We start from the raw sequence: 139768 nt of genomic DNA, 5'->3' as shown, positions 1-139768 counted from the left end.
TGTAATGTGGCAGTTCATGGCTGAGGTCTGCTCTGTTAAAGTCGCCAAGACCAAGAAGCGGTTGTCATAGTCACTGTTCCCTTATGCTGGAGCACCTTCTCTGTCCAAACTCCTTTCTGACTGCACTATACGCCGTTTTAGCTACAAGCTAGTCACCCATTCAAGAGGCACCTGAGTTACGTTCAGAGTTACCAGTGTTCAAACCTGGCAACCCCACTATGAGGACAGAACTTCTAGCTGCTGTGCGGAGGGCTGGGTATCAAACACCAATTCTTTTTTTATTGTATTATCAATATGTGTTTTGTTAAAGTAAGCTATTGAGTAAAGTGTTGTGTTGGTATGAGTAACTGTATGGAGGCTAGCAGCTTCCACCAGCTGAGCTCAGCTAACACCCAGCCCAGCTGATCTGGACTCTGTTTAGTGCAGAGATGAAGGTGACATTGATCTCATCGTCTGACTCTGGGGAACACCTCAAAGGTGTGTGATGCACATGTTTTGTTTTGGGTTGTTTTTTTAACCGACTTTTATTTAGCATGGATGATATTCTGTATGACATTGTACACCACAAAAAATCTAATTATATATGTATATGTGATATTAATGATAAAGATATTAAAGGTAAAGGGAGAGCTACACAGGTATACATGGGATGGCAAAGTCTCAGACAGTTGACATATATATGAGATTTATGTATTATTGTATCAACCTTTACTTTATTATGCGGTTATTACCTCATTACCTATAGAGCGGACTAGGGGGCAGGTCATCCCTGGTCAATGCCAGAATATCTTCTTGAGAACTTCTGATTTTGCACGAGGCCAAACTAACCTGTTGACCCTCAACAGCACACAGAGTATGAACATCACGGCAGACAAAGATGACAAGTGCTATTCATTTCTCTTCCAAGCCATTGTTGTGGTTCAGTGTGCTGCTGACCTGACTTCATATGGTGTCTGACATACCTGCTTAAGGAATACTTCATCAGCCAATGATCACTCTGTTTTCCTCTCACGCCTCCACGGGGAAACGAAGAATCGAAAGAAGTGAGAAAAGTCTTGATGAATTGGAGTAGATGGGGTCTGCATTTAATAACAGCATTTACAAACTCTCACACAACTAGTGCAACATAATCCAAGTGTGGTTGATCCAGCTCACTGCTCCCCGAACACAAGCATCTGAAGCGGGTATGCAAATGATCATTGTGTGCGGTGAAGTATTCCACGTTGCTTGTTTACGTGTGTTTGGTAATGCAGGATATCTGTGGAATTCATCACGCACACACATGTTAAATGAACAGAAAGTATATGGAGACATTCTCTAAATGTCAAAGTGTTCCTCTGAAGAACTGCAACACTCTGCCTTTTATTAACTTGGATTGTTATGAATTGGACTTGATGCCGAGTAGTTTCTGTGCCGCAACGGTTTTCATTAGATTACCTCCAGACAGGAAGTTCTTTTAGTAAATGATGTCTTTAGAGCTAATGCTGATGGATCTTTCAGTGCTAAAGTTTAGTGTGCCTGTTAATCAAGTGAACTGTAGCTATGACATCAACCTTTATTAACATGTCAGCATGGGCCAGTGAGTTTTCAAAAAATGCAGCCGTTAGTTTGGACGCAGCAACATGCAGCTCTTCAAATGTGGACTCGAGAACCAAACAATCGGAACACAGTCGCTCCTCAGTAGCATTTCTACAAGTGATTATCCAGATATAATGTATGCAAGCATCACTTTGTACATGATTCCATCTTTGTTTTCACAAAGTATTTCAACAAGTATCACATTTCAATTGTTTTGGTACTTGTACGTGTGTCAGATGTGATCCTGTTCCACTGAGGATTGGGTTCTACGGGACAATGCATGCGTTTCTCGTGTACAACATTTCTAGTATTGTAACTGTGAAAAAAGATAACCACTGGGTTCTAATTATCAGTTATTTCTTACCATGCCATGTGTGTTGCTGTATTTCAGCTTCAGACATTAAATTGGGAATAAAAATAAAAAGTGTGTACAGAGTGTTGTTGACTTCATGTTGCCTCTGTAATGTACTTTTACTTCTGACCTTGTACTATCCCACTGTAGCGTCTGATATATATCTATATCTATATAGATATATATATGGGTGAACCAAACCAGCTGATGCACTGCAGGCCTGGAGCTTCTGTGGCTTCAGGTCAGTTGTCTGGTGGTAATCCAACCGGACTGTAGAGACAACAGTCTGTGAACCAAGTCCAAGATGAATTTCATGTTTTCATTTATTAACCGAACAAGAGATGGATTGGACAGTAAAACGTGTTTTTGCAAAGATAACTGGTCTTTCATTTATAAAGCGCCTCTCTAGTCGTCGTCATTATGAAACCCACTGCTCTTCATGGCAAGACCCGCCCCTTTTCTGTTTGAGGTACAGACCATTGGTTAAGGTCCAACAAGAACCTGGAGAGTTCGGGTCAGCACAGCCCCATTGATCACAGCACAGGCCCCGAACACGTCATCTTACCAGCACCTCAGCGGGCACGGATGTCTGGCCAATCATGGCGCTCAAATGCTCCACAGGGCGGGTCTTGCCAAGAAGAGCAGTGGGATCCATAACGCCTCATTGAGGCTGCCAGACCAGGTGCTGCCTGCTCATCTGCTCTCCTTGAATCATTCATTCATTCTCTCACTCACTCACTCTCTCTCTCTCGAGCAATTTGGGGTTCAGTGTGTTGGCCATGGACACTTCATCATGAGCGCCCTAACTCCGCCGAGCTTTTACTCGGGTTTTGTTTGTGAAAGAATTGGATTATATTTCAAATTGTGAGTGAATTTATTCGTGTCATATTGCCAGTATCGCTCCATAACAGACTGGAGGTCAAATCTTTTGTACTGAATTTCTTTTTTCTCATCATGTCAGAATTATTTTGGAGCTCAGTGTAAATTGTCTTCATTAGTTGCTTTGTGTTTTGACCCACATCGCCATCCCTACGGCTGCTGCTGACGTGACTAAAAACACCGTTCACCTGTAACATGATGCTGACTCACATTTAAAAATGGTGGCATGACCAAATACAGACACAGCTCTGTGCTTTTGCTGCTTTTATTGATTTGAGTGAGTGCAGCATTGAAGCGGACTGTAGGTTGATGCAGGAGGCCGAGGAGCCGTGACAGTGCAATAGAAGGTTTGATGAGATAGAGTGGGGTTTGAAACTATTAATTATTAGAGACGACAAAAAACTAGTTTGGCCCGTTTCACCTCATCACTTTATGTACAAATGGTACTACTGTGTTTTCAGTGCTGATGGGAGGATATCATGTGGTGCATTGGCCAGACAACAGTACAAAATACAATATATTGGTGGTGTTTTAATTAGATTTGAAAAAAACCTAAACCCACGAACAGTCTGTACATCTGCTGTGTACAATACTCTGAGTGAGAAACATCGTTACAGTCTGTGTACATGAAGGAGGTTTAGTGCTCTGAATACATTTCAATCTGTGGCCTGCCTGGAGAAAAAAAGCACTTACTGATGTTTAAAGTGGAAAACCAAACTGAGACGTGATGTTGAACAGAACGAGTTTCTAAAGTCACGAGAAACATCCGGTCTCAGTCTGAAATCTTAAAATCTGAATTTTTTTGCACAAAAACCAACTGCTAGCCAAGTTCAACTTCCTCTGCTGTGCAATGCATTAGAAAAATAAACCTGATGTTTTACAGTCAATGATTGGTAAAAGCAAGTCGTGTCAAGTAGAGGACTATAAAATGACATCTGAGACCGTTAAATAAGAAGAAAAGAACTCAAGGTAAAAGTAAGATCAACAATGCGGCCGTTCTGGAGGACTTCTAGTCTGCAACATGGAATGAACTGAAAAGGCACATCACATTTCTCCAGCCGACACGTGCACCCTCAGAAAAGCGTCTTCAGTGAGTCACATGACCCCTCGCGCTGCTGGACGTTCTGACGTCAGAGGAAATGTTCTCCGTTACTGACAGCGAAACAACGCCCCCGGTGAACCGGCTGCGGAACGTCGGACTTGGTCTTTACTGATGAGAACACGGTCACAGTCCAAAGTTGGAGGCCGATCACTAGACTGGATTAAAGGTCAGCTACGAGTACCCTCACCGCACCAACCGGATCACGGTAAGATCAGGAGAATTTCTATTGGGTGTATTTTGGAACCTTTTTTGGACATTTTCATCGTAGTTGGCGCTGATGTTTCTTGGCTTTCATAAAAACAGCTTCTTGGTCAGAGATCAGAAGACCAGCGAGAGGTTTACAGGTTTCTCCAGAGAGTGTCGAGTGTCGTCTTAGTTCTGCCTCCGTGTGTGAATGTTCATGTTTGTGAGCTGAGGAAGAAAACGGATAAAAACTAAAAGCTTTGGTCCATGCGTGACCCACGTTGAGCTGTTCAGGTTCATATTCCAGAGCCACGTGATGGCGGCTCGCGTCCTAGCAGTCTGGGGAAACCCCGTTTGTCGTCTATCTGTTCTCTTTCCACAGTACTAAGTGAATGCTATGGTCTGGCATGCTGGTGGCAAACACCAGTCCAGAGTCATTGTCACCGTCCAGCCCGTTGAGCCAGGACGTCACGCCGGCCAGGAAGCTGGACCCCCGCTTGGATTTCCTGTAGGCCGGTAGAGGCCAGCGGCCCGAGATAGCCTCCGTCCTCAGGTCCATCACGTACAGGAAGTGGTTGTCGAAAAGCAGCGCGAACACCTCGCCGAAGCTGAGCAGGGACAGGTTAGCCGGGTCCTGTGTCTTTATCACCCTGAGGGACGGGAACAGGCTGGATTAGAGTTCTACACACACCAGTCCATGACACCGAGCACACCGGGCTGGTCCTGATGTAAAACACCACAGTGGAGACTGTTGATTGATTTATTGTTTTTAAATGAATAACCCTTTTGATTTCAGCCTCATCACCACCTCATTACTCAACCTGTATAATGAATACATGACATAAAGTGATATATTTTGCGGCCTCACCGTTTCTATGACTCCTTAATTATTAATTAGCAATGATAATAAACAATTGTGGTTTTCAATTCTTTTTGAAGAAATAAGGTGTCGACAAAAAGGAGGAAAATCCCTTTGAGAGGGAACTAACGAGTGAACATGCAGCTCCAGAATAAAAAGATAGAACTGTTATTACTCTGTACTTCACCTGTTATTAACTCCTTAATAAATGATTCTTCTTGCACTGAAAAGGCAAATACCACTGAATTTATTAATTAAAATGTGTTACACTAGAGTTGAAACTGTTAAATTAATGTTTCTACATAGTTACTTTTAATACTAATACATTCCTATAATACTGATCGAGGATCATAAATAAGATGACAATAGTAATAATAGTATTTTTGGCTGCTGCAGTTTTCATGTATTAGTTACATCAGCTCTCACAACGTGATGATCGCTGAGAGCCACTGTTGTTACCTGAGAATCTCAAAACTGGCAAAGTCCCACTGGTAGACGCCGAGGTCTGAGCTGCAGACGATGTGGCGCCCGTCGAACTGCAGGCGAGGCTGGAGGCCGATGCTGCGGTCCTCCGACACGCACAGCGTCTTCAAACATTTGCAGTTGACTTCTCTGCCCAGAGGCCACACCTGCAGAAGGGACACAGTGTTTGAGCGGCTCGCTCACCAAACCAATGAGAAAGCTTTCTTTCCTCTTACAGGGCCGGGGCACACGTTACCTTGATTTCATACTTATCAGCACTGAGGAGGATGTGATCACCAGGACTGTGCACCATGGACTCCACCTCGCTCTTCTGCAGGAGCACCTGATGGAGAGAAGGAGTATAGATACAGCTTAGAATAGAGTGGAAACAGTTCAGGACGTAGAACCTGTGGAGCCTCTCAAACAGCAGTGACACTTATGGACATTTGGAAAAAATGTTGGATAAATAGATTCTATTGTTTTCCATTTTTGTAAAAGAAATTATCAAAGAAATTCAACTTGTAGTTTTTTATGATTTATAGCATTACAATTGTGTTATACTGCACTAAATACATGTTTGAGTTCTCTCTGCTTCTAGCCATGATTGTGGGGTTTCCATAGAGGTGCAGGACCTAAATCTAGTCTATGATTTATCATATATATATATATATATATATATATATATTACAGTGTGAATCAAAGCCACAGAGAGTAATGTGACGGGAGCAGAAACTGCTCGGGGTTCTTCAAACGTTCGTTCCTCTGTACTGAGGAACCAACACGTTCCTTAGACAGTAAACACCTCGAGAACACGACGGGCATTTGATTATTGAACACAATGTGTTATTTAATGAATGCATGAACAACATCACATGAAAGCTGGAGCAGGTGCGCTGACCTTAGTGACCCACTCCGTGTGTCCGGTCAGAGTGTTGAGACAGGCGCCGGCCGACAGAGCCCACACCTTCACCTGGAAGTCTGCAGAGCCGCTGACCAGCACGTCCAGCTCGTCGTTGTAGTCCACACTGAAGACTGAGCACACACACACAAGTGGCTTTATCAAAAGTCTTCATGTCAAATTAATTCATGTTTAAAATATTGGGAAATGGCTTCTTGCACAGGATTCCTACAGATTAAACATTTATTCTGTTTTAATGGCCAATTTTACAATAACTACAATTTCTAAAATGATTAAAAATAAAGACACAAAAAGAAGACTTGCTTAGGGTTTCATGGTGCTGCATTTTCCGAGCGTCCCCCCAGAACTAAATTCAAGTGTTGTTGGTTTTGTTATCCTTAACTGCATGACGTTAATGCGAGAGGCATTCAGTAAATACATGTTTACAAAATAGAAGCTTGAGATCTGACAATGCAACAATCCATGTCTTAGCATTTTTAAGACTTCTGAAAGATTGGTACAATTCAGTCCAATCTGAGGCTTTATCTTAAGATGAATGAATTGAATGCCTTTAAAGACTTTGTAACCCTCAATCACACATATGGATATGATTTATGCCCCTAAGAAAAGAGCTTGTAGTTTTGGTCCAAGCTGCTGGATACTTTCATTAAATTGGGTTGATTTCATTTCTGTTGGTACACCTGTGTATTTTCTATACATACATGAACACTGTAAACTACAATGAAATGTGCTATAGAACTGAAGTTTAGCTTTTCACTCCAAGTAGCCCAGAACAGATGTTTGCTGAACGCTTAAACCAACCTGCTCCTGTGTGGCCACGGAACTGCTGGATTTTAGCTCCCGTGCTCCACTCCCAGCATGCAATAGTGTTGTCAAAGGACCCGGTCACCAGCTTCTGTTCATCAAATTTCACCGCGGCGCAGGTATGTGTCTGAATTCCATAAATGCACTGCCCAGTGCGCACGTCCCACAACTTGGCGGAGAGGTCGTCGGATCCTGAAAGACAAGAGGAAGTCTGTTTTTACTCTTTGAGCTCTGACACGCCTCTTAAAGCTCTGACACGCCTCTTTCATACTTCATCCAGACCGACACTGGGACATGGGTCCCACTTGATGATAAATTGGAGGCGTGTGACCGATGGGTTATTATTAGCATTATTATCACGAACACAAGCCCAAGAATTGGAGAGATAGCAAAGTAAAATGCTGAGACTGCGCTACTGTAAAATAAAGCAGAGCCTCAGTACTGGTGCTACAGGACAATCAAAAAGCAGCAGCAGTGTGTAAACCATTCAGAAGCTGAACGCACCACTATCAACGGTTTACATAGTCTTGATTTGGATCAATGGACCAATATTATTTCTTTAATAATCCAACCATTATAATTACATAATAATCTTAATTGAAATAATTTAATTAAACCACTGTGCCTCCAGTGTGTGAATGGTGACATGTAGTACAAGTCCATTTAGCATTTATGTTCCCTTCAATAAATACGTTCTGTTTCCTTGTATCACTTCCTGCATGAGGCCCATTGCGTATTAGCTGACCCTTCTTCACTTGGTTTTGTGGTGAGGGAAGTATACCCATGTTTCTGGGTGGTGTAGTTCCACAGATGTCTTTTGAAAGGTAAAGTCCAATAACTCCATTCTGTAAGTGTGACGTCACACTGATTCTCTGCATGTCACTGGAACCAGTGACACAATGAAGTCGACTCTAAACCGTCCTGATGTGCTGCTGATGGAGAGCCTTGTCTCTAAAAGGGAATGAAGGAGCTGCTCACAGCTGCAACATATGAATTAAAACAACAAGCCTATCTATTTTAGTATATAGATATGGATTGTGTATGCTAGTATGGAGTATAGAATGGAGAAACAGTCCAACTTCAGACAGCGCTGTGCCTGACAGCACCAGAGTGATAACCAATGACTAAGTGGGAAGGTTCCAGCGATTAAGAAAGTTAAGTAGCACTTTAAACCACCCACACCGGTGCTGCTAGCTGATTAGGTCTCTGTTCACGTTGAGGCTTCGTGGAGCAACCATGGCTCTGCTCCTCTGTGTGGTATTTTGGGGTCCAGTGCAGAGTGCACGGTGCACAAGAGAGAGGTCCATTCAAATGAGGCGAATGTTGGAAATGTGTCTTAGACTGGGAGCTGAGAACGGACTTCTCATGACATCCGTTTCTGGTGCAGCATCCCTTCACTGCCACGGCAAACCAAACGCACAACAAGCACAGAAGAATGCTTCAGATGTAAGTCAACTATTTGAATTCAACATTCCCCAACCAGTAGATGCACTTACATCAGGGTCAAAACAATAATAAATAGGAACCGCTTCTAATATAGTAAAACACTGATCGTGTCCGGAGTTAGCGGCTCTGCTATCGCTACTTTAGTCCTGGAGTGAGACATCCTCTCTCTGTCTCTGTGTGTCTCTGTGTGTCTCTCTGTCTCTGTGTGTCTCTGTGTGTCTCTCTGTGTCTGTGTGTCTGTGTGTCTCTGTGTGTCTCTCTGTGTCTGTGTGTCTGTGTGTCTCTGTGTGTCTCTCTGTGTCTCTGTGTCTCTGTGTCTCTGTGTCTGTGTGTCTCTGTGTCTCTGTGTCTGTGTGTCTGTGTGTCTGTGTGTCTCTGTGTCTCTGTGTCTCTGTGTCTGTGTGTCTCTGTGTCTCTGTGTCTGTGTGTCTCTGTGTCTCTGTGTCTGTGTGTCTGTGTGTCTCTGTGTCTGTGTGTCTCTGTGTCTGTGTGTCTCTGTGTCTGTGTGTCTCTGTGTCTCTGTGTCTCTGTGTCTCTGTGTCTCTGTGTCTCTGTGTCTCTGTGTCTGTGTGTCTCTGTGTCTCTGTGTCTCTGTGTCTCTGTGTCTCTGTGTCTCTGTGTCTCTGTGTCTCTGTGTCTGTGTGTCTCTGTGTCTCTGTGTCTCGGGCTTAGTGCAGCATGAGACTCACATCATGGCAGAGAGAAGGAAACATTGTAGAACTCTGGTCGTCTCAAACAATAAAACCCTCACAAGTAACTTTATCACAACATGTGACCAACAAGCAGAACATCAGTCTGTTTATGGAGCAGCCGTCAGGTAACGATAGTGATGTCATAGAGTTTGATCCTACCCATCCCTTTTTGGGATACAGTTCTTTTGATGTTCACGGTATTTGATGGGATCATTGCATAACATACTTCTATTTTGACCGACATGTTGGATTTCGTGCACGTAATTTGGACTGGACTATCTGCATGTATATTAGAGCAAGTGAAGTGATGTGTCACAGTCATAACATCATAAGCGATCATGGGTGGGAGTGATGGAAACGATATGCTTGATTTATCGGAGCAAATGGTCGTGATCTGTAGATATGGACTTCTTCATGATACAGCATGTAGGAAATCATTACGCGGACCACTTTGACAATCCCTGGTGTACAGTACCTGTGCAGAGGAGGCCGTCCTTGTAGTAGAGGGCGTATACTCGAGCGCTGTGGCCAATGAGGGACGACGTCTCGAAGGCCTCCTGATCCTGCAGCTGCACCCTACGCAGTTTGGCCTTCAGGTAGACCGCCTTCCAGTGTGGCGCGTCCTGAATGTTCTCATCGATCCTCCAGCCCAGCTCCCGACACACACCCTGCCACACCTCGGTGCACGAGTTGATCACCTACAAGGAGACGAGCGCTTGTTGGAACACTTTAGACACTGGTATGGATGAACTAGAATGAGCTGATATACACTACTTGTTAGTTTCTTTACATTGCTTATAACATTATACCAGCTCTTAATTATCAGAATCAGAATCAGCTTTAATGGCAGAGTAAGTGTCAACAGGTGAAAGATGCTCAATAAGATTACCATGAACATGTATATCAGAGGAAATGATACGATGTAACAGCCCCGAAACAGCAAACATCACACTATTAGGTTGGGACATGAATCTGGCTCTGACATCGGCCGATATCTTCAACAGCAGCGCAGAGCGCGGCGGAAAACGCTTCAAGATGCTCAAGCACAAACTTATGACAAGTGGACGGCCCCAAACAACACGTCCCGACTACAGACATTACTGAGCGGCTCAAAGGAGCCAGCAGTCATAGACAGACGGTGCACCACAGACGTATGTCCTGCTACAGCATGGCCCACCACCTAACAGCTACCACGAGTCACCGCTGCCTTTCAGAGACCTGCTTCATGATGCACACTTCACTGCACAAAACCTTGCAAAGCATCACAGTTGTTAAACTTTAACGTCTTCACAATTGAAAGACCGCTCAGGAAAAACCCCAAACGTCTGGGTAAAGACCTGGTGATAAATCAGAAGCTTACTCTAAATTCTGGCATTAAAAAACATCCTGTAACTCAGTTTCTCAACAAATACCCAACTATTTAGCCATACTTTGAGATATAAGCATATTTAATAATATTCAATAAAACAGCGTCACATCGGCAAGACTTCCATGTAAATCAAGACCAATGATGGAACAATAATACAAGTCTGACCAGACTCTGTGTACGCACACATTTCCATCAAAGTAATACAAGAAATTCAAGTTACCACGATACCTAGCCTTTACAAGAATAGACACCACCTGTACTTGCACCAATGGTCACTGAAATAACTTGAAACTGAAAAAAGTCATAATAAATAAAAATGTACTAAAAATGAACTAATGAAAATCAGACATTGCTTTTGAATTGTGGTTCAACAGAATCATTTAAAAAGACAAACTAATGAAAATAGCCTGGAGAAAAATGCTGGTACCCTTAACTTAATATTTAGTTGCACAACCTTTTGAAGCATCACTGCAATCAAGTGATTTCTGTAACTCTCAATGAGACTTCTGCACCTGTCAACAGGTATTGTGGCCCACTGCTCGTGAGCAAACTGCTCCAGCGGTCTCAGGTTTGAAGGGGGCTTTCTCCAGACTGCATGTTTCAGCTCCTTCCACAGATGTTCAATAGGATGGAGATCAGGGCTCATAGAAGGCCACTTCACAATAGACCAATGTTTTGCTCTTAGCCATTCTTGGGTGTTTTTAGCTGTGTTTTGGGTCAGTCGCCGGTCATGGAGGACCCATGACCGTCGACTGAGCCCAAGCGTTCTGACACTGGGCAGCACATTTCCCTCCACAATGCCTTGGTAGTCTTGAGATTTCATTGTACCCTGCACAGATTCAAGACACCCTGTGCCAGATGCAGCAAAGCAGCCCCAGAACATAACGAGCCTCCTACATGTTTCACAGTAGGTACAGTGTTCTTTTCTTTGTATGCTTCATGTCTGTGAACATAGAGCTGATGAGCCAAAAATCTCCAGTTTTGTCTCATCTGCCCAAAGGACATTGTCCCAGAAGCTTTGTGGCTTGTCAATATGCATTTTGGCAAATTCCAGTCTCAAAACTGGAGCTTTTTGGCAAGTCACATCAGCTATACAGAACATCTGATTGAATATTGAAGAACCCCCCCATGACCCATGCACCACATTCACCTTGTTCCACTGTTTGCAGACCAGGCAGCAGGTGAGCAGGGTCTCAGGATCCAGCCATTGCATCAGGTAGAAGGCCAGCTCCAGGGGGAGGAGGCGCAGGAAGTCGCGCTTGAGCAGCGTCTCCAGCCCATTAGACAGATGACGGAGCTGGACGGCACCACTTATAGAAATGAGGTGGTCCAGAGACTGGTTGCGCTGCTGGTCGTTCAGAGTAAGGAAAGTGGCAGAGACTGACTCCAGCCACCCCTCGAAGGCTGCCTTCTCCATGGGACCATGAGAGCGACCTGCAACACCTGCAGAGAGGGGGGGGGGGGGGGGGGGGGGGGTCTGCCGTCAGCACATCATTCATGCACAAGACGACAAGTATCTGGAGCAGGATGCTAAATGATGTGTTTTGGAATAACTTGAGGTATTCCAATATGATGTTTTTTCAAGTCAGAAACCCGACGTGAAAGAATGTCTCGTCTTTGAGGCTATTACAAATGTAGGACAGTTTTACTTCAATAAAATCTTTAATTGATTGGTTTATAATCAATTCAAACCTGTAAGTTTGTAAATATGTTGTTTAACTGATAATTTTATTCCATAAAAATGTACAACAGATGCAATATGGTCAGTGAATAAATATCTTGCAGCTGTAGATGATCATGTAGCTATTCCATCGGCACTATCAGCATGGTTTACATCTGCAGACCAACTGCGGCTTTTTTGTTATTTTCCATATAACATAACACAATACAATATAACTTGAGCATATTTCTAAAATTGTACTGTACAGTGCTTCCCCTGATGGCACAGAAACAAATATTTGACCATTTCCTCCTGTTCTGTTCTGTGTAATAATTTGAAGATGTGTCCATCATGAACATTTTTAACAAATGACCATTTTAAAATGCATTATCATTTAAATCATCGATCAAGTCAAACTGCCAAACATTTGCTGGTGACAGATTTATGCTGTCCTCTTTTCCTCCGTTCCCTGGGTTACACATCACTGCAGTGTAACACGCTGGGCTTCTTTCACAGCTGCTCACACAGAACCAGCATTCACAACATGTTACATTGTTTCAGTGTTGAGGCTTTAGGACCAGGAATTCATCACACTGACCAATTTGTAATAGTTACATGAGCCAGAAATGTAGCCAGAGAGGATACTTTGGAGACGTGCTGGATAGTAGATACATTGACTCGTGGTTTAGTAACATTACTTAAATAGCTGTACTAAAGTGCTGTCAATCATGTCAGGTAATTAGCATCTGGTTGTACACTCAATCTAAGTTAGCCACCTGGCTAGTTAGCAACTTTTGTAGCAAACGTTAGCTGAGTAACGTCACTACTACAATTTAATAAATAGCAAATTAGCTACGACTAGTAACATCCAAAACAATCAATGAACAGTACATGCTACCGCTAGTAAATAAAGTTACAATTAAACATGTAAACTCGAAGTGTCCACTAACCAGAGAGTTGCAGGGAGTTTCTTTATCGCCACTTTCCTGGCTTAGTTAGTTCACATAGCGAAGTTAGCTGTCGTAAGCTAACCTGTCAGCAGGCAAGTTGAAAGGATTGTCCAAGTAACCTAGCTTCGTAGCTATCGCTAGCTAACCACCATGATGTGAGTACTTGATTCTGTTAATAGTGAATTACATAGTATCCCTAATAGAGTAACGTTAGTCTTCATTTATTCAGTATTCATTTCCCAAGCAGGGAGTGTTTGCGTAGTAGTGTAGAAGGATAGCAGTTCTGTTCTGACAGCATGAAAACCAAAAGATAATGGAATCGCTATTCAACGGGAGTTCACTTTACCATCAGCGTTGTCTTACAGGAAACGCTGTAGGAGTATTTAATTCTTCTTCGAAAACAAATAGGCATATTCAGAAAATTACTACTACATTCCTTCCGTCTATATCTGCTAAAATGACAAATTAATTAAATGTTTGCGTTTTAGACGGTAGTTGCCTTGGAAATGTTTCTAGTCATAGGTCTTAACTCGTCTGTGAGACAAAGCTGCGGGCTTTTAATTCACACTAGACAGGTAAACTAGCTTCCGGTGTCACGTACAATGTGGAACGGTGAGAAATATGTGACCGGGGCTAGTTTGTTCACTCCTGCTGGTTCCTCAGCGGCGACAACAGATAGGTGGTCTATTGTCATTGTGGTTTATCTCGAAGTGTAGTGGAACCAAATGATCATACGCTGCCAGCAATGCATATTAAATCACGCGAGATAAGAGCATGTCACGAGTACAGTAGATTACTGAAACGTGATGGGGAACTATTACCACCAGAGGGCAAACAAATAACGAACAATAATTCTCACATGTAACGTATATTTGTTATGAACTAACTTTAAATATTGAATTATAATCAAGTTAAAAAAGATAACTTAGAAATGAAAATGTCACATTTACCTGTTAATAATTTCATCCAGCGTTAAAATTATGAATTGATCATTGAAATTGAAGTGGAATGGCTAAATTAGTTATTTAAAAAAAATACTATAATACTATAACATTTAACTTTTTGTTATTCCATTCCTGTTTCCTGTAGAGACTTGACTTAGAACAACATTAACATGGATAATAACCAGTAATCATCATTGCATATCTTTATGTGACAGAAATACCAAAGAAAATAAGATACCATTCATTTAATTAAATTATTTTTATACTTTATTTGTACTTTTGTATAGTTTATGTACAATTACCACATTTTTACTATAGATTGTACCTACACTGTCTATATTTAGGACCCTGGAACTATGTGTAGATGTAAAGCTAAATAGTTTGTTATAAATTACATAATTTCACTAAAAATGTCCGGGTATGAGGGCGAGGCTTAGGTCAGAGTATGTATTCCTTTGTTTCCCCGAACAATTCACATTTCTGGGCTTGTGTCCAAATCTTCTAGCTAATGCTGGAGTTCTGGTGATGGGGGACTGCTCTGGCTCCCTTCTTACACCTCTTTGTGTCTGCCAAGTCATGGAAGGACAACCTGGCGAATCAACCTCAACTTTCACTTTCTCCCTGGGCCTCAGTTGGCATTTTTTAGGGACAATAGTCACTCAGATAAGCTGTACTTTATAATAGATGATCGACAGTTCCCTCCTTCACTCAGACGTCAGCGTGAATCCTTTCTGTACCAGTAGACACATTAAGCTGCTGGGGGCCCCAGGCAGAAATACACTGCACGGCCCCTACAGTATATTTACCCCCTACACCTGAGGGAATGAATACAGCTTTGCTTCTGGTTTTAAAACTGGAAAAACTTCTGGAAATAAAACATTTCTGAGAAACTATAGCCACCAATAATAGCTTCTGAGTACATTTGAAGAGACTAACAGTTCAGCTCATTCTATGAATAACTAACAGTTTAAACGTGGTGTTCAGATGCTTCAGAAGCTTAAAAGGTGGCAGTCAGCATCCAAACCCTCTGGGTCATTCATGAATGAACTATGATTAGATTCAAGGTGCGGCTGACAGTGTATCCACTGAAGTAGGAAAAAACACAAGCGTCTGCTGAGCACCAACATATCCCTGATTACACAGTCATAAGTCTGTGTTGTTCTGGATATATGGCACAGAGTCATGTCCTGGTGAGCTCATCATGGTAAACAGCAAACCTTTTCAAAACACTGACCCCAAAAAGTATGTCAGGAGCGTTGTCTTTCAGTCAACATAATGGGTGACTAATAGATGATGGTAACTTGCCAATAATGTTGCTCACTCCAAGTGCGGTTCACCACTCCATCCGTATCTGTCGCTGATTAGGGAGGAACCTCCCAAGGACAGAACAGCAGATCTGCTACAGCGGTCTATTCCCTCTGCTGTGTTTAACGTGTCTCATGCTGTGTTTTTGCACAGCTTGTATTCGTGTTACTTCACGTACTGAAAGAACATCCAAGGACTCAGTCTGAGTGTTACGGTACGTTTTACCACTTGACTAGAAGTTGTTCAGTGATAAAGCAGTTGCAGGGACGAACGTGTTGGTCTGTGTGCTGTCTGTCATGTACTAGTGAGCAGCTTCAGATACCAGCTTGTCTTCATGGGCAACATGTTCTCACGCCCAACTCTTCAGTACCCAGCCTTGATCAGTTGCCCTGCGCTTCAAAACTTTGACGCTCTACGTTCCCCTCTAAAGTCAGTTATGGACAAGTGGCACAGTCACAGGAAACATACAGTTTCTGCTCGTTACATGCATACATGCTGATTGGGGAGTCACAGCTAAACCCAGGTCGCTGTGCAGCAGACAAGTTATACAGCAGATAACCGGCTCAAGTTCAAAGCATGACTCCAAACCTTTGATCATAGAACTTCATCTTCTTCCTTCTGGACCGGCGTTTATTATCCCATGGTGTAAACAAAGTGGAATGAAAACAGCTTTGTTCCAGCAGCCATCACTCAGATGAACAAGTCGTAGCAACATTGTGCAGATTTACTTGAGTGCCTTTTGTGATTTAGTGGGGCCATGAGTATTTTTGTCATGTTAGTCTATTGTCTGTGTTGTTTGTAAAATGTGTGTCACGATGGATACCTTGTCTTTCTTTCTACTGCAAACCAAATCTACCTATGGGTACAAATAAATTCACCTGAACCTGAACAGTATCTTTTCAAAATAAACTTCCAATGTAGATTTTCTTAGTTTTTAGGTTTTCGTATGCGACAAAATTACTTGGTTCAGGAAAAAATTGTGGTTTGGGTTGTTACATAAAAGTGCTTGTTATGTAAAGTTTTGTTTTGTTATGTACACTAATAATGCCAGTTACCATACAAGTGTATATTTTTACTATTGGTAGTAATGTACATAAGTTATGTAACAAAACTAAGATAAAATAAATCAGCCGTGACTTGGTTTTACATGGGACACAAACAGCTGTCTCCTAGGTGAAAGTCCCTAGTTTGTTTCACTGGCCTGCAGTGCTATAGAAATTCATGGTCCATGGAGGATCCAGGTACACAACCCCATTCATTGGTCAGTGCAGGATAGTAGATTTGGCAAAGGCAAATGTACAGTATCAATGAACCACTCACCTCTCCTCCAACCCGGCCATCAGACCAATATTTCCACTTTTTCACATTTAAGTCAACGACAGTCAAGGCTTCAAAATCATAGACCACAATTTGGCCAACCAAATCAAAATCACACATTCCTGGCAGATTACTTTAACGTGAACACTGTTTACTTCTTGATCGTTGAAACAGAGGTTACAATGATTGTTGATACAAAGTCACAGATCTACAGTATTACACAAGCTTCACTTTTTTGATTGTATTTCATCTTCTCACTGGTACGTGAAGCATCACACCAACAAAGACCCTTGTGGTTTTTAACCCTGTGCTATTTTCTGGTTGAATGCCTGTCTAGAGTTTAATATCATTCATACGTTTACCCAAATGCACAATGCACAATATCCTGATCATGTGCCAGTTATTAGACACAAAGTTCATGGGTGCAAATCTGTCCGTTGGGCCATCGGGTGTCAGGCACAGCTGTTGTTTCGGCAGTGGTGGGGGGGTCGAGGGAGTAAAGGGGGGTAACAAGTCTCTAACAAGCTAAGTGATGGATGTCTGACTGCTAAGCTCCATGCTACAAAGGAGCCATTAAAGCTGCTGAAGACACTAAAACCCGTCCTGGATTCACTGGACTGCACAGGTTAGCACAGCGCTGGAGGCTGATTGGTTCACACAAGGACGCCCGGTGGATTTAGGCCGACATGCCTTCAGTGAATAGAATATGTGTGAATGTAATGACAGTTTGTCATTGGACTGTAGAGAACAGTAAAGTCGAGGAATTATGACAGTTGAGATATTTTGTATCATAGGTATCATAAGATACTTCAACAATAATATTTCAGTAAGGGAACAGTCTGGTCGGCCATGCACTCAGCTGTGTTATCACTAGCGGCCCTACCGACCTGAGTAGTGAGTGAGGAGTCAGAAGGCAGTCAGTGGCAGTATAAAATAAAACAAGAAATAAAAGATGTTTTGAGAAAGTGAGTCACAGGAACCATGAAAGGTCCTGCATGAAGCATGCAGAAATAACTGGACACCCACAATGCAGTTTGCTGCAGCAGCAGCAGTAGAGATGATAACCAATATACACACCACTCATTTTATTCTGAATTACATGTTGTTGATCTGGGGAAACTAAATATAAATAATAGAGTAGTGAATAAATGGATGTCTGCATCACTTAACTTGACTGTATTCCAGACTTGCATTCAATAAACAGATTCAATTTGAAATACATCATCCAGAACACAATACACATGGGTATTGTTGTTTCAAGCGGTCCTTAAAAGGTTTCAGTTGTCTCCATTGTCTTTTCTTGTTGACTGAAACTAGAGGTAAACTCAACCTAGCTCTGGTTGTGTTGAGCCCAGAAATAAATCTGATGTTTAGGTGGCCCGTGTCCAGTAAATAATAGAGTTTTCAAATGTAATCATGTTTGTTTCAGACAGTTGACTGAACAGAATGATTAAATGATTACCCACCAAAGTTCTGGTGGTGTTGTAACACGTTCTAAAAGCATTATGTTTACTAATTGCAGTATTTATTTCTATAAATGCTGAATATTGCCATATGTTAGTATTATGACAGGATGATTTTTGAACATTTTTAGATGTTTACTGTCAACATGCAGCGACTCATCAGTTAAATACAGGATGTGTGTTTACAAGTCGGCAATGGTTTGTAGAAAACCACAAGAAGAAGAAACATTGCCAAAGGAACTGACAATCTGCTCCAAAACAGATTGTCAGGATTCTTTTTGAGCACAAGTTCATTTTGTTTGTTTTATCAGTTCTTATCAAACTGTTTTATTTGGGGTTTTAAACATGGCTCCTGTCCACTCCATTGTTTTGTTTTTATAAATGAGACTAAAGGGTTAATTAACAGTGTCAGTTAAAAATGAAGATGCAATTAGTGTCATTTGATAATTCTAATCAAAGTATGTTTGATCAACAAAAATGACTCTTTAAAGAAGATATACTGGTAAAGTAGAATTGTCTCAGAAATGATCTAGAATTGGACTCAACTGAATATTTCGAGTGAGGTTTTTTTAGTGAAATGTTAATAATTTCATCATTGAGTTTCAAAACATTGTGTGAAATTGGAGTATGACGCGTTAAACAAACACATTGATTCATTTTACAACGTTTTCTGTGTTCTTGCATCGATTTTGGTGATTTATTTTAGCTTCACTTTGAGCAAACAATGAACACTTTGAGTGACATACAATCACATTATGATGCATTATGACAGTGATTATAATGCATTTTAAAAAGATTATAATGAATTGCAACTATGGAAACTATGATAGACTAAAATACACCATCAATTAGGAAGTATTATACTTGACCATATACATCATAAAATGCTTTATAATATGTTCTGATTATTGTTATGAATAATTATGAACATTCATAAGTGCTTATAACTATACTTATATAGTGTTGTAAGAAAGTGCTACCTCCCGTTTCCACAGGAGCTCAGAGGATGAGCCTCCGTATCAGCAGGTGTTAATCCAGCTCATGTTTTCCCGTCGTCTCTCTGCTCTCACGGCTGATTACACTCAGCACAGGGAGGAGGGCTCGTCTGTTGGAGCCCGCTGCTGCACACTCACTAGTAGCCAAGCATGGGCAGTGTGTAGCATGCCAGCCTCTGAGCAACACAGTGAGGAGCAGCAGAATGTAACTACTGTAGGACTCCCAGCACTTTCTTGTTCCTACATATTACCTTGTGGTCTTGTGCAGATCCAGGTTTGACCATGGAGTTGGGGAAAGTTCACCTGAATCTAAAGACATTGCTGCTGACGATGATGATGTTCAAATGGGGTGAGTAGAGACAACAGTATGTGTGTTTTTTCCTAAGTTCAAGGGCAGTTTGAAGTGGTCCTTCTGGATGAACAATTTCTGTAATTGAATGCTGAAGGATTGAAGGAAATCACGCTGTAAATCCTAACAGAGTCTCTGTGTGAAGTTGGTTTTTAATCCTCTTTCCTGCCAAAGCAACAGGTTGCACGGAAAGAGTTATAACAGGGACGTAAATATCCACCAGAACTATTGCGGCTTGCTACATGCTTGTTGACTTGTTGACACAATACATATTACACTTCATCATTATTTGGTTCGGGGAAGTCCAGAGGATTCTCACTCTCTCAGGCCTCAGGAATGTCACTCTGAGAGGTGCTGCTCTATGGACGGTGCACAAGTGGGTTGTTTTGAGCTCCCACTATATTAGCAGACTCAAATAGATGTTGGGGGGGGGGGGGGGTAGTCCTTTGTCACTTACAACAATGATGAGAGGTTTGGCTAGTTCCCAGTGCATTTTCGCAATACTGACAAACCTGGAGCATTTGGAGGATAACTGTTGTAGTGATGTTTCGCCGACAGACATCTTCATCAGGTGCTTGAACAGTAGCAGCTGGTGTATAATTTGATTGTAAAAGATGTGGTTTCAATGTTTTAACTAGCTCTTTCTATCAGATTTGACACATGAATGGTTCAGAATCGGAGGCTCCTCGGTCATGCAGTCGAGAGAGAATCTCATTCATATTTGTCTGCGCATGAATGGAGGTGCACAATGAGGTCACATAGTGTGCAGAAAGTTTTTTTTTCATTTTAAAGCGATGTTCCATCAAGTTTGATTTTTGAATTCCAAAAGGCAGCAAAAGGTCGACTCACATATGAGCCAGGACTTTCTGTTCAGAAATAGAGATTTTATTTCAAAGTGGTAAAGAAGTTGTCTGTGACGTGATGATGACGGGAACTCTTGGCACCGTGTCAAAGTTTGGACTCTCTCCATTGAACGCAATGTAGAGAACATAACTCACTAATTGACCCCAAGAATAGACTACCGAAAGAAACCACCATCATAGCAAAATGCTATTGTTGTTATCATTTTTAGGAAAGTTGCAGTTCATTTGCATATGGTGTAAAATGAAAATACATACTTTTCTTTTCAAATTGCAGCATTTATCTTAAGTACAATCAGCATTAGAAATGAAAAGCTTATTTACCATCCTCTTATTTAGTTCTATGTAATTTCATTGAGCATTATATGTGTTATATTTATATGGTGAAACTAACTAGAGTCATTTTTTACCCCAATATCAAACAAGTGAAATGAACCCTTGTTCAAACTTAAACACTTTTTTAACATGACTTGGGATGCAGATTAATTCCATACCCGATATGTTCTGATCCACTAAAGTTAAACATGATACGAAATGAATATATGCCTGATTTTGTTATTTCGCCGCCAACTCTTCTTTGTTTCTGGAGAGGGAGACACACTAGGTGGACATCTGCACTCTAGTGCAGTATTCGAGTTAGTACAGCAAAGTGCGAGCTCTCCTTCCTGTCCCTTCATGCTTTCATTTACAGAAAAGAAAACTAGATTAACTGCTAATCTGTCTCAAAGGTAAAACAGATTATCACAATTTAAGGGAAGACACCATTGAGCGTGACAGACAGAATGCTCTGATTGTGCTACGTGGTAGCTGAGCTGTGGACCTCAAAAGAACACGACTGCTTTTTAAAAACTGTTTTGGAGCATTCTCACCCTAAATGGACAGTTAATGGCAGAGAGGCAGACAGGAAACAAGAGGGAGAGGATATGGCATGAGTCCTAAACACTAAAGAACGGGCGCTCCGGGTGCTCCGGGCATTACCTGGAGCTGTATCAGGTGAATGAAACATCACGTCTGATACTGTAGGTACAGGTGTCTGAACGGTCAGGGTCAACCTTGTGTGTGTGTGTTTGTGTTCTGTGGATTACCATGGATGATGTACAGGTGGTAACCTTGTATGTGACTCCACTGTTTTTGTGTGTCTGGGTTCGTGCTCCAGTTTCATTCGAGGTTTAAGGCGAGACACTACAGGCATTAACATGTCATTTTTCATGCACTGGCACTGGAGATTTTGGGCTAGTTTGCTTGCATTACATGTCTTTTTTCAGACTAGTGGAAAGAAAACATGTTTATTTTACTACTTTGTCTATTTGCTTTTGTAGATTTCTCCCAAATTCACTAAAGTTTACCATTAGATAATGCATCTTTTACATATTCACACATAACATATCAGAAAACTTGCAAAGCAAAAAGTATGGTCTTAATGTAAGTAATCAATTTGAACAATTAGCACATATTTAATACAATAGTGCCTCATTTGCACACTTAACATTTCAGAAAACTTGTACTGTAAAATAACTATTGTTTTAATGTGTAATCAACTGGAGAAGTTTCAATGGCGATGAGAAGTAAAGAAAAAAAAAGAAAAAGAAAAAAATACAACCAATTATGGGGGCTGAGCAAGCATGTAGGGATGTGATGAGCTGCATGATACATGCAGTATAATTGTTTTAAAAAAGAATCTTGATTCTATTAATAGTTCCAGTTTCCTATAGAGTAACAACTGATCACACAGTTATTGGGACTGGCCCATCGCATTAGTTCAAAGAAAGTATAATATAAAAATATAAAAATATAATTGATGTCTATTGCAAGGTGTAATATTAAAGCAATAGTTCAACACTATGTGAGTGAGATATGAAGATCGATCTTATGCCTTGTGTTGAGTACGGAGTTGGAGTCAGGAAGTGATTAGCCTAACTTAGCATAAACACTTGAAGTAGGGGTAAACTCTGTTCCAAAGAGAATAGAATAGAACACTGAATGAATCCTCAGTGTGACGATTATAGGAAGACTTGAGTATTAGAGCAATCATTTAACAAATTGGAGATTAAATCTTGCTGGCCATGCTCACGATGCTCCTTAAATATTTGTACATCAGTTGCATTATATGAACTTTGTTCTGAGCAAAAGCAATTTTGCATAAATATTATTGTGTTATTCCACTGCTGCAAATTCCTGGGAATCCCAACAATTGTTCATGAGGGTTCGAGTATGTGACGCTGCTGAGACGTACGGTCAGAGTGACAGAAGAAGAAGAGCACGTGACAGACAATATGGTTACAGAGAGGCTGGAGCTTGAGGGTGTAATCTGTGCAGGTATCCTGCCACCCGGAGATTAGAGGAGCAAGGGGATTGACCCAAAGAGACCAGAGGGATTACAACATGGAAAGGCTCTGGAGGTCAGGGAGGCCATCAAACCTGCTATGGTGAACGAGGACGACAAAAGGTAGGATGAAGATTAGAAGTGGGGGGTGGGGCTGGATGAGGAGAAGGTGGAGACGAGAATCAGAAAAGAGCGAAAAGGTGTGCACAATGAAAACCAAAGCAATGAGACAAAAATTTTAATTTGACAAACAAGATCACACATCTCTTTTATTTGCAATGAAACATGAACTCTATGAGAGTCAGGGTAAGGGGTATTTTACCGTCTGATTGTGGCGATTCTGTTGAAATTAACTGGTTTTGATCTGCTGTAATGCTGGTGTGACTGTATTCTAATTTAGGCAGTTGAATTTAATCTAGTTGTATTGCATCATCAGGCTTAAATGAGCAACACAGTATCATGGCAATTTGGTTGCACACATCACAATTGCCGGAGGTAGTGTGTGCAAGGGGCCATATTTCTGAGGGTTCTGTGGTATCCAGCAGATGACCGGACCAAGACCTTCTTTTCTGTGAGCTGCTCCTTGTCTACAGTCCGATTTGCAATTTAAAATGAGAGACTGGAGTTGGAGTTGAGAAGTAACGTTTACGACTGGATTGTTTCACAAGTAGCCCGTTAACAAGCACATTTTACAAACCAATCAAAAAAAGCTAAATCAACGTCAGACCAAAGTCGGTGTGTTTCCAGATTGCATTTCGGTCAATGTGTCCCCCCCAATGTAATTGGTCAATACTACTCAGACTACACAAATGGAAACCAGAATGCTTCAGATACCAGAATTTTGCCTGGGGAGCAAAAAGGTAGCAGGGGATGGGCCCAGATGCAGATAGACACGGGGGAACCGAGGGATGATGCACGATGAATTTTAATAAACAAGAGATGTCCAAAACTAACAGGGCAGGGGACTCCAATAATGTGTAAAAAATCCAAGGTAAACCAGAACAGATATTAGCAGGAACATACCATGGAACACATCAGAGAACACATAAGGGAACCCATCAGAGAACACATCAGAAAACGCACCAGGGAACACATCAGAGAACACACCAGGGAACACAACAGGGAACACAGCAGGAAACCCATCAGAGAACACGCCAGGGAACAAACCAGGGAACACATCAGAGAACACACCAGTGAACATACCAGAGAACACACCAGGAAACACACCAGGGAACATACCAGGGAACACACCAGGGAACACAACAGGGAACACATCAGAGAACACAGTAGGGAACACAGCAGGGAACCCATCAGACAACATATCAGAAAACGCACCAGGGAACACATCAGAGAACACACCAGGGAACACAACAGGGAACACAGCAGGAAACCCATCAGAGAACACGCCAGCGAACAAACCAGGCAACACATCAGAGAACACATCAGAGAACACACCAGTGAACATACCAGAGAACACACCAGGAAACACACCAGGGAACATACCAGGGAACATACCAGGGAACATACCAGGGAACACACCAGTGAACACACCAGTGAACATACCAGGGAACGTACCAGGGAACAAACCAGGGAACAAACCAGGGAACACAGCAGGGAACACATCAGAGAACAAACCAGGGAACGTACCAGAGAACGTACCAGGGAACACACCAGTGAACATACCAGAGAACACACCAGGAAACACACCAGGGAACATACCAGGGAACATACCAGGGAACATACCAGGGAACACACCAGTGAACACACCAGTGAACGTACCAGGGAACGTACCAGGGAACAAACCAGGGAACAAACCAGGGAACACAGCAGGGAACACATCAGAGAACAAACCAGGGAACGTACCAGAGAACGTACCAGGGAACACACCAGTGAACACACCAGTGAACACACCAGGGAACACAACAGGGAACACATCAGAGAACACAGCAGGGAACCCATCAGAGAACAAAACAGGGAACACAGCAGGGAACACATCAGAGAACAAACCAGGGAACATACCAGAGAACATACCAGGGAACATACCAGGGAACACACCAGGAAACACACCAGGGAACACACCAGGGAACACACCAGGGAACACAGCAGGGAACCCATCAGAGAACAAACCAGGGAACGTACCAGGGAACACAACAGGGAACACATCAGAGAACACAGCAGGGAACCCATCAGAGAACAAAACAGGGAACACAGCAGGGAACACACCAGAGAACATACCAGGAAACACACCAGAGAACACACCAGGGAACATACCAGGGAACACACCAAAGAACACACCAGGGAACACAGCAGGGAACCCATCAGAGAACAAACCAGGGAACGTACCAGGGAACGTACCAGAGAACGTACCAGGGAACATACCAGGGAACATACCAGAGAACATACCAGGGAACATACCAGGGAACATACCAGAGAACATACCAGGGAACATACCAGGGAACACAGCAGGGAACATACCAGGGAACATACCAGGGAACATACCAGAGAACATACCAGGGAACATACCAGGGAACATACCAGAGAACATACCAGAGAACATATTAGGGAACACAGCAGGGAACAAAGCAGGGAACACTGCAGGAAGCATAGCAGAGCTGAGGAACCAACACAGAGACAGGGGAGCACAGAGTTTAAATACACTGGGGAGGTGTGGTGATTAGACACAGCAGGATTCAATTGTGGACGGGGCAGACAATTGCAAAGGTGGGAAAACATACAAATGCAGGAAGTGAAGTTAACATGGGACACAAGTGGCAGGACAATTCTAAATAAAACAGGAAACAAACTAAACCAAACCAAGACCGTGACAATCTTGTCCAGTTGCCTGCAGATCTGGTTAGAGACCCAACCCTGACCATACCCTTGCCTTTAGTGGCCTAAACTAATTTTGACCATAGTTTATATCTATATCTAGAACCATAATCTTTCCCTAACCTTAACCGTTAAGGTTTGTTACATACTTCCCCCCCACAGGTATTGTTGAAAGTGAGAATTTAAAAAATATAATCTGGGGTTACAACATATCGTTTAAACAGTGAATTGTATGATCAGGGGTAAGCATCTTCGCAGGGAAAAAAATGGAGTGGATCAGGAATTGATCCTCGAGGCGCACCATCACGTAAGAAAACATGAGCTGACAGTGAAACACAATGATCAGGGTCTACTTATGGACATCAATGAAATCAAGCATTAGAACCTCTAGATTTGCACATTCATATTGTGAACCTATCCAGATGTAAACTGGGGAGTAAAGTGTTTGATTATTATTTGTGTTTTCCTAAAAGTCAACCTTGACTTCTGGTTCCATACGGGACATGAGCACTGAAAACCCATCCACCCTCCTTACGTTGATTTTTTTTCATCTCTTTATACAACATCACCTGTCCTTGGCTCACGATTTTATTGATTACATACAAATTGATCGCGTGGGTGATATACGAATGATAGAGCTTTTTGTAGATGTTGCTACCAACAGTGCATGAGAACAGCCTGGTGTTGAATGTAGCATTTAAACCAAGCAGAGGCCTCACAGAGGCAGGAGTACTTGAGATTAGTTGCATATGAATGCATTTAATTAAAGAAAGGGACAAAACGATTAAATCAATTGATTAATTAGTTTGTGGTTGAAATAAAGGGCTGAAAACATTCATCCCTTCACAACACATGAATGGACAGTGTTTCCTCGACCAGTGTTTGACCCAACAGCACTTATGTTAAGTTTCTTATCAAGCAAGCATAGGATCACCTCCTCAATCAATTAACATGTTTATCCTGGTCTCCTTCTCACATCAGGGAGACTTGAGCCTAATCTCAAAACGCTCCACAGCCACCTGGGACTCCTCTAGTCCGCCGCCGGCTAACACTCTCCTGCGGCCCCCTGTAATCTGTAACATTCAAACACAATTAGCGTCCACAGTTCAGACTGAGGGGAAGATGCACCTCCATAGCAATTGGAAATGACACCAACCTGCTGCTTCGGAAGGGCGATGCTGGGGCACGTTGTAAACCCTGAGACCTGCTGCCAAAGAGCATTCTAAATATATTGAGCATGATCCATCATAGGGTTATGGACAAATGAGGTGTCAGTATGACTGCTGATGCTCACTGCCTGTGGTGCTTTTTTGTTGGTTATTTACTTATATGTGACACACTTACATCTGTATGTTATATTTCAAACTGTAATCCTTTTTATATTTGCTGCTTGTAGTAACAGTTGAGTAGTCACTATTTGAGCTCTTTTAACAGGTGCTTTCGTGCCATAGTCTGTCCAATCTGCTTTTGTCATAATCCGTACAGTATGGAGCTGTGGATTATGGATACTACAAACTAAACCGATGGCTGAGCTGCATGCATCCATCAGTGGAGCAGACACTGCTTTCAACTTTTATTTATTTATTGTTTTTTTCTTGTTCTCGTCAGAACGAGAAATCTCTCATCAGGTTCCTCAATATAACGAGGTCATCAGCCAGGGCTGCATCAGACATGTACTCATTTGACTCTCACAAATGAATAATAATGTGAATGGAATTGACTATTCTTGGTCTTAATTACCAAGTAATAGTCATGACCACACTCTTTTAATGAGGGGAGTTTAAAAATAATCCTGTTGGTGCTGCACTGGATCCCAGTTACATTATTGGGAACACTTTCTATGACGGCCATGTCTATATTGCATTATAAACATACTCACAATGTGATGTAATCTGTTTACAGTACTGTATTATTATAGTAATAAGCCCTATTCATAATGCGTTATAACAATAACCATAACACATCATAGAGAATTTTATAAAGACTGATTATAAAGTTGAAATAAATTTCACGTTCAATGTGTTGTTCTTGCATAAATGTATTGATCATTTTTCAATTAACTTAAAGCAAACAATGACCTCTTATAGTAACTTGTAATAGCATCATAATGCATTTTAACATTGATTAAAAAAAGATTAGATTATAATAATTATAATGCAATATGATTTATGCAAAAGAAATGGCCAGCAATTATGAAATATATTACTAATTATACCTTATAAGTCCTTAAAAAATGTGTTAGGATTATTGTTGTAAAGCATTATGAATATTCATGAGTGCCTATAACTACGATAATACAGTGCTATAAGTAGAACATAAAGCATTATAATTATGTTTGAAATGCACTTTAGACATGTGCATTACAGAAAGTGTTACCAAACGATTATACTTATAAAAAGCACGATGAGACTTTGGTTGATGTCGGCTCAGTCACATGAAGACAATGTGCTGCTGGGGCACTTGTAGGATGGTGGGCAGGAACCCGCTCATTAAATACGTGTCTCCATTTAGCAGCAACAAACAAGTGGACGACCTGAAACGACCAAGTGTGACCGAAACAGATTACCTTTTAAATCTGTTACACTTATTCATTGGGACGTTCCCACTAATCTGCTCTCACTTCTTTTCCTGGCACCAGTGTTCAGACGTGTTAAATCCTGAACATATACTGTACAGACAAGCCACCCCACACGTGTCCCAGTGTCTGCTTTGCTGTTACCTCCTCACTGTGGAGGGTGTTTGGTTTGTTTCTCAGCAGGATTACGGAAAAACTACTGCCCCTTACCACACACATACACATGCATACGTGCATTTGCTCGCCTATGTGCAAAAATATAGTAATAATCATAATTATCACTAATAGATATTTTAATTGAGACATTAAAATATTTATTTTCATAAATGTGGACATTTTGGGCAGATTATGTGTTCTCTATTTTGTAAAAATGAGCTTTGGGCAAAGGTTAATTATAACGTTATGATGTGTTCTAATGTAATCTTTTAAAATGGAACAAACTTAAATAAACACATTTTTGAAGGTTTTCACAGCAATTGAAAATAGATAGTGAGTCTTAGTTTCACAAAGACGCATGCAGGAACAAGTTTGATTAAAAGTTCCTTTAGTCAGCTAGAATTGTGCATTATACTCTATGAATAGCCACTCATACACTCGTCAGCTCACAAAGTGGATGTGAACAGCAGCTAAAGTGAGCAGTTACAATACATACGCTGTCTCCCTTCAGTGGCAACGCCACGAGGTCTCTGGGGAATTAGTCCACATTCCTTTTATTAGGACAATCTCAACCCCCCGTCCAATACACCCCCATCCACGACTCCCACCCTCGCAGCCCCCAACACTTTGATCAGTGTCCTGTTTCTAAAATCTCACTGAAGTGGAAGATATTAACAGTGAAGGGAGTTATGGTGGTGAGGAAGGGGGGCAGAGAGAGAGAGAGAGAGAGGGGGAATATTTAACGAGATAAACCAGTGGTGAGAAAGTTTTATTATTTGTTGCAAATTTTACAGGAACAACATAGAGATAAAATCTGATTATTAACATTTTAATGTTTTTTTTCTCTTACTGTGTAGTTCAGAACGTGAGGGAAGCGATTATAAACACATAATTACAGAGTCATGCCTTTAACCCTTTGATCTTCATGGTTTCATTCCTGGTTGATGTGCTCGTTATTTTTTCTAACTCATTTTGTAACTCTTTAGCTTCATGTGTTCACCTTTCTCTCTTGTATTATATGTGTTTAAATATGTCTGTTTTGTATGTTTTAAGTTGTTTTAGTTTGTTTTTTAATGCTACAGCAGAACAATTGCCCCTCTGGGTCAAATAAAGGTCTTTGACTTTTGACTTTAAAGCTACTCATCTCAATCCCATATTTAATTGCAAACGTCAGTGCCTCGATGAACTATGAGATGCACCAGGCTTTTTTTCAATGTACTTGTAACCAAGTATTTCAGCATCAATTCCTAAACCTGGTAAAACTCACGAAACATGAGGAGGAACTTCTTGTAGGACATCATACTCACCATTGTATGAGGACACTTTGAATAGTTTGAAGCGTAGGCCGTCGTTGGGAGTGAGAACATGTTGGAAGCAGCAGCTGTGGGAAATGTTGGCAGTGACTTCACACATTCAGCTCTGGTGCAGCTGTAGAAGACTGATCAGTATATGAGAGTGGACTATGAACAGTAATGATGGAGTACATGCATGCATTGTTTCCTGTGACACTCTTGCACATGTGAGGGCAAATGGAGTCCTGAGTCTGCCAGTAACAATGACAACTTCTGATTTATCTCGGGACTCCTTTAGGAAACACTACTCTGTAATACACACATATTGTTCTTAAAATGCATTAAGTAGTCCACAGCATAACATTCCGTTTGTTTTTATTAGGAATCTTCTGCACAGCCACTTCGGACAAATGTCTGTCTGCACCCTGCCAGAATGGAGCTACCTGCGTGGACAACATGGACGATTACGCCTGCATCTGTACCCGAGAGGGGGTCCTACACATGGGCAAAAGCTGCGAAGAGCTCTATGACGCCTGCTCCTTTGCACCGTGTGAGGACTGCACCAGCACCCCTGGCACCGCAGAGTACCACTGCATCTGCCCGGACGGTCTCACGGGGGACAACTGCACGGAGGAGGTGGACGAGTGTCAGAGCAACCCGTGCTCCGAACCCCGCTCCCTGTGCGTGGACCAGCCGAACGGATACTTCTGCAGGTGTCCCGCTGGGTACGGGGGATTGGGCTGCAGGACTCACGTGACCGACTGCATTGACGAACCCTGCAGTAACAACGGGACCTGCGTGTTACGACCGGAGGGCTTCGAATGCCACTGTGTGCCGGGGTTCGAAGGGAAGGCCTGTGAGGAGGACGTGAACGAGTGCTCGTCAGAGCCCTGTCAGAACGGGGCCATCTGCATGGACGGAGTGGCAGAGTTCCACTGCTTCTGCGTGCCCGGTTTTCAGGGTTACACCTGCGAGATCGACATCAACGAGTGTGCCTCACGGCCCTGTGAGAACAACGCCACCTGCATCAATGAGAAGGACCACTATGAGTGCGAGTGCCTGGAGGGTTTTGCAGGTACATCCAAATGTACACACACACACACACACACGCACACACACACACACACACACAAACATTTGGCAGATATCCTTTCACATTTCAAACATACAGTTATCAGTCAACTGTTGCTGTTTGCATTTTGTAATTTACATTGCCACAATTTGGGGGCTTTGGGGTATGTAGACAGGAAGTACAGTGTTGCAGTGAAGGCAGTCCCCTTTCGGTAGGTATCCTCTGTACAACACATCAGTATAGGGGAACGTGTCCTCACAAGATCACCCTGAAGAACACCTGTCAGGGACGCTGTCAACAGCCTCTTCTCTTCAGTCTCTTGTTTGCCGTTCACCTCGCTTAAGCTGACGACAGCAAAACCCTCGATTTAACTGTCCAACAGGAGGGGAGCTGCTTGTTTAGTTAGTTAAAGGGGACCATCTGTTTTCCCAAGCCGCTCCACAAAAGTATATTCGATCACCATCTGATCAGGTGCAGCTGAGTTCTGATCTGGCACATCCAATCACAAAAGTTGCATTGAGAGGACAAGTGTAACTGCGGCCAGAAGGCCTCTACACAATGGGGGCGTGATGAATAAACAACACAAAATGACTTGTCAATAGTACATGTCTAGGGCTTTTATTGTGAAAGGTAAGAACAGAAGGAGTGGATCTGGTCTGAAAGGAGTAAAAAAGTTGACTGTCTTGGTTCGGACCGTTGAGCATCCATGTTGTTGTACAATATAATGTACATTTTGAATATGCACATTCTGCACAGCGTGATTGGTTGATGCCTTCATTTTGAATGCGAAAGCGATGCTTTTTACGACGCTGTGTGAAAGTATTCATAACAGAAACAACAGTTCTAAATAAATATATTGAGTGCAAATCAATCACTCGTAAAAAAGAAAAACAACGCCCCCGGAGTGTAAAGGCCTTAAGAGTGGGAGGGATGTGGTGTCAGTAGGGGCCCACAGCTCAGTTTTTGCCCTTTGGCCCCCTAACAGATTATTCCAGCCCATGCTCCATAGTCAGAGTCTAATGCTTTCTTCCTGTCATACATGTTTGAAGGTTCGGTATGTAATTGTCCCGTTCAATCATCATCTAAATCAGAAAAAATGTCAGACTGATCAATAATACTGCTCCTAGTCATCAACAAACATTTTCAACTGAAACTTACAAACATGTACCAGTTCTAAACAGTATAGTTCTAAACCAATCTAAACAGTGTTGCAGGTATAGGACTTGGTGAAAGTAATATAACTCCATATTGCCTCAGCCTCCTGTGTGTGTATGAAGCTGTGAGTGTAGATGTTTAATATTATGTCATCATTAATCATCTCCTCAAGGGACACGTCTTTGAGCCGAGACAGGGACTTTTTATTTGTTTTTCTACTCCGTGTTCCTGGCCACCATTTGTTGTTTCCAAAGTGTTTCGTTTGTTCCCGATAAACTGGGCATGGGGAGTATTTTAAGTGTGCCGTGAGATGCTGTTAGTCAGACGTCTTATCTGCGGCTCAGATAACCTCTCCGTGCAGAGTGAGAAGAAACACTCCCGTCTTGCTTTTTCTTGCACTCCCCTCTTTTCTCCACGAGCCTGCTCTGTGTCAGAGGAACTCCGTGTTATCTGCGAGCAGTCGGCTTGGATCGGCACCGCTGCATTCCGCCGTCACGCTATCACTTTGTTTGGAGAATGTAAAGACGGGCTTTTTATCACCGCTGGTATCTGGAGACCATAATAGACAGACTGATACAGACATTGATGATATGGACAAAATGTGATCATTTGACTCTAAACCACAGCTTCATTCCATCATCACTATCATCATCATCACTTTTCACATGTCTCTTTCTCATTACCCCCCCCCCACACACACACACACACACACAAACACACACAAGGAATCAACTGTGAAACTGAGATCGATGAGTGCCAGTCCGGCCCCTGCCACAACGGTGCAACCTGCCGCGACCTGATCGCCACGTACTCCTGTGAGTGTCCGCCTGGGTTCGACGGCGTCAACTGCGAGGTCGACGTGGACGAGTGCGCCAGTGAGCCCTGCCGGAACGGAGCCGTCTGTCACGACATGGTGAACAGGTGGGAGCTGAATGCGCTGTGTAGGAGTTACAACAGTAACTTGTGCAGGGTTGGGGGGGTGGGGGGTTGGTTGGCAATGTGCTGCTTCATCAGTGTTAGTGTTGTTGTACCAAACCTCAGTTTGTGCCTCTTATTTCTTATCATCATCACAGAGCTAAACATTCGTTTTTCTGACAAATAAATACCCAAATCTTTGAAAATACAATATATAACAGCACTTACCAATGAAAGTTCTTTAGGTTTCCTGCTAACATTGTCTTAAAGGAACAGTGTATAAGGGGATTTATTTGCATAAAGGGAATATTATTAGTGTATTATGACCTGAAACTTAAGAATTGTTGTGTTTTTGTTATCTTGCTCACCATATTTCTACTGTTGCCCCGAACAGACAAACCAAACACCCTCTGCTTTTTTAGTTCTCCGACACTCTTGGAGAGGGAGGTGTGAGTGTAGGGATATTCAGTTGGATGCAATCTGCAACCTCACCACTAGATGTCACTAAATCCTATTCACATGCTCCTTTAAGTCCTTTACACATGCTGTATATGAATATACTGTTTATATCAAAATAGTCAAGGACACTAGGGCGGGTTAGGTTAGCAGATGAGAAAACTTACATTACTTTGAATCATGTGGAATTTGGGCGTCAGTAGCTATTTTTACTCTCACTACCAGGCGGCAACATCCAGGTCTGAAATATGAAGCCAATGCTCCATGTCTTAAAAACGGTATTCTATCTACTGGCCAGTAGGGGCGACTCCTCTGGTTGTATAGAAGTCTATGAGAAAATGACTCTACTTCTCTCTTGATTTATTACCTCAGTAAACATTGTAAACATGAGTTTATGGTCTCAATCTCTAGTTTCAAGTCTTCTTCAATACAGCATGATGTTCATTTAGTAGATGATGGTCCATTTAGAGTCAAACAGACCATAAAGCAGGGTATGCTCCCTTTTGATTTACACCATGCCGTTGTCTGGTCGGGGAGTTGTCCGTGTTTTCATCTTTGAACTTTAACCCTTTCACAATGTCTTTTCAGCTCATGAAAATGTAACTGTAACATTTTTATCGCCTAAAGTTGTACTTAGCTCCGCCCCCTTGTGTTACTTCTGATTACAAATAAACAGGATAGCGATGGCCAAAATGCCAGACTAGAGGCTTTAAAGCAATAGTCTACAAACCACCTTTTATATACACTTTATGCTCACTACAAACTATGTTTTTAAAGGTCTGGGCCACCAGGTATGAATGAGTTAATGAATGGACCTATACAGGTCAGAGCCTCCGTGTGACATGACTATTAACATTTCTTTTTGGGGCTGCTGGATGGGAGGTGGGGCCTTTGAAGTGACTCTGCCAAAAGGCCCTTGATCTCATAATCCACCTATCCCACCAAAACATACCGGAAATGTCTCTGTTGTGGTGTGAATGTCCACACCACAACAGAGACCACAAGTCCTTAATGACGTTGTGAACCTTCAGGCTGCTCATATCTGATTGCTTTGAAAGGCTCATTTTTTAACACCTGCCATTTAAGGTCACAACTCAATAATGCTGTAATCTCAAGACAAATTTGATCGTGAATGAGTTATCTCAAAGTGCCTCTTTTATGGTTTTTCATTTCTCACTTAAATGTATGTCACATGTGCTTTTAGTTCCCAGTTGGAAAAATCTGTGAAGCTTTTTGTTGTTTATATCGCAGACTGTTGGAAGATGTGGCTCAATAGATATCTATTTAAAAGACTGGAGTTTGGGTTTATCATTTGTTGTCATTTCTGGTAGTGGAACCATAAAAGCCTGCATATCAATTGGAACAGCAGAAACAGCAGTTCCTCTACAGCTATGATAAATCCCCATGTGGGTTTCCTGTTCAGGTGTTGCTCATTGTCTGAATTGTATTTCCTGCTGTTTAAAAACTAATTTGTGTTTCTTGCAGCTATGAATGTAACTGCAGCGATACAGGATTCCAGGGTGACTACTGCGAAGTGGACATCCCAGAGTGTGCCTCTGATCCCTGTCAGCATGGTGCCTCATGTTTAGAGGGAGTCAACGAATACACTTGCCTCTGCTGGCCAGGTACCGAACTACATGCTGCACATCAAACATTCCTGTACCAACACAAGGACACACAACGATTGCGAACTGAGCCCACTGTCCATGTGAATCTGAGCCCGGAGCACTATAGCTGGTGATTTTTACTGAACCACGATACACTGGCTTCCCACTAAGACAAAAACTGCACGGCCCATTATATTTAGACAGAAATGTATTTTCTTCAGGATTACATTTGTTTTTGATGAATCACAAACACGTTTTCAATCAGTCTACGGTTGGGGTGGATGGGTCGAACAAACACAGGACTTTCACACAGGATTGCGCTGTCATTGTCCTGTTCATAATTTATTTCAGTGATTTAAATGCCACTCAATCCTACACACTGGACTGGATTATCATTTTATATTTTAATTTAGTTTTATTTCAATTTACAACCTTAACCATGTGTTAACAACTGCAAAGTCTTGAGGTGCTTGCGCAAAGTCGACAAACTGATCCACCATCTGTATTACTTAAAGACATGAGTATCTCCTAATGTTTCAAAACCAATTCAATTTAATTCAATTACATTTATTTTTGTATAGCCCAAAATCACAAAATTTGCTTCAGAGGGCTGTACACATGCAACATGCAACCCAGGATCCTCACATCGAAACAGGAAGAACTCCCCCAAAAAAACTTTAACGGGGAGAAAAGAGGAAAACCAAACCCAAATAAAACTGGATTAAACTCAGCAAGTGTTTGCTTTCATGAACTCGAGCTCTCAAGAGCCTCTCCATGGACCCTCTCTTTGGACAAAGTCAGAGGAACCATGAATGTTGGAGAAAATTCCATGACAATAGTAGTAAATAATATTATAATATTTTAGACCATATGACCTTGCCAATATGCTAGCATGTCTAAAAACAAAAACAGCATAATGTTAGCTATATATAATAAGAGTTATTAATTCAGTCATAATTGAATTAAGATTTTAAAAATGTCAGAAATCAATAAACGGAGATGAAAGAACGCTACTTTTGTGATATCGTTAATATGCTTCTCCAATGTAAGTGAGGTTTGAAGGTTCATTTGGGTTCTAGGTCATGCGTCCAAACTCGGTGTGTTCAGTGTGAATAAAACATTGCCTGCTTTGTTTTCTCTAGGTTACGAAGGCCCAAACTGCGAGATGGATATAGACGAGTGTGCCGAGCAGCCCTGTGAGAACGGCGGGGAATGTTTTGAGCGTTCGGATCCATCTCACTGGGAGCTCGACTGGGAGCTCAGCTTTGCGGATGCAGCGGGATATATCTGCCAGTGTCAGCCGGGGTTTGCAGGTCTGTAAAACTAAAGAAACCAATCAGCCATATCAACAATTTTATTGTTTGATTCGTCATCATTTCTTTCATATTGCAGGAGAGAACTGCTCTGTCAACATTGACGAGTGTGAGTCTGAACCCTGCCAGAATGGAGGCACTTGTGAGGATAAGGTCAACGGCTACACCTGTACATGCTCTGTAGGATTTCTAGGTGAGTCTCGGACCTTGTAATAAATAGACACAATCTCCTGTTGAATTATGGAATGCTGAATATAGGCTTTATATCCGTTTGTTTGTTGTCTCAACATAAAAGAACATTTAACATTTTCTGCTATTTTTAAATGAACTAAACTGGACGTTACACTAGAACAGGCCTAGAAAATAGAAATGAAGTGATCGAAATAGTATGTATATAGTTACTATAGTTATACAATTACTGGATGGCCTGATCTAACACCTGAGCTACAAACCATTTTATTATGCCTCCTCACCAGTGATAGCCTTGGCCATGTTGTACGGACGTACATACATCCGGTTCATTCTCGTGAACGAGATATCTCCGAAATGCCTTGAGCTAATTTCTTCAATTTGCTGCTAATTCCAGTTTGTCCTTTATCTAACCAGAAAGGTCTACTCTAGATACAATATGTCTTTTGCCAGGGAGTCCTGGTAAAAAAGTTTAAAGTACAGATGGGGACAGATAACACCACAACAAAAAACATATCAATAAAACAGACACCAAACATACAGGATTTAGAGGCTCAAAGGATCAAGGCAAATAATGGCACTTGTTGAAAGCAACAACATTGTTGTGTTCACAGATTAAAATATTTTAAACATGTAACGAGAGGGTGAAAATTCTAAGTCAAGTATGCCTTGAAGCTCGTTCCAAGCTTTCGATGTGTGAAAGAACAAGGCAATCAGTATTCACCCGCAGGGGTTTCAAAGATGCTTACCATGTAATCGCAATGTCCTCAGTTCAAGTCCAGTCAGGTACCTTTTGTTGCAACTAATCCCCATTCCCTCCCCTCATTTTCTGTCACATAACTTTTGACCCCTATACGGTCACAGAAAAGGAATGAAATGTATACTCACTAGAGCAAAACATGTGTTTCATCCGCTGCTGAAAATAGTCCCCAACAAATGCAATACTGTCTCCAGTTTGAGTGACATTTGATACAAATTATTGAGCCTTTTTTAAAATAAATTAAACGTTCCATCAGAAGTTTTACATCTTTGGAGTCGATGGGCTTGTAGGTGAGAGCCACAAACAGGGATAATCGACATGATCCTTCCCCTTTCTTTTGCGGTGCAGCTCTGGTAGTAGCCTGCCACCTCCGTGTCTAACCCTCAGTGTTGTCTCCCTCTAGGTGAGCTGTGTGAGGTGAACATTGACGAGTGTGAGAGCCAGCCCTGCCAGAACGGCGGCTGGTGTGAGGACGGCAGGGCCTCCTACACTTGCCACTGTCCCGAGGCGGAGCCCGGTGAACTCCCCTGGGGAGGCGATCACTGCAACGTGAAACTCTACGGCTGTGTCGACCACGAATGCCAGAACGGAGCCACCTGCCACCCGTGGCTGGAGGGTGGAGAACAGGGTCACACGTGCCTGTGCCCTCACGGCTTCTACGATGAGCAGTGCTCTACGAGGACGACATTCTCCTTCTCCACTCCTGGATTCATTCACATCCAGGTTGTGCTAGAAGAAAGGACCCGGAGGGAGGTCGAGCACAGCGTTCACCGTGGTTTTGGGGTGCAGCTGCGCTTCCGGACAACTCTGCCTGACATGTTGCTCTTCTACAGAGGGGATGCGGACAATCACCTCATCTTGGAGATTGTGAATGGCGGTCTTCGCGCAAAAGCCTTTTCTGAGGAGTCTGAACTGGATGTAACATTTCCTGGTTTGGTCAGCGATGGAGAGTGGCGGGAGGCTCACGTGTTTGTAGATAAGGAAGGCCTGGTTCTGATTCTGAAAGGCCAGGGCTGCGACAGGGACGGATGCAGAGTTACAGATGGCGGTGCTGATGAACCACCCTTCCAGCCCTCTGAAGCCTTCACTCACATGTATGTCGGCGGAGCACCAGAGGAGCTTTTAGAGTTCTCTGCAAGTGGTGCAAGCTTCATTGGATGTATGGAAGACCTGATGATCGACTCTAAGCCTATCCTACCGCAAACCCTTCCAAAGGACCAAGGCCATGAGCTGGGATGCAGTAAGACGGATTGGTGTAAGCCTGACCCCTGCCATGGGCATGGACGCTGTGTGGACCTGTGGACCAGCTATCAGTGTGACTGCTACCGTCCCTTCCATAGCGAGAACTGCTCTGAAGGTGAGCACCTTTACCACTAGCAAGTTTTTTTCAAAAGCTTTTGACAAATCTTGTAAAACAAGTCCCTATAGGTGTAATTTACTTAACTAAAAGAAGCAAAACCACAGTGTTAAAAGTAAAAGTCCTGCATTCAAAATATTACTTAAATAAAAGTATTATGAGAAAAACATACTTAAAGTATCAAAAGTAATAGTGCGTACTAAAGAGAGTGGACCTGGTCACTGTTATATTCTTATATACAGTATTATTTTTTTGTTACTATTGCATTGAAGCAGGAGCATTGTAATCTTGTAGTTAGTCAAGGTAGAGCAAAGTCTATTTAGTTACACTGCTTGGTAGTTTAATTTGCATCATATTTTATAAAGGGATCATATATACCAGTGGTCACCAAACTACGGCCCGCGGGCCGGATGCGGCCCGCCTCCACATTTGGTCCGGCCCCCTGAACAATACCAGAGACGCATTATGATTTTTTTTCAGTCTGCACAATTAATCGAATTTTAATCGCGATCACGATTTTGGCTACCACGATTAAATGAGCATGATCGTCTGCGATATTGACGTTTAAAATACGTGCTCTGCTACATATCAAATCAAACGCTTCCTGAATCAGCCAACCACCAGGGGGCGAACGAGATGAGAGCTGTCATGCGCGCACCCTGTAGAAGTAGAAGAGTAGAAGAAGTAGAAGAGCAGAGAGACGGGAGCTTGAAGGACGAGTACTTGTGCTTAATTTATTTACACGCCGGCATGTCATGTCTGTCACTACATGGTCGCGCGTTTTCAATTCCCCTGCTCTCTGTATCGCGCACGGCGGTGTTCCGGTTCTGGTTGCAGGTTGTTTGTTTTAACTCAAAGTAGAATGAAAGGCCCAGATACTGATGAGATGATGAGGTCAAAGAGCTTCAGGAAGAGGAGGCTGTTTGTGTCGCGCAGCTTGATGCAGGGCTGAGATGTGAAGGAGCTGGGTCTAGATAAAGGTGGAGCTGGGCCTGGATAAAGGTGGAGCTGGGGCTGGATAAAGGTGGAGCTGGGTCTAGATAAAGGTGGAGGTGGGTCTGGATAAAGGTGGAGCTGGGTCTGGATAAAGGTGGAGGTGGGCCTGGATAAAGGTGGAGCTGGGCCTGGATAAAGGTGGAGATGGGTCTGGATAAAGGTGGAGGTGGGTCTGGATAGAGGTGGAGGTGGGCCTGGATAAAGGTGGAGGTGGGCCTGGATAAAGGTGGAGCTGGGCCTGGATAAAGGTGGAGCTGGGTCTGGATAAAGGTGGAGCTGGGTCTGGATAAAGGTGGAGGTGGGCCTGGATAAAGGTGGAGGTGGGCCTGGATAAAGGTGGAGGTGGGCCTGGATAAAGGTGGAGGTGGGTCTGGATAAAGGTGGAGCTGGGTCTGGATAAAGGTGGAGGTGGGGCTGGATAAAGGTGGAGGTGGGCCTGGATAAAGGTGGAGCTGGGGCTGGATAAAGGTGGAGCTGGGTCTAGATAAAGGTGGAGGTGGGCCTGGATAAAGGTGGAGCTGGGGCTGTTTAAGGTGGAGCTGGGTCAAGATAAAGGTGGAGGTGGGCTTGGATAAAGGTGGAGCTGGGTCTGGATAAAGGTGGAGGTGGGTCTGGATAAAGGTGGAGCTGGGTCTGGATAAAGGTGGAGGTGGGTCTGGATAAAGGTGGAGCTGGGTCTAGATAAAGGTGGAGGTGGGCCTGGATAAAGGTGGAGCTGGGGCTGGATAAAGGTGGAGCTGGGTCTAGATAAAGGTGGAGGTGGGCTTGGATAAAGGTGGAGCTGGGTCTAGATAAAGGTGGAGGTGGGCTTGGATAAAGGTGGAGCTGGGTCTGGATAAAGGTGGAGGTGGGTCTGGATAAAGGTGGAGCTGGGTCTGGATAAAGGTGGAGGTGGGCCTGGATAAAGGTGGAGCTGGGGCTGGATAAAGGTGGAGCTGGGTCTAGATAAAGGTGGAGGTGGGCCTGGATAAAGGTGGAGCTGGGGCTGTTTAAGGTGGAGCTGGGTCTAGATAAAGGTGGAGGTGGGCTTGGATAAAGGTGGAGCTGGGTCTGGATAAAGGTGGAGGTGGGTCTGGATAAAGGTGGAGCTGGGTCTGGATAAAGGTGGAGGTGGGTCTGGATAAAGGTGGAGCTGGGTCTAGATAAAGGTGGAGGTGGGTCTGGATAAAGGTGGAGCTGGGTCTGGATAAAGGTGGAGCTGGGTCTGGATAAAGGTGGAGCTGGGTCTGGATAAAGGTGGAGGTGGGCCTGGATAAAGGTGGAGCTGGGTCTGGATAAAGGTGGAGGTGGGTCTGGATAAAGGTGGAGATGGGTCTGGATAAAGGTGGAGGTGGGTCTGGATAAATGTGGAGCTGGGTCTGGATAAAGGTGGAGCTGGGTCTGGATAAAGGTGGAGCTGGGTCTGGATAAAGGTGGAGGTGGGTCTGGATAAAGGTGGAGGTGGGCCTGGATAAAGGTGGAGCTGGGGCTGGATAAAGGTGGAGCTGGGTCTAGATAAAGGTGGAGGTGGGCTTGGATAAAGGTGGAGCTGGGTCTAGATAAAGGTGGAGGTGGGCTTGGATAAAGGTGGAGCTGGGTCTGGATAAAGGTGGAGGTGGGTCTGGATAAAGGTGGAGCTGGGTCTGGATAAAGGTGGAGGTGGGCCTGGATAAAGGTGGAGCTGGGGCTGGATAAAGGTGGAGCTGGGTCTAGATAAAGGTGGAGGTGGGCCTGGATAAAGGTGGAGCTGGGGCTGTTTAAGGTGGAGCTGGGTCTAGATAAAGGTGGAGGTGGGCTTGGATAAAGGTGGAGCTGGGTCTAGATAAAGGTGGAGCTGGGTCTAGATAAAGGTGGAGCTGGGTCTGGATAAAGGTGGAGGTGGGTCTGGATAAAGGTGGAGCTGGGTCTGGATAAAGGTGGAGGTGGGTCTGGATAAAGGTGGAGCTGGGTCTAGATAAAGGTGGAGGTGGGTCTGGATAAAGGTGGAGCTGGGTCTGGATAAAGGTGGAGCTGGGTCTGGATAAAGGTGGAGGTGGGCCTGGATAAAGGTGGAGCTGGGTCTGGATAAAGGTGGAGGTGGGTCTGGATAAAGGTGGAGATGGGTCTGGATAAAGGTGGAGGTGGGTCTGGATAAATGTGGAGCTGGGTCTGGATAAAGGTGGAGCTGGGTCTGGATAAAGGTGGAGGTGGGTCTGGATAAAGGTGGAGGTGGGTCTGGATAAAGGTGGAGGTGGGCCTGGATAAAGGTGGAGATGGGCCTGGATAAAGGTGGAGGTGGGTCTGGATAAAGGTGGAGGTGGGTCTGGATAAAGGTGGAGGTGGGCCTGGATAAAGGTGGAGATGGGCCTGGATAAAGGTGGAGGTGGGTCTGGATAAAGGTGGAGCTGGGCCTGGATAAAGGTGGAGCTGGGTCTGGATAAAGGTGGAGGTGGGTCTGGATAAAGGTGGAGGTGGGGCTGGATAAAGGTGGAGCTGGGCCTGGATAAAGGTGGAGGTGGGTCTGGATAAAGGTGGAGCTGGGCCTGGATAAAGGTGGAGCTGGGCCTGGATAAAGGTGGAGGTGGGTCTGGATAAAGGTGGAGGTGGGCCTGGATAAAGGTGGAGGTGGGCCTGGATAAAGGTGGAGCTGGGCCTGGATAAAGGTGGAGGTCTAAACAGACGTGAGTACAGCTTCCTGCTGTCACAGTGTTTTAAACACATTGATAAAGCAGGGTATGCTAAATGCTGCCTCTGCTCCAGGAGATGAAGAACAGCAACAAGGGCTCACGTGTCCTCTCATCACACTGCAGACACTGTTCACTGTGATGACCACAGACAGAGGACTAACAGTCCCACGTGCAGTTAAATCACAGCTGTTATTTTACTCTTGATAAGCTACTTTAGCCAGAGTAGATTATCATTTTCATTTAAATAATATAACTGGATTGAATACATATTAATTGCAAATAGAAGATTGGCCACAATCCTAACAGCTGTACAGTAACAGTGGAAGTTAATATGAAGCCATACAGTAATGAAAATGAATCACTTTATTTGTACAGGCGATGGTTCTCGCTACTCTTGATATCTTTGTTTTTATATGACAAACTTTTAAAGGTTAATAATAATAGAGCTGAAATACTGATTAATAACTGAATAATAAATTAGTTTTTTGCTTAAAGTAAATGTTTTATCACTTAATTTTCTTCTCAGAATACACCAGAATGCTACATTTTAACGCTCATATTTAAAATAAAATGCTCCTGGTATGTGTGAGCATATGGCTCACACACATCTGCACTCATGTTGTTTTGTTTTGCACAGGTTGCACGTTATTGTTGTTTTGAAAAGATATGCAGAGTAAAACTCAGTAAAACTCTTTATTGCCAAATATTTGAACTTGTTTTGTTTAGTTTTTCACAGGTTGCACTTTATTGTTATTATCTTGAAAAGATATTCAGTGCAAAACAGGTTAATTGCAGCCACAATAAGCAATTTTTTGCCAAATATTTGTTATTTTTTGCACAGATAGAACTTTATTTGCATTGTTCTAACAAAGGGATTGCACATTGTATTTGTTTTTGTCTGATGGAGCAATCTGGTTTACTTGAAAGTGATTGCAATTTTCTTTATTCTATTATTTGAAAAAGCACAGATGGAGGAGTCACAAAATGTTGTTATTTCAATAATAGTTCAACATGGATCATTTTGTTACCATGTTGTTGGGGCGGTGGGCGGTGTTTTCCTACAAATGTCCAACTGGAGCGATCAGGTAACAAAAGTACTTGGTTTAGGGAGAGGCCGTGGTTTGGGGTGAAAGAACTTCGGAAGTGGTACAAGTACATACATTCTGACTCCTGGTTTCATACGGGAGGAAAGTATTGTGTTTATAGACCCATCCATCCTAAGCAGCCTTCGTCACTCTTTATACTCCGTCACATTCACATGGTTTATATTAATTACAGTGCATGACTTTTCGTAGGTATAGCTGCGAAAAGTGCATGAGAACAGCCTGTCCACCCACACAGGTAGTTGCCTAATTTGATGTCTTCTCAGAATTAACATTAACATTAATCTAATGACATTGTTAAGATGGGAAAACTTGCCCCGTTGTCAGTCTCTTAAGTTATTGATTGTCTTATTACATTACAGTCATTTAGCAGACACTTTTATCCAAAACAACTTACAATTCAGATTCTATCTCACCGCACAGCTACGGGAGCAATTTTTGGGGTTAAGTGTCTTGCAAGGACATATCGACATGTGACTAGCGGAGCCGGGGATCGAACCACTGATCCTCTGATTGAAGGATGGCCCTGCTCTCCACTTAGCCACGGTCGCCCGTTATTAGAACATAGAGTTTAGTGACATCACATAAAACCCAACATAGCCCCACCTCGCATACACCTGACCGTAGGTCTAACCAGGCAGAGAAATCGGAAACCAGTTTGGGTGTATTTAATTTACAAAGTGACCAGTGACTATAGCTGTCAAATAAAAAGTACAGTGTTTCCCCTTGAAATATTGTGAAGTAGAAGTATAAAGTAGCATATCTTGGAAAAGACAAGTACCTAAAAATGTGACTTATATACAGCGCTTGACTAAATGTAGTTAGAGACATTCCACCATTTCACAAATGTAATTATCTAAAGTATTTGTTCGGGTTACAGTAGACCTCATCTTTGACAATTGAAGCCAAGATACAGACTAAAGTCATGTGAAGAAAAATAACAACTTTAACTGACTTTCAAAGATGATTCCGGGTGAGAAGGTAAAAAACTGTCACCACAGTGATTACGGTGCAATCCCAAGCAATGGAGCTTCAGATTTGGTTTGGTTCTCCATCAAACACAAATGGCTGTTATTTGTAGATGGGAAGCCAGTGAGGGAAAATGCATGTTTTACTTATCATTCTGTTATTTTACAGAAAACCCTTGTGGCTTCAACTTGCAGAGAATCCCTACTTTGATGATCGGTTACTTTGGTGTTTAGTTATTTTTATGACTTGACAATGGCACTGAGCAATGATAGCTCCTGTTTGCACATCACCTGACCCAAAAATGAGAGCAAGATGCAGTTAGCTGCACCACGGTTTACTACAGTGAAAAATGATTGGAGCCACATTATTGGCCACCTGGAGAAAAAGTGTTGAGTTCCATTGGTTTGAGGGAACAGCTTGCGCTGCTATGTGAACTTATACATTCCAGGGGTATCAGGGGCTGATACGGAAGTTATATTACTAAATGTTGTAGTCCTATTTTTTGTAATGAATCCAAACTTTCAATTTTCTCCTGTCAGAGTTCCCGTCATGGACATATAGCCATGAGGACACAGTGAGCTTCAGTGTCTACGATGTAGGCAGGAGCCACGAGAGCAACTTCAGTGTGTCCTTCTTCCTGAGGTCCTTGAAGCCAGACGGGCTGCTGTTCCAGCTGAGGAGACCCACAGAGGAAGAGGGTGGAGATGTCTACTTTTCTGTCTACCTGGGGATGGGGAGGCTTTTTGTCAGCTCGCTGCCTAATAGCGCCCCACTAACAGCTCCCATATTTGTGACCACCGGTGAGAAGCAACTTCTGCAGGTGGAGGTCCACAACAGACAGGTGATCTTTGAGCATGCAGGCTTTCGCTACGGGATAGGAGAAATCCCTGAGGTGAATGTCAATAGTGGGGATCAGGCTTATGTAGGGGGACTCCCAGGAGACTGGGACTCCGACATGTGGGGGGGGCATTACAAAGGCTGCCTGCAGGACCTTCGCTTAGACTCAGTGCATCTAGATGTGGATGCCTGGAACAGCTCGGACGAGGAGGGAGTGTATCTACCAAGTGATGCTGAAAATGTGAAGAAGGCCTGCGTCAGCGACAATACTTGCAAGGTAGGAAATAATCCCTTAAAGTGTTCTGTTCCTTACAGTAGTACAGTAACAATAACTACTTGGGGCCAGCTTTGCTGGTAGTTATTAGGACCAACATATCAGTTTGGAGACCAGGATAGTTATTGCAACATGCTTTACTTTACTTCAGTTCTGCTTCCTCTTGTGACGCAGAACTGAATTACATTCCCATATGTTTCTAGGGAAGGATGCTTTCTTACAGAAGTAGGGAGTATGGATGGGTCAAACTAACACAGGACTTTCACCCAGGAGACCGCTGTTTGTGTGAAGCCAAAAGTCAACGTTGACTTACCTTAATTTATGCATGTATCTTAAATATCGTAACAAAAGTACTTACTGTAAGCCAAACAATGTTGTTTACCTAAAGCTAAGAAATGAGTTGTGTTGCCTGTACAACCAAATCATTTTGATTTTCAAGTTACAACGTTAACCTTGTTTTGAAAACTGCTACCGTAATACGGGAGAAAATACGTTTCGCTCAAAAGGTAAATGAGAATGTTGTTTTGTTGTATGGGAACATACGTTTTTAGGAGACAGGGTTAGATTATGAGACCTGCTGTAGGCTTCTTAAAAAGACGCAGTCTCTCCCACTAATAACTTCGCTCTGCACTTTTTTCTAATTCAAAGGGAGGACTCCAAAGATAATATTAATAATTTCTGGAGAGGGTTTAGCTTTGTTTTCGTAGAAGATACAGAACTGAGCACCCTGCTTCTGTCCTCACCCTAAAAAGTGTCCTACAGTACACTATTATTGGGCTGAAATTAGAAGCAGCCTAAAATCTGATATGGACTCAATTGATTCAAATCAGAAATGCTGGATATACATAATGGCTGTGCTCTACACTTGTTTGAATATAAGTGCATGATGCTACTGTAGTCAACTGGTAGCCACACTGGCTGATGTGAAAGTGAAGCAGCAGATGTTAATCAACTAATGCTAACGTGCTAACAGGCTAAGTGCTGGAATTGACTTAACACTAAGCTCCATGTCAAACCTGCACCTCCTCCCAAATATGACGTCTTACACCATAGTATCAAAGCATAGGTTTTTAGGGACACAGAAATGCCCCTTGACAGTTTTGGATACCTGTCATAACATCCAATCAGTTTCAACCTTGCTCTGAAGATTATTTGCTGTCTGATATCCTTGTGTCTGCATTGTATTAAACCTCAATGTCTCCCTCTTCAGGTGAAGCCTTGTCTAAATGGAGGAGAATGCACCGTCACGTTCAACGATTTCTCGTGTTTGTGTCCGGCGGAATACACCGGAAAGACCTGCGAAACACGCGTGTGGTGTGTGAGCGATCTTTGTGTCAATGGCGGCCACTGTGTGGACCTTCCTGATGGATATGAATGTAAGAACATCCCAATCATTTTATAACTGTGGCTCTAGTCAGATACTGATCATATTCTTTGGGCAACACTAGTGCACTTATGTATACAGTACATTCCATCCAATTAGCTGTCTTGACTCTGACTTTGAAGTACTTTGCCTGATCTAATTATAACAGATTTTTCTTATTTTTAATATACAAGCAGCATGCAAATAATAATAATTAGCAGTAATAATGTATACGGAGTGCATTGGACATACTGGATGCTTTAGGGTTGAATGTTTTTAAATGATTACTTCCAAGGAATATACAGTATATTAATAAAACTGGGATTTCTCATTATACATTTAGTTATATTTTAAACACGTATCTTAAAATAATGAATAGTGAAGTTGTTTATGTTTTTCCATTTTTACTTACCCTTTCATATGTTGATATATGACATATGATTAAGTGGTGGTGTCTCTTAGTAGACCATCAATTCTTCAGTCAGTCAGAAAAACAACTTTTATTTGTTGAGCTAAATGTCATCGAGGGTTCCCAAAACATCTTTCCTCTTGTGGAAGATCTGCTCCTTAAAAAAGGCATCTCCTAACAGGTTAGGACTTCTCTTAAGTTCTCTAGAATATCAGCAGAGGTAGGAGGAATTTCTTAGTAGAAGTCCTTAAAGTCAGAGCAAAAATGTGTCCATTTTTCTTAGTTAGGCATGATTTCCTTCTCTGAGATTCCCTGAAACGATTGCTTGGTAGCAATATTAAACTTTGGAGAAAGCGTCTTTGTTGGGTAAAACCAAACCCCTCAGGTTCAGATACACAAACACCTTGATGGAAATCACAACTCCTTGAAGGTATATTTCGCATGGAAAGGGAGTCCATTTTGGCGAACATTCTTGGTAAATGTGGGAATGTTTCTGTTGTTGACCAGTTCATTTGGTACCAGATCGGTGCTCTGAGTTGGCAGATGCCCTGAGTTGAGGTACTGTGTTGCCACTGAGAGAGAAAAAGTTGTTGAATGGCTATTTGCTCTTCACTGAACAAATGCAAATCCTAATTGTCAGACTGATGCTTACAATAACTGAAATCATAATAATACAATAAACACGTTCTCTACATTGACCTTTAGGTGTGAACAACGCCACGTTTGAGAACAACCCTGTGCACTACAGCGCTGGAGGCTCCCTGGCTGAACCCGTCTCTAGCATATACGTGGAGCTGCGGACCCGTTCAGAGAACGCTGTGATCCTGAGGGCCTCCCGGGGCTCTGACCTGCTGATGGTGGGTCTGCTGGACTCGTCGGTCCGGGTGGAGATCCACATTGGCAACAGCGTTGAGGCGCTGGCCTTCACGGGAGTTCGCCGGGTGGCCGACGGGGGCTGGCACCGCGTGAACATCTCGATGGCCGACAAGGAGCGCAAAGCCTCTCCCTGGGTCATCACCGTGGACGGAATCACAGACGCCAGCAGCGTGCCGGAGCGTGCAGGAAGCGTTCGCTTTCTCAACGACAAGGGGGCCACGTTGGCCATCGCAGAGAGCTTCACCGGCTGCTTGGGGGCGGTGAGGGTCGGCGGAGTCTACCTTCCTTTTGTGGGTGACTATAAAGCCCCGCAGCCGTCTCAGTTCCACCTATCTGGAAAACCAAAGATCCATTTGGGTTGCACCAGTGCCCCTGTATGTGACTCAGATCCTTGTGTGAATGGAGCCACTTGTGAAGACCTCTTTAACAAACTCGGCTGTGTCTGTGACTCGGGTTGGGAGGGAGAGCTGTGCGAGACGGACACCGATGACTGTGCGTCTCAGCCCTGCGTCCATGGCCGCTGTAAGGACTACTTGGCTGGTTTCGAGTGCCGTTGCCACTCCGGATATGCCGGTGCGCTCTGTGATGAGGACCTTGACGAGTGTGAGCGTCACGCCTGTGAACATGGAGGCACCTGTCACGATGGACCCAACATGTACACCTGTACGTGCCCCAAGGGCTACAGTGGCCCTCGCTGCCAGTGAGTACACCCAACGGTTTATTGGTTCGACCAGGAAGTGGTATAATAATAATAGTAATAATAACTTTATTCATATAGCACTTTTAAAAATAGAGTTTACAAAGTGCTTTGACAGACAAAGCAGCAAAAGCAATTAAACAACAGAAAGCTCAGCATTGAGGCCCATCAAAGCCATACAAACTAAGATACAACAATACAACCAATCAATACCATCAAAATAAACTAAGAAGTCAAATAAACAAATTAAACAAAATGAATAATTACCCACAATTCATAGCAATGTGAAGTTAAACACAGGGTTAGTGGAAGCATGGAGACTTAAAAAAAGATCAACAAAGAGGACGGCACATGTGTCCAGCCTGGAATATTACATTTACACAAAAACTTACAGATGGAACATAACAACACATGAGGAATGAAGCAGAGATTATACTACACACATTTATTCATCAAACATTTCATTTAGTCATTGAAGCTGTTTGGACAAAATCGAGTAAATAGATTATTTGAAATGACCTTTCATCTTGTGAGGAAAGAGTCTGGAATCAAATCAGGGAGTAAAGAGTATAAAATGAATACCCACAATTGTACATCATATTTTTTGAGGTTGTCATAGTAACGTGATATGTTGCAGCAAAGTGCTGTCCCATTTACATTTACACCATCTCAAGCCCTCACAGTCTCTCACTCTCAACCATTTACCAGGTGATGTCAGTAAGTCCTGAGGGTTCAGGGTTTAAGGCCTTAGGGGGCACATTGAGCCTATATATTTTGGGGCCAAAATGTGCTTTAAAAGTGATCAGTAAAATCTTAAAATCAATTCCAAAACAAACAGGGAGCCAACGGAGAGAAGCCTGGATTGCAGTGACGTGATGTCGTCAGTTAGAACCAGTGAGATCTGTATCTGCAGCTTTAGCAGGCCGTGCCCTCACAAAGCAACAATTCCTTTCCTACAGGTGGAGCTATCCTCCAATACAGTGTGGTGAAGATGTCCGGTGTGAAAATGATGGAGTCTGCAATGATGGGCTGTGGGGAGCTAACTGTACATGTATACCTGGTTTTGCAGGCAGCAGGTGAGCTCACTTTTCATAGAATAGAAAATTCAAAGCTGTGTTTTAGACTTCAGTGCCAAAATCCTAGATACACAAACTAGTGTGTTAACTGGCTAAAATATTTATAAATCACATTCTCTGGTTCAGAAACATCGACATTCAGAAACATACAGTGCCAAATTTATTATGGTGACGTCGGCGCAATACAATGAAGTTACTGTAATTCTGTTAGTGTGATTTGAATGTAAAAGAGCTGTGGGCTAAAGACCTTTTCACAGAAGACATTTTGGCTTTGTGTTATTTGTAACCAGGTCAACAGCTTCTACCATTCATGTGTGCCAGCATCAGCGCACAAGTATAGGCTCACTCTGGTCATTAATTCAGTCTATAATGGTATAAGAGTAATATTTTAAGATACTGTATATCATTGAAAACAGTCTTCCTTTGTACTTTTCAACTAAATTCTGTGACTGTCAGCAGTCCTGCTGAATGAAGCTGTAAGGAACATAATGTCACTTATGTCTAGTGGAAAGAAAACATCCATAATACACATTTCACATTTTTATTTTAGTACTTTGTCTATTTGCTTCTGTAGATTTCTCCTAAATTCACCAAAAGTTGCCATAAGAAAATGCCTCATTTGCATATTTAAACATTTCAGAAAACAGAAAATACAGTAATAAGCTGAAATTTCATGATGTCTATTCGTTACATTTTTACCCTATTCACCTGTGGTGTCTTCAAAATGTATGGAATATCATAATCCTTTTCTCAGACTCTCCCCTTCAGTAGCTCTTACACCAACATTTACACTTTCATTCCTCTCTTTATTCTCAAGTTTTTTAATGAGGGGGTTGTTCATAAATAATTCTTAGCCACAACATTTTATTCCTAAAAACATGGCGGAAATTGATCGTTTTATGATTGTTGGCAGTATTTTCAGATTTATTGGGTGATTTAAAGATACATCCAGTAAAAACCTTTGACTACAATATGTCAACAAAATGAAGCAAGAATTATTAATCTGGCTTTATCCAATATAAAGATGTCTTTAAATCAGCACATCATTAACAAGATAATGGCTCACTTAAGCATTTAAGCATACAATTTACAAAAACTTGGAATACAGAAAATAATGAATGAACGTAATCAACTGGGGAAGTCTCATGGTGACATATATTAGTGATTTTTTCCGCCTATTCCCCCATTTATTTACCCAAATGATATAATTAAAGCAAGAACACGTTGCTGTTGAACATTTCTTTGAGTGGCACAAACTAAATTCCATTCACCTCCATTGTAAAATGTGTTTTTCTTACTGATAAAGTACTAAAGACTTGAGTAGCAAACTCTTGACTTCTCCCATAAATATATTTAGAGATGTCCAGAGTGGTCTAAAATGTTCATGTGCTCTTCCAGATGTGCCTTCATGTGTTCTCTGTCCCGCAGGTGTGAATTGGAGATTGATGAGTGTGAGTCGAACCCCTGTCGAAACGGCGGCTCCTGTTTGGATCGATTCAACATGTTTGTGTGTGAATGCCCGCCTGGCTATAGCGGCCCGACCTGTGACACTAACGTATGTTTGTTACATTCTTCTTCTTTGGTTTTAAACAACCCGTTCGCACACACAGCCGGTCAAATACCGCCACTTGGTCAGCGACCCTCGGCGTCTGATACCAATGCTCCCTTTAGCGTCTGTATGAGCCGGACCGGGCTTTCAGCTAACTCCAATGTAAACACATTCACGTCATTATTAGACACTCAGAGCATCTGTATAAAGTGCAAGAAGTTCACTTGGCGTGAAGGTAGGAGGGGTCCAACAAACAGGAGGATGGTGTTTTCTTTTAGTTTACTAGTGCTTATTTTAAATCAAACCGGGATCTTTTCCTAAACCGAATCAAGTAGTTTTGTTGCGTAGTTAGTAGTTTATTTTGAAAAGACACTGTGTGCATGTACATTTATTTTGAAAAGACACCACTCTGACACGTCCAAAGCTAGAGTGTTGAACGTACAGGTCAAGAGATGTCAATTTTTCACTTGTTGCTTAGCAACAACAAAAATCCAAACGGAACATCCAATTAACTTATTTCTTTCCCCCCTGATTACAACATTATAAACACTTAGTTTATTTGCATCTATGAATGTTGTGAAGTAGCTGTGCATCTTTCCACATCCATGTGGTTTCCGTTCTCAAAGATCTGAAGACGTGATATTTACACAACCTCTGCCCCTCTGTGCCTTTCGTAGAAACAAGCCCACAAACAAGTTATCCCCTGGCTGGTGGTGGCCATCCCGCTGCTCTGCCTCTGCGTGTTGACCCTGATCATCGGCTTGACCTTCGTGGCGCTCACGGCGAGGAAGAAGCGCCAGTCGGAGGGCGCGTACAGCCCCAGCACCCAGGAGGTGGCCGGGGCTCGGCTGGAGATGGACAGCATGCTCAAAGTCCCACCGGAGGAAAGACTCATCTGATGCAAAAGGCCGAGAAATGAAGGGTGTGAGAAGGGGGGTCTGAGCACCGCGGGCAGGTTGCTCAGGACTCCCTGTGAAACACACTCTGGGCTGAACTCTGTGTTGTGGGACACAGCCCCCTCCTGGTGGTGACCAGGTACTGAACCATGAGCTGCCGCTCTGTGTGCCCCAACAGTCCCAAGTCCTTGTATTGTATACCACCATAGAAATAGAACATTTTTTATTTCTACGCTCTACACACTGTAGTTTGTCCACGGCAGGGCCTTAGCAGTCCTAACTAGTGCATAGAGGACAGTTTAAGGGCTCTCTTTCACAGTGAAGCGCTACAAGCACACACACTGTCAGAAATGTCTCAGAGTCAAAGGCTCACCTGTGGTGCTGCCGGAGACCAGGATGCATTCTCACAAACGCAATGTGATTAGACGTTTGGGGCCCCGCTGTTAGCAGCATCCAGTCCAGTCAAGCCAATACGCAGGGCTGTGAGGCTGCAGTTCCTCTATTGGCCACTAGATGCTGGCTGGAAGAAAAAGACCGTTCTAATAGCACAAAGAAAGAAAACTTGTTTGTTCAATTTTACTTGTAATGTGGGTCTTAGTGGTGACCACTGCGTGGTTCTTGTCTGAGCTTCGACCCAGAGCTCTTTTGATTCATCATTATTTTGTAGCGTCGTCTTCTTCTGCAATGGATCGATGCCACCAACTGTTCTCCTCGAAGCCCTGATATTCATGTAACCCACGTCCGCTAAACTTACGGTTTTCACGTCCAACAAACAAGCTTGCATAGTTTTTTCACACGGTATGAAGGTAGGATTGATTACATCAAGCTTTACTCCAGACTGCACCAGAATGGAGGACTGGGCGAGTTTCATTTGCCTCGAAACTCAAGACACGCAAAATGGCATTCACAGGTTTTCTCAGCGGTGAAATCAGCGCCGTCAAACTGTGACGCACACCTGCTGTCAATGCCGGAATGCCAGTGGACGCACATCTTTTGCTCAAAGTTTGTTTCTGCAAAAAGCTGCTGCACTCTCCGTTTGACGCCGGTGGCCTGGCTCTGCACAATTTTGCACTTGTGCATTTGGTGTGAAAAGCAAGACGAGGCTCCGCGCTCTTTCTAGTCCCACTTACTGACAAAAAATGACAGCCGGTGGTGAATCCAAAACAAGATTGGCATCAATTAATGAATCAAATCCTCGCTATAAGGTGCTGTGTTACGGCACTGTGACAATCTAGTGAGTTCTGTCGCAAAAACTCACCCAAGAGCACCAGAAAGATGTACGGCACCTTAAGTGGAATGAGCTCATGAGAAGATACCACGTCTGCTTATCTTAGCTAAAACCTTCCAATTCAAAAACACTTTTCTAACATAAACAGTCTCAAGCTTTAAATTGTAACGTTTTAGCAGAGTCGTGTTTGGGAAGCAGCGTACCACTGGATAAATGAGACTTGGATTATACTGCACGAGTCGTGAGAGTTTGTAAATGGATCTTTTGATATTGTTTTGCTGTTGTAAACGCTGCTCCCCTTTACTTTTCTATGTTTTCTGATTCTGCGTTGACCTTGGGAGATGTGAGGAAAAAAACAATGTTTTGTTTTTACAAGAATTCAACACAGGGTGAGTTATTGATGTGCAAAATGTTATTTTAGGGGTAAAGTATTCCTTTAACTGGAAAACTGAGGAGCAGAATGGGAAAAATCCATACGAAAACAAATGTTATTTGACATTTTAAGAGCTTTTGTTTGTTCTGTGAATGATCTCGTGGTTCCAGTTTACTCCACAGTGAGGGGACTGTTTTTCAGAGCTCTTCCTCTTTGTGTCAAGCTTGTACAGTTTGTATAATTATATGTTTATTCTCCGTGTTAACTTCTGTTGGATTTTGGGTTTTTGGGTTTTTGGGGATTTTGGGCCTCACATGCACAAAGGAGTGTCTGCTCGTGTTGGTCTTGACCTCTTCAGAGGCAGCGGTGGTCCAGAATCAATGCAGAATCTATTAAACCCAGGTTTGATGAAGTAAGGATCCCAGAACCTAAACCGAGTTTTTAGGATACAAGGTTGAAATATTGCACCAAAATAAGTGATGAAAGGAATAAAGAAGTACTAAAACATGAAACGTTCTGCAGCACATGTGATGTAAAGTATTAGTTTTTTTAAACAAACATGTCATTGTTTAGTAAAGATTTAGATTTTGGTTGCACTTTGTGACACTGTTTTCTTAATATTCTTTTTTTGATGTACAAAATCCAGGATGTTCACAATGTATTATAAACATGCAATAAATGGGTTCCATAAGTGTCTGTTCGGAGTCTTTCCCAGCATGCATTAGGCACGAGAACAGGTCGCCAGTCAATCACACGAAGACAAACACATTCAAAGATTTGAGAAAGTTACCCTGTAACCACGTGCTTCTAGAGAAGGGGATAAAAACAAACTAGAAGAACGTGTTACACTCAGCCAGGTGGTCTCAACCTGGTCCAGTCCTGGTCTGACCTGTGAGCAGACGCTCCGGTTCATAGTGAGACCTGACTTTTCTATGGATGTCAATTTGGTTTGAGGCTTTGTTTTTAGCCCGATGTGTCTTTTTGCTGCTGCAGCAGTTGTTGACTTGAAGCCCTACCAGCAGATTGCTAGCACTAGTGCTAACGCTAGCTGGCCCTGCTCCTACCCAGCTCCACCCTCTCGTCCAAATAGTCACTTTGGGTTAAAAAAAGCCAAATTCAAGACAACAAAATGGTAGCCGAGTGACTTCGTGACGACTACGTCCACTTTTATAAACAGTCTATGCTCCCAACTGACAGGGGGGTTAGAACAAATGACATTAAGAAACCCAGACAAAACAAGAGCAGTGTTGTGGATTGTAATATTTCATATTGATTTTAATATTTCTTTTGTACATTCTGGTGATTGGAGTTGGTAAAGAAAAGGGTCCAAGTCACCAAAAAATTCATCCTCTGAGAACCACAAATTCAGTCCCTAGAGGACCATATGTATCATGTATTGTGTTAAGGACTAAGGATATTAAGTGTTTCCAAGTTCAAATAATGGGGAATCATTGGGCAGGGACCTACATTTCCATATTAAATGTCCTGGGAATATGAAGAGGTGGACAAGATATCTGCATCAACAGACACATGGACTTAGTCATCATTGGCAAAAAGTAGCAACGTGTACATGAGAACAATAGAGTCAGATTGTCAAATTTCATTTAAGTGAAGCGGACACGTAACACAAAATATTTACTTATTTTTAAGTAAGAGGTCCCTATTTTTACAATAGGGACCTGTTTTTTGGCATTCACCACACATGAACGCCCCGAGATCGCCTAGAAAGCAGTAAAAGGCTGACGAGGCGCAACACTCGCACACTTTCTGTAGTCGGACCAGCTGAGACAGAAACCGGTCACAACACTGTGAGAGCCAGTATCTCTGGTCTCTGTTCCAGACATCACAATGTGTGAGCAGCCCGTCACTCAGTAGCTCCATCACGGTCATCAAACACAAAGTAAACTGTGACTAAAGCAGAAAGCAACAGAAGGAAATCATTCCAGTGCAAATATCAGCAGCAGAATTGGCGAAAGAACCCTTTAAAACAACAGAATATACAATAAGGGGTTTAAAAGTCCACATTCATATTTAATAAGACATACATGTTGAAAATGTTAGGGACTGTAACAACACATTATGTAATAACTAAACAAACTAAACAAAATGCAATATATTTTCATTATTTATTATACAATTACATATATTATGTAATAACACCCGCATCACAGCCTGAATGAAATGTAATAATACATGCATTATGGATAATAAGCATAATAATGCTTTTAAGCATAAATCACTCAAAATGCAATTTAAAAGATACAATTAATTCAGTAGATTATCTTTCATTGGCCATCTTTTTTCATTGGTTATTAAATAATGCATGTGTTATTACATTTCATCATAAAATTGCAAAACACGCATTTTGAAAAAAACATTGCAATATGTAATCATTTCTTGCAAAAAGCAATATTGCATTCAAGCTGTTTATTCCAAATGTAACAGATTACAAAATGCGGGTATTACATAGTGAAGGGAAAATGTATTACATTATGTTTAGTTATTACATAATGCAGTGCTATTACACACGGATATAACAGCTAGGCAGGTTCTCTTAAAAGGTTTCTTAAAATAAAAACAGTAGGAGGCAACATGTTCACAGGGATTCATCATGAAGGCCAAAACAAATCCAAAAAACTGCATGAAGCTACAAAAACATCAACAGGTGAACTGACTGCATGATGGAGAGGCACCACACTCTGTAGATACGGTACCATTAGGATGTTCTTCATCTATAGCTACTAGCTTATTGTAGAAGTGGACATCATTAAAACACACATCCTCTATCAGGAAACAACTGCGCGCTATTTTTAGAGTCACAAATCCACAGTGATCTATGCTGAGCAGCACTACGATAACGTGGCAGCATCAAAAACAGGTGACGCGAGAGGCTGCGGTGCAAAGAATCTTGTGAGCAATTTGTGAATGAGTGGCGATTGGCTGTTGGCATCTGAACATCTCAAAGCAAGGCCAACGTTCGAGTGCGACTTCCAGTGTAGAATGGCGGGGAAAACAAAAAAAATCAAACAAAAAAAATTCAGGCGATCCTTAGACAAGTACAGGTGAGTTCAAGTGTTACAGTGGGCTGACAAGACAGTCCATCTGTTCAAGAAACACACGCTCCTGTTTGTCATTGGTCAGCATCACAGATCATAGTGGGGAGGGCAGGTGTGTGCGTGTGTGTGTAGGGTGTTACATTAACATTCCTACATACTGGATCAGGACCTTCTGTCGCAGTGAATGATACATCGTCTCTGAAGCATTTGCTCAGCTGTACTCCACATACGCGACACACTAAAGTAGAAAACATGAATGGAGGTTTTGTCCTGGTTGATTTGTGGTCACTGGTGGTAATGGCAAGTGAAAATGACAACTGCATCAACCACTGGGGTCAGCAAATACCTTGAGCAACTAACAGCGCAGCCATACAAACTGTGGGCTGAGAGGATTCATTATTGTTTCAATAAAGAAGTCAGTCAAAGCACCTTTAATGTTACTACAAGGAACTTTCATTTTGTGTTGATGTTGGCGCCCCCTGTGGACAATAGCGGGAGTGTTTCCATGAGCGCTACCAGAATCCCTTTAGAAAACTTCTAATTTTATCGCAGCAGGGTCTGCTACGCTCAGTCCTGTATCTGGTTCCCCCGTGCCTCCCTTCACTCCAGCGGGTCCAACCTGGGCCTCCAGCAGCGTGGTGTCGGTGTTGGCTCCCAGCAATCGGGCGGGGAGGTCCAGGTCCTGCAGCCGCAGACGGACGCAGTAGAACTTCCAGCTGGAGTTGATGTACAGGTCGTCCTACCACGCAATATATCCTCCCAACCACCACCTCATCTTCATTGGCCGCATCCATCTGGATCAGCGAAGGGTGGCAGAGCAGCGAGGAGAAGCTCAGCTGGAGGCTGAGCTGAAGGAGTTACTAGTGAACCTGCACGCTGCACAACGTTTCGACTGATGTCGCGGGGAATCAGACCCGATGACATTAAGGCATCAAGACTAACTATACAGAAATCGCTTATCTTCATGCTGATGGCCTTGTTTACCTAAGAAGGTCATATAAAAGGCATCAGTATTACATTGAGACCGTTTCATAACCACTTAAAAGTTCCTTGTATTAACTTTAATGTGTAGGAGGAACACTGGAAGCCTAATAAGCTAATGTTTACTCACACATTTTAAGGTTAAGCTTTTATTCTTCTACGATTATGAGTTGCATAAGCAGAGTAGCATGAATTAGAGCTAATGTGCCATTAAATGCAAGAGAAGGTCCTGACACAGTCGTGAGGGGAGTTTGGGTAGTGACAGAAAGGGGCACCGCAGAACATAGTCACAGGTTTTAGTCAAATGTTTCCCACCTTCTCCGAAGGTCCTCCACCTTCTTTTTTGGGGGTGTAGCTGGCTTGGCCATAGTCAGCAGATCCCCAAAAAGATCCTGAGTCTTCTGGCAGTCTACCTCAGCACGGAGCGGCTTTGCCAGTGCGTTCTCGGCTGTGCTGGGGACAGACGTGGAGTCCGCGTGACTGGAAAGGGCGTGATTGCTGGCGGAGAAGTGAGACAGGGAGGTGACGGAGGAAGGGAAGGCTGACGGAAGCAGTCCATAGCTGGGTGGCAGAGTCGAGCTGCTGGGCGAATGTTGTCTGTAGAGCCCCGGTAGTGTACAAAAGGGCTGTTGCTGGGCTGGAGCGTGTGAGTAAGAGCCGGCTGGAGGCCCGTAGACCACACCGAAGGGATTCCCACTTACAGTCGGTGAGTAACGCATGTGAGAGGAGGTGTGCTGCAGAGACTGGGCAAAAGGGTTGAGTGATATGTGAGGATGCAGTGGGAAAGGAGGCAAGCCCTGTGGGTAGGACCTAGGTGGTAGAGTTGGTTTGCAGGAAGATGACGACGCACCAATGTCTACCCTGTCGCTTAACGAACTGGAGGGTGCTGAGCTGTTAAGGGGGTCGAGAAGGCTTATCAGATCTATACTGTCCTCAGCGGCCTTGGTGGGCTTTAGCAGGTCTCCATCTGTGGTCATGTTCAGGGCTTGTCTAAACTCTTGTCCCCCTGATGTAGTGCCTCCTTCGCCAGCTCCTGCCAGTTTAGAACGCAGCTGGGCGGCGGGGGGTGCTAGCACAGTACCGAGCTCGGGCGTCTTCCTTCCGTGGGGGCGTGGAATTGTGATGTAACCGTGGGCGGAAGGGTCCAAAATGTCGCCACCAGGGATGGAGCTCCCGCGGCTTGGAGAGTGGGCTTCTATCGGCACGGGAGGTTGAACGGGCAGAGGTCTGTCGCAGGCGGGAGGCACACAAACGGGTAAGGCCGCGTCGTCCTGCCCTACACTCCACAGCTTGTTGTACGGGTTGGGGAGCTTGAGGCCTGGAAGTGTTCGCGAGTGTTCGCCGATACTCAGGTCCATCCGCTGCAAACACAAGAAGTAATTCAGACTTTTAAAGGATCACGCCAGTGGTTTTCAAAATCAGCCCAGTAAATATCATGTTCCTAAAACTTATATTACTGACAACCAGTTCCTAATTCATGTGTCTTTTCCTACAAGTCTTACGTACCAAATTTCACATGACAGTGGTGCTAGATGAAGGTTTAAGTAGTCAACAACAATCCCTAGGAATCAGCCTCAACATATTGCATGGCCATCTGGGCACTTGTTGACAAGCTTTTTTTTGCTCTGGACCCAAACAAAGTGGTTTTAGTCGATGTGGACATCTGGACCAAAATCGGTATCTGGACCTAATGTTGTCTTTTCGGAAACACTATTAAGACAGTATTAAAGAACTTTTGGCGGCAGAGCATTTGGACCTCTGACCTGGTAGGTGAACTTGGCTTGTAGACCCTCAGTGTCTTTGGGAGTCCTCAGGTCCTCGAGACTTTTAGCCAAGGTGATTGGTTGGCTGTCAGGCTCGTCCTGGCAGCCGAAGATATCGCCCAGCAGGTTGACATTGGAGAACTTCTCGTTTACCGGGCTGGGAGGGGCAGTGTGACTCTCTGCCCCAAAACCAGGATCAGTCCCGTCTATCAACTCGGCCTCCTTCAGGGAGCGGTACGGCTGTGGCCTGCAGGGACAGCGTTTGACTTATGGTTATTCATCACTCTTCTTTCCATGGCTAAACTTTACCCAACCCTTAAAAGGACCATTGAACTTTTCCCCAAAATAAAGATGCACCCACAATTTCACTCTTCAGAGTCTATGATGAATGCTGTGCTTATCCCTGCACCCCCTCCTACTTATTGTCTCTCTTACCGTCAACAAATTCCATGAAATCCATAATTTCATCATTATGGTGAGCCTGGGCACTGTGGTTTATTTGGAGCCGAATAACTACCACACTAAATATGTATTAATCCAATTGAATCGTAAATCCAATTGAGTCGGAAAGTATTGCATTGTTGGTTTTGGTCTCATGGGATTAGTTGACAGCAAGAGAAGTGTAGAAAAAAAGTTTTTTTAATACCCGTGGAGACAGTTCTATTCTTTCTAAATTAGAAAAGGTGTGTAAAAAGGACATTACTATCTAGCTCAGAATGAAAAACCAATGAAGCCAGATGGCGTCAGAGGATGATAGCAATGATAGCAAACTTCCTAGACTTTAATTCGGCCCGCTCATCGTTTTCACAGCAGTCAACTTTAAGAATGGCCACTATTAAAATGTATCTATTTAGGGTATTGTTTTGATTGGTATCTATAGTAAAAAATTGCCATTCAATGTCTAAGTAAACGGTGAACCATGGAGATGTACTGAAAGTCTATGGTTTGAACAGGTTATGGGAGAAACCTGATCCATCTGTGCTAATTCATACTGATGGTTGATGTCGTGTTTCCAGACATGTGCATGTAGATTAACTACGATACAGTAGGCTTTGTTATTGGGTAGGGCTGGGCGATATGGATACAATCTTCTGTCAAACATGATAAAGCAAATTGTTCAGGAAAATCTATTGAGAAACCATTCGCACTTATGATGGGAATGTTTTTTTGTCAAATCCAGTGAAGTGAGTATCTGACAGATTAGGAAACGTCATCCTATAAGTTTGCCATAAAGCAGTTCTGCTCATTGATTTACAACTTTGCTCACAAAGGCTGAATACAACCAGAGACTTTAAAGGTATAGCTACCTGGGTGAAATAGTATTGAATAATCCGTACCGCTTGACAAATCTACTGTCGTTTTATAAAATGTAGAGATTGGAGTCAGGTTTGGATTTTGCCTAATGACTACCTCTATCACAAACACCTGATCAACTCGAGCCATAGCTAATTCACCAGTGTCTTATGTAAATCATAATTCTACTCCCAGCCCTCTGATCAAAAGCTATTTTGCCTTTCCTTTACGATGGCCGTAATGTCCTGCAAGTGAAGCTTTAAAAACACATGTACACACATTGCATTAGAAAGCAAAGAGATGAGTTGAGAAAAGCTTATTAATTAGTTAACAGTGCAAAGTCAATCAGAGAGATGCGTACAGAGGTGACCACTCGAAAGGGACGGAGAAGAGAAAGCTGTCAGGAAACCCAGAGATGGAATCATCGTCGTACTGGAGCTCATCTCCGGACGAATCCTCAGAGAGAAAGACGGTGTAGTGACGAGTAGGACGTATAGAGCTACGGTGAGGAGAAGGAAGACAACAGGAAGTTCACAGCTCGTTACATATATGTTAGTGAGGAGCATTAAAATCAGGATCAGGAAAGAGGAGGGAAATCAGGAAAAAGGACAGTGCATAGGATGTTAATTCATTCCACTTCAATTGAATGAGCCTAAAGGAAGCTGAGCAGCTAGTTGGAAAGGAAATTAGACCACCACGGACTAAATCAGTGTACTTGCTGAAAGAAATCCACAAACTTTGAATGTCTGTGTGACTTTATTTGGGAACTGAAGAGAGTCGGATTCTGTCTGTTCCCCTGTAACAGTACACAGTTAACACTGCTTATTAACCGATATCTTTCAACAGTGATGAAGATTGTCACTCTAATGTCGGCTACTTCTCATACAAGCTGCATTTCAGTTTAATCATTTGCATGAAGCAACTAGCATATAGAATGTTTGGAACCAAAACATCACAGGTAATCTAATATAGTGAACACTTCTTCAGAGCCAAATATCACAATGTCTGTGTCACGGCCTCGAGTAATTATGCACTTAGAATGAGAGAAAATAACATTCTCATTAAGATGACATGGAGGTAAAGTTTATAAAATATCTTTATATGTTGTCATAAAAGACTTCAATCACCATTACTGCTGTTTATTGACCTCTCTCAGCCCTTGAGACAGACGGTTCGCTGGCCCTCTACAGCTAAACCAGATATCACAGGTTATTGACATACATTCTTTTTTTCTCATTAAACTGAAGACATTCGATTGGTATGGGTTCAAAACGTTTCCATGTTGTGTATAATAGTATGATCTCATACATATTGTCTATCATATTTACTATTGCCTCACTTTAATAGAGCTGTATTTACTGTGTTCTTCTTTGTAATGTGATAAAACACATTACAAAGAGTGCTCATAATATCACAGAGAGTAGTAAAGTGAAGCTGATAAGCAACACAGAGGCTTCTACTGGGAAGCAGCTGAATGAAGTGTTAAACATCAACAGTAATTAGGTCACTAATTAAGCAAGAACAGGAACTCTGGAGTGAAGCATAACTGCAAATTATACTCAGATCTCGTTAACTGGTGACGTATTTAGGACCATTACGTTCAGAAGGTCAATATGGGCTTGTATCGTTGCTGACCTCTACTAACTCAAGGAATCCTATCTTCAGTTTTTTAGCCCTCTATCTCAAATTCCATGCATTGGCTATCTAAATATTCAAATGTAATTGCTTAATTGCATGATGGACAGTGCAATATACTGTATATAATGGAGGTAGGCTTACTGGTCAATGCTGCTTTCCAGACTCACGTTGCTGCTCGGTCTCTTCAACAGTACTGGTGGCCGAGCCTGTGGAAGTGAAAAAACGACATGATGAAAGGGAACACAGCTGGTTTAGCATACCTACCTCCTCATCACAGAGACCCACAGGGATATATTTACTGCAACAACGTTTGGAGACATTTTATGGCAACAGAAAAATAACATTGGGGTAAAACTTTCAATTAACAAAGTGAAGCTGTTCAATTGGTGCAGTGCAAAAAACTTGACAAATCAAAGTAGTTCAAAAATATATTATATTATATATTAAACATACAAGCCTTCCAGATAAAGGCCGACCCGCTCTACCCACTGAGCTACAGAAGCCCTAAAAAGCTTGCTTATTGATTCCCATGCACACACACACCAGTTGATGGAAACCTTTTCTCCCTTTCTGCGACATTAATTCAATTCAATTTATTTTGTACTACCCAAAATCACAAATTTGAGGGCTTTACAATCTGTACACATGCGACACCCTCTGTCCATCCGTTTAAAATCCGCTGGAACCCTTGAATAGAAACACGGCCAATATTTTATTGCAAATAAATGTCCATACATCCGCTTAGAAATCATATAAAAAGACACTCTTTATACATTTTTTATTATCCAGAATTTGTGACTGTCTTCTTGTTTTAAAGCTAAATCATCTTAGTTTTAATGCTGCCAGTTTGTTAGAATGTAAACAAATACAGGCTAAAAAACCAGGCTCAAGTTGTAGACCACAGCTAACTCACTGACTCCAAATTAGCATTATACTACCTTTTTACACACCCAAAGCAATATGGGAATGGATCGGCATAAATAGTATAGAATAATCAGAAGAATTTATATTATTTTCTCATCCAACCGTTGTTCCACCAGTGCGTTCATACAATCCAGCTCTGTGAAACTCTCTCTGTACACCAAGTAACCAGCCCGCCACATTTCTGCCCACCTGTCCAAAATGCACAGTGATTGGCCTGTCGTCCAAGGTTCGCAGTGGCCCCTCCCTCCTGACTGCACTGGTGGAGGAGGTGAACCCTGCTGGGTTGTCATCATCGATGACCGCTGACCCTGCTGTTGAGAAGCCATTTTCTGCCTGCTCCTGCAGAGGGGGGGGGACACAGGGAGGTGGAGGTTGACACGTGAGAAAGGAGTGATGGTACTGCAGAGGGAGGGGCATGTGGAGGGAGGTTGCACGCTGCGGCGGTGGGGTTCAGTTAAGGTTGTGGGGGAAAGACTAATAGCTGTCAGCACCTTTGTTACTTGAGCTCAAGACTCAAACTCTCAAATTTACACACCAGTGTAACAATGTTTACAAGAACAGCAAAGAATAATCCAGAATGCTTTGTCAGCAGTATAGAGCTACATACCTTCTGCTTAAGCCGGCTCTTGACTTCCTTGATGCGCATTTTTGCATGGTCCTTTGCCTGTCAAACAAACAAAGCCTGATCATTTTCATTCTCGTTTCTAACCAACAGTATATTTTCTAATCTATAACAGAAACCGGAGACGTGCTTACAAACTTGTAGACGGTCTTCATGGCTGGGTTTGCCTTGGTCTTCACTGTGTTGAAGATAGCCCCTCCTCCTTTCTGTCAGAAAACATTGACACAGCATCTGTTAGTTAGGGCACATTACTGTACCACCCTCAGAACATCTGTTAGTGACGGACACATTACTGTACCACCCTCAGAACATCTGTTAGTGACGGACACATTACTGTACCACCCTCAGAACATCTGTTAGTGACGGACACATTACTGTACCACCCTCAGAACATCTGTTAGTGACGGACACATTACTGTACCACCCTCAGAACATCTGTTAGTGACGGACACATTACTGTACCACCCTCAGAACATCTGTTAGTGACGGACACATTACTGTACCACCCTCAGAACATCTGTTAGTGACGGACACATTACTGTACCACCCTCAGAACATCTGTTAGTGACGGACACATTACTGTACCACCCTCAGAACATCTGTTAGTGACGGACACATTACTGTACCACCCTCAGAACATCTGTTAGTGACGGACACATTACTGTACCACCCTCAGAACATCTGTTAGTGACGGACACATTACTGTACCACCCTCAGAACATCTGTTAGTGACGGACACATTACTGTACCACCCTCAGAACATCTGTTAGTGATGGACACATTACTGTACCACCCTCAGAACATCTGTTAGTGATGGACACATTACTGTACCACCCTCAGAACATCTGTTAGTGACAGACACATTACTGTACCACCCTCAGAACATCTGTTAGTGATGGACACATTACTGTACCACCCTCAGAACATCTGTTAGTGACTGACACATTACTGTACCACCCTCAGAACATCTGTTAGTGATGGACACATTACTGTACCACCCTCAGAACATCTGTTAGTGACAGACACATTACTGTACCACCCTCAGAACATCTGTTAGTGATGGACACATTACTGTACCACCCTCAGAACATCTGTTAGTGATGGACACATTACTGTACCACCCTCAGAACATCTGTTAGTTAGGGCACATTACAAGCAAAGAATAATAAAAGGCAGTGGACTAAGTGGGCAAGGTTTCTGTGCATAACGATTTTTAGCGGATGACACATACGAAAACTAAGGCCTTAAGACTCTAATCTGGCCAGTAGCTGTTGAGTGGTTGGATGGATAGATGGACAGACATACAGTGTGCATCGACACCACTCTGTTAGCAAGGCAAACACAAATGACGATGAGAAATACAAAAATAAACATGCAATGTATTCTTTAGAGCAATGTTTTGTCGGTGTGGGTAGAAGCATTTAGACCAGCTCACCTTCACAGTGAACAGCCACTGATGGTAGGTCTTGTCACTGCCTGTGTTGGGATCACAACAATAAAAGGTCAACAACAAGTAGTAGGCATGCTGGGTAATTGCTGAGAAGGTCTTGGAAATCCACACTCTCAGAAATAAGTAAGGCTGACCCGAATGCTTTGACCGTTGCCATGGTAATAAACATCCCAAAAAGTACTTGATTCTTTTTTTATATGCTTTATCCCAAAATCCTAAACAGCCCATGAAATACGTAATAGTAATCCCACGTTATTCATTATCAAGATGAATTGTCATGCGTTATTTTCAGACGGATATTTATTTATAGACAAATATTATAGGATACCGCTATAATTTATTTGAGGAAAATCCTTGTCGTCCTCTCACATTAGACAATAAATGCAAAGTAAAGTATGCACTTGTAATTATCTGAGGACTGAGCCAGGTGTAGTTGTATGTTTGGCTACTGATTTCACTCACTGAGTTTGATCCTGTCTAGAAACTCTTGGAGCAGGGGTGCTCAAATAGTGACATTTAGTTGTATATTAGTTTACTTTTGATAAATTATTATAGCTCTTATATTAGCTCTCTCTTGGTTATATTGATTTGTTTTTAGCAGCACCCACCGGCCCTTTCTTTAACTTTTGCCTTTGAGTTTGTGTTTTGTTACAAAATAAGTTCCCTTTTTAATAAAGTAACTTTATTTTAGAAATTCCAATTGGTTTTATGTGAAAAAAGTGGATTTCCTTTTGATGGTTTGTTTTTCCTCATGTCTCCTCACTGATCCTCCTTTAAATGGATAAGTATAGGTGCGCTCTGCTCCCATGTCAATAGACCTGGGTGAAAAGTGACACACAAACATATCTCGTCTGATTCACCTGCATATTCGCCCATGTTGATCTCCTCCTCAAAGATGTCACTGAAACCCTCTCCTGAGTTCAACAGGTCCAACCTGCCATCAATGAACTGCAAGTAGAACCCCAACATGTATTAAGAGTATAAGATGAGGGGGGTGAATTAGAGAGGCGTGTGTGTGTATGTGTATGCGTACCTGTTTGAAGAGCTGCAGCTGGATGGCGTTCTGGAGGAACTGCCTCATGGCACTGGAACGATGAGTCACGAAGGTTTCCTCATTAAATGTTATTGGCTCTCCCTAAAAAGGCAGAGGAAGAGACCAGCTGTCACAGTACCGTACAACTCTATCACAGTAAACATTTTATTTTATTTTATTTTAGGTCAACAGGATTTAGAAAGAATGGCGATGCCATTTCCAAAAGACGTGATTGGTGAAAAACGTTTTTTAGCCAATTTCAATCGGAAGCTCAGCATAAGTTACCATGGCGAGCTAGCCAGGGTAACATCAGTGACATCGAAACTCACATCCTTTGCTGACCCACCAATGACGCTTCGTAGCACACCCCTTTAGTTTGAGAGAATGTTGTTGTCGTTAACAAGGGGCTACCCATGTGATCAACTTCCCCGCTCATCCCTCATGTCTGTGGTCTGCAGTATGCACTCACCAACTCAATCTGCAGAGCGTTTCTGTAGCTGCCGAACAGAGCCGCCTGACTCCTGAGGAAGGCTCGGGCCACACCGTCCCCGGTCGTTGTTGAAACCTTCCTCAAACGACTCTTTAGAGATGAGACCTGCGGGACGTGAAGCCATGGTCGTAACAACACAATTTTAACCGTAAACACTGACATCCACATTTAAAGACGCTTGGTGTTGTGTACAGTAGTTCCTCACCACATCGTTGGGCAGGCTTTGGAGGTCATCGAAGGGTGTTTCCAGGGTGTTCGTGTCCACGTTCAGGACCACCACATCATCCAGAGCCATCCCTCGAACTTTCTACAAGCAACAGAAACAAGAGTCAACTGAAAGCACAAAGGCTGGTCAGACAGGTGGATACTCTACAATTTAAAGTTATAAAGTTATAAACACGTACCTCCATCAGACTGGAATGAACTCCGATGAGGTAGGGCATTGGGGCACTGAAAGAATGAGCCAGTTTTATTCAACGTTTTCTGAGATAATAACTGGGTTATGGAACCCAAACACAGCAGTCACTGACAAGTCTACTGAGCAGATATTAAATCCTGGTCGACGGATCTCCTGGAAGGCCATCACTTTCTGCAAGTAGGCCTTTCATAATAACTAGTATTGCTGATCGATAGATTATATATACCAGTGGTCCCCAAACTGCGGCCCGCCTCCACATTTGGTCCGGCCCCCTGAACAATACCAGAGACGCATTATGATTTTTTTTCAGTCTGCACAATTAATCGAATTTTAATCGCGATCACGATTTTGGCTGCCACGATTAAATGAGCATGATCGTCTGCGATATTGACGTTTAAAATACGTGCTCTGCTACATATCAAATCAAACGCTTCCTGAATCAGCCAACCACCAGGGGGCGAACGAGATGAGAGCTGTCATGCGCGCACCCTGTAGAAGTAGAAGAGTAGAAGAAGTAGAAGAGCAGAGAGACGGGAGCTTGAAGGACGAGTACTTGTGCTTAATTTATTTACACGCCGGCATGTCATGTCTGTCACTACATGGTCGCGCGTTTTCAATTCCCCTGCTCTCTGTATCGCGCACGGCGGTGTTTGGAATTGGAATGTGAAAGAAATATTGATATATTCTAAATCAATAAAACATTAGAAAAATAAAACCACACAGCAAAAGCAATAAATGAAATGGAATCTCGGGCTCCGTTAACAAACATGTGGAGTGTCTTTGCAAAGTCTTACACAACCGTTCAAAAGTTTGGGGTCACCCAGACACTTTCGTGTCAATTTTCAGTTTCTTCGCAATTTCTCACATGGAATAGCTTCATTTCTAAGAACAAGAATAGACTGGCGAGTTTCACATGAAAGTTCTCTTTTTCTGGCCATGTTGAGAGTATAATCCAACCCACAAATGTGATGCTCCAGATACTCCTATGTAGATATTTCATTAAAAACCAGACGTTTCCACCTAGAATAGTCATTAACCACATTAACAATGTATAGAGTGTATTTCTGATTCATTTAATGTTATCTTCATTGAAAGAAACAGTGCTTTTCTTTGAGAAATAAGGACATTTCTAAGTGACCCCAAATATTTGAACGGTAGTGTATATTGTATATACAGTATATATTCTTATACACTCTGCTGTTGTTCTGGCATCATGTTGGCTAAAATGTTGGTGACAACCTCATGCTAACAAACTCACTCCAGAGGACTGTCTGGATTATGACCTTTATCTATATATTAATGTCATTATCTAATGTCATTATCTAAACATAACCTGCTCCAGAGGAGGTTATGTTTAGATAATGACATAACCATGGTGATTTAACCCGGTAAGAAGGGAAATTCTGTCGTAGGACTGAAAACCCTGAAGTTACCTCACTATCCCCAAATACTCCTTCGTAGCACAGGTAACATTCGGAGGATGTGTTGAGTTTGCATTAACAGCCAATTAAATTACTGAAATATGATGAAGTCAACTTATAACACAGACAAATAGAAATAGTCTGGGTTCTCTCTGCAGTCGAGGTAAATAAAGGGCATCTTTTGAGAGTTACTGTTGTTTATGTTTCCCTCCAGCACTTAACCTACATTTGAATATAAAGCCACCATCACCACAACATGCAGACAGAACATGGACTGGAAGGGTTTGCAGTGTGACTGACGGCCTGCAGACTCACCAGCAGTATTCCAATAGATGTTGAGGCAGGACAGGAATGTAAACGTGTTGCCAGTGCATTGGATACAACATGGCCGTAGACCCATGGACACAAGCTGTTAACTGGGGACAAAGACAAATGTCAAACACATGATATGATGTCACATCACTGCTCTCTATGTGCAGCTATTTAAAGATTCTAATTAATTCAGGACTAAAACAAAACATATTAAATGTGCTCATAAAATACATAGGGTTGTAAGTTATTGGTTAAGATTGCATACAATCTTAAGGATAAGAATTCATTGCAGTGATATCAAACATAACGATGGCAAACTATGGAGACCAGCATGTGTCATGAAGATTTTTCTTAGTTAGTGCTCAACTAGCAAAACACAACATACAACTATTTTAAAGAACACTTCACCCCAACAATGATCATTTGTATATCAATTACTAGTCTAGTGTTACCTTGAATTCTTAAAGAAAACAATATCAAAACATCCGTTTACACAACAGATGTTTTGATATAGCTTTGCCGTTAAACACGGGCTTATTTACTTTAATTCATGAAAAATGAACTTTTCTCCATTTTTGGATTCTTCGTTCACCGTGGAGGCACGAGAGAAAAAATAAGTTCTGTGAAGGATCTGGGAAGTAGAGCACTTCCTTGTGTGCGCTTGTCTACACCGGCACATGCAAAAACAAAAAAATAGGGCTGCCCCATGACCACTGTGTAGGGTTTCTCTAAAAAAGCTGCTTTAAAGGTGAACACCACTTAAATAAAAAATTCCAATTTAGGAACGTTTCATCTACTCTCTCTCAAAGCCAGAAAGTAAGTCTAAAACGTGTGATATCATCAAGTACAAATAAATGAGACGTCAGTTGTGAAACAGCTGGTGCTTTCAGTGTCATTTAACATCTTCCAAACCCAATTCATTCTCTATGGAGCAGATGATACTTCACGTCACAAATTTGAGTTTTTGGATTTGGGAGAGTTGTTTGTGTTTACCAATATTTTCAGACCATGGGAATAACTTGAGTGAATTTTAAAAAATGGGCGTAGTTCCCCTTTAAAGCAAGATTTGTGGATGTACTTTGGATCACGTTGTGTTATCTTGACCTTGAACATACAGCAAATTGCATATTCTAATACGAGAGCATGAAAAACATAATTTGTGTGAATGCGTTAATATTTCCTGTTTACAAGTTCTTTTTTTCTCTCTCCATCACAGTAAACAACAGAGATGATTGTCATGAACTAATATGCAGGAGGAGACCTAATTGTATTTGACTATGACCAAGTGGACAACATAAAGTCAAATAACAACTATTTTCACATTTTTAATGAAAACCTCATTCTCTTTGGATATTTTGTCCTGAATATCAATGGATGTACTGTCTGGTATTAGCTTATTAAAACCCACAATCATTACTTTGTTTTGCATGAATATAATTTCCAATTGAGTGTTTGACTTGCAGTGATTCATATTGTACATTCAATGTGACACCAATAAACAGCTCACACACTGTGAAACCTCCAATAGCAACCATTCATTTGAATGTATACAAATTACATTATAGAGAACAGATTTTCTAGAACAGATGTGCTGATGTGAGATGTGAGATATTTAACAGAGCTGTAGAAGAGAGAAGGAACAGAGAGTGGACTCTACTTACAGTGCTTAGCTTGCTACAGCAGATGAGGACTCGGCGTTCATAAAGCATACTAGCATACAGGTGAAGCATGTTATTGACATCTACTGCTACAAAGTACTCTGTTAGGTTTCTCTGCAAGGGTCAAACACAACAAGAGAAAAACACAAATGGGAGAGTTAGTTGTGAGGGTAAAGACCAGTGGTGCTATCAACTTATGTTCACATCATTAAAGTTTAGCATTCAGGAGCTATTTCAACGGACAACCTAAACAGCAATACATGAAATCTGGGCGAGTACAGGCTGCAAGTTAGAAGAAGAATAGAATGACAGTTCTCATCCCTCATAACTACATAGAGTTTCTAGATCAAACACATGACTTATTTTTACAAACTCATTATTGTCTATCTATTCTAATTCTGTTTGTATTCATTTTCTGTATTTGCAGGCTGCAACACGCAAGGCGACCCACACTCACCAAATCACCTGGCCTTAGCCTCTGCATCCCTGGTCTGATAACACAGGGTAAGGAGGATGTTAGCTAACGGCAAGGCAGTCGCTCAGCGCTGAACCTTAACGTTAGAAAGTATCGAGGCTCCAATCAGCAGCTGTGGGCTAACGTTAGCTTAACACCAACTACGTGTTGTCTTCGGCACCACAGACGGCCCTTTTAAAAAGAGAGCACTGGTCGCTTGTTTATTCAAAGTTTATCAATATTGATGTCACGAGTCCATATAGCACAAACTTCGATTCTGGATATTATATTGGCAACAGAAGCAAGTATGATAGGTTTGCTGTTTCAGCAAAATGAACCAGACAAACGATATTTGCCAGATGTGTTTGGCTGCACTACAGTGTATACAGGCAAAGCTTCACTCGAAATAATGTGTCACGGCAGTATTGATCTCAGAGCCATTTCATTTAACAGCCATGAACACGCAGTCATTATAAACTGTCTGACTATTAAATGAGTGTTTAACAGATAATTGAGCTGAGCTAACCGGGACGTGCAACTGCTCACAGATACAAATAGTATTAACAGTGAGTTTCTCCTTGGCCAAATGTAACAGACGGTTTGCCTGGGACGGGGGAAAGGACAGCACTCACATTCTCAGGTATGCTGGGGAGTTCCCTTGTGTCAGGCACAGTGAAGAAGGAATGCTGGAGAAAACAGAAGACATGAGTCAGTGCTAGTTTGAATCCATCAGTGTGGAACAGAGAAATGAAAACAATGCACAAGACTGAGAAAAAGAAAACGCAGTCAACTCATTCTTTCCCCCATCTTCCTATGAAATAATCATGTATGGTGATCCGTGCATTTAGCGTTGTAATGCTGTATGGTAGTTGACACTGACGTTTCATATGTCAACAGAGCGATTCAACCATCAGTGAGATTACTGTTCTTTGGGAGGAACACAGATAGATGTTTCCAGCGTGAACTGAGCTCGGTTGGTGTGGTGTGGTGAAGTGGGACTCACCACACCGAGATGAACGGGGACCCCGGGCTCAGGGATGGGGAGCGTGTGTAGAGACACCAGGAACTCTTGCCATTGGCTTTCCTGAAACATTCAGAAGATTCTAAATCCGCGCAAAGGCCATTGAGGAAACACATGATCTCATGCAAGCAACACATACACAGCGCTAAAGTCAAATGAGTTAGTGGGAGGCAAACTGACTCAGGAGAACTACTGCATGTGAGGAATCTGGATCTGGATTTGTTTGGGGTGTCACGATATACCAGTGTTGGCGATACCCGTGCCATTTAAAAATGTAATATTGATATAATTGTAATAATAATAATACACATATTTTTTTAAATCATCTTATAAAACAGGTAGCTGAATCAAGCAATCTGATTGGTTCATAGCCGTGATATATCACCCACATCCCACTGCTATCAACTGTGTCACTCTTTCACGTTGCCATACTTTACACAGCTCACTTCAGACTGTGGTATGTAGTCATTATATCACAGCTCAGAGGGTTGTCGTGCCTCCAGTTCGCGTTGGGCCAAACAACGCCCCTGTGATATGATGACAACATGGCCTGTCGTGAGCTATTGTTTAATTATACATACAGTTATGGTTACAGACTCTCTCTCCACATCCTTACCTTACACTTGTGTTTTGACTTTACTTCATTTTAAAAGAGACAAAACGCACACTAAATGGAGTTAAAGGTGAATACCGACCGATAGTCTTCTTTTTAACGTTTTTCTATACATCGAAGTGTATATTTCAGTTGACATTTTTCCAGGTGAAAACTGGAGCTAAAAATACTTTCTTTTTTTTTAAAATGTGCTCAAAAGCTAAATACTGATGAAAGCTGACACTTTCAGTGCAGGAAGTCCAGAAGATATAACACAACGTCCCCTTAACAAGATGAGTTGGCCATCAGGACTCACCTGGCCTTTGATGGTGTAATCAGCGAGGATATTAAGCAGCTTGTAGAAGACTTCGAACCAGGGCAGGTAGCTGAGAGGACGAGAACAGGGTCAGTCTCACCGTTTGTGTGAAGGAATGATGGTGCAGTACACACACACACACACACACACACACACACACACACACACACACACACACACACACACACACACACACACACACACACACACACACACACACACACACACACACACACACACACACACACACACACACACACACACACACACACACACACCTGAGAATGCAGTAGCAGGTGTGGGCACCTGAGGAGAGGCGACAGAAGCCAAATCTCTGTTTGCTCTCGATGTCGGTCAACACAAATGTGAAGTTCTGGCCGACTTGGTTGACTGTCAGACTGCAGGGTGAAAGAGAGACACAGAGAATTAGAACTCAAAACAACAAAAATGTGTTACTAAACAACAACAACAAAAGAACACAGAGTACATCTGCTAAATAAATCCTCACCTATAGATTAAAAGTCAAATCAAATACACTAGCATTACTGCCTCAACCAGCCAGTCATGGAGCAGTTTACATCCATGTCTGTCCAATATGTTGTCACCTCTTCACTTTATCCTATCAGACATTTATGTGACATTGTTTAACAGCGTTTTAACTGTATATAAGAAGTGCACGTAGCCATTTTGACATTTTGAAGCCTCAGGTTCGGCAATTTGGACATCGCCATCTTGGCTGTCTGCTAAATTGGACCATCATTTACTAAATGAACATCATGCTGTATTGAAGACTTGAAACTAGAGATTGAGACCATAAACTCATGTTTACAATGTTTACTGAGGTAATAAATCAAGAGAGAAGTAGAGTCATTTTCTCATAGACTTCTATACAACCAGAGGAGTCGCCCCCTGATGGTCAGTATGCAGGTTCTAAGACACTTCCGCATTGGCTTCACTCGTCAGAACCTGAGGTTGCCGCCTGGTTATGGCCAAAAAAAAGAGTTTTGTGAGGTCACAGTGACCTTTTACCCCAGAATTCTATACAAGTCATCCTTGAGTCCAACTGGACGTTTGTGCCAGATGCAATGAAATTCCCTCCTGTTCCTGAGAATGGAATTTATTTATTTTTACTCCAGAATATCGATATCGGAACCTGCTTCAGAAATCCAGTATTGGTCGAGCTATGCTGCGCATGAACGTACGAGTCCCAGTTGTCTTCTGCTAACATTGCAAAACAAACCAATGATCATACACTAGTATGGTGAAAGATGAGTGTTAAAACCTCCACAATCAAACCTAACTGCGGTGCTGTCATTATCATTTCCTCATAATTCACTGCGGGTTGCATCATCAATGTAAAAACTGATGGCGTGCTTTGGAAGTCAGTCCATTGTCCTTAAAGGGATATTAAAACTGAAGGTAGAGCGTCTTGGTCTTCAGTAATGTGACACATTTCTGCATGATACAGAATACGTCGATGGATTAAATAAAAGCCTTTAGATGTGATTGGATCGCTCAAAAGGGGCGTGGCTTAGTGAATAGCGCAACATAAGAGGAGTTCAGGAGCTGCAGAGGACTACTGGTTGGTAGACCGGGAGCAGGATACAAGTCGATGAATTCATTAGACCTAATAACATATTGCTCTGCTAGTTCATACCCACTGTGGGGGTTATGGGCGGGGTTAGCTAGCAGCCCCAAATCACATTTGATTGGATACATTTAGGTCACCGCCCCTGAGTTCTGGATGAGTCATCGAAAATACTTTTTCTGTTCTGTTTGACACATATTTATGTCAGGGATAAATGAACATAGACACAGGATTATAACTGCAACGCGTCTTTAAAAGTACTGTATGTTAAAAGGTGTGTATGTGTGTGTGTGTGTGTGTGTGTGTGTGTACCTGTCCATGTTGAAGGGGAAGCAGAACTTGGGCACAGTCTGAAGAGTCTCCTGTAAGACCGAGATGACAGATAATAGAGTCGAGTTACATGGATCATCATCATCAATAGGTAATAATCATTTTCTACTGTGTTAAAGTGAGAGATGATGATGAGGTGAGAGGGCTGATGGGAAGGATGCAGTGTGGAGGAACTGATCTGGGATTGAGTAGGGAAAGAGCAAAGCACACATGGACAAAGACACCAATGAAAAATGTCATCGCTTGTGTTTCCAGGTCACCCAAGATTCCCATCTGACATGAATAAAAACTGGTACACAACAGTGGTACATGCATTGATTAAAGTTCAGCCTGTGCACAACATGAGAACAAGAAAAAGAAGTACGGGTGAAAAAGAAACCAATGAACAATTGTGAGGAGGGTGAGACAGAAAGCAAAAGGAAGCACAGTATATGATGTCTGTCAAACCTGGTCCGTGTAGTCTTCAGGGAACTGTCTCCGCACCTCCGGCCCTGTTAGAAATGGACAGACATGAAAGGACCGTGGACCACCTCACGTCTGAGTTTGTCCCGTTTCAACATGAATTCATGAATAAACATCAGTGTTGGACCTCACTAATGCTCTTGTGGCTGAACGGGAGCAAACGGTTTCCAACATCTGGTTAAAAAGTCTTCTTGCTGCATCTATTAGCTGCCTAAAGCACAGTCACTATTGTCTAATCTCTCATTTTGGATGATGACGTTTGCCTTTACGGTGGCTCTGAGTGGTCAAATGACTGACGGATGCAGAAACAAAAGCAGAAAATTGAACCTGTTCCGAAAACAATAATGATGGAGAAAAGTTTGGGAGTCGGTGTGTAAATCGACACAACAGGAACGGAAAACACGTAGCACATATTCTGGGTGTAATGTCCTCATATTTTGGACCCTGTAGTTCCTCAGTATGCATTCTGGGTATGTCCTGCTTCTAATTATAGAAGGCTGAATACACATAGAATATCATGGATGCAATTCATCTCTATGGAGATTTCAGCAAATTCTGTAGTCAATTCCGATTGACTACATCATCGTCTATTTTCCATTGAGTTTATCCACTAAAATGAAACGAAAACGCTGTTGCATGTTCTCTCCAGCAGGTGGACTCAAACATGAGAAGGGCTGCAGAAAGTTTTTAGAAATGAACGATTCTGCATGACAAAACTTGATTGTAATCCTCGTGTTTTTGAGAGAATATATAAAACTGTAACCGGTTAGTTTAAAGAGCTGAGTGAAAGTGTGAAGCTGTTCTGTGAAGCCAAACTAAAACAAATTGCAATCAAGACTGAAAAGGTTCTGCATTTAAAAACAGCAGAGGAAGTCAGACAGAAGCTTCGTTTGTCACAGACATGGATATGGCTTCTTAAATACTGAACAGGAAATGATGAGAAGCACAAGACTCCAACAGGAAGAGATTCTTAGAAATACAGCCAACGTCTTTCCTCAGTATCCAGGAAATCGGTCACATACTGTATTGCAGATTAACAAAAAAAAAAGACGAGATCCATCAACATTTTATAAAAGCCATTATTTATCATTTAGCTCTAAACCAGCTGTTCCCAACCTTTTTGACTTATGACCCCATAACAATCAGTGAACAGTTTGAATGTGTCTTGGAATTATAAGCAAATCCACCAAAGAGTGGTTTTGTCCCTTTTAACTGTTTCGATTGAATACTTGTCTGAGGTCAACTTGTACTCACATAAAAAAGCAAAAATGTTTACGTTAAAACAGTTAATCTTAAGTTAATCTATTCAAATTTGAGTAGCAGGACAATGGGCCTCATGCAGGAATATTTTGCTCAATAATGTCTCGGAGGAAACACGTGTGAAACCTGTTGGGCCTGGCCAGCTTTGCATTTCTGCATTACAGATAACACAGAGAGCATTTTTTTGAGCGAGAGAGGTTTTGAAAAGTGTAACCACACTTGCGACCGCTTTTGGCTCGCTGCCCAACCCCGATGTCTCTCCTCGTTACTTAACGTCAGCGGCAGAGAAATGTGTGGTCCAGTTTCAGCTCTACCTCCAGCCTTCAGGTACTTACCAGAGCTGTGTGAGCCTGGATGGGCTACCTCCAGATACACCTCAAAAGTGGACTCGGGGCTCTCCCTGGAACAGAGAAGGAACACTTAACATTGTGCTCTTTGCATGTTATGGACAAAGTAAGCATATTTACAGTAAAAACTAGGAATAAAATAAGCCGTTAGTGTCATCTTCAAAACAAACAATGCTAATATCTTGAGATATTTACTTTGACAGAAAAGTTTTTTTTGTCATTCATTTGATGAAATTTGTTTCAAGTTTAACATTAAGTTGTCTTTGTTAAGAACGGTAGTTAACTGATGACTGCTTGTGATGCAGGTGTCATAATACATGCCAGCTAGAATCCATATGATGGAGCTCCCTTTGGGCCAATCAGTGACCAGTTAACTAAAGTTATATTGTGGCTCCCTGTTTGTCCACATCACAAGTTAATAGAGCCCTTCATCTACAAAACAGCTCGGTTTTGAATGGAGTTTCAATACTAAGTATATATATAACTATTGTATGAACGTTGATGATATCATAACCAAATCCAAATGTGCTTGAATGGCCTCATCCCTCATGAGAGAACATCCACTCCATCAACACAAAGTCAGAGAAGTTAAAGATACCAGTCGTACGATTTACTACCTCGTAGAATATTTTAAAGTATTAGGGGTTTAATAAGAAAATATCTGAACAGTTACTTGTGTTTTTCTATGTATGTATGTATGTATGTATGTATGTATGTATGTATGTATGTATGTATATATATATATATATATATATCTCAGACCGGCACACACGGGTACTTCTCAAAACATCAGGGCCGCGCCCCTTTTAGGGGGATGGAAAACCGAAGATCCAATAGATTCAATCGATTCAATTTGACTTGTGTTTGGATTGTAACTCTGACAAGTTTGTATGCATTTATCTCTTGTTAAACAACCGTTTGTTATATACACATGTCTCATAATTGTTTTATATATCCATGCCTGAACCTGAAGGTTGATCGAAGTCATGCCCCTTCAGTCTACCTCCATCCAACACAGTGGTCAGAGCATTGCTTTTGCAGACGTCAATACATGCTTTGATTGCACTCAGCCTAAAGTCTTGAAAGGACCAGGAGTAAGGAGAGCAATACGTCCTAATGGTAACTTGGAGAGGTGTATGAAGTGAAATAAAGACATTTCAGTCAATCAATATCACCAGTGATGTTACTTTACACAGTCGATAAATAAAATTCATAACCAAGATGGACAGGATTGATCTCTATGCCAGCGACCATCCATCCAATCTGCACCGTCTCAAACATCAGCTACACATCCACTGACACGATGCCTTTTTCAGCCATATTTAGATGCAAGAAATAAAAAGGTCCTGGGAGATGGAAACAACTACATTTCATCCAGATGTTGTCACCCTTGTGTTTTTGTAGTTCAAGTGTATCAGTCATCTTTTCCATAAAGTGTCAACGTTTTTTTTTTTTCTGAAGTCAGCAAGCCGCATTCATTTTGAATTTATTTTACGAACACTTAGTTCCAGTACTTTATGGGACTAGCCTGCCGCTGTCCTTTCAGCACCACAGCTCTGCTCAGCCGTCTACACCAGACTGACTGCTAGCCGACGTACGGTGAAGTGAAACAGGCCAAGCTGTGTTAATAAGACACTAGTGGCTTCATCTAACAGTGACCATCAGTAAGGGGCGGAGGTTGAATTTAGGAAACACGTCCCATTAGATTTAATAACTTATCTCATGAATGTACAACAAAAGTTGCTGTAGCCAGGATTTTAGAAATATATATTTTATATTAACAATACTGTAAGAATAATCATTTCACACTAACACACTCCAGAAAATATTGAATTAAATAAATAATTGAATATCTTTTGTCTAAACAATTAGCTTTCATCCCCCACTATGCGTCATTATTAAACAGAAACTGCTCCCTGTGTCGTTGTAAACAACACAGAAGACATGACCTCTGGGTCCTCAATGGTAGCGCTTACTCAACAAAAGCCAACTGCATACTGCGCTTGATCCGAGGACGTCTCAGATGCATCCAATAATCTATATGCTGATGTTTAAGAATAAGACGTTGGCTTGTTGCTTGACCATCAATAAAACAGATGTGATGAGACACATCTGCTCCCACACAGGGTTGGGACATCAGCTGCTCCTGATCACCCTGCTGACAAGCCCATTCTGAGAACGTGTCATTGTCTGCAGTGTGTCAGATGGCTTGAACTGTCCTCTTTGCTGCTGAATGAGGAAGCCATGTCGACGGACGGCCTCATAAAAATCAAAAGGTCTTTACTGGATTGTATTCAGGGATATTGTGACGGTAAAGACGTGACACTCATTTACCCACAGTCATAATAACTCATAAGCTCATTTCCCATTAAATACTAGGGTGACCAGACGCTCCCGTGTTCCGGGGCACAGTCCCACATTTTGGTGGCTTGTTAAAAAAATGAAACCAGGCAGCAGAGTCCTGGTTGATGTCTGATAGTGTTGTCTCTCTGTTGGTGTGGTAGGGTTGCCTGTCTGGCTGTCGTTCTTGTATACAAATGTAAATACACTGTTTGAACAATAGTAGTTTGACCATTTGACCACTACCGTGTGTCCTGTAGTGGGTCATGGTACTGTAAACTGAAGATTAGTGTAATACAGTACAAACAGTTACCATATTGAAGATTCACGATTACAGATTACATAGATAATAACACTGGCTATAACTGGAATCGTCTCAGAGTTGTCACTTCAGAATCCTGGTCACCCTGATAAACACACCCTCACAAAGGAGGGACTCAAAGCTAACGGTAGATTGTTCGTAGCCCTACGATATTTACATTATGTCGGAGAAGTGACATTAAGATAGAGGACAGCACAAACCACAGCATTTCTGTTCTTCACTTTAGTCCTGACAACTAGCATCCAGTTTAGGGGACAGTCTGACACAGGCACCGTGTTTCCACTGTAAACATTGTAGCCTACTCACAGAAACACGTTCCTCTCTCGCTGCTACATCTTTGACCAGAAAGCTTCGTATTAGCATTTAGCTAACATCTTGTGAATGACTAGCAGCCTTGAAACCCTTCAGAGACTTGGCATGCTTTGTTTGTCCGCTCCGTTAAGTGGAGTAGCACCAGTGTTTTTAGCCCGTGTCGCAACAAGTCAGGGCCTCGTACTGTACTGTATCTTCCCCAATGACTCGCTGTAACAAAGCTAACACAGCAGCGGAGCGCTAACACTCGCCTCTCCGTTAGACCGGCGGATAAACATGCTTACTTGATTCGGGACCCCATCCTCGTTTCTCGCACCGCCGTCGTTGTCGGCAGCGGCTCCCGGTGCACAGACGCGTCTGGTCCGGAGGTGTTTTTCAGAAGCTAACCTGTCACACAGAGCTGTACAACGCCATGGTCTGTCTACGACACACGCGTAGATCACGCTCTGACTCGCGCTGAACTGTGGGGCTTGTAGTTGTATTGTAGAAGATCGGTAGGTCTGTCATGCGGAGCAATCTCGTGCTAGAAGCTTCCACAATACGCGTCGTAGACGACGGTATCATGTGATAAGATATATCGGCCGATTTGGTATATAACTAGTTCTATATATATATATATTATATAGTTATAGTTGCCTTATTTACTTGACTTGAAGCCTACAATAGTTGGCACAATACTAAAGGATATATGAAGCGTTCTTTCTTTAAAAAAAATATGTTTTTATTGATAGGGTTAAACAAATAATAATAACTTGGGATGAATATTGATCAATTACAATTATTGCATGAAATGCAGGCATAACAACAATTGGACTAATAAGATACTACTCAACGTTGAAATGTTATATTGTAGTATATAGAGTCTGAACATGGAGGTCCTGGATGTGACTAAAGGAAGTGTTTTTTGCTGTTGTCTGATTTGTTTAGAATAATGACTAATAAATGGGCTAATGCTAGCCAATGTGGAATATTTCATATTTCTGTAAATGTTCCAGATGATATGCATGGGCGCAAAAAAGCAGTTATACTTACTGGTACTGTACATGCATAGGAGATTCCTTTGGTGTTCAAAGTGGGGTCCGGGGTATGTTGTCTCAATGCTTTTCGGGGCATATCGTCACATGACAATATGGGTGAAATGGGTGAAGTGTATCCGATGCAGCAAATCAGTCACATTGGGGCTTGTAGGCCTACTGCAGGGTTCACTGTTTAATTGTGTCAGAACTGTGAGTCTGCCGAAAACTCAGATTAGGCTATGTAGCCTATCAGCGACAGCATTTAAACTATGTTGAGGTAGTCAGTTAGCAACTCTTGTTGCATTTGGTTTTTAATTGGATCTGAAAACGTCATAGCTCAGGATGAATTATTTGTTTTTTTGATAATGTATTATTCATTATTATTCATAAATCATACTTTCAACTGTATGAATAAGTTTGGAAAGCCTCTGTATGCATGTTCTCATTTGTTGAAAAATATAATGTGACAATTTACCCCGCATAGTGTGGTGATGGGACAGCTTGTCACAAATGCACATTCTGTACCTTACCAATTGCAAATCTATATTAAGAGTGAGAAGTAAACATCTAAAGATTATGCTTTTATGCAATAGAATTTATAATTTAGTCTAATGTCGAAAATGAGTGACTGTGATGTACTGATACCAGGCGGCAACCTCCGGTTCTGCTGAGTGAAGCCAATGCGGAAGTGTCTTAAAACCTGCATTCTCTCTACTGACCAGCAGGGGGCGACTCCTCCAGATGCAAAATGAAGTCTGGTTGTATAGAAGTCTATGAGAAAATGACTCTACTTCTCACTTGATTTATTACCTCAGTAAACATTGTAAACATGAGTTTATGGTCTCAATCTCTAGTTTCAAGTCTTCTTCAATACAGCATGATGTTCATTTAGTAAATGATGTTCCATTTAGAGTCAAACAGACCATAAAGCAGGGTATGCTTTAGGGCGGGGCTACTGTGATTGACAGGTCGCTGCTGCTACCAGAGACGTGTACGACGTCTATATACAACACTGCTCCGTATTCCAAATATGGTAACTTCCGTTCACTGGTTGCAAAAAAAGCAACTAGAGGCTTCATAGCGGCAGTACACAAACCAATGGGTGACATCACGATGACTAGGTCCACTTCTTATAGTCTATAACTGAGATAGACAAATTGAAGTGAAAGCAAAAAGTGTGACAAGATGCCCCGCTCTCCCCTATATTAGGAAAGGGAGGGCTGGCTACTTGAGTAAATACTTTCCACATAAATAGGCTAAACTATCAATCTATCTAATCTGGGCTGGCAGTCTGAACAAGGCCAAAAATAGAAAGAATCGAAGAATTAGATAATACTTTAATACTCATATGACTACCTATTGCGTTTGTTATACTTGTCATGTGCGTAAATACACTCATATCATATATCGTCAATGGCCCTATGTGGGATAGGGCCATGCACGTGGGGTGCAAGGGGCCGAGTGACGAGAGAGGGAGCTGTGACTTTTGACCTACTTTTCAACAAACACTTGCAACAGCAACCTCACCACCACTTTGGGTTCTCTTTGCACATCCATGGGTTATCTTATTCGGTAAACTTGTTAAGCAGTCTCCGTTGAGCAGCCTGTGTGGCAGCAGCGGCACTAACCACAGAGAAACAGCGCGCGCGTGAAAGAGAGAGAGGGAGAGACAGAGGGAGGGAGACTCGAGGGAGGGAGTCTGTCTGTCGGTGAGGAGTTGCGCAACAACGCGGACAAATGTAACTAGTAGAAACTGTTTCAAGTGAGTAGGACATTACTAACTCCTCTTCAGGTAAGAATCATTTCCATCCGGGACACTTCTGTAAACCGCTAGCTGGCTTGAGTCATGCACGAGCGAACTGTTGACATTAACTCGTGTGGTATTGTCGTATGAGACGTCTTCACAAACTAGGGGGCAACGTTACAGTCTGTTTACTCTATTTGGAAAGTGGCAAAAAGGCTCGTGGGCGCACATCTAGCTAGCAACCAAGTTAGCCCGCGGCTCTTTACGACCATATGGAAATGATATTTACCCGTTACCCTGGACGGAAACGATGCTGCATCGATTCCTGCTATCTGCTTTAAAGTAATAACTGAATTCTATGCAGCACCAGTGCAATGTCAGGCCAGGACAGATAACCAATAGCTCGGACTATTGAGAATGAATTTCATATTCAATTTCACTGGTCACATTTTGCCTTGGCACTTGGTCACTGAATTAAGTCAGTTTAAAGCATGACTCCCTGTCAGTCTATAACTTACTTAAATTAAGTTATGCAATTCATTCCTAACTTTTGCAGGTTATTTTTCAGAAAACGGCATTTAGAAAAATTATAGCCTAGTCTTCAATACAACTCATTTGAAACCTCATACATATAATTACATTACAATGGAACATTGTCACCTTTTCCTTTCCGTTCAAGTTTAGTTAAAGAGCTATTGAGTATGGCCTATGGCATAAAATGTGATACTATACAGTTTAAGACTACGTTTAGGGACCAAGTGTGCTGGCTTATTGCAACACAGACTCTTATTTCTCCAAGCGAGGAGAACAGCCTGTTAACATTATACATTTTACATGCAGTGTGAAAGCAAAGCCTCATATCTGTGTTTATGGTGTGTGTGGTTTGTGGATGTCTGTGGGTATAAAGGAACATTACGTGGAATACTGTAGTAACAGCAGGGGTGAACACTGGCTGCAGGCTGGAAAGGGGGCCGGGTGTGGGGTGGGTGGCGGTGAAGTTATGAGGATGCCTGTAATGGGCTAAAATGACTCACGTGTCAGCTGTGACAGTGGAGCCGGTGTCCCGGGTGACTGAGCTGGTTTGTATCAATCAAGCGGAAAGCCATGTCTTCACATGTCCTCGCTGACATGCAGCTCGACCGTTATTCTCCGTCCTTATGGCTATTTGAGGTTTGGAAGAAGTGTCTCTAAAGTTTGAAAAAAGACAAATGCAGTTAGATTTGGTAGTATGGTTAAGAATATTGGATTACGGATTTTATTAATTGCAATATTTCTGATCGAGGTATTTGGTCAAAAAAATTGTGATGTAGGATTTTCTCTACCTTGCCCAGCCCTTGACGCCAAATGATCATTTGTAAGGTTATTACTTGTCCCGTGTTACCTCGTGTTCGTACGCTTCCATGGTGAACAAATAAACCAAAAATTGAGAAAGGTCTTGATGAATTAAAGTAAATGGGGGCCACGTTTAACAACCTCGAAAATAAATCAAAATATCAGTTGACTCAGTGTGACTTAACTCTCACACAACTTATGCAGTATATTTCAAGTCTCTTTTATCCGGTCGTATTCTCACTTCTTACCAAACACATGCATCTTAAGCTAAAATAGTCTGTTCGTGCGAGAATACTGTTTATGCGTAGTCTGCAAGGTTATGTGTTTTGTGCCAAAAACAAGGCAAAACTCTCTAGATACAGCAATGGTTTAATAAATAACATAAAAAATACTTGAAGTCAATATATTGTGTCAGATGATCAAAAGTTCTGAGAATTTCCTGAGCAGGAAGGAGGATAATGTACTATAAATTAATCAACATTCCACAATAAATAGAAGAATAAATCAAATTGATAGGGTTACCAATGGTGCTAAATTTCATTCATGAAGTAAAGCAAAGGTGCTGTTGAAAAATAAAACTGATCTGAAAGCATCAGAAAGGAAGTGGAAAGACCGAGAGATGACTAACATTAGAGTATTTTGGTGCTGAGAACAAGGAACTTAGTTGTGTTTAAATATACTGAACTTGAAGAGGTGGCTCTTCAGTTGAATCCAAAAAGACAACTTTGTAAAGCAAAGAAACTGTTGCTCGGATGTTGTACAAGGGACTGTTGATCAGTGATTTATGTTCAACACATTTATTTTTATTTTATTAACTTTTTGCATGCAGCTTGTGCCATTTATTTGACCTCTGCCTCTAAGAAGATTCTTATTCCTATTTTGATGCAAAGATTCTATTAATTACCACTGACTCAAGTGATGTCACTTAAGTCAGGATACTGGGCCGATACTGATCGTGTATCAATAACAACAGGGCTGTTGAAATCAATTCAATGTCCTTGCACAACTCTACTCTGTAAATACACACTTGTCACTTTTAATACCATACATGTCTTAACGTACTCTTTGTTTGTTTGTTTATGTATTTTACTATTGCACTGTGTTTATTGTCACGCACCAATCACCAAGCCCAAATCCTTGTATGCGTAACATTCTTGGCCATAAACCTTTCTGGTTCTCATTTTGATTCTGATCTTATTTGACATACTACATACAGTAGTAGTGAGTAGTGAGTTTTACTTCCTATTTAAGTTTTGACCAATTACTCCCCTGGTTTCCTACCAGAGCACGAAAGCAGAAAGGAAAACGGTGAGATGTGAGCAAAGTGTAGTAGAGCAATCCTGACAATTAACATTTGAAGTGTCCCTTTTCTATTGTGATTTAAGTGTGAAATTGAATTTTTATTTAAATTGATGTTTAATTTATTCTCTTCAGAGAGAGGGCGCCCAGGCTCACATAAATTGGGCTGACATTTCAGCTAATAAGTGATGCCTCTCTCAGTTTTGCTCTGCTTTTAAAAAAAAAATGTGATATCTTTTTTTAACTGTTTAACTGACGGTTAAATATTAACCAGGGAAACGAGAACCTTTTGAAGAACTAAGGAACTAAACGTAAACCTATGCTTCGACCGGTGAAACCAGCGACTGAATTTAGTTCCTGTACAAAAGGTCCAGGTGTAAAAGAAGTACCTGTTATGGGGTTAGTGCTCTCTGATGGTTCAGGAACTTTTGAGGCAGAGGTTGCAGCCCCCGCCATCATTGACTGGTCAAACACAGACACTGGCACTTTAACAACTCGGGTATCGCTTCATTCACAAAACAAAGAATTACTCCAGGATCAATATGAGCTTGACCCCCCCCACGTGTTGGCAACTGCTCAAGATTGCTCATCAAGTTGATTGATTTGAGACTTTGGAGGCGGAGATGGAATAGACAGTGGCTGATTGCACTAGCCATGCCAGGTGCCCTAAGATAGTGTGTGAGCGTTCAGGTTCATTAGTTCATCTCATCTTCCACCAAAGACATGGCTATATTAAATGAACATGCTCTTTCACTGTGAATAACCATCATACACTCAGCAGATCATCTACTGTGGAGACAGGCGCTCTGGAGTTTAAAGTCTCCTTTTCCACCTCTACATGTCTGCTTTTCCTTCATTAATTTAATCAAACTCAAAACAGTAAACACAAAGAACAGGATGACTCTGTTCTAATGTGTAAAAACAATCTCAAACGCTGTCTTGGTAACCTCAACCATCGGAGGTCAATGCCTAACATTAAACCTCTTGCGAGATTGTCGGAAATTGTGAGGAATGAGTCCTGTGAAAAAAGTACCTCAAAAGATGCCTTTGTTTTTCAAATCCTATATCTATCTAATTGCCTAATCTACAGTTCTTAAGATGTGGTGAAAACGCAAATCGGAATGTATAAAAGGGCCTTTTAGTCCCTCGTTTCATTCCGCTAGTTCGAAAAGTTCATCAGCCTTTTATTACCTTTTTTAAACAGAAGTCACACCTGAGTGTTTGTGTGGAGTGTGAGTAAAGTAGCTGAAGGAAGGTTTTGCGCCAATTTTTCTGGTGGGTGGGTAATGTGTGTGTAATAAACTGGGTGACATAACCCCAAACGTTTAATTTGGCATGTTTTCTTGTTATTTTGATTTTAATAGAATTATTTTAAGTCCAGTTCATTTGTCTTACAGTTGACCTTATTGTCGTGTCACCTGGCAGTCCTGTCTGTGATGCATGTTGCACCCACAGAAACACCTGAGAACGCTTTGCATTGGCTGATAGCTTCCCGGTGAAATGTCTGCTTAAAGTTCCTTTGAAGTACTGGAATGGTGTTTGCGGGTGTTATCTCTCTAACTGCGGTGGACTCGTGACTAACTCCACTGCAGGGGGCTAGAGTCTATCCCAGCATGCTTTGGGCAGGAGGCAGGGTGCACCCTGCTCTGGCTGCCAGTCTATCACAGTGTGAACACACATATGTACAAATATATTCACAGAGGTTTCTGTAGCATTCATTTGAGGGCAGATTTTCATTGGGACAGGAAGAGGAAACAGATGTGTGGGCTCATGTTGAACATGTGAACAGAAATATAAAAAAGTCCCAAGGAAGGCCCCTCTCAGGGTCTGGTTGCAGTCACTGTTCTTTCCTGGTATTATTCTGAATTTGAATGACAAGTGGGTTGAAGTGAGGTCCTTGCGTGTGCATGATTTGTTTTTTGGGGTTTAGTTTACTATAGCTTACCTTTCTGGTCTGGTGTCGTTAGCCAGAGGCTACGCACGGCACACCGTGGTAGTCCCACCGTGGGTCCAGCCCGGGCAGCCGAGCTCTATCTGCTCCTCAGCGGCATCCTGTCACCATAGTCCACTAATTTGCCAATAGTGGACGGCTTCGTTCTCTTGGACGGATAAAAAAATAAAGAAGCTAATATGGGTCCCCAAAAATAGATTGGGTGGCCTTTAATATACCTAGGCAGCCCGCCAAAGTAAAGTCCATGTGTCGAAACACCGATGTTGCTCAGACTGCCTCTGAATGCGGTTGATCTGCTGGATGACACCCATCATATTTGTTCATGATTATACTACAATACTACAGCATTATACCCTGCAACTTCACCATGGATCACACAGGAGCCGACTCTATGAATCTGACGCACCAGCTCACATGGTGTCACTAGGATCAAGAACCGACATTCTTGTAAAGTTTATTAAGGTTCGCTTCCTGACTAGTGCGTGTGTGTGTGTGTGTGTGTGTGTTTGTGTGTGTGAATGAGAGATAGAAAAGAAGCAGGGATCGAGGGAGTAGGTGCGAGTGCATGAAATGTATAAAACTAAATTTTTTTTATTTCTTTTGGGTAAATTAGTTATCTGGAAAAATAGAAGATATCATTTTCTAACAATCAATAAATGAGTCTTTAGATGAATAGACTAATATAAAAAATAGTCGTTTGATGAATCGCTGCAGAAATAATGGTTGAGTACAGCCCTAGTTAATTGTTTAACACCCCTAAACACAGCGCTGTTCTAAAATATATTCAACAGTTTTCTGGCTGAGGCGATGTGTTACAGTCGACCATTGAAAGAAATCATGAAATCTTCGGCGTGTGAGAGATTTTCGAACCTTGCATGCCAACAACAGCACAGTCCTCATTAACAGCAGCCCGACATGTAACCTAAGTCATGGCATGAGGCATTGCCAACATTTTAATGGTTAGTGGAGCTGAGTATGTTAAGGTGAACACAAGTTAGCACATGTACACTCAGCTAAATGCTTAAAGGGTGGGGTGGGGGTTCAACATGACATTTTAGAAGCTATTTGTGGTCAAAAGTTATTAATACATCAGTACTTGGCAATAGTACCTCCAGGAAATCAGAAATTGTGAACGCTACGGATTTCAACGTGTTGGTTTAGAGAGAGGAAGGCACGCTCGTCACTCACTAGCTCACTCTGTGGCTTGCTCTCAGTGATCCGCTCGTTAGGCAATGGCCATCTCATTTCCAGTTCAAACTGGAGCACGGCCTCTATCATCATGAGTCATCACCACAGACACCCAGCGAGCCTCAACTCCACTGTCAGAAAAGAGCGATGAGCACTGTGATTTAGCAGTTAGTTCACAGCATATGTAGTCCAGCTCAAACTAAGGTAGATTAAAGCTCATTTTCTTTTTGCTCTGTAAGCTCCACTAGCAGTCATGTATGGATATGGAATTGTTATTTATTTTCTATTTACTAGCAAATATTGGTGATTTTACTTCTTATAGAGAACTGTGATCTCTGAGTCAGGAAACGTTCCTGCAGACCCTCTTTTAGGGCCAATATCCTGCATTCCAGGATGTGTCGCACGCACACACACACGCGCACACACACATACTGTCAACTCTGGGAACAGAGGACACAGAGGCTGACTTTTCAATGCGAAATGAAATATACATGAATTGATGTGTTATGCTTAACTAACTTACAGAAAATGTAGGAAGCTTGTTTAACAGCAGGAACCACATCTGTCTGGGTGGCTGCTTAACTCCTCCTCCTTTACACATTCCTGAGGACCTCTTAAGACAGTGGACTTGCTTTGATACTGACATATATTGAGTTGATTTCACTCATTAATCTGCATGTAGATGATATGATATATGATATGATATCAGATGTTTGAGTATCATTCAGCAACTGAGGAGGGCCAGCTTTCAAATATTTTATACCAGATAAGTCAAGAACCAGTTCACATTTACAATGACCCCCTGGCCAAAAAGGCAGCAAGTTATTACAAAACAAAGTAAAAAATGTAAACATCTCAAACAATCTCATCCAAAAATTACAACATCACAATATGTTCAATATATAAAAACAAACGGTGTTCCTGGAGAAGCAAACTCAAACCAGGTGCAGTGATCATAGAGATTTAGCTTCTTTTGTAACTCGTTCCAGTCGCTTGGAGCAGCAGACTGCAGACTTTTGGAATGACCATGTTGATGAAGTAGCTGGAGCGTAAATTACGGTTACTGTTGGAGGTGACGGGTAGTAAGTGGAGATATGAGTTTTTTTTACCAATGATAGTTTTGTAGATGAACTGATACCAGTGGATTAATCTTTAGGTATGGAGTGATGGTCAGTAGAGTAGAGAGTACAGGCTGCAGTGGTGAGAGTTGAAAGGAGCACCGGTGACCATCTCTTTCTTCTCTTCAGCCTCTGAAGAAACCCCAAAACGGCCCAAAGGCCCACATCCAGCCATCTTTAGAAGAAAGAAACAGAACTCCACCGTGTCTGGCAAACGCTGCCAGCATCTCTGCCGCCACGTACGGCCGAGCAGACCAGAAAATGAGGTGAGAATCTGCTGGCCATTACCTCCAGCACAACTTTTCCCCTGGCTGTTGGAACCAGCAGATTCAATTTTATGTTTTCCGGTGACTTTGGGATCAATGCTAATGAACTAATTAAGAAGCGTTCATAAGTAGGGTCTCCCAATCAAAATACAAAGAACAGCTACTGAATTGCTTCACGTGTTCCGTTGTGCTTCCCAAACTCTCAGCTGCTGAATGGTGCATTAATGCGATGTGATTGGTCAATGTTAAAGCTCTCTTCCTCTTCTGTGTTCCCCTGACGTAGATTCAACACAAGTTAAATTCTGTTTATTTAATATGTATTATGATTATTTCTGATTGCCAAAGACAAGTGCCATCACTGTCCTCTAGTATACAAATTCCATTTACCAAATTTACCATGTATATTTTTGGAGCGTCTTGAGACTTATTAATCATTGTTACATATTTTGGTAACAGTTAATGCATTTATGCTAAAACTATATGTATTTTTATCACTAGGACCTTGTTCTTATATAAAAATGAATGGTTTGATGTCAGAATTCACTTTCCACACATATGAAAGTGAGTCTATGGTGGTAGCTCATAGGCAGGGGCAGCAGAAATACAAGACATGTTAGTACAGAAAAATCACAGATGTGCATTTAGATGATTTAGAAACATTTGACCTCATGCAAGAACATTTCGGTATTCTTATCTGAACTTCCTCCTACTTTTTTCCTATGGTGGCCTTCAGTAAACGCTCCTAACTTCAGATAATTGTGTAAATGAGCAGCGTAAACATGATGAAGGCCAGCTGTGCATACGTGAGCACATGTTCATCAGTAGTCAATTAGCATAATAAACGCCCCAATAACACCATATAAGGAGTGTCATAAAATGAAGACCAGTAATGGAGACCAAAGAAGAGTCCTGTAGAGGACCCGTCACCTGAAGGTCAAACTGTCACTGAAATAACACAAGACGATAGCTGACTGCAACGGGAGGGGTCAAATCATTTAAGACAACATATTAATAGTGCAGTGTTGTACAATAGCATCAATAGACGATGAAACCGGTGAGATCATTAAGCTATGTGGATACTTTTAAACTCTATGGGTCTATAATTCACATTGCAGAGTCAAACAGGATAATGTCAATACAACTGTGAAGTGTAATTATATGAGTTTTCAATCTCAAAATGCCTTCAAAGTAATTCATTATACAATCCATGAGTAAGAAACTTATCTTTTGAAAACAACAGACTAATTGCACATGAGTCTCAGGACAGGTCTCGACCACTCGTAATGTCTGTTTGTACCCAAGAGGAAATTCTAAATAGGTTCTCCTAAATCACTCGTACAAGCCACTTAAGAACTAATCTGTTCATACATCATGATTATCTACATCACAGTTTAGGTCAATAATAAGCCAGTAGTTATCTGCCGTGGACCAAAGTGCTGGACATGCGCACAGAATTACTAGCCAACAGACATCTCCATCCTTTGCCTCCATGTCCTAAAGGAACCACTGCTCTAGTTGCCTCTTTTACAGCAAAATGCCTTTCACTGTAGTCAGTCTGTCTACTCTGTTTACAGGTAGTACAGTAGAAAGGGAAGATATTCAGAAGATTCATTTCTCTTTGTATCATAGCAGATTTTAATGAAATTTGGTACAAGCGTTAACCTTTCAGTGTTACCAATTCCATAACACAATACAGTGATTTGGGCGATTTTCTTATTGAGCTCTGCTTGTCAGAAGAAGTTCTTAAAGTACTTACCGGTCTTTGCAATATTGCAAATGTCAGCATGTGCATATTCCTTTAGCTTATTAGTTAACACACACACACACACCCACACAGTGTCATGTGGCACAGTCAGTATGAAAGTTTTGATGATACATTAAGTGACACAGAGATGTGGTATCACTGGCGTTTCCTGCTGTAAATCAGTTTAACTCATGTGGGCCACGTGCAGCCAGCAATCAGGTCACCTTGCTGTCATGCTTTATCTCTCTCCTGCCTCTTATCACTCGAGTCAATAGTTAAAAAAATAATCTTATGTTAAAATGCTCTGAGACTATAAATGTGCTGAATAATTGAAGATTTGATAATTTATCTTCTCTGTTACAGGAGTTGGTGGTTGTGATGCTACCATGGAGGCGCAGAACAACAACCAGCCCACCTTAGACAACCAGAACCATCTCTACAAAATACCCGGTCAGGAGGATCAGGTAGGTCCTTCAACTAAATCATTAGACAGGTTCAACGTATTTGAGCTTTAGAAAATATTCTAAAAGCTTGGCATGAAAACTGGAAACAACTAGATTAACGCTGATTAAATGCAGTAAAATCCAACTACCAGCACATCTAAAAGCTCACTAATTTACTCCATTACATATAATCTTAGAAAAAAGACGTTTTCACTGGGTGCAGTAGTTTCTTGGTATCATAACCTCATCGTTCACTGTGAGGTTGCCAGACAACCAGCAGAACGTCCAGGAAGTCACTACCCGGCACAGAGATATTCTGGTACATTACACCCCGTTTAACCACAAGAGATACAACTAGTTCATCGTGAGCTTTAGAGGTGCTGGTAGAGCGTTGTCAGGTTTTCACTTTTAGACAGAGCCAGGCTAACTGTGTGCCCCTGTTTTTAGCCTTTATGCTGAGACAAGAAAGAAGACACGCAGATTTCCCAAAATTGTCAAATGATTAATGTTATAGCTCTATAAATTGATTTGTCTGTATTGTCTGCTTTGGACATCCGGACAATGCAATGTATTCCCCATTATTTAGAAAAACCCTCTCAGACTCTGTTAAGTTCCAAACAGACAGAACCACAAACATGTTTGAACTGTACAATAATAATAATAAGTAGAAGGGGGACATCGATGGCTACTCAGTGATGAAGTTATTAGGGTTGTGTATTGGAAAAAAACTGTAATATTGTAAAGGTGTTACAATTCGACATATTGCGATTTTCTTTTTTTAACCTAATTTTAGGAATTTATTTAAATTTTTTTTATGCAGTCAGAACAGTGGGATCTGCATTGACATTTGTCACAGTTCCTGTAACATCCAACATTATAGCACTACTTTTTGTACAATCTGAGCCACTGTCTGCCACCAATCATTGCATGTAAACTATGAATTATATTAATCGATGGTGTTTTTGAAAATAGATTACAGTATCACAAAACATAACATCTTAATACTCGACTGTATCGATATCATCTTACACCCCAAATGTACAGTAATTGCTGTTTGTTGGCAGGACTGTATTTGCGCTTCGGTTCCATCATCATCATTTAAAAGCCACAGTTAAGCATTTAGCCATTTTCCAGAGAGTGAGATTTATTCGATGCAACTAAGCTTCCTGATGCATTTTAATGCACTACATTGTTAGACCTTTTAATGTGGTGTTTTCATGTACAGAAAAACGTGCCAAGCTGTAAGTACTTCTGCACTCTGGCAAACTTCCGGATTGAGAAGAAGATTGGTCGGGGCCAGTTCAGTGAGGTCTACAAAGCCACGTACCTGCTTGAGGGACAGCTGGTTGCCCTCAAGAAAGTCCAGGTACAGCACTCAGCAGATACTGCTGCAGGACCTTATTCTCAATTCTAAATTCATACGTATGTCAAGATTGTTAGCACAGTGCATGTGATTTTATCAACTGGTCAATTTAATAGTGTTAATATTTTATGGATCATCAAGATTGCCAAAAGTGGCAAAACCAGGCGGCATTTCTTTGGTTCTGCCGAATGAAGCTGATGCTGAAGTGTCTTAAAACGTACATTCTCTCTAATGTCCACCAGGGGGCGACTCCTCTGGTTGTATAGAAGTCTATGAGAAAATGACTCTACTTCTCTCTTGATTTATTACCTCAGTAAACATTGTAAACATGAGTTTATGGTCTCAATCTCTAGTCTCAAGTCTTCTTCAATACAGCATGATGTTCATTTAGTAAATGATGGTCCATTTAGAGTCAAACAGACCATAAAGCAGGGGATGCTTTAGGGCGGGCTTACTGTGATTGACAGGTCGCTGCTGCTACCAGAGTTGATATGTTTGAGGTCATTTGGAAACAGTTGCGTGTTTCCATTCAATTGTCAAGCGAATTGTAAGCAAACTTTTGACATGTCGCAAAAAGAAATGTGATTTAGGCAGGTTTCCATCAACTGGTTTGGTTTTTGTGCTATTGAGGAAATTTTGTCAACTTTTGCCATTTCTATACAGCTTTTCCTAATGCGCATAAAACACGTGAATGGAAATCGCTAAAGTCACCATTACAAGGACTTGGTCAATGGAATTGAATTTGTATAACACCTTTCTAGTCTTCCAACCACTCATAGCGCTTTACACTGTGTCAATACTCATACATTCACAAAAACATTCACTCACTGATGGCAGAGGCTACTGTGCTATAGGTGCCACCTGCACATCAGGAGACACTTGGGGTTAAGTGTCACAGCCGCCAGCACTACATAGTTTGTCCTTAGCGGAACATTTTACAGTGTAAGAATAAAATAAAATGTCGATTTTTCAATATACCATGTCTAGACATACTAGAAACCTGTGCAGTCCTTCCAACCCTTTACATTTAGCAGCTCGTAGGCCATTCCTCAACCGAACCTGTAAAAGGAGTTAAAACATACAACTGACCAATCCAGATACTTGAGGGGAGACAAAACAGAACGTCTCCAGTTAAGATTGTTGCATTCTAGTTTGATAGATGAAATAAAATATTCTTTCTAGTTTTGTTCATATTCCTTCAGGATCTTAAACATGAAATGAGCTACATTTCAGCACTCACTAGGCCCATGTCAAGAGGCTACCACAGCTGGAACTGAAGAACAGCCTTGAACATAAGCTGGATGTACGTGAACTGTGTTGTAATTACCGTCAACAGCGATGCAAATGTATCTACAAAAGGAGGAAAGCTAATAGTATCTATTTAAAGGAAAAACATAATCGTAGTCTGCATCTTATTTAGGCTACGATAGGTCGTCCTTGTTCAGTCCCAAACAAACTGAGAACAAAACGAAGCACCAAACCCAACGAAACTTTAGAATGTCCTGTGTAGGTCAGTCAAAATGGGAAAGTGTGAGGCTCCACTGAATGATTTCAATATGTTAACGAGCCTTGTTTAGCCATCATAGATGTCTTTTTCTTTAGTGGAGAAGTTCTTCAACCTGCTCAAGAGCTTCAAACACGCGTCCGTTTGCCCGTTGTGCAGCTTGATTATCTTAGTAAGTGTAAGAGTAAGCCTATTTCTATTCCCTGTGCCTGGAGTCGTGGCTTCACTTCGCCATACTTCATCCCCGCTGCTGTAAAGGGACATTACATTACATGATGTGTCCCGTACATCACTTTTCTGTGCAGCCCTCATCAACCGTACTTTGTCCCTAAAGTTTAAAAGCCTAAAGATTAGAGGCATTGGGAACAGAAGGAGCGTTGTGTTGTGGCCTGCAACTTGGAATTGGTTTATCTCGCTCCATTATCACAGTGATTCCCTAATTGGTCAATATTGCGCAAGATAATGGAATTGGTCGAAGAGTGTGGGTCCATTACCAGAACTCATAAATTCATGTTAACTTATATCTTTGTCACTGCAGATCTTTGAGATGATGGATGCCAAGGCCCGTCAGGACTGCATCAAAGAGATAGATCTACTAAAGGTAAAGATGAGCAAACATTACCGTTGTGTTCAGTGGGTCAGTGAGACACATGACTTATTGAAAGGTTTTCCTGCATTGTTTAGAGGGAAATATGAGGATAAGAGTGAGATCACTTTGAGCTCAGCTGTATGTTGTGTTAACATGAACAAATAACAGATTAGTGCCTGCCAAGAACAATTTCCCTTCTGTTCGTTCATTCATCGCAGCAACTGAATCACCCCAATGTGATCAAATACCTCGACTCCTTCATTGAAGATAATGAGCTCAACATTGTTCTGGAGCTGGCGGATGCTGGAGATCTGTCCCAGATGATAAAGGTCAGAAATCACCAGATATTCTGCATGGGTTTGAAAATGAGATCCCTGTGAATTGACCCTTTGCTAAGCCCCACCCCCAGCTGCTACTCCATCAAGCTCTCAGGGCTATCATGGAGCCCACACTGTCACTAACTGCCCTCCCTGAAGAAATGTTATCCAACATTATCACTTTTACACTACATTTAACCACGACTAGCTCCATATCCACAAAACCAGCCTGAAAATGAAAAATATATAAATCCATTGCATTAAAGTCTAGTGTGGAGCAGAAGTGTTAGTTGTCCGGCCGATGCTACGCTATTGGCCAGTCTGACTAAGCAGAGTCAGTTCTCTCCATAATGCACTCCCTTTTACCAACATTCATATTTTAGATAACCTTTGTATTGAATTGGTTCCCATAACTCTCGGGTCACACTGCCTGCATGAGCAACGTGTGACGGTTGCATCTCTCACTCATGTGCTGTCCACACCGACAGCGTGGCTTCTTTCTGCATAGAGTTTCATTTAATTTCATTATAAATTACATTTATATTCATTTTACACCGAAAAAGATTAAGAACTGTGTGCTCATTTGTAAATAATATCAATCCACAATTAAAAGATGTGACAGTCACTGCATTTTCCACAACACTGTCCTGCAAATATTTCATAAAAAAGCCTTGTTAGCAAATGAAGAGATTCTGTCCACAGAAAGATGCTAAAGGGCTTAAATATTGAAATGGAAACGGAAGTGTTTAGCTAAATACATATTGCCCTTTTCATGTCTGTGACTTGTTCTACAGATATAGATTTTGAAATTGTAGTAATGTTGGTATGATGTCAATAAACTGTCAAGAGATTATTTTCACTCTATACTTTGCATGGTTTATGCGGGCGGTTTGGCTGCTCTAATCTGTTAACGTGGGCGCCAAAAGAAAAAGCAAGAGGTTACAATATACACACGCGCTGCTCACACTGCAGTGTGGCCCTGCCGTAAATATACTACACGTAGCATTTTTCAGTTAAACATTGTAACTTTTTATGGACTAATAATCCTGCCTTCTATCTGTTTAGTACTTCAAAAAGAAGAGGCGCCTCATCCCAGAGAGGACCATATGGAAATATTTCGTGCAGCTCTGCAGCGCTCTGGAGCACATGCATTCACGCAGAGTAATGCACCGTGGTAAACCGCTACTCACTGCTTTACTCTTCCTCCTCTCAGTCCTCATTCACGCCATGCACACTTCATCATCTCCATATTTTGTTTCTACTGATATGTTTCATGCTGTCATCCATTTCTCTGCTCTACCCAAACCGTCCTCTCAGCTCTGTTAACTTTCATAGTTTTGTTTTCTTTGACTCTTTCTTACTTCAATTGTTACTCTACAGTCAATATTCAAACACAGTACTTAACATAGCTCATCTTTCTCTACAGCTTACAATGTTCTGATAAGCTCTGTCTAAACATTTCAGGTTTATTGCTGTGCATTGATTGGTTTAAATGTGTGTGTGTGTGTGTGTGTGTGTGTGTGTGTGTGTGTGTGTGTGTGTGTGTGTGTGTGTGTGTGTGTGTGTGTGTGTGTGTGTGTGTGTGTGTGTGTGTGTGTGTGTGTGTGTGTGTGTGTGTGTGTGTGTGTGTGTGTGTGTGTGTGTGAACCAGATATCAAGCCAGCCAACGTGTTCATAACTGCCACAGGGGAGGTAAAGCTGGGTGACCTGGGATTAGGCCGCTTCTTCAGCTCTAAAACCACGGCAGCACACTCCTTAGGTAAAGCACATGCAACACATACTCTGCATGTATATACAGAGCACACATACATACATACACACGCATTCATGCAAAAACAATAAGACGCAGCTCAGTTGTATAATTTTGTGCTGATTCAACAAATGACAGACCTATTTGAAACTAATTTTAAATCAAATCTGATCAATACTATGATAGGCGTTGATTTTATGTGCTAGATTGTGAAGGCAATGAAGAAGTTATCACTTTTGAACTAAATGATCATTTGTTTACTTCCCTCTCCGTCTCAGTGGGGACACCTTACTACATGTCACCGGAGAGGATCCATGAGAACGGATACAATTTTAAGTCTGACATCTGGTCCCTGGGATGTCTTCTGTACGAGGTAAGATCACATACACTTAGACCCTTATTGATAGTGAATAATAATAAACGATAACTTTCTTGCCCTGCAAAGAGAAGAAGCCCTGCTATGGCCCTGGAGACTGCAAAGTTTATTACATCTCAAGATACTAATGACTAGAATTGCTGCCTCGCGTCTGTGTGCCCTCGCCGATCAGTTCATCCTTCAGTCTGAGTGGAGGTTTGTGCTAATTATGAAAAGATTATCGATAGATATCGCGTTCACGAGAATGGGACGGACTGAAAGACAACTGGGAAACATACCGGCTACAGCCATGGTGGTCCCCGACGCAGAGGCATAGAAATGATGACCAGCAGTAGGTCTAATGGTGCGTCAAACCCCCGGCCCGCCACGTCATTTTATGTGGCCCGCGAATCCGCCAGCAAAAAAATGTAAAAAGTCAGACTTGATACATTTACAATTATCCTCTGCTCTCTGTATCATGCACGGCGGAGCTCCAACAGATGCAACAGTCGCCCTCCCGCAAGCAGCAGCAGCACCCCCCCCCCCCCCCCCCCCCCCGCTGACAACCGGCCCCTTTGGAGGCAACCATGATGCTGATGCGGCCCAGAGTGAAAATGAGTTTGACACCCCTGGTCTACACCATTAGAAAAGCATATTGGCTGCATTTTCAGGTGTCCGTTGTTGTGGAAATTTATCATATCGTTCTTTTAGGTATAACTTGTATCGCTTAAACCTGCATATATGTAGATGAGGCCAACCAGGCTCATTTAAAACCTAACGATAAATGAGTTCATCGGTATTTTAGCATTTCTGACTTGCTGTAGTGTTATTTCACCACCTAACCCTCTTCCCACGAAAAGGCTGGGAACCGGCCTTGGTCTGTGCAGCGGCAGACAGAGGAGGACGACATCTGCGAAGGGGGGGGTGAAGGGAGGAGACGAGATAACGTGCATATACTCTGTTTTTGTCTATTCCTTGTTGTTAGACCTCCGAACCATCTGTGGGGAAAGAGCTCTATCCATTCAGCTGAATTATCATTAGTGTCTGTTAAATAAATATGTTTTTATATTTTAAGAGTTTTCTCATCTCGATGATTTCTCACCGGGAGGTTAAAAAGATTATTTTCCACGACTGCTCTTCTGCTGGAATCACAGACTGTATATAAGAAGTGGACGTAGTTATCGTGACATCACACATTGATTTGTGGACTGATGTTTTGAAGCCTTGAGTTCGGTGTTTTCGCTGCCGTCATCTCAGATTATGGCCGTCGCCATCTTGTTTTTCCGCAACCGATGACCAGAAGTTGCCATATTTGGAATGTGGAGGAGTGATGTAGAGACTGGTAGCGGCAGCAACCTGTCAGTCACAGGTAGCCCCGCCCTAAAGCATCCCCTGCTTTATGGCCTGTGTGACTCTAAATGGACCATCATTTACTAAATGAACATCATGCTGTATTGAAGAAGACTTGAAACTAGAGATTGAGACCATAAACTCATGTTTACAATGTTTACTGAGGTAATAAATCAAGAGAGAAGTAGAGTAGATGCCATGCGTCAGTCCTGTCTGCTCTGTGTGTTAAAGGGAAACAGTACGGGAGGGTGTTGTGATGGGCCTTATGCGTTCACACTGGGTGTCCTTTAGGACAATGCAGAAAAGAGAATAGAAAGAAATGTGTTTTCTAACTTCACTTTGACTGCTCATTGCGTTTAGAATACGAGTTAATTATTTTATTAGCTTTCCTGATTTTAAACTTTCAAAGAGTGTAGCTAGCTCTAGTTTGCAGGCTAGTTAGCTGCTTTCCCTGCATCTGTCCAGCCAGATGCTGGTCATCATTGTGGACATAATTCTATTCTTTGTCACATTTCCCTGTGTTTCATTGGAATGCATTGTTGAGACAGCCTTTCCCCAGAGACAATGGTGTCACAGTCCTCTGTGCTCTGCGTATTCTCTGTGCATGTGAGGATGTTTTGACAGGCCAACAGAGACTGAATGAGCAGCATTATGTGTCTCATTTCTTCTCTGGCTGCATCACCACATCCACCACATGAGACACCAGACACTTTCTCACTCTTCATACCTCCCTCTCCTCTTCTTTTTTAACATCAGAGGAGGAACAATTACATGGAAGTACTACAGGAGGCAGTTTCTGAAGATTCACCTGCAGTGTGAAACCTGGATGCTGAGAAGCAGACGCTACACCGAATCACTGGCTTAAATGTGTAAGAAGAAGGTGAAGTAGTAGGAATAGTGGAAGAAGTGGGAAAGGGATTCATTTATATCAATGTCATTGCAAATATTGAAAGCTCCTCTCAGTTAGAGGTGGGCCTCAGATTAATCTCTATGAAGTGAACTGTCTGATCCAGCAGTGACGTACAGTATCAGTTGCCATCACCATGGCAAACTTTGAGTACAGCAGGAGACACACAGCTGATTGAGATGAGCTAAATAGTGCAGTTTGACATCACACACACACACACACACACACACACACACAGAGACAGACAGACACACACAGACACACACAGACAGACAGACACACACAGACAGACACACACACACAGACAGACAGACACACACAGACAGACACACACACACAGACAGACAGACACACACAGACAGACACACACACGGACAGACAGACACACACAGACAGACACACACACAGACAGACAGACACACACAGACAGACACACACACGGACAGACAGACACACACAGACAGACACACACACAGACAGACAGACACACACAGACAGACACACACACACAGACAGACAGACACACACAGACAGACACATTATACAAATTATACCCATTCCTTTGTTTCAACTATTCCTACTACTTCACTTTCTTCTTACATATTTAAGCCAGCAATTGAGTTTGACAGCAATTGAGCTTTTCAACATCCAGCTTTCACGCCACCATTTCTTCAAAAATTGGCCGCTTTCTTAAGTTTTCTACCACCAGGCGATGGCCCTGCAGATCGCCTGGTGGTGATGACCCTCCACAACATATCAACCACTGCTGGATCACAACTCACTGCACCTCACCTCTGCCACCCCCTGTCCCAACCCTAACCCTAAGCCAGGTGGAAAGGGAGTTCTCCAGGCTCAGAATAAACTAATCTACTGTGCCTGCAAACTTTAGGTTTAGGTTTACTTCTTAAATCTTTCTACACTATGGAAGACCTCTTGCATGGTTTCGGTGCCAAAGAACGGATGTCCCAGCACTCTGAAAAGACTACACACCTGTGGCACCTATACGTCACATGTCATGAGGACCCTTAAAAGGCTTCTGCTGCACCTAAGGACCCTGAAAACTGCTTTTCTGATCTCCAGACTACGTTTTGTCATGGAAACGCACACTAGAAGTGTCACAGGAAATGACGTTATACCATGTAGGATTTCTTTTGTTCAAGCAATCTGCTGAACTTTCCTTGTAGTCATGCTTGTTGATGTTGTCGTTGGTACGAGTTCACAAAAATAGCCTGTGTCCACACATCTTTACTATGTATAGCCTATATCCTCCAAGTGCAACAACAACTTTTGTCCGTGCTGTTCCTATTGTTACAGGCGACCCCTCCTCCAGGTTACCCCTCAACCGCTGTCTTGTGCTCTCATTGGCTGTCAGTCCCCAACAGGTCCAGATATTTCATTTATACATGGAATGCTTCTGCGATGCATCAGGAAGCCTCTTTGGCTCGCATCTATGAACCGTTCACACGTAGTGCTTGGGCTCCGATTTGCAAGGGCGGGCCAAAAACTGCCGCCAAGTGGAGAATCAGGGTTAGAGTCATGTACAGTGAACTGGATCATGGACTACCCCGTTGGCACGGTGTGTCAGAGTAGCTGTGCCTCTGAGATGGTGATAAGGGGCACTGGTGCACCTCAGGGAACTGTACTGGAGCCATTCCTCTCCACTATCTACACCTCAGACTGCAGGTGTCATATCTCGGTATGTGTAAAGTGTATGACTGGAGAGATGATCAGACAGACTATCATTGTCCCTTGTTACTTAAGGCATTAATGTATTGGAAGTTATTCAAGAGCAATGTTATAGGGTGTTAGTGGACGGGGTAGTCCGAGTTGGTCTTTTGCATTGTTTTCGTTTCCAGTGTTCACTGTACACACACACACACACACACACACACACACACACACACACACACACACACCACTACTTCTAAGAATTTCCCTGATCCAGCCCGTCTTCCTCTGTCTCCAGATGGCAGCGCTGCAGAGTCCGTTTTACGGGGACAAGATGAACCTCCTCGCCCTCTGCCAGAAGATTGAGCAGTGCGATTACCCTCCCCTCCCATCTGACCATTACTCTGAGAAGGTAGAGCAACACACCGACTGTTAGGCTGTGAACACAGATATCAACTTTAAAGGTCAATGTAGTCTCAAACTAACACCAACAGCATCAATAAGGACGAATCCAGTTATTTTTGTCTATATTTTCATTCTCTCTATAATGAATCACTATCATAAATATATGTTGGACATGGATGTAAAGTGCAACATTACTGGTTGGTGGAGGCATACAACCTTGAGGCGGTAATTGTAGTTTAAGAATAAAATGACAGAGGGACTTGTCATGGGACGTGTTAACAGTAAGAAAAACTTTCCACAGCTGCGGGACCTGGTTAGTATGTGCATCAACCCAGAACCAGACCAGCGGCCGGACATCGTCTTTGTGCTGCAGATCGCCAAACAGATGTGCATGTGGACTTCCAGCACCTGAGCAGCATTCCCCCCCCTCAGTCTGAGGACCTCTAACCACTTGGCGTTCGCAGAAAGGTGTTTGCCTTACCTTCATCTCGACAGGAGGAAGACCATGGAAAGACTTCCACGTATTTTCTGTCATGGGGGATATGAAGAGGTGCATTAGTGGTGTAGTGGCTGCATTTATGCCCTTTCCTTTAGCTGAGGATAGAGAGCCGCGTCTCCCAAAGCTTTTTTCCGACAACTCCACAGGGGTTGCATTCCAAGTTCATACCCTGTGTGTCGGGTAAAGCGAGGGCAGTAGATATTGGGAATTCAAATATTCCTGTCATTGTAATAAAAAACAAAATTATTTTGTCAATTTTTGTCGATAGCTTGATGCTTAAAACACAACTTTGACATATTGGCAATATTAGTTCCATTGACTCAAGTGGCAGAAACAGAGCAACATTAGCATTCATTTGGAGTCATGTTTGTGTCCACCTGATGACTGGAAGTCTGATACTCGCTCTCCTTTTAGCTCTGTTTGTGGTCCCCACCAACCCCTGAGAAAATGATCTGTCCCTTTAGATGCTAAATGCTCCACTATGTTCACCAGCTGGTCTCCGTAAGTTTGGGTGTCTGCCAATACCAAAGGGCCTACTTGTGTGTAGACTGGTTTTACAGTGTCCCTGGAGGAACTTCGTCATGTCTGCTCAAATCAAATCATCTCAGTGCGGGCGTGCAGAATACAGATATATATATATATAACACAAAGCCTGAGTTTGAACATTTGGGAATTGGAGTTTGAAAGACGGGGATTTTTATAAGGCAGCGAGAGTCTTTAACAAAAGATTCTATTGTGGTGCATTATAGGAAATGTGGGATCAAGTGCCTCTCTGGTATCTCAGTGTTTGACCATCCCTTTTTCTGATCTGTCTCGCAAGTCCCCGCACATTCTAGAAGTGCAGCACTAAGGCTCTGAAGTAACATTTGAAGTCACCTGTGTATACCGAGACAGTGAAGAGAGATCTGTAGCTGACGGGGCTGAGACGAGCAGCTTCCTGTAGTCTTTTCCTGGTTGCCCAGTCTCAGTGTGAAGTAACTGTCCCTGCTCCTGGATGTAATACTTAACCCGCCATGTTTTGAATTTGTAATGATCTTTATGTATCCTTAATACTTGTGCATATCATTTTCAGTGTTGACAGAAGGAAAGAACTGCATAAACCATCTTTTGTTTGAGTAAAGGACGACCTTGTGATAAAAACAATGTATTCATCATCATTATCCCTGGGGAACAAAACACACTATCGAGTGCTGCAGTATCTTTTACTGAATCAGTTTTTACAAGTCTAACCACACAGAGTTGTACAAAGTTTATATGTGTAAATAAAGATAACTGTTACTGTGAAACTGTCAAAGAAACGAGATGCTGTGAACGTCATTTTGATAGATGGTACCAAATGAGAAATTTGTTTAAATATGTGGATTCACTGATCCAACGCTTTCATTCCCGATATGATAGGACACCTGGGCTGTTTATTAATACGCTGTATGCCTCACTGTGTGGAAGTGACATTCTTTTATGTGTGATTCAACATGTGTGTTTGTTAAAACTCGTATTAAACGTATTAGTGTTGATGTAGCTTCAGGGAGCCACAGCAGAGGGGCCGAAGAGCCGCATGCGGCTCCGGAGCTGCGTGTTGCCGACCCTGGATCTACGGGGTCCCTCAAACAACTTTAAGAAAGAAGTGAACAAAAACATGAATCAACTTAAACACTTTTATTGTAAATCATGGAAAAAACATGCCATTGTGTTCGGAATTTTGAGGGGTACATCAAGGGACACATGGTCAGTATTTTAGGAGGTGTCCATGGTCTGTACAGTTTCCTCCACGACCTCCAGGTTCAGCGTGGTCTTGGACAACACACCGGTGGTTCCTCTTTTGTACTTGTAGTCGCCAGTTCTACATCGGGGAGAAGACGTACATGAATGATGACGTTTCATTTCTATCTAGAGCTGAACTGTTGCATTAAACAGGTCTTGCCACGTTCATCACAGCATGCACTTCAGACAGAACTCCAACAGAAACGGCCATGCACGTTAGTGATGTAAGTCAAAGTGAGCAGGCCGAGTGGATAGAGTTACAAAAAAAACTAAAACAGCTTGTTAGTAGCAGATTGAGATGTTAGGATCTGCACTCTAGCACAACACTCTGCATCTGTACTCACGGCTGATCGCCTTCAAGCTCATTCACTCTTCTAGCAGAACAAGCAATGAGACAACAAGTCATCCACTGAGTAACAGGAAGTTAATGAATTCAGATCACGACTGCGATATCCCTACATGCTCAGTGGTGACGCGGTGCGTTCTGTTACACTGCTGTTCATCCTGGATCCCTGATGTCACCATCTCAACAAACTTTCCGTGTGTGTGTGTGTGTGTGTGTGTGTGTGTGTGTGTGTGTGTAAAACATTGATGCTGTTTTGGTATAACTGCTGGTTTCATAATTTTCATCTACATTACCATCTGAAGTCATGTGCTCAATATACGTTGTGGGACTGATTTATGTAAATACAGATCCCACTGTTCTGATAGCATGAAAAAAGGAAACTTTTTGTATGTATATGGTGGTGTGTTCTCTACACTATGATCACAGTATATCATCTTACGTATGGTATCGCTAGATTCATGATATGCTAGGAGCTGCATATTGAGCACCTTTAAAGTCAAAATGTTCAACAGAAGTGATGACCAAAACGCACAAAAGTAACACTCGGGTTGTTTAACATGCTGGGAATCAAAAGCAAAATAATGTGAGCGAACAGATCCAGGAGGAAACCGTTTCTGTGGCATCGCTGGTTCATTTCTCACCTGACCCCCTTCTTGTTGACCTCATCGTGGGGCCGGATGTAGTCCAGCTTGCCCTTGGTGATGACACACAGGTCAATGTTGCTGCCGGAGCCCAGGTCGTTAAAGATGCCCGCAGCGATGGCGTCTCGCACCAGCCGCTTGGCCTCCTCCTCCTTTAAAGAAACAAAGCGATGCTCAAATGAAAACCAGCACGCCGTTACAGGAAGTATCAACCTCCGTATGAGAGGGCTGTTGTGTTGTGTGCGAGTGGTGTGCCGTACTCACCTCCATGTCAGGCTTGTAGCGGTCCTCAAACACCGCCATGGCAGCCAGAGACCCAGAGCCTTCAGAAAAGAAAACGTATTCAGATACAGAACACGGACGACCTGGAGGGCTTTATGGAAAACCCTCAACTATTATACACTCTGAGATTAATAAGCAGGAATATTAAAGCTCGTAGATGGAACTTTCATTTGGTTTTTAAAACTCTGACATCCGGGGTTATTTACATTACTTCATAAACATGTGAAGAGGTTTTAGATCCATTGAAAGAACCACGTGGAGGTGAAAGTGCATGTGGTGCTGCAGACTGACCCATGGTGACGTAGGGCAGCTTGTCAGTGGAGCCGTGAGGGTAGATGCTGTAGAGGTGAGGACCGTTACAGTCCACTCCACCCAGGACCAGAGCAGCACCGATGTAGCCCTGATACCTGAACCAACACACACAGCACATTCACTCACATATATCACGGTTCAAAGCAAGTAGAAAACATGAGACTGATTTGGGGAAAATAAATGGCAATACCAATTTCTGCATCACTCTGAGTAACTGTAACTTCATTTGTGTTTATTTCACTGGAATAACCAGAATCGTCTATCCGGTTATTGGATGTAGTTACAGTTTCTCAATAGTAGTAGTAGAAGATACGGTGTGGCGATAGATAATGTGTGTGAAGACAGACGCGGTGTGTTGAGTGTACCTGAAGAGCATTTGCTTCAGCATGCGGTTGGCGGTGGCCACGCGTGGCAGCCGGCCTGTGGAGAGGGCGTGCAGCTCCAGGTTGGAGGAGATGATCTGAGTGGTCATCTCCGTGTCTGCAGCTGTTCCTGCCCCACAACAGCTGGGCAACACAACGACACGGCAACCAGTCAGTTAGACAACAACCTGGGCTTCACCGCATGAAGCTCGAGAAGAAGAAAAACTATACAGTCGGATTTGATTCTTAAAGCCACGGTGTGTATGCCTGTCACTAGAACTACAGTATCCACTTACCTTACAACCAGTGGACATGACCGTGATGATCTTTGCTGACCTGCATCTATCTCATGTGTGTTTGTTTACATTAGAATGTCACTAAGCGGCATGGTGGCAGAATAAACAGCAGGGTTTTGCTGGGCGCTGTGCACACATTGCACATCTTTGTTAACAGAGCCAGAGAGTCTTTATCGTTTTGTTTTGGAATATTTTAATATCATTTCAATGTCTGAATATTGTTAAGAATCCAAAGGTCATTGCTCTTTCAAAGGGTTTACTTGCATTATCATGCTATTATAGTATCATTATGTCAGTGGCATAAAATGGTCTTAAAGTTACAATATGTTGATAACAGATCATCCAACAAAAGTTTTGTGACAAACTATGTTTAGCATTAGAACATTTGTTTGTCCTCCCAAGATGGGGCCTGCAGCCCACGAAGACTCTAACCCTAAGCACACATCACCAAAGTTCATCTTTCCATTTGAAAACGGTTGTGTGTGAAACAGTGCAAGGACAATAATGAGCGAACACAGCCCTACTCTGTCAGAGTTCACTTACTAAATGTTGGGCGAGATGTAGTGGATCTTGGAGCAGTTCTTGTCTGCCACGATCATGCCCTCAGTGGCTCTGGTGTCGGCTCCGAGGATGACGCCATCCTACACAGGGAAACACAGATCACCACTTAGTCTCAGCGATGCGGTTTGCTTTAGTGCTTTTCAGCAAAGTCAAACAATACTCCGTCTAACAATCAGCCCATCAGCTGACACCTTCTGGTTGGTTTCTCTTGGAGCATTCCGTCAGAATTCAATCCCTTGCTTCCTTCACCTCACACATTTCCCCTACATGTTAACCTATACGAGGGCGCATTAGAACATGGTTTGATTAACCAGAATGGCCAACCAGTATTAGACGCCGAACCAACCTAAAGACAACAGAATGTTTTTTCTGATTATCTGAAGCGAACAGGGCTCAAGGATGTGGTTGGCCCGAGGCTTAACAGTAAAATGTTAAAATGCTCCACGTTATGATAGAAATGGGACATCATTGTTAAAGCGTCTAGTTTATCCGATTATGCTGCTGTAAGAACTGTATGCGTGAGACAAATGAAATCACCTCCTCCTCCTCCTCTTATAGTATCACCCTGTGTGTTCATGCTAGGCAGAGAGAACACACAATGAACTTCAGTATGCTAGAATATTGTAGGTTTGAATTCTCATTCATTCTGATTTTGTATGCGACCTGCTACCCGTCACTCACCTTGAAGACAACACCACAGATGGTAGTTCCTGTTTTCCGAGCAGCAGGTAAGCTGCATCCCACTTTGTTCGCTTCACCTTCCAAAACTGCATTTCTGAAAATAAATGTAATGTTATATCTGTGTCACTGTAAAGCAAACTGGCAGCCTAACAATACATGTTAATAACCTGAGGCTACAATTTTATACAAAGCTAAATGTTGAGCAGTGAGGCCATGACCGCAGGAATGTTCTAGATCTCTACCAAACCTTATGTTGGTTTTGGAGCTGTCCTTACTCATATTGTTGGCAAAGAATTTTTCCAATATATTTGTTCTGACATTTTAGTTTCACACACACAAATATGTGCCGTTTGGTTTTATGTCTGTAGTTCACAGCACAAAAACAGAATTGTATTATAAATCTTAGCATTCTAGCTAAATTTCACATCCACAAATACAACTTTCAGTACATAGTAGATAAAAACTAAGTTTTAAATAAATATGTTAATTATATGACTGTCTGTGGTGCTGAACATGTTTCGCTCTATTTCTGCCTGAACCCTTGAGGTGTCCATTACTGTTTCTTGCTGCATAGAAGGCATCATTGCTCCATGTCTTGTGATTGTGATAATCAGGCCAAAACACAATGACAAGTCACATAAACAGGATTTCAACAACAGATCCGTCACTATGGAATAATCTCAAGGTTAGCTTCTGACATCTCGAAATTAAATCTATATACATCAATTAATACGGTTAGATTATTTTACTGGAACTATAGTGGTATTATAACGACTTTCATAATTTCACCATCTGGGGTTCACTAACAGCACCGTTGCTCAGTAAAACACACCTTTATAACCTGAGCATTGCACTAACATGGACAGCAAAATTATATACACAGACACACAGTAGCGTTAAGTCTCCAGTGTTTGATTTATAAACGGACGTTAGCTAACGTCAGTTTAACGTTGCCGTACTCGGCTAACGTTATCTACGCAGATATCGGGCTGAATATCGTGGTTAAGAAAAGTTCCACCGTGATATTTGTATTTATTGTAAGACCCAGGTTATATACTTGAGCAACCATAACACGTGTAAGGTTAGCTTGATAGGTGAACATTAACGTTAAAACTAGCGTGTGGGAAATGCCTGAGTCATTGTATGGAAGCCAAGTTAACATGAGCTAGCATCACTGAGAAACCCGCATCAAAAACACGTCTACTCTACCCAACGTCTTAATAAAAGGGGTAACAGCTTATTAAACGCAGTAATGTAGTTATTCTGATCTGATTTCCATCCATTGAAAAGCGCTCACCTCTTGCAGTTTTCGAAACTGAAACCCCCGACCGGTGACTGGCTTACTACCAATGTCGCCATCTTGGTGAATTGAGGATTGTGTTTCCCGGAAGTAGAGGAAGCGGCTATCTGGTCTTCTTCTTCTTCTTCTCTTCTTCGGGGGTTTACTGGCAGCTGTCATCCGTTATGTTGCATTGCTGGCCCCCTCTGGAACTAGTGTGACATCTACACTGTGGATCCTTTTTTACTAGACCAGCGTCTCTCGACAAGTCAAACTGCCATTTTATTCATTTTCCATATTCTAGAATCAGTTTTTGTTCTTTCCTTCTGATTTAGATCGATGTTTACCTCTATATGTCTCTTTTTAACAGCTTCCTTTGCCATCTTGTCCGCCTCTCTGTTGCTCTGAATGGGCCATAGAGGCAAAGGCAAGAGGGAGAACAGAATGTAGAAAAAGAGTCATTGATTTGAATAAACCATTACCCAATCTCATGATTATTTATGAAGAAAATATGTTTCTATTCTTAGGAAAAAATCCATCATTGAAATTCTGATTAAATTAGTTTCAACAGTGACACCTGCAGCGCCGAGTGTGATTCTCTGAATAAGGGAACTCTTTCAGTCAATGCTAAAGGAAACAAGCATCATTAAGCCTCAAAAACTCCCATGAAGCTGAGATCAAAAGGTTTTGCATCCATTGAGCATAGTGATATGACTGTGGTGTAGTGAGAATTAACAAACCCGAACAGAGGACATTCATTTAAGACAGTGTGCAAACATTCAGAATACTTATCAACTAAAAAAAAATACTGACATTTTTTTTTCTTGTTTTACAAAAAAATATTTCATATGCCCCTTTTTATTGAATGTGAAAATATAAAAGTATAGATGATAAATATAATATTACTTTCATCAATGCTTTAACAGAAAGAAGAACCCAGGGGTTCTGTAGTTCTTTTGTAGTGCAACAAGAGAACAATAAGACTTGAAGTAATTTGTAAAGTATACGGACATGCACAATGTTCAGAAGAGGATTTTAGAGCCCTAACTAACAACTAACAATGTATCTGCATGAGAGCTATACAGGGAAGTGAGAACATTTTAATTTGCTTGTAATTTGTGTGAACCAACTCTTCAATAAAGCTGGAGGTCCTCTAAAAGACAGTTTGTGTTTTGTTCTATTCTTTAAGCATTTAGAAGCAACCTTCTTTTTATTATATTATTATTATGTAATAACATAAATACATGAATTCACCAGCATAGCACAAGGATGATGTTAACATGTAACCACAAAGCAAAGAAATTTAAATGAACCAAGCCATCAATTACATTTTCTTGAAGTATGAGATAAATATGCACTTGGCTGTATTGAGGCAATACACTCTATTAATTAACTATAATTCACTGATTACCTGTACCTCTACTCAGTTTCCTACAAGTCACAGATAAGCATAGTCAGAAATTTACAAAAGTATATTTATGCAGTAAATTCCCTTACTTAATTTACTTCAATAAGTGTGGGACTACTTTTTTGGCTAATTTTATTTTTTATTTATTGAAAGAAGTTAGTCTGTCCTGATAAATCAGATTGTGTTTCGTCCCAACAGAAGGTCTCTTCTTGGCCTGTAACACTGTGTATTTTTAATCATGCTGCCATGTTTTGTCCTTGAACAGGACGGATGCCAACTTGATGCCAGCTGGATGTCAAGGTCGACCAGGAAATGGGATCCCATGAGGTGGACGGGATCAGATAGTGCGCCTCCACAACAAGATGAGTGCATTATGTTGATTAAGCCTTTTATTAAAGCAGAGTGGCCAAAACAGGTGGTTGAAGGTGTAATCGGTGAATCTCAGTGACCGATAACAAAGGTTTAATATGCCCTGACTTTAACCTGCAGAAAGTGTGTGTCTGTTTTCTCATCATGTTCCAGTACATTATCAAGGCCCAAATAACTGGCTTCATGTATCACAGTATGTATATTCCTAAGGTGTTATGTGTTGTGATGACTAGAGTTTAGACTAAAGTTTGTGTTCATGCTGCACATATCGACCTCATTATGAGGGACCTCTTCATCGCTGCAGAACTCAAGTTGTGTAGCCAGGCATTGCTTAAACCCACAGTTCTCCATTTAAAGTTCTATTCTAGACACCGAAGGTTTTAATAATACAACACATGTCAGGCTAAAGTTTTACATGTAGACATGTAATACAATGTAATTGTGCCCTCATAAAAACAACATTTACTTTTTAAATATCAATAATATAAATTTAATATAAGCAGAATTTTATCATGGGTTGGAAAAAGCAGAAACGTAGGGCACTGTATAATTAATATCTTTATATCAACAATGGATCCCATGAGTGGTGACCAGAAACACACACAAATCCAAATTAAAGCAGCAAGCAGCGATGATCCGGCCCTCGCACACCTGCGTGATTTGTGGGGAGTGGCAGCCGTGGTGCTGTTGTATGACGTCAGCTCACATAGATGTGAATTTTCAGGAATATCGGATATTACATTGCTGCCGTCGGTACTCTGGCCCCAATGAATGATACTGTTGCTCTGTGTCTGCTTAACGTCTAAATAGGAAACTGTTTGCTTACAAGTTTACCATACCAACATAAGTGGTGACGATATGTCAATTTTACCTAAGAGGGATGTAATAGCGAGTCAAAGACTTTTAAGACACAACCTTTGGTTCCAGATGTAATTGAACAGGCTGGTCTCTAAATATTACTATACATACATTGATACCAGCTGGTGATAGTAATAGGAAAGTCACTGTGTAATTATGCACAGTGCTCAGTTCCGCCCCCAGATCTGACCCAGCGACACAGAGAAGAATGGGCTGAAACTAATGCAGTGCTTTGGCTTTGTATTTCTCTTATGCTGAAGACTAGCAGTCCTCAAGTCTTGGTGCTTCACCAAGCTAGACACATTCTCCGCCTATCTCTGTACAAGATGACATTAAGCTTTTATCAATCTTACTTCAAACAGGCCCATTTGCTAAACTGTCAGATTGCTCCTACAAGCTCATTAGACATTTCACTGAATAAAAGTCTCATTTACAATATTATTTCATTGTATATATAAATGCAGAAATTCAGTTTTAAAGCAAAGAACAACATCAGGGCTAATTTCATTGTATTAGACATTGAGCACAGCTTAATGCCTCCGTACGCTAACGTGTGCAGACAATCACAGAGTGCCTGAGCCTTCATGCCCAGCTGCGCTTGGCCCGGAGCATTTCAATGAGCAGGCTGTTGCACAGCACCTCACCACTCAGGTGTTTGCAGTACAGGTAGTCTTCAGTGAGGGCGCTGAGAGAGCGTAGCTCGGACAGACAAAGCAGCAGATGAGCAAAGCGTCCGAGAAGGTGAGAAGAGGTGCACAGCGTGTACTCCAGCAGGGCTCCTTCAGCCTGCTCCTGCACACTCTCTATGAACTGATGGTCCTCAAGCTGCTTTACATCTGGTCAGTGGGGCGGGAATGGAAAGCAACAGCCAATGAATGTGCATAGAGCAAAAGTTGTCAAACATCATGGAGTGGAGAGAACTGTAGAAGCACCACACTTGGTTAATAATTGTTGGAATGCTTTTAAGCATTCCAACTATTGTTATCCTATTCTTTATTGTTGGAATGCTTTTAAGCATTCCAAGTATTGGTCTTCAAATCTTTATTCAACTCCCGTGACTTCCTCCATACGTATTTTGATACTTATCTCCTTGCACATTTTTTAAGCTACAGAAACCATTCAAATATCAAAATGTTTAGCTCTTTCAGGAGGGGGGTGATATGACTTTTCATATTTATAATCTTTAAACTTTTTGAATTATTAAGCTTTTTGCAATCTTTTTTGAATGGGATATCTATGGAGAAAATTTTCAAATCCTGTTAAACTTTTTCAACTTTCAAAGCCTTCATCTTTCTCATACTTAGCTACAGACACCATAGTTCAACATTTCAACTAGAAGGGTTTTCAGCAGTGCAGTTTAAATGCTTTCGGGCTACAACATTTTTCAGACAGGTAGTCTCCCATTTCTGTTTTTTCAGCAATTATTTTACAATTCATTTCAGCTTTCAGCATTCCAACGCATTTTCAGCAGGAAATGCATTTTCTAGTTCTTCTTCTTCTTTCTGTAACTGGGATCATAGACAGTTAACTTGATAATAATACCCCTGGAACCACATCAAGTTCCCTTTGAGTTCTCAAGATAGCTGGTTCTATTTCATCCTTACTGACCGCCAGAGGCAGTGTTTAACACTGGATATCTTCTGTCTCGCGCATGCGCAGGTCGAATATTTATATCAACAAAGTCACCTGTGACCTCGGATGACCCCCCGGCGTCTATAAGTTCCGGTGTCATTCCGAGTTCAGTCCTTTTTCATCTTCTCGCTACGCAGGTTGGCTACCATGGTAGCATAAGCTTAAACAAAGATGTGTCTACGATCAAGACATATTGGAGCTTGTCGCTGTAGCCTTGTGACCACCGGTCGGAGTTGCGGATCTTTCGCCCTCCAAAGGCTGCGACAAGCTGTCCCTCTTAGGAGGGAGTGGCGTTTGTCGCCGTTCGGACCATTGAGCCCCGGACTGGTGGACGCCCCTATCATCGGTCATCACCAGTCTGATAAGGGCCACCGAAGTCATGAAGACAGCAATCGGTGAGATCGATTAACATTGTTTTCTATAACAGTTGTTCGTTTTTCCACGGTTGGCAGAGCGCTTCCGCTCTAGCTAATCGAGTGGCATACCGACGAGAGCGTAGAATTACGCCGTCATTCCGCCCTTCACAGATACGGCTATCACAGTTAGCAGTGTCCTCGCTCAGGCTAACTTGATGTGATGCTAGTTCGACTAGATCGGCATTAGCATTGTGTACACTGATTTTGTAACATTACGGCTATCACAGTTAGCGAGTGGTTCCGCTCAGGCTAACTTGATGAGATGCTAGTTCTACTAGATCGGCATTAGCATTGTGTACACTGATTTTGTAACATTATGGCTATCACAGTTAGCAGAGTGTTTCCGCTCAGGCAAACTGGGTGAGAGACTAGTTCCATTAGATCGACATTGACACTGTGTCCATTGACTTTGTAACGTTACGGCTGTCACAGTTAGCAGAGTGTCCTCGCTCAGGCTAACTTGGTGAGATGCTAGTTATACTAGATCGGCATTAGCATTGTGTACACTGACTTTGTAACCTTACGGCTGTCACAGTTAGCAGAGTGTCCTCGCTCAGGCTAACTTGGTGAGATGCTAGTTATGCTAAATCAACACTGATGTTGTGTCCATTGATGCTTTTTACGCATTACGGCTGTCGCAGTTGGCAGTGTCCTCACTCAAGCTAACTGGTGGGACACTAACTAGACTAAGCTAATACTGGGATTGTGTCCATTGATTTTGTAGCATTACGGCTATCGCAGTTAGCTGAGTGTCCTCGTTCAGCCTAACTGGTGGGACACCACTAGTTATAGCGACTGTCCTAGTGAAGAGAGTGCCCTCGCTCCCCTCTCACTTAAGGACTGTTTTTTTGGCCTGTATCCACAGTGGCAGAGTGCTCTCGCTCAAGCTAACTGGTGGGTCACCTATATCTGCAGCAAATATCCTAGTGAAGAGAGTGTCCTCGCTCTCCTCTCACTGTAAGGACTGTTGTGTTTTTTTTGGGCCTGTTTCCACAGTGGCAGAGTGCTCTCGCTCAAGCTAACTGTTGCGACACCAATATCTGCAGCCAATGTCCTAGTGAAGAGTGTCCTCACTCCCCTCTCACTGTAAGGACTGTTTTTTGGTCTGTTTCCACAGTAGCAGAGTGCTCTCGCTCAGGCTAACTGGTGGGTCACCAATATCTGCAGCAAATATCCTAGTGAAGAGAGTGTCCTCGCTCCCCTCTCACTGTAAGGACTGTTTTTTTTTTGGCCTGTTTCCACAGTGGCAGAGTGCTCTCGCTCAAGCTAACTGGTGGGTCACCAATATCTGCAGCAAATATCCTAGTGAAGAGAGTGTCCTCGCTCTCCTCTCACTGTAAGGACTGTTGTTGTTTTTTTTGGGCCTGTTTCCACAGTGGTAGAGTGCTCTCGCTCAAGCTAACTGTTGCGACACCAATATCTGCAGCCAATGTCCTAGTGAAGAGTGTCCTCACTCCCCTCTCACTGTAAGGACTGTTTTTTGGTCTGTTTCCACAGTGGCAGAGTGCTCTCGCTCAGGCTAACTGGTGGGTCACCAATATCTGCAGCAAATATCCTAGTGAAGAGTGTCCTCGCTCCCCTCTCACTGTAAGGACTGTTTTTTTTTGCCCTGTTTCCACAGTGGCAGAGTGCTCTCGCTCAAGCTAACTGGTACGACACCAATATCTGCAGCGAATGTCCTAGTGAAGAGTGTCCTCACTCCCCTCTCACTGTAAGGACTGTTTTTTGGTCTGTTCCACAGTGGCAGAGTGCTCTCGCTCAAGCTAACTGGTGGGTCACCAATATCTGCAGCGACTGTCCAAGTGAAGAGAGTGTCCGAAGAGATCACTCCCCTCTCACTGCCCCTGCCTGTTCTCTCAACATTCAGCAGAGCGCTCCCGCTCAGACTGACTTGAAATTCCGCATCAACTAGTGGGACATGGGTTCCCCCAAAATCGCGGCCATGTTAAACTCTCCCGGCTGTAGGACCTGTATAGCTCCTCTTCAGCCTGAGGACGGCCATGACCTCTTGCCTTAGCCTCGAGTATCTGAGGGAGGGCCTCTCGGAGAACCCAGGCAGCACCTGCGGCATCATGCCTTGAGCAGTAAGGTCTGCTAGGCTGGCCGAAATGGAACACCTGATGCTTGAGGTTTACCTCCCCCTGTCAGGACAGCTGAATCCAGCTCAACCTACCCTGATCATTTTGCATGGCACTGGCACGCCTGCAGTGGAATACACAGCAACCGGAACTTCCGCCTGCGAGTGCCTTCTTCGGGCGCCTTCCCGCCCTCACCACCTTTTCTGTTCCTCCCTCCGAGGAATATCTAAGGGAGTTGCATGCATGCTGGAGAGACACCAGGGCTCTCTCCTGCCTTACATCAGATGGCCGAACCTGACGGCCATGCAGGAGCTGGCAAAATTTGGCCTTGCATGTTGCCAGCCATTTAGCTGACTATTGCGTCCCTCATAGTTTTCCCCTGAGGAGAATCTGAGGCCCGATGCCAGGTGCCCTCGATCCCAACATTGGGTCAAGGATGACCTGCTATCCAGGGCTTATGACACAGCAGCACTGTGGACTGTATCGGCAACTCCCTCTCCCACCTCATGCTTGCCCTCGCAGCTTCTCTGCAGCAGGCTACTTTCGACGCTTTCGCCTCCAGCCTAAGTGAGGCTTCATTGCAGGTGTTTGCGCTCATGTCGAGGGAACTTGGACGTATGATGTCCACCCTGGTCCAGACTCTCCGCCAGGTTCGAACCTGGTGAGCTGTTCGGGTCAGCTGCTATACAGGCGCTTCAGCGAACTGCTAGCCAGACCAGGCAGCAGTTCTCTTGTCTTCACAGGGACATGCCTGCACCCCGCAGACCTAGGGGTCCCACTTGGTTCCCCAGGGCCCTTTTGTCAGCCTCCAGCTTACCCCAGTAGCCGCCACAGGCCTCAGCGTCCCGCTGAGAGGCCGGCCAGCTACCAATACAACCCTACCTAAGTCCCCGCCGGGCAATCTCCAAACTTGGGGACTAATAGTCGCCCCCATAACCTCCAGAGGCAGGGGGGCCAGGAGACTATGTCTCCGGGCCGGCTGTTGGTTTTTTCTCCCAGCAGCAGATTCCCAAGGGAGAGTGGTTCACGTCTGTCGACGCCTATTCCCATGTTCCCATGGTGCATCACCACAGGCAGCTTCTTTGTTTCGCCTTTTGAGGCCGCCACTTTCAGTCCAGGGTGCTTCCATTCGGACTCTCCCTTCTTCCCATGGGTGTTCAGAAGGTGTGTTACTGCTGTCCTTTTCCCCTGCAATCACAGGGCGTGAAAGTACTGCTGTACTTAGACGACTGGCTGACCTGTGCGCCATCCCGGCTTCAGGCACCTCAGGACACTGCTCGCCTTCTCTGACGTGGCCCGGTCGGGCTTCAAGGTGAACATGGAGGGGAGCTACCTGAGCCCTCTTCAGAGCATAACCTTCATTAGTGTGGCCCTATGAGGGCCTATCTGTTGCCCAAGTCTGTGGACAAGATCCCCCACAACCTCTTCCGGGGGACAGACGGTTGCCCTACATCCTTTTCTCCGCCTATTGGGTAAACTGACAGCTGTATCGACTGTCGTTCCCTTGGGTTTGCTGATTGCTGAACAGCCTTCACTTGGATGCCAAGTGGCACAGACAGGGCAATAATAGTATCAAAACAGTGCCTTCTCACTCTATCCCCATGGAGGGAGAGTGCATATCTGGCAAACGGTGACCCCATGGGCTCGGTTCCATTCCGCCGGGAGATTGTCACAACAGATATCTGCCTCTCAAGGTGCAGTGTGACAGAACAGGACAGCTTGGGGGCAGTTGTCTGCTCAAAGACCTCAGGGGCAAGCCAATGTTCTAGAGCTAAGTGCTCAAACACTTCCTCCCATATTTGAAGAGAAAGCATGTACCTCTGCTGTGTTTTCACATAAACCATCAAGGGGGCACCAGATCTGCAGAAGTTGCTACAGGGATCACCGCGCCCTTCTGACTTGGGCGGCCCCTCGCCTGACCAGCCTTCGGGCAATATACCCACCAGGAGAACGGAACCAGGTTGGGGTTTTCCTTTTCCGTCACAAGCCTCCACCGGGAGAGTGGCGGCTGCATCCAGACGTGATGTCGACCCACTGCCCCCACTGGTTCTCCCTGACGGAGAGGACCAGTCCTTCTGGATCAAGATGCCCTGGCTCACACGTGGCCAGAGGATCTTCTTTATGCCTTTCCACCATACCCTCTGATCTTGCAATGCTTCTCAGAGTTCTTCCCCGACAGGAGGGACCTCCTGTCGCAACTAGAAGGCCGGACTTGGTATCCCAATCCCTGCCGCCTTCAACTATGGGTCTGGCCCGACCAGATGCTGAGTGGCTGCATAGAACCAGTCAGACTGACTATTCTGAAGGCCAGGGCGCGATCTACCCATCTGCAGTACGAAAACAGGTGGAAGCTGTTTTCTGACTGGTGTGCGGCTCAGAACAATGTCCCAGTACAGTGTCCCGTGCCTGCTGTACTGAGTTTCTACAGTCCCTTCTAGATAAGGGCCGGTCTCCCTCTAAACCCTTGGAGGTATACGTGGCCGCTATCTCGGGGCAGCATACTAAGGTCGACAATGACACAGGAGAGAGCCACAGACTGGCGTTCCTCTTCCTAAGGGGCTCTGCAATTGCGTCCCCCGAAGGCCCCTGCATGGGACCTATTCTTGGTACTAAATACCCTATGCTTGTCTCCTTTTGAACCCCTGGCACAGGTGGAGCAGAGATGGCTATCGGCCAAAGTGTTTTTTCTCTGGTGAAAGAATCATGTCTGAGGTGGAACTCAGATGGCTTGGGTGTCACTTTGTGGCCTAATGCAGCGTTTTCTCCCAAAGGTGTTGACACGCTCACATATCAACCAGCCTATCCAGCTCACGCAGTTTGGCCCTCCCGTCAGGAGGGGAGAGGTCAAGGCTGCTGTGCCCAGTGCGGGCCCTCAGAGCTTATGTGGAAGCCACCGCCTGCATACGGCGGTCGGAGCAGCTCTTTGTCAGTTATGGTGAGCCTAAGAAGGGCTGTGCTCCTTCTGAAGGACAAACAGCGCCTATCCCACTGGATAGTGGAGGCCATTGCCTATACATACAAGGCGAGCGACCGTGCTCTGCCATCCGGGGTGAAGGGCCACCCTACCAAAGGTGTCTCCACGTCAGGGGCAACACTGAGAGGTGTGCCTGTGGAGGATCTATGTGCTGCGGCCTCATGGGCATCACCGAGCACATTCACCAAACACTACAGACTTAAGGTTGCCACCCCTCACCCACTGGGGAGGGTTCTTTGGCCAATTTTTCTCTGCCGGAGCTATACGAGGTAGTTATGGTGATTCCTCGTGACTCTGTTGATATAAGTCATCCAGTGTTAAACACTGCCTCTGGCGGTCAGTAAGGATGAAATAGAACGAAAGTTGCGAATGTAACTACGGTTCTATGAATCCTGGATGACCGCCAGAGTTCTTGGTCACTCGGAATCCCGTGAACTCGCGAGAAGATTCCGTAGGACTGAACTCGGAATGACACCGGAACTTATAGACGCCGGGGGGTCATCCGAGGTCACAGGTGACTTTGTTGATATAAATATTCGACCTGCGCATGAGCGAGACAGAAGATATCCAGTGTTAAACACTGCCTCTGGCGGTCATCCAGGATTCATAGAACCGTAGTTACATTCGTAACTTTCGTTTTAGCTATTTGTTGAATCATATAGCATGTTGTTTCCACTTGGTATCACATTGTCAGTGACTCTGTACACAAGTTTAGTACAGCAAATTCCCTCTCCATGGTTCCTGGGACATCAGAAGGGAATACCCCTAGAGGAGGGACTTTTTTGACACCAGGAGCTCTGGCTGAGGAACAACATTTAGACCTTGGTTCCACTCGTCGGAATTCAGGTATACAGTTCCTTAAATGATTCCAGTCCCCTTGGACAAGATGTTGTGTTGGAAGGCAGGCTATAATTGTAAAGATGTTTGCATTATTTGATACTGAAAGGTATCAAATAAAAAAAGGTAGGAAAAAAAAGTCTGTATTTTACATTTCTGCATATGTGTTTCATGGAAACGTTTCATATCAGCCTTGTGTTGCACTTGCACAAACGCAGAATGCCACATGGCTAACTATGGTTCGGTTTAGCCAATAAAACTACTTGGTTAAGGTTAGAAAAAGATCATGGTTGTGTTGAAATAATAACGTAACAATGTAACGCAGCAACAGTAGCAACCTAACAACCGTAAAGAAATAACAGCTGCCCTTGGTGGGCTTTCTTACATAGCGTTAAGTAACAAGCTTAAGAACCTTACATAACAAGCATAAAGTCAACATTTGCTTTTGGTTTCACACACGACACAAGCAACGGCCTCTTGGGTGAAAGTCCTGTGTTTGTTTGACCCATGTATCACCCTCCCTCCCTCCAACTTGTCCTTACTGGACTTAGTTTGTTAATCGTTATTAAAACACATCATTTTCACGGTTGCTCAATATACTACGTCACTTGCTCAGACCGAATGCAAAGGCGCTTACAGTCAAAGTATGCTGTGGTTTTTCAGAAATTCACAATGATGACATTCTTTAATAGTGACTGGGCCGGAAAGGTAAAAACACACTTATGAAATAATTCACCAAGAATCCGTCAAATCAGTGTGGCACTTCAGGACTTTTTAGCCAATATGAAGCTTTACAGATAAAAAGCAACAGCTGTCACTAACCTGGGTTAAAGAGGATGATGAACTTGATGCAGGCAAACTCTTGGCGGTCCACCTTTATGATGTGGAGCTTCTCAACCAGCTCCTGTCCTTTCTGGACTAGGCTGGCCACCATGAGACCAGCATGGGAGGCTACATCGGACAGTTCCATCTGACCCAAAGAGCACACGTACTGACATCAGGAACTGTCACGGATGTCTCTCTGTACTGCACAACTTTTATTTTCATGTGTCATACCTCCTTTCTAATAAAAAAATGTTTGGGGGGGGGCTGGCAAGTAAATGTGTAAGGCTTTGTTTTGCGACTGTCAAATTTAAACACCAATTTAGACTCGAAAAGCTCAAATCTGCCCACAAAGTATTGGTCTTGTTTCTTGTTTTTGACAAAACACAGAACAAGTCAGGAATGATTATGTTAGTGTTGGAGAATGTGTGGTTCTATGAATGCTAATCATTCCCAAATATTCTAGTCATGTAGAAAGATCAATGCGAGGTACACACTATACGAGAATCAAACCGGTTTTGGGCCTGATTGCCCCCTTCCGCCAATGGTCAGCAAAGCCCAGAGGTTCTAGAGATTATCTTGCCAGATTTTCATGTGGTGTTAGTTAAATTAAGAGTACTTTTTGCATCCCCCGATCTGCTCGGTAGTACATCATGGCTGCACCGATATCAAATCACAGAATTTCAAATCCGATATCCTATTGTGAGGGGGGAAGGCTCTGCACAATAGCAAATAGTTGCTCTCCACACACAATAGGATCAAAACAGTTACATTTATCATTACATGTCGTTGTGGGTTCTCTCACATTTTCAACATCTGTTCCATCTTATTTGGAAAATCTTCTAGTGTGGGCCAGCCTAAACATATTTTGGGTGAATTTAAGGTTTTTACATGTTTAACCTTAAGACAGATTTTAGGCTATGAGATCCGTAAGAAGAGTAAGATTTGGTGTCTTGGCAAAAAATAAGTAATTTAAGCAAATAACTAAAAAGTTGTTTAAACAGAACCTCGAGAACTTAAAAACAATGAATGGATAGAGTAGGGGTGGAGATGAGATGGTTTCCCTGAGAAACAAAAGAAGACTTCCTTCCAGGAATTGGGAGAAAGCCCTGTGTTTGTTTGTGTTCTACTCTATACTATTCTAGGTCACCTGACTTCTGGGTTTGCTCCCATCATAATTACTACATCCGATAGAGGTCGCCTCCTAACAGTGGTAAATGGTAAACGGACTTTTACTTGTAAAGCGCTTTTCTAGTCCTACGACCACTCAAAGCGCTTTAACACTACATGTCATCATTCACCCATTCATACCCATTCATACACTGATGACAGGCCTACCATGCAAGGTGCCACCTGCCCATCAGAACAAGCTAACCATTCACACTCATTCATACACAATTACGGGAGAAATTTTGGGTTAAGTGTCTTGCCCAAGGAAACATCAACATGGACTAGCGGAGCCGGGGATTGAACTGCCAATCCATTGATAAATGATGTACATAAAGACATTAGACAGGAGAAATGTATACCCCACATGGCCTCAGTGCTTTGTAGCTATGTGTTTACTCCCTTTATTTGTTTGTAAAATATCTATTGTTACAAATAAAAATGCCATTTACCTCCTGCCCAGTGACCAGGAGCAGGCTGCCTTCTTTGCCATACAGGACCTGTCTGGAGATGATGTCCAGGAGCAACAGGTCACTCCAGCAGCTGTGCAGCAACTTCATCTGGTCATTCACCTTGGAGCAGGAAGAAGGCGTTAAAACCATTCAAGTACAGGTTTTATCTAGCTCATCTTCAAAAGAACAGTATCCATTTCTGTTGTTGTCCCCCTGTCAGAGACATTTTCAGTCGTGGGGTTTGGACCATACTTGGGGTTGCTTTGTCGATGAAAGACGTTGTCAAATACCAAGCGTCGGTATTTGACGATTTTGGGAGTCAGAATGTGTTGGTCCATGTGGTCTGTATATTTTTATGAGTGATTTAGGGTAAGGGTTCACAGCACTCTCTCACTCAAACACACAGAGAAGTTGTTTTCCACCATGCCATCTGGCAATTTATTGAGAATGATTTTCAGCCCATATTACAACTAATGTACTATACTCTCTCTCTCTCTGTCTCTCCTATGACAGTAAGCGGATGTGCTTTAAAGTAACTGTTTGGAGTTCTTGATCTCTAGTAGCACCATGGAGGAATGTTTTCAAAGTTTTGGTTGTATTGTACACCTTCATGAGGACACGCATGCACAAGCAAGCAGGTAGCGTAATACACCATCCGGCCGCATCCATAGTTTTTCAAAGCCATGAACAGAGCGGAAGGCCATTCCGGAGACGGACCGGCTGTAGAAACTCAAATTAAGCGGGCTAGTCTCCTAGCAGTGGGGAGTGAGGCAGAGGGACTGTTAGACCCAGGGCCACTGGCCCCCAGCCCGCTGTTGGCTCATTTTCTATAGCAAGGAGGAATTAGCAAGTTAGATAGCCAACTGCTAATTGAGTAAAATGTAACAACTTAATGCTTTGTCCATAAACTCTTCTCACAGATGATGAAAGAAAGATGATGATCCCAAATAGCATCCAATCACAAGGTTGCATCGAGATAACGAGTACTAGCCAATCACAGCACGGTCGACACTGCTTCAGTCTTTTGAAGTGGGCGTGGTTTCATCTGAAGTTGGTTTGTAAAAAGATAAGATGCAGTCCTGCCAATGGTTTCAGGCTAGTGAACTAATCTGCAGGTGGCAATAATTCTTTATAAACAGCAATGTTCCAACAAAGGCTGGAAAACGACTGCAAGTAAGGAATCATGCAAAAGATGGGTAATTTAAGACGCTTGTTAGACCTCAAGGATAAATACAATGAGTTTTGGTTGTAAGCACTGAATGTGAGCAGAATAAAACTCTCTTGGGCCCCTTTAACTGTCGACCCATTAACTTCATTCAGAACAAGGACAGAAGCAGATGCAGGGGGGGAACCTTTAACTCAACCTGCTCAAGACACATACGTAAACATACCACAGCACATGTCCATCAGAGTTACAAGTTGGGTATAATTCAACAGGAAATGTAATATGAAAGTATGCCACTATTGTGCCAACATATTTGGACTATTATTTCTATCAGTTGATATATCATTGTGCTTGCTGAGATCGCTTCGTGCAGCTACAATACTATAAAGATATTCATCGCTGCAACAAACATGAGCTGTCAGAAGAACTCACCTTAAGTTGTTTGAAGAAGATGGATGTACGAGCCCACTCCACGATGGAGAACAGCGTCTGGTCGGCCATGAGGCACATCAGGCTGAAGGTGCTGGGGTTCCCGTGTTTCTCCCAGTTCATGTGCTCCTGCAGGAGACGAGCAGTGATCTTATTCTGCAGCTGGAGCTCGTCTGGATCACAGCGTATGAACTCCATCACTAGCTGTGGCATCCTTGGGCCACGTGGAGAGAGAGGTCTTGAGTACAGCTCGTCTGAGTCGATTCCTGCAGCAGAGTTTATGGCTTGCTCTGACTTGATGGTCCAGTTTGAGGAGGAACACTGGTACTGGTTTACACCGGGTGAGTTGGATGGCAGGAGTGAACACAGTGATGGAGGCTGGTAGCTGATACGGTCGTTCTGTGCGGTGGGTAGTGGGGTGCAGTGAAGGATGGGAACTGGATGAAGGCCACCAGTAAAGGTCAAGTCTCTTTGCTGGGTCGAGGAGCCCAGGGGTGGACTGCTGTCGATTCTGAATCCGCTAGCTTGAATCAGAGCCTTTCTCTGCTGCTTGAGGGCACGATCACGCTTGTACATGGGGCCGAACTTGTTCCTGCCACCTCGTATTCGATCTGCACGAACAGCTGATGAGGTGAGATTTGTTTAGAGCAGTTTGATTGATGATTTTCACTATGATGTTCACAAACTATGCAAATGGCCAGATTACCCCTTAGATTGTTCATTCATGAGGGTGAAACAACACTATGATTGACATTCTTCATATTCCTCCTCTTTAGGACCAACCGGAAAAAAAACAAGAATGTAATTGGACTTCTCAGCAAGTCAACATAAAACTAAAACCACACTCGCTCGCTGTGAATTCCTTACACAATGACTGGGGATGCTCTGCATTGCGTTAACTTATGCTTCCTCTCTTCTTGCTTGACCCGGAAATTGTTCCCTTTCCGCCATCATAGAGAATCTTCTAATCCCTTAAATGCACCTTGAAGGGAGACGAGGACAGAGGCTTCCGGAAGGGGCTGAGTGCGAGGATACACCAGTCAAACTTATGTGTGCTTGTGTGTTAAATGAATGTATCACACCTGCACTTTAATTAATAGTAAATATTGAAGTTGTCATGAACACTGTTATGCTCATCTGATTATAAGATACAGCGGTATAACAAAACAATGGACAGCTGATGCTTTAGAATGACGGCTCCATGGCAAGAATGACTCATTTTGTTAAATGCATGTGGCCTCGTCTCCTCTCTCCTTGCGTCTCTTTCTGGCCTTCTCCTCGAGCATCTCCTGTGAGCGTGACTAAGACGGGAATCAGCATCAAATTAAAATGCCCCGGCACTCACACATGGGCTCATTTCGAATTACACAGACTTTGTACTCGGGAGCAGGCAGGGTAAATTCCGTTTAACGTCTGGTTCAACTGATTCATTTGCGTTAATGCACGTATAACCTCAACACCGTAATGCACACTCTTGTTATTAACACCTTTTTTCAGGATTTCTAGGTCCCTCATACATTCAAATGTGTTCCTCCTTAATTAACAGCCATACACATTTTATTGGTAGCTCCAATATGCAAAGTATTCATTCTGTAATTTGTGGGTTTTAATCTTAAATGTTACTGGCAGGCTTATACATAATTACCCTGTAGGTCTGTTTCTAGTCACGTAGGAGAGAGTAAAACATGATTCATAGCAAATCAATAAAGCTCCTGTTATTCAACCATCTTTCCACTCAGGGAAGCATAAAAATAGACCTTAAAACGTAAAATTGTCAACAAATATATATTCTCACTGTATATAATTTAACTAATATATATCACCATGACACTTCCCCAGTTGATTACATTAAGACAATAATTTTTTGTATTACAAGTTTTCTCAAAATGTATGTCAGAATATGCAAAAGAGTCATTGCCTTATTAAATATGTAGTAATTTGCTTACATTTCCAGAACAGAAATCTGAACATTGGATAAAGCCAGGTTCAAAATTATTGTTTCATTTCGTTCATATATTAGAATCAAAGGCTTTTACAAAAGGGATTTTGGAAACATCTTTGTACCACTACATAAATCAGAAAATACTATCAACAGCCATATAGTATATATAGCCTCCATGTTTTTAGGAATACAATGTTCTATTAATCTCTATATGAATTATTTATGAACAAACCCCTCTGTAAAAAACTATCAGGATGTAGAGAGGAATGAAACTGGAAAGTGTGGTGTATGTAAGAGTTACTGAAGGGAGAACAACTCTTTTAGTTTAGTAAAATTCCATATATTTTGAAGACACTACAGTGAATAACGTAAATGTCGAAAGTGACCAGTGTGTAGTGTCTCGCTTTTAATGTAACTATTGCCAACACAGAACATCGTAGCTATAGCCAGGAGCAAACTAGAACTGTGATAATAATAATGATAATAATAAGGCATAAATACACAGGGGCTTAAACGTGTGGGTCTGTTACACTAAAAGACTGACTTGTTCTTCACGTTCCTTGTTGTAGCGCGTGAATTACAGACGTTGTCGCCCCGTTTGCTCGCTAACCCGTGAGCCTGTTAGATGTGAACAGGTGGATGGTGTATTAAGTTAAATACATTAAACTCTACTTTAAATTATAATTATTACCACCATTATTATTGGTGTTGTTGTTACAGACAATTGGCATCGAAGTCACCGCACATCCATTAAATGTAGTTGGGATGCGATATACTTTAAATTACTATAAAATCTTTCTTTTTTAATAATAATAATTTGAAGACATTTTTTTTACCAATATGGGCAATAAGAAGAGCGTAGAAATAAATCCTCTGTTATGTGATAGTGGGCTATACTTTTCTTTCTGAATATATTCCCATGTCGTCATTCTAGGCCGCGGGAAGCAGGTCACGGTTAGGTATTTGGAATATGCCTGTGGCATTATGAAAGGTTATGTACAATGCAAGGATTCCCCTTCATGTATTTGCTAACACCGGTGGATGAAGAGCCGCCCTCCTTACCTTCCAGCCTCATGCCGACATGAAGACACTTTTGGAATCTGCAGAACGGACACCGCTTCCTTTGACTTACATCGATCCTGCACTCCTGGTTCTCTGCGCAGATGTACTTCTTGTTGTTCTGGACCGTTCTTTTGAAAAAACCCTGCGAGGGTTGAAGAAGAGGAAGGGATCCACTTGAGGAAGGCGGTTCTGTTTATAACGACAACTGATAGGCATTTACAACAATATAACTCCAGCAGAAGTAAATGTACCTTGCAGCTCTCACATGTCAGCAGACCGTAGTGGTAACCAGAGACTTTGTCTCCACACACTGGACACAGCTCCTCCAGACCTCCATGTCTGAACTCCATCCTGAAAAACAGCGACCGCTCATCACACGGATTACAACATGAGGAGTGTTTGCAATTGTGGTGAGACATAAAACAAACATCTGATCATATGGTACCCATCCTCTCCTGACTGACCAACCTGTTGACTCAGTGTTCGGCCTTGTTCGGTACTGTAACTGTTAGTAGACTGAAATCAAAGCTGGTGTGAATATTCTTCCAGCTGCGTACTTGCAGATGTGAAGTGGAGTGATGTGATCGTCACAGGAGGGACTCTCCATGGACCTGATCTCGAGGCTGACTCATGTAGCCAATGAGCACGTCTCACCATTGTCTCACCTGTTTGTGTGTTTATATATACAACATGCCTTCATTGCTTTTTTTTTCGATTAAGAGTTTTATTGTGCGTTTTCTGAGATTGCACAAAGCAGACATTCAATAATGTAATTCAAAGTACAGCAATACATAAACAGAACGACAGACAGACAGATAAACGGACTGAAGCTGCAACGATTCGTCGACCAGTCGATCAGATGATTAACAGAAAATCATTTTAAATCCTTCAAAGTAGTTTTTCATGCAGTAATAGCAGAAAAATCTGCTTTCCAGCCTCTTGAATATGACGATTTCCTTTTCGATATATGACGATTTCTTTTCACAGTTTTTATGTCATATTAATCTGAATAGCTTTGGGATTTGGCCTGACAAAGCACCTTATTTATAGACATCACGTTACACTGTGAGACACTGGGATGGACTAGTTTTTAGTCGCAGCCCCATTCTACAATCCTGCTCAGGTGAAGCAAGAATCTCTGATCTATAAGGTGGTCAGACAATATACCAGGGTACTGTATTACAGACCATTCAAAGCGAAATAAATAAATGAATAAAAATATAAAAATAAGGAGCAGACAAGTCCAATTTGATTTTAAAGTTGGTGGGTACAGGTACGAAGAGGGCTTTAGTTTTTCAGGTACCCTTACTGGAGGTACAACAGAACAGGACCATGTTTTTACATCATTTTATGATGATGCAAATATATTTAAATACAAATACAGCAAAAAGTGGTGAGGGGACCTCAAAGCAATATGAATATTCAAATGTGTATTTATTAGATAACATATATAAATATGATGGTACAGTTCAGGTCTGAGAAATATCAAAAATAAAATTTGAACTCCGTTATACCTCTAGCACAGGATTTAAAAATGCATCTCGCAATGCAGTGTTAGATCCACTATTACAGTGTTACAGATTTTTGAAATTCCTTTTAGTTTTTTAAGTTTATTTTTATTTCCATACTCTCCAATCATTCTCTGTGTAATGTTCTATAACTTTGAAGATAAGAAGTATAATAAATACATGAATAAATAAATACAAATAAAATTGAATAAGATACAAACACCATTCCAACTTACACACCTTTATTTATATCTCAAGCAAGACTGACTTCATACTGAGACACATTTCGGTTTGCACATATAACCTTAACACCGTAATGCACAATCCTGTTAATATTATTAACACTTCTTTTCAGGACAAACTGGTCTATCAGAAGATGTGTGCTACAGTGATGTCACATGAATGTATACAGCTACATCACCATAAATACATTAGAACAACAAAATGGGAGTTGAATCTCAGATTATATATTCCAATCACTTAATAGTGAATAAATGTAACAAATAGCAGAAATGTACTATTGTTATTTATTAAAATAATAGTATCCAACACCAGGTCGGTCTATTTTCACTGATACACATCCAGCTATATCTGAATCAGTATCGGGCCGATATCCAATATCAGCATCGGGTTTTTGTGCATCTCTAATCTTTCAACAACAAAATGACATGTTGGTCACTATGCACTCTGACAACCTAGCCTGTACCCAAGCATACATTCTATTGAATCTAGCGGGACCAGAGGCCATTGAACGTGAACAGTCTTTTGTGTAAGTGGAAGAAGTGAGGGAGCCCAACGAGGGAAGGAAACGTCCTTGTTCTCACAGAATCTGAAGACAATCCTGAATGCCTTAAGAGAACATTTCGAGAGGTATGCAAACCTCAAACCAATGTTACTATGGACACATGTTCAACAAACAATTAGAAGGCTGGTGAGACGATTGAACAAAATGTCATTTAAGTGTCAAAGCAAAAGGCTGCACTTTGGGGATTCGTAGATCTCTGTGAGGAGCTTATTAGAGACGGACTCGTCAGCGGCATTGATAATGACAACTCGACAAGTGCTACTGCGTGATAGTAAGCGCAAGTTGAAGTGTCAAAAACGACATTTGAGCAAGTAAAGAACGAGGAACGAATAAGAGCCTATAGCCACAAACCTTGTAGCATAAGGAGGCAGCACACCTAGAGGGACAGCCATACACATTGTTATCTCACTGTTCCGCCACTGCTCGAGCTACGTGCACGCAGGCAAATGGGGGCTTATTCAGTAAAGACATTCACCAGTTAAGCCCCACTGACGATAACCTGTCCCATTAAATTCAATCAGATTACAGCAATCTCTTCACTGATAGCCTTGAAGAGCTGCTTATAACCATGACACTCGAGCAGGATGTGAGACCCGTTGTTTGTCCTGTGCATCATATTCCCGTTGCTATGAAAGAGCTGGACAGGATGCAGGAACTGGGTGTCACCCCTTCTGTCTCTGAGCCAAGAGATTGGGTGCCACCAACAAAAAGGACAAACAAGAAACCAGGATGTGCATTAATCCAAGAGACCTGAACACTTTGAATCAAATATGGCTTTGAAAAGACCACATCACACTAAGAAGTGTCCGCACACACACATCAAGCCATTGGTATTCAACTTTGCCAGTGACGAGTTCCAGCAATCAGTGAAATACCAGAGCCAGCAAATGTCCCAGCTCTACAAAGATTTCTGGTAAAGGTCACTTGCCCGCACTGGTATGACTTGGTGTGAATAGCAGAAAAATGCGTGTGAAGCACTTCTACTCATTATCTTGAGTTGCTTCCCCAAACAGCTAAGATCTACATCATACCAGGGTGGGGTGAATGCCATGTCATTCCATAGTGGCTTGGACATGAGCTGACGTGGAATAGTGGCGAGGATACGTTTGGATCTTGTATCCTCCCGTGCGGGTTTCTCCAGGTGACCTGCAGTGCTGTTTTTGTTACTTGGCCTTTATAGTAGGATCATTAAATGTAAGAACTCCCCATTATATTGGAAGACAAAGATCAGAAATGTATTTAGTTCAGTCAGTATATTGGCATGCAGGGAAGACCATAGTGTTAAAACATGACTGTATAATAACATCTTTAGTGAATTGGTTATAAAATATGGTGTGACATGGAAGGAATCACACTTTAATTTCTTGGTTTCAGAAATGCAGCCATTTACTATTCACTTACCGCGCCTTGGTTTTCCTGATCCTCACGCTTCCAGGTTCACTATGTTACAATTAGTTTGTGGTTATCAGATTATAGCAAATTTCTTTGGGAATATTCACTACTTAAGTGGTTGTGGCTACAGGACAAATATAATACCTTCTAACACAGGCACATGTTTCTAGAGTGTAGTCATGGTCCCCAGAGGATATCGCAGTCCTATCAGATGAACTCCAATAACTCTTCATCGACAGCATCTGTCATGTTCCAGGTGTGTTTTTGTGTTGCTTTTTAACTGTATGTCATTTAACACTCTAAATGATATCAAAGTGGACAGTGGTACAGTATTTGTTTAAGACACAGTGATCATGGATGGAGGCTTGGTTTCTTAATTGCAGCATCAGGTTTGCATTCCTATCACTGCCACTTGGAGTTGCAGAAGCTGGACATTTCAATTAAATATCCTCAATTTAAACTTTGCTTTCTTTCTAACTACTTTTCATGATCTTTGTCTCTGCTGTTAAAGTGTTACAACGGAGTCATGTTGGTGCAAGGCATGTCATGTAGTTTATCGGTTATTGTGCAGTAATTTATAATCTTAAACATAAGTATGTAAACATATACTTTTAATAAAATTGTAATTTAAATTTGTTTTTTAGCTGAACTACTTCATCTGTTCACATGAAACACCCCCTGAGGTACACAAACCCCTGATTGTGAATTACAGATTTAATGGACAGGTTGCCATAAAATATGCTGAACACATTTATGGTCCTCAGATGAAGAACCCATTTGTTTTATTGATCCTGCAATCGTATTATAGTGCCACCTTCATGAAAAATGTAGTAACCTCACCTTTGACAAGACTCTAATCTTCAGAATCTGTCAGCTTTGACAGTCTTTCTTAATCTTGGGTCCACTACTGAACTCAACACTCAAACAGAAACCACCTTTGGTTCTTCCTTCTGTAGCTGCAACATTAAAACATGTAACCAAACACTATTCAACACCGAAACAGTCTACTCACATCCAATGGGAAGAGTTGGTCATCTACAGTAAACAGGCCGTTCAGTTCAGTATTTCTATATCCAGTAGATGGAGCTGTTGTATTAAAGTTAAACATGCCCACAACGGTCCAGTTCTTATTATTTTTCAGACACTGAGTATTATTTATTTATTTATTTATTTATATAGTATTAACCCAGAGGCTGCTGTGATTCTAGTTTTAAACATAGCTTATGAGGCATTTTTGTCTTTATTTGATCCATGGCAGTAGACGGACAAACAGGAAACATGGGGACAGATTAAGGGAGAATTATATGCAACACAGTCGGAATGAAACCAGGGGTTGTTGTGAATACATATTCACCCTAGACAGTTAGACTAGACACGTTCCTGTTTTATTCCTTTTTTTAAATCATTATTATTATTGTTAGCTTGTTTATTTCTTTCTTCAAAACCTTAGAAACACACACACACACACACTCACATTCACACACACACAAACACAACTACACTCAAATAGAATATGTAACTAACTGCTGTCAGACCAATACACCCCAATAACTTGCCTCTTTATTTTTAAATTGTCTTTATCTTATTCACCTTCTCACGGACAATGGACATGTTTTTTTTACTCGTCTTCTCTATTTGATATTCTGCTTTTAATTTTCTGTCCCGTTATTCAACCCTGTCACGTCCATACTGACGTCATGTCTTCCTGTGGAGAAGAAGGAGAAGTTCAAAGTCACTGTAATAGGAGCCACAGAATGATTTCAGGGAACTTGCATGTATTGATGTAATCCTTTATTGAATACATGATATAGACCCCACCAGTACATTTATTGACATAAGAATACATGGATGGAGCAATCTGGAAACTTTGGCTGAGTGCAAACAGAAGGTTTATAGTGTCAGTTCACATAAATCCCCCCAACTTTGCAACATCTTTGGTTTTCTCTCCTGCATACTTTCAGATATGAGGTTGTGAAATGGGGGCAGACATTTTTTTTGGGTGATTTGGGTGAACTGAACTGTAGAAATTCTTGATAACCAGCTGAACAGTTAGACAGATGACAAAGTCATAAATACCAGAGATCAATTCTGTGAGTATCAATTGTGATAGCTCATCACAGAACCAGATGCACAACTGAAAAACAGTAACTATATCCATGTAACTTCCATAATGGTTTGTGAAAATGACAATCAACATTGTTGATGTGTGTCGTTCTGTAGGTCTTGTGGTAGTAGTGCACTACACTTTGTCATATGTGTTGTATTCATATATCATTACGATAGATTTTTACACTGCTATTACACACATTTTGAAAGGGAATATTTGTAAAATGTTATGCATGGAGCAATTCAAATTCAACAAGATCTGACAATTAAACAATTGTACTGTGCACACTTTAGCATGGATAGTATGTCTAACACTCCATATTAAACAAGCTTGTTTTAAGCACGAGGTTATCCAATTTATTTGGCCGTGAAGAGAAATATGCAGCCATCCAATGACAAGAAGGAGATTTGGATGACATGACTGTTTTCTTTAAATTCCAATCACCTCTATCTTTCAGATATTTCATGGAGATAAAGTCACGTTTGTCGTTTTCAACAAAGTCAGTTTTGTTTTGTCAACATCTGGTCTTTGGTCAAAGGTTGTTGATGAATATTTTCTGTCACAATTTTTATAGACAAAATTAACACTATCTCTAAAATGTTTTGTGGTGCTAAAACAAAATCAAGCTGCTTCTACTTCTGATTCCAAGAGACAGCTGTCATAATTTGCGTGGCCAAAAGAAGTCAGAAAAAGTTAAACATAGGTGGTTTTAAGCATTTAAACAAATCTGTCATTTCGTTGGCGACGACAGTGTCGCAGACCCTCTTGCGATGTCCAAATGTTTGCCTTTCCAATTTCAAATGATTTACGTAATTTTACTTTGACTAAATTCTAAACACCCCGTTACAGCCGTGCCAAACAAACACCATTTAAAGACATAGCAGCACTAAGTGAACTCTTATGATAACCGTTACAAGTACGCATTTATTACTTGTAACAGTTACTATTTACGTGTTGTTCCAAGACTGTATTGTGGTTTTAACCCCATAGTCAGACTTCTAAGAGGTTCATAAAAGCAGGAATAGTGAGGATACCAAGAAGATCAGGCAGCAGTAGATGTTTGAACTTTTGGTCCTTCCAGTGTGGATCCTGATAGGAAAGCTGAGAGCTTGAGCATCTGGATGCAGTTCACAGGCGGCCGGAGCATCTGCTGGGATATGGGGCAGCTTTGCATGATCCAGGAGCTCAGGGTGACTGCAGGCACTTCTGGCAGGAGCTGAGGTAGCCAGGCTGCTCGGGGTTCCTGCAGAAAGTGTATCCAAGCTTTTTTTTACTGGCAGTGGCTACAGACAGAGGTGAACGCTCTTCTCCATCTGTTTGACCACGGAATGTAAGCAGAAAGTATTCTGCTGCAACCAGCATGGTACTAATCTAATATTTAACTATGGCCTTTTCAATGTCTCCCAGTTGTTTAGCCACCGTTATGGCTAGATTTAAAGTTATGGAATGGGATCCGTACAGTACGAGTAATACTGTTCTGTCACATATGACTTAACAGAGGGTAACAGAGATACAGAACAGACAACCCAAACCAATCATCTTTTTATTAAACAAGAAAGTATTCCCACCTGTTTGGAATGACCACATCTTTTCATCTGTATTCCTGCCTCACTCATCAGATCCCTTGGTGTATGTGTGTGATCCATGTGCAAAGACAGGAGGAATCTCAGCTTGTTGCTTCAACCCATGCACAGTAACTGTACGTATAAAGGTTATACAGTATAAAGGATGAGGCCTGTTTTGTTATCTTAGGATACATGCAGTTGAGGTCAAAGTTTATATACACTTATAAAGGACATGTACTGTGTATTGAGGAAGGGTTGTGATTATTTATGCAGGTGCTTTTGTCTGTAAAAAAAAGGTGCGTGTGTGTGTGTGCATATATATTTATATATATACAATATTCATAATTATGAATAAAAGAGCAACATGGTAAATACAAACAATGGCAATGGTAACAAAACACAAATGCAAATAGATATACATATTCAAGTAAATGTTCACAAAAAATTATTTAGGCCTGTGTTTTAATTTGTAGATTCAAAAGGTTTCCTGTTTGTCATCATTTCGTATGGGATGATTATTCATTATTCATACAGGAGATAATTCACGCACGGTGCTTTCAGACTTTACAACTCTACTTATTGCACATGCAGGACATTGAATAACACTTGAATCAGTTGGGGAGCACACTGTAATTTTGTTCTTATTTACCAATATACTATTTTAAATATATTTGAGTCTGTGCTTGTTTTATTGTCCTGTATTTTAATGTGTCCGGCTGCTATAGCTGCTTTCAAATTCCCTCAGTCCGTCAGCCTGACCGTATGTGGTCAATGCCCAAGGCTTGTAGTGTATTGTGGATGGGTTACTGTTCTGGAAGTCCAGATCGTGTATAGCCATAGGGTAGTTTACGCTCCCTGTGCGAATAGCATAGTTGTGTTCTGCCAGCCTGTCCAGTAAATGCCTTTATTTGGAAACATGGCAACGTGTACATTCTAGACCAGAGATCACAAATGAGGTTTTACAAGTAATGAAGTGATTAATTGGGAACTCCTTCTGGGATGTAAAACCATAAATATGTTGGTCTGGTTTACATTTGTGCACTGGTTACAATGGTTACGCTATTTCTGATCGCCTGGGTTTTGGACCCAACCATGTTGGTTGGGTGTTAGGTTGTTGATGGCTGTGTAATAGTTTGTCTTGTAGTCGGGCAACTCCTAAAACTGTTTAATGGTGGTTTAGGGAGGATCTGACTGAGTATATCATCACTCTCAATAATACACCAATTTCTAATCTGTTTGATGTTCTCTGCTTTTGTAATGTATGTCTCAACTATCTTTTGTTTGTTTGGGAGCATTTCTTTGTATTCATTTGTACTTTGTCTGATCAGATGTTTAGCTCTGGTGTATTCTTTTCTGTAGAGAAGTGTTTCTATATCCCATTCCTAAAAGCATGTCACCATTTCCTTGGATTTGGCCTCAAACTCAAATTCTCTACAGTCATTGGAACTGGCCATAAGGCACACATTCTCTCTGAGCCACTTGGGATGGAAGCTTCTGGCATGTAGTCTGGTGTTTCTGTCTGTTGGTTTTCTAAATATAGATGTATGTTAAGTCCCTTTATCTTTTTTTAAGATTTTAAGATCTAGAAAATGTATGTTCTCCTTGTTGTAATCCAGAGAGTTATATGTTAGGGTTGATAACGTTCAAAAAGCTCTGCCTCTGGGTCTGGTCTGGGTTTATTCATTTACACTGAAGTTCACACAAAAGCCTCAGGGACGAGGAAATAGCTCTAATAGACAGACAGACAGACAGACAGACAGAGAGAGAGATAGATAGATAGATAGATAGATAGATAGATAGATAGATAGATAGATAGATAGATAGATAGATAGATAGATAGATAGATAGATAGATAGATAGATAGATAGATAGATAGATAGATAGATAGATAGATAGATAGATAAATAGATAGATAGATATAGGGGGTTCTAAAATTAAAGGCATATCAACCAGTTTCTTTCAGGGGGTAGTTTGTCGATCTCCGATGCCAAAGAGGAGGAGTTGGGAGTGAGATTATATGATACTATAAGATTTCTTCTGATTTACTAGAAGTTTGCTAGAAGAAAACTATTTTTGAGAGGCTTCAAGATCAGGCTGAAATGTATAATGAATTTGTGAGATGTCAGGCTTGGAAGAACAAATCACTGTATCATCTGCATATAGTTAATTTGACAATCAGAACAGATTTGTGGGAGATAATTAATAAATATAGAGAACAGCGACCCTAGAGAACCTTTAGGTACACCTTTTTCTATGATCATAAAGTCTTACTGACTCCCCTCACACACTGACGTCTGTGGTGAAGATATGAAACAAAGTAGGGAATATTTTAAGAGATCACAAAGTTTGTCAAGGAGGATCAACCATATCAAAAACCTTAGCAAGATCTCAAAATATTGTGCCATATGTCCATATTGTCCAATGACGAGGATACATTGTTGGTACATTTTAAAAGAGCAGTGGTTGCAGAGGATTTAGGTCTGAAACCAGATTGGTATGGTGTATAATAATAAACCTCTTGTCTTAGCCTTCAGTCAATATCAACCTTAGCTTTGCCTTTTCCAATTATTGGCAAGATGAACATAGCTAACTTGAATTTGACATTTCAAACACTCATTATTCAGTATCTAAGATGAAAAGGGCTCATCCTCTGGGGAGAATGAAAGTCCTAAATAAATATCATGATAATTTGTTGGATATATTGGACTATTTATTGTGTACATGTGTGCCTGCAGCTAGGGCTAAAGCTGACCTGTGTGTCACCACAGCAAATTTCATGTCTTTTAGTTTATTACATTGTTATGGACCAAGTCCTGTTCAAAAAGTTACTTTTGCCAGACAGCGAAGGAAGGTCAAGAATGAAAAAGAAAATATAAAAATCATTACGAATTGTCCTCTGGGGATCATGAATATGTACATATCCAATTTAATAGCAATCTAGTTTTCAAGATCTCCTGGACTGAGCCAAACTGTTGGAAAGATGGATGTCATTCCTCATCCAACTAATACATTTGAACAGGTTCATAAGCAAATTGCATTGGTTGGTTAAGACTGTACAATGGGACACATACAAAAATAACTGTGTTTTTAATTGTTGTAACACAAATCATTCCCCATTTTCTTTACCTCTCTGAATGAACAGGTGGCATGTAATATTTTCATTTCAAAGGCAAATGTTTTGCCTCGAGCAGCCTGCGTAAGCATCCACTGCGAACATGTCCATAATGCTTTAATAAGAAGCTGAGTTTGTCTGGGGGACAAGGTCCCATTTATCTCCCTGTGTATCTAACTTGGGATTTCCGCACTGAAGCACTCTGTTTGAGAAGCACCTAAGTCGGTTTTAGAGGAGAAAATATGAACCATGTGTATTTAGACTGAGGAGCACAGTGCAATCCAACTTTCACCATTTGTTCCTATGTTTAAGTATCCTCTGGGTTGTGTTTTTTTGTTTGGAGTCAAAGTACCTTGGATGATCTGTGATAGTTCAGGCATTACATAGTGTCAGAAACTCATCACATTCACACAAGACAACGTGAAAGCCAAAGCTGATGGTTAAAAAAAACAAGTTAAGTTGATTTTCTGTCATACAACGAACCACATGGGTACAGGATTGATTTGTAGAGAATTGAGAACCATGACAGTAACCTCCTGATCCACTTTAATGTTTCAGCCAAAGACACAATTGGAAAAGGATGAATCAATCACAGTAACATTTTTGGATCTAATATATTTTCACCTGCCTTTAATCAGTACCAAAAGACCTCTTATCTGTATCTTACAAGTTCACATTAGAAGATTTTATACCATGTATGACCAGTACCAGTAGGTAGCTAGAGCACTTAGCTCTAGCTACCCTAACCCTAAACATTTATTTATAACCATTCTTTTGCCATGACCACAATCACACTATCTATATTGTAGAAAGAAAGAGCTTTAGAAACGTTGATTTAATGTCTTACATTTTGCCATTGAATGTAATCCTGATCCTAATGTTATTGGCTGGTGATAGGGTTGAGCATGCAGGCTTTATTCAGTCAATTAGTTTCTATTCTATTATTTTAAATTTATTGAATTTTTGAAAAATGTATACAATTTAAATTACACAGAAATCCCGGTAAAGAGTTGATTTAAAAAATATAGTTTCTAGTTTTGACCATTCTTTTTTTTTTTGGTACAGATATTGAGGAATAATCAGCAGATCATTTATGTTTTCTCACACAGTGTTTTTCTTCTCTTATTACTTGAAGCATTTTCTGAGCTTTGATTAAGCATAAAGAACTTGTGTACTAGAAACTGCAGTGGCCATTTTTTTCTTGAAGCAGGAGACCTGTTGGATGCAACAATCAGTCTTTTGTTTGGAAAAATCACTGTATTTTTCAATGAATATCCCAAAACTCAGGGCATTTGGGGCTAATGGTGATGCTAGAATAAAGGTCACAGGGTGACAATAATCCTTAGATGTCATGAATATCCATACGTCACATAAATGTCATGGTAATGACAGTGACAATGAAGTGTTATCTGGACTGACAAACACGGCTACTAACATAATCATTTGCTGATGATGAAAAAGTAATTGTTCAAATTTACATTCCATCATCAATCATGATTTATATGACAAAAGAATTGAATACCTCCTAAAAACGATTTGTAACAAAAGTCTGTTAATTCAAGTTTTGTAGGAATATAAAAGTTGACTTTATCAGTAACAAGTTCCATCTTTTTACAGGGAACATGTTTCAGTCTTCCAAGCTTTCATGTTCGTAAGAAGACCTTTCCTCCTCTAGAGCTCTGTACTTATTCCCCAACTAATAACAAACCAATCAATACATGGAGCAAATTTAACGCTGGAGCCGTGGGACCGCCCGGGGATTCAACCTTCTTATTAGAAGAGAGAAATCACGTTGGTCTTTGAGAAAGCTTTCATAAAGCAGCATGACACATAACAATATCATTAAAATGCTTTAAGTACCTCCTCACATGAACAGTGATTGAATGAACAGTACATGCTGTAGCTTACTGAACTGTTGTCAACCTTGTTACACGACTGCAAGAAAGTAAGATTGAATATGAACAACATGGGGTAGTTTTTTCCATCCACACATTAGAGAGAATATTCATATTAAACATTTCTTCAATATGTTCAATACCAATTTTCTGTAATTGGATATTCTGTTAATAATATAATAAATTGTCTGGAAACCATATTACAGTTAGGGTTGTTTGACTGTCAAAAACGTTGTTTATCATCAATCACTTGCCCTCACTTT

General features: G+C 42.1%; 6 protein-coding genes across 8 annotated transcripts; 2 read left to right on the top strand and 4 right to left on the bottom strand.

The window, feature by feature from the left end:
* Positions 1-3225: 3225 nt before the first annotated feature.
* On the bottom strand, positions 3226-13534 carry fbxw2 (F-box and WD repeat domain containing 2). The gene is made up of 8 exons (XM_079178584.1): positions 13256-13534; positions 11796-12088; positions 9752-9974; positions 7136-7330; positions 6314-6447; positions 5672-5758; positions 5413-5582; positions 3226-4744 (listed from the first exon to the last, which is right to left on the bottom strand). Exons 2-8 carry the CDS (start codon positions 12060-12062, stop codon positions 4456-4458), a joined length of 1365 nt encoding a protein of 454 aa, XP_079034710.1. The 5' UTR covers positions 12063-12088; positions 13256-13534; the 3' UTR covers positions 3226-4455.
* Positions 13535-19561: 6027 nt separating this feature from the next.
* On the top strand, positions 19562-52180 carry crb2a (crumbs cell polarity complex component 2a; the record flags this gene model as incomplete). Its single annotated transcript, XM_079178444.1, has 13 exons — positions 19562-19628; positions 30046-30738; positions 32616-32811; positions 34747-34886; positions 36011-36181; positions 36261-36374; positions 37534-38487; positions 44740-45314; positions 46522-46687; positions 47789-48659; positions 49616-49732; positions 51161-51287; positions 51959-52180. The coding sequence occupies 13 exons, from the start codon at positions 19562-19564 to the stop codon at positions 52178-52180; spliced, it is 4413 nt and encodes a 1470-aa protein (XP_079034570.1).
* A 5210-nt stretch (positions 52181-57390) lies between these two features.
* dennd1a (DENN/MADD domain containing 1A) lies at positions 57391-80562 on the bottom strand. 2 transcript variants are annotated; one of them, XM_079179561.1, is made up of 23 exons: positions 80466-80562; positions 77196-77260; positions 75586-75629; positions 75121-75170; positions 73499-73618; positions 73221-73290; positions 72295-72375; positions 71924-71977; positions 70841-70951; positions 69183-69283; positions 67433-67478; positions 67234-67335; positions 67008-67133; positions 66539-66640; positions 66366-66453; positions 65491-65531; positions 64190-64261; positions 64041-64097; positions 63623-63772; positions 62651-62715; positions 61233-61370; positions 59579-59825; positions 57391-59176 (listed from the first exon to the last, which is right to left on the bottom strand). In XM_079179561.1, exons 1-23 carry the CDS (start codon positions 80480-80482, stop codon positions 58112-58114), a joined length of 3012 nt encoding a protein of 1003 aa, XP_079035687.1. In that variant the 5' UTR covers positions 80483-80562; the 3' UTR covers positions 57391-58111. The 2 variants fall into 2 exon arrangements, with proteins under 2 accessions (XP_079035687.1, XP_079035688.1); XM_079179562.1 differs by lacking the exon at positions 61233-61370.
* A 2340-nt stretch (positions 80563-82902) lies between these two features.
* On the top strand, positions 82903-104274 carry nek6 (NIMA-related kinase 6). 2 transcript variants are annotated; one of them, XM_079178706.1, is made up of 11 exons: positions 82905-82989; positions 89959-90095; positions 92203-92303; positions 93508-93648; positions 95688-95750; positions 95957-96067; positions 97121-97229; positions 97707-97814; positions 98084-98178; positions 102384-102497; positions 102792-104274. In XM_079178706.1, exons 3-11 carry the CDS (start codon positions 92226-92228, stop codon positions 102900-102902), a joined length of 930 nt encoding a protein of 309 aa, XP_079034832.1. In that variant the 5' UTR covers positions 82905-82989; positions 89959-90095; positions 92203-92225; the 3' UTR covers positions 102903-104274. The 2 variants fall into 2 exon arrangements, with proteins under 2 accessions (XP_079034833.1, XP_079034832.1); XM_079178707.1 differs by lacking the exon at positions 89959-90095 and having other exon boundaries at positions 82903-82989.
* A 356-nt stretch (positions 104275-104630) lies between these two features.
* On the bottom strand, positions 104631-109598 carry psmb7 (proteasome 20S subunit beta 7). The gene is made up of 8 exons (XM_079179210.1): positions 109529-109598; positions 108232-108325; positions 107533-107630; positions 106697-106837; positions 106311-106426; positions 106002-106060; positions 105738-105889; positions 104631-104829 (listed from the first exon to the last, which is right to left on the bottom strand). Exons 1-8 carry the CDS (start codon positions 109588-109590, stop codon positions 104724-104726), a joined length of 828 nt encoding a protein of 275 aa, XP_079035336.1. The 5' UTR covers positions 109591-109598; the 3' UTR covers positions 104631-104723.
* A 1331-nt stretch (positions 109599-110929) lies between these two features.
* On the bottom strand, positions 110930-127471 carry LOC306710615 (nuclear receptor subfamily 5 group A member 2-like; the record flags this gene model as incomplete). The annotated part of the gene is given in 8 exon segments (XM_079179257.1): positions 110930-110941; positions 112720-112740; positions 112743-112981; positions 120905-121052; positions 122524-122643; positions 124121-124740; positions 127122-127263; positions 127373-127471. Coding segments are annotated over 8 exon segments (1401 nt in total).
* Positions 127472-139768: the final 12297 nt, after the last annotated feature.

Source organism: Pholis gunnellus (genome assembly GCF_910591455.1).
Source record: "Pholis gunnellus genome assembly, chromosome: 18".
Taxonomy (NCBI): domain Eukaryota; kingdom Metazoa; phylum Chordata; class Actinopteri; order Perciformes; family Pholidae; genus Pholis; species Pholis gunnellus.
This window is presented reverse-complemented; position numbering and strand designations above follow the sequence as displayed.

Excerpts from the sequence above, each read along its gene's own strand:
- nek6 (XM_079178707.1), top strand. The coding sequence starts at position 92,226 with ATGGAGGCGCAGAACAACAACCAGCCCACCTTAGACAACCAGAACCAT. Across the intron at positions 96,068-97,120 it reads ATCTGTCCCAGATGATAAAG|TACTTCAAAAAGAAGAGGCG; the intron begins GTCAGAAATCAC and ends CTATCTGTTTAG. Across the intron at positions 98,179-102,383 it reads TGGGATGTCTTCTGTACGAG|ATGGCAGCGCTGCAGAGTCC; the intron begins GTAAGATCACAT and ends CTCTGTCTCCAG.
- psmb7 (XM_079179210.1), bottom strand. The coding sequence starts at position 109,590 with ATGGCGACATTGGTAGTAAGCCAGTCACCGGTCGGGGGTTTCAGTTTC. Across the intron at positions 105,890-106,001 it reads GCTACAAGCCTGACATGGAG|GAGGAGGAGGCCAAGCGGCT; the intron begins GTGAGTACGGCA and ends GTTTCTTTAAAG. Across the intron at positions 104,830-105,737 it reads GTCAACAAGAAGGGGGTCAG|AACTGGCGACTACAAGTACA; the intron begins GTGAGAAATGAA and ends TCCCCGATGTAG.
- fbxw2 (XM_079178584.1), bottom strand. The coding sequence starts at position 12,062 with ATGGAGAAGGCAGCCTTCGAGGGGTGGCTGGAGTCAGTCTCTGCCACT. Across the intron at positions 9,975-11,795 it reads TCTGCAAACAGTGGAACAAG|GTGATCAACTCGTGCACCGA; the intron begins GTGAATGTGGTG and ends GTCTCCTTGTAG. Across the intron at positions 6,448-7,135 it reads CCGTGGCCACACAGGAGCAG|TCTTCAGTGTGGACTACAAC; the intron begins GTTGGTTTAAGC and ends GTGTGTGCTCAG.
- dennd1a (XM_079179561.1), bottom strand. Across the intron at positions 75,171-75,585 it reads CTGAAGACTACACGGACCAG|GAGACTCTTCAGACTGTGCC; the intron begins GTTTGACAGACA and ends TCGGTCTTACAG. Across the intron at positions 73,291-73,498 it reads ACCTGCTACTGCATTCTCAG|CTACCTGCCCTGGTTCGAAG; the intron begins GTGTGTGTGTGT and ends TCGTCCTCTCAG.